This window comes from Haliotis rubra, unplaced genomic scaffold, assembly GCF_003918875.1.
Source record: "Haliotis rubra isolate DU_JTF1 unplaced genomic scaffold, ASM391887v1 Scf198, whole genome shotgun sequence".
In the NCBI taxonomy this organism is placed as follows: Eukaryota; Metazoa; Mollusca; class Gastropoda; order Lepetellida; family Haliotidae; genus Haliotis; species Haliotis rubra.
The window spans coordinates 1331432-1447500 of NW_025765980.1; the positions used below are offsets into that span (position 1 = coordinate 1331432).

The window sequence follows — 116069 nt, forward strand, 5'->3', positions numbered from 1 at the left end:
ATTCTGAATTAAAATCGGAGGTACAACATTCATGGTGAGACCACCTTAAACTTCAAAACACAGAACGGGCGATGGAGTAGCCTAGTGCTTCATCACGACGAAGGCCAGGGTTTGATTCCTCACATGTGTGAAGCCCATTTCTGGTGACCCCCGCCTTAATGTTGCTGGAATATTGCTAAAAGCGTTGTAAAACCATACTCATAACGCAGGTTCTTCTCCTAATTGGGACATTAATAACTCCCATTTGTATTTTACTGACATAGTATAGCTGCAGACATAGGAACAAATGTCAGCCTCAGACCAAGTCTGGATAATCTCTGTTCCGTCACACATGCTGACCTACGTTTTCGTCCCTCTAGTTCCACAACACCCACAGACAACTGACACAGGATGGTGCCTCCAGGTGAAAGGCACTAAACACATGTCACCAGATAAGGCCACACTGTTTTTTTTCACTTGCTTATTGATCCACTGATAAAGTTTTGTGAAATAGAAAAACAAATTCTGAATTTGGTTATTTTTTCATACAAGCTAACCCTTAATTAATGAGAAACCGAGAGAAACAAACAATTGTTTTAATTTTCTTCCCATCAAACGTCCTGTAGATAATCCAAAAGGGGGTGAAAAATGGTGTGGCATAATCTTCATAATGGGAGCGACACAAACAATCAACTCTGGATGTTTAACAATCTGACAGTCCATATATATCTATCTATTTACATTGTAAATTTAGAAATTTGAATGGACATTAGACCAATTTCCTCAAAATCGTCATGAGAGAGGAAATACAGAATCATGCTGCATCTTCAGGCATGACACTGTCAACAATCACAATGTATCTATCTGAACTTGAGAGCAACATAACATGTATGTGTGTGTCAGTGTGAGGGCTCTGTGTGTCCCCTGTACAATGCTGTCTCTGCCAGGTTGACTGCCGGAGGTTCCTATCCTGTCTATTGATCAAGAGTACAGCTTCTGAAGCTGATCACATGATGGGGTTTGGTAGTCCTGGGCACGCTGATATAACTTGGCATCTCCGTAATTACGTGCTTTCCATAAGAGATTTTCCTCTGAAATTAATAATGAACAAAATAAAGTCCCGTACATGGAGGAAATATGTTGGTTGGTTTGTTGTTTAACCCCACACTCAGCAATATTCCAGCTGTATGGAGGCAGTCTGTAAATAATCATGTCTAGACCAGACAATCCAGTGATCAACACCATGAGCATCGATCTACGCAAATGGGATATGATGACATGTGTCAATCAAGTCAGAGAGCCTGACCATCCGATCCTGTTAGTTGCCTTTTACGACAAGCATGGGTTGCTGACGACCAATTTTAACCCGGATCTTCATGGGAAATATGTAATTTTTCAAGTAAAATTGATATTTTATACTTATCCTGACTCATGATCTTTTGCTTATCTCCCTTTCCCTTGCGATTGGTAGTGGAACACTTGAACCCCTTGCAGTTCCCGAAGCGGACGTAAAAATACACTCACCCACGTGTAACCTCCCTTTTCCCGCGTAAACAGTCATGTGACCAGCCTTACTTGTCACTCTCTCCTGATTTTTCTGCCCAAGCACTTGATCTGCTGTGCAATCCGAAGTGTTTCCAGCGGGGAGGTTGGGAGGGCTTCTCGTCATGAGTCAGGATAAGTATAAAAATCTCAATTTTACTTGAAAAATTACATATTTTTGCTTATCCTGACTCATGATCTTTTGCTTATAGAATGCTGCGGATTGGTGGTGGGTCAGGCCACTTCCTGGATTCATCAGCTGTCCTTTACATACGCCCTCCATAATTGCTGATATAGAACAATTTCCATGCAGAGCCAATGTTGACGCCAGTGCTCTGACTGTGTGTCGGTTGGAAGCTCTAGGAGGTTCTAGTCCTGCTGCTTTATAGGCTCTCAATATGACGGCTCTCATCCAGAACGATATCATCGTTCTTGAGACTTCTACTGATGTCTCTGTGGATAATAGGATGAACAGGCGCTTGAATTTTCGTCTCCTTGTCTTAGTCTTTGAAGATATATCTTCAGGGCTCTGACCGGACACAAGGATAAGTCCTCTATATCCTCTGGTCCGAGGATTGTAGATAGCGCTGGTACGTGGAACTGTCTATCTGGCTGACCAGGTAGTTGGTTCTTGGCAATGAAGTCCCATCTAAGTCCTAGATGAACTGCAGCATGTTGCCCCATGTCGAATCTGGTTCGACCAAAGTCCAGCGCATGTATCTCTGATATTCGAGCTGCTGTAGCTAGCGCAAACAGGAACAGAGTCTTCTATGTCAGCAACTCGAGTGAAGTCTGGTCTAGATGTTCGTAGTCATCACTGGTAAGATGACGTAGAATTACATTCAGATCCCAGGCTGGAGCTCTGAACTTCTTTTGCTAGTCCTCCAGTTTAAAAGATCTCAGCAGAGCAAGTAATTCTGGTAATTTTGTCAACTTGATGCCTGTTTTCATGGTAATCACTGTACTGATGGCGGCGAGGTATGTAGATAATGTCGAACCTATCAGATGTCTGGTCTGTCTAAGATGACACAGGTATTCCGCCACTTGAGGATGAGTAGCTTTCATCGCAATGAAATCTTTCCGCCTTGCAGAAGTCTCAAACTTCAGCCACTTGTGATCATAGAGGTTACAAGTAGATCTGCGTAACGCTAGCATTACTGCCTTGGCTGCCCTGGCGGAGTATCCTTTTTTCTTCAAACATGTTTTGATACGGTCCACACGTGTAGCTGGAACAGTGTTGGGTTCCTGTGGACTTGCTTGGTGTGCGGATGTATGCGTAGGTTCGGCCAATCTGGTAACTTGATTGTTGGACTTCCGAGATCTTCTATTAGGTCTACATACTCTCGCTGGCCAGTATGACGCAACCAAGGTCAGTTGTAGCGCCTGTGTCTGTTTGATCTTTAACAGTACTTTCGGTAGTAATATCAGTGGTGGAAATGCATAAGTGTTTAGTCCATTCCATGATATGTTCAGTGCATCTGTTGCCCAGGCTTGAGGATCTGGAACTGGTGAGACAAACATCTGTAGTTGTTTGTTGAACCTCGTGGCAAACAGGTCTATGCATGGGGATCCTATTTCCCTTCCGATGAGCCGAAATGCTTCTGGATGGAGTATCCATTCCGTAGGTGACGGGTGCAGTGGTCGGGAGAGAGCGTCTGCAAGCACGTTCTTGGCTCCGGGTATGTGACACGCCTTTATCGAGATGTTTGCCTCCTCTGTGATGTCAAACAACTGGAATGTGAGCTGTAGATCTTGGTGATCTTGTAGATCCTTGCCGATTTATGGAGAATGCCACTGTAGATTTGTCCATGTGGACCATCAGCATTCTGTTGATCAGCGAGCTCGACCATAGTTGTAAGGCGTTGATCACAGCTTTTATCTCCAGCAGATTGATGTGAAGATGCTGCTCTGTTTGGACCACTTCCTTGATGCAATTTGATTGTTGAGATGTGCACCCCAACCTTGTATCGATGCATCTACGTAGAGATGTGTGTCGAAGGCTGGCTCTTGTAAATAGGTCCCTCCGCAGACGTTCGACCTGTGGGTCCACCAAAGTAGGTAAGATTGTCTGGCAGCAAGATAGGGTCGACGCTGTCCAGATGTTTTGTCAGGAACCGTTGCAGCGGCCTTAGTTGTAATCTTCCTGTGCGAGTCAAGCCCTGCGCCGAGGTTAGTAGACCGAGTAGACATTGCCATGTTCGTAGTGTTAACGGAGAGTGGACTGCTTGTGGAATCATGGCTTGTATCTTGACCAAATGATCTTCTCAGACCACAATTCGATTCTGTGTTGTGATAATTCTTATTCCCAGCAATTGAAGATCTTGTTTGATTCTAGCTCCAACTTCATCAGGTTCACTAGTCATCCTAGTTGCGTGAGCAACTTAATTGTGCCTCGACTTCACTCCGTTGAGAAGTTGGTGGTAGTTCGTCAAACAGCTGGCCTGCTGTGACCGTTGCATGAGACCATCTAGTAGTTGTAGACGTCTATTGAGTTGCTGATCTCGTAGGCACTTCGGGTAGAAGTAGTGAAGGATCATCTAAAACGTCTCCTTCATGCAGAGGTAATATCCCTTTGTTGAAGGATTTCTGATGCGTTGACTTACTAGGTTGCATAGATTTACCCTCCGATCTGGTAACAGATGCTTTTTTCTGCGACGTAGAAGAAGACGACGTCTTTTTCTTAGCTTGAGTCGGAGACAACTGCGTTGTAGCCGATCTTATCTTGGCCCCCATACCAGCAGACTGCCCCTGCAATGTACTGAACATAGCACCAGTATTATGAGTTTGCAGGCTGATCTCCTGTTTTATCAGCCGTGGCTTGAGATGACTTCCTCACCCAATCCATGGCTGTTTACGCGGGAAAAGGGAGGTAACTCGTGGGTGAGTGTATTTTTACGTCCGCTTCAGGAACTCCAAGGGATTCAAGTGTTCTACTTCCATTCGAAAAGGAAAGGGAGATAAGCAAAAGATCATGAGTCAGGATAAGAAAAAATTATATAATAAACAAATTCTCTCAGTGCAATGCTATGGTTTGCTTGTATTGAAGAAAGATGCTTATTTGTTAACATCATCAAAATTATATATATATGAATTTCTTTTACACATACAGAGATCTTCACTCTTTGGTGAGCAACTAGAGTACAAGTACATGACTGTAAGGCCATCCATATTCTTTTTCCCCCCATCTCCTGCTCACCCTAACCATTCGACGTAAAATATAAAAGATTTCTTATCTTCACTCTCAAAGACAAAATTGAAATTCTGATGAAGTTCGAGTGTGTGTGCCACCCCTCGCATGAAAGGTCAGTTTAATGATCTTGGGGTATATTACTTATCAAGGTGTTGGCACTATTACCACTGTAGAAGGCAATATTAATGCTGTCAAGTATATAGAAATATTAGAGAACAATTTTTTACCAGTTATTGTGCGCCGTTTTCCAAATGAAGACTACACATTTATAAACGACAATGCTCCCGTCCACTGGACTCCTGTTGTAGTGAACTACAGGGAGGAAAACAACATAACTGGTACATCTTGGCCCCCCACAATCTTCAGATTTGAATGTGATCAAAAATATTTGGCTTCTTCTTAAAATAGAACTGATGCTTGAGGGATGTTCTGCCACTCCTGTTTAAAGCCAGGGTCAACTCAGCAACTTTGTTTGTCTGACGTTGACGTTGATGAATCTGGCGACCAAGCTGATTCCACAGGTGTTCTATTGGGTTCAGATATGGCGAGACAGCTGGCCAGGGAAGCACAGGGATACCTGCTTGGTGGAAGAAGTCTCTGGTAAGGTGTGCCGTGTGTGGTCAGGCATTGTCATGCTGGCTTGTGAACAGCACTTGCACATTTCCCTGGTTGTTCAGGCGCAGCTGAAGAACGGGTCTTAAAATCTGATCAACATTACGCTGTGCTGTCAGTGTTCCATTAATCATAATGAGATCACTCTGAAATCTGGCATTAATTGCAGCCCAAACCATCACACTTCCTACACCAAAGCGATTCCACCCAAGAACACAACCATCATGGTGACGTTCATTTTGCCGCCTGTAGACGTGTTGTCTTCCATTCTTTGGTGAATTCATCGGCAGATGTGATGGTCTTGATGTGCTGCCACAACTGTAGTTTGGGGATGGTCAAGGACGCTTCCAGTTTGCTGATGACGATGAGTCTGTGGATGATGGATGAGCTCAGTCCGAAGTGGCAGGCGACCTCACTTTGTGATGTTCCCACCAACAGCATCCCAACAGCTTGTTCCCTCTGCTGTTCACTGAGCCATGGCATTTTGTGACTGCTAGTGAAACAGTTGAACCATAGTACCTTTTATGCGCCCAAAACCTGGCTTTGCATGTTCATGTCATGATAATCATGCACCCCAACAAGTCCAAGCAATCTGCCAGAGTTGTGTTTTCATGAACTGTACCCACACATGAAAAGGGTTCGAACCCAGATGTGCATATGGTTTTATTCGGCAACCTCACATCACTGTATTTTCGTGTGACAAATGAAATTGCGTCATAAAACTGTTAGAAATTGCTTAAAGGGGTTTTGTCTTTTCAATGTGTGTCAGTATACTAAGAATGAAGGGTCAGCTTACCAAATATTAAGGTAAGACTTACTTTATTTATGGAGATAAACGATTTATAGATAAACCCTGCCCACAGTAACTATGACGTCATAACTAGAATCCTGAATACTTACAGCCAGGGACTGTAGGTGAGGTTGGAGAAACCCCTACAAAAATATGGATGGCCTTAAAAGATAAATACAATGTGAGTGTGAACTTACTATAACTCCGCTCTCTCCAACAGTTCCCTCGTAGTTGCCCTATGTATTCTTCCTCCACATTTCTCTCTATCCGACGCATCTCACCTTTATATTCGGGTCGGAAATCCTCTTTTACATAATAAGGGATTTTTAGATTGTATGTTTTCCGTTCTACAGAATATTTACTGAAACAAACAAGAGAATCATGAGAAAGTTTGAATAACCCAACGATTGACAGTTATGGGTTTAAAAATGTTAAGTCCCAAAAACTGGTGGAAAGATATTTAGAATGAGGTTCACTCTTCACACTGAAATAGTTCATTGTCTAAAATGACTGTTTAAATGGGAAAACTTTTACAACTTTCAGATGAATGAGTATGAATTTACTCATTTATGATATTTTATCAATATTCCAGAAATTTCACAAGGGATTCCAGAAATGGGCTTCACACACTGTACCCACCGAACCGGGGACATCAGCAAGATGAGAAAACACTTTAACCATCAGGCTACCTCACCTGGGCAAAAATTTGTTCCAACATTCATTGTGCACAATCAGCATTTTATTCCTCAAAGTCTGCAGGTCACTGGTCTCAGAATATCATTTAAATCAAAATATATATTTGAAATTGGATTCTTTTGTCATAATTTTGTCATAAAAAAGCCACAATAACTCGGTGCGCCTAGTGGCTGCAAGAGTTGTATACTCCCCAGGGAGTTGAGATTAATAATGCGATGTGCCGTTGAGATTGACATCCAATGATTGAGGGAAAAAATAAGCGCCTTGAGCATGCACTAGTGCGTGGATATGTGCGCTATATAAATATCCTATAATAAATTTTTTAAAATTATTTTTTTTTTAAGACTTATCAACCTGAAACATTGGGTAAAAACGTCAAAAAGACAAGAGACAAATCTGGAATAACCAGGTTAATTACATGGTGTAACTCACTCTGTGCGGTGCATGCTGAACACAGGGTCACTGACGAAGAAGCTGCTGAGGATAGAGAGGAAAATGAGCAACAAGATGGGCGTGTCAGTTGCAGGAACAGGGTGTAGCCACTCTGAAACACAAGTTACCATGGTTACAACTTCCTTAGTCGACACATGTTGTATTATATGGTTCTAGGATCTAACTCCCTGGATTCAAGCAAATGAAATTTAAAAATATGCAAATAAAATAAATTTATGAATTAATGATTTTGTTTTTAACTTGGCTGCAATGGCAGGTTTGGAAGAACTTTCTGACCCACACGTAACATATCCGATACACAGGTCAGTACTCAAGCTCATAAGACTTAGTCTGGTGGGCTGAGGTGTGTGTACCTGTGAAGACCCAGGTTAGAATTGATCTTCAGTAACCCATGCTTGTTGTAAGAGGTGACTAATGGGACGGTCAGGCTCGCTGACTTGGTTGACACATGCCATTGCATTCAAATTGCGTAGACCGATGCTCATGCTGTTGATCACTGGATTGTCTGGCCCAGACATGATTATTTACAGTCTGCCACCACATAGCTGGAATATTGCTGAGTTTGGCATAAAACTTAACTCATTCACGGAGGATGTGTGACCTTTGTGCTCCCAGCTACTGAAAGGGCTGATCAATTTTCTAAAGGGCCGGGAAACAAGGTACAGCTCAGCCTTAGCCTTCACTTACCTCTGACTGTGTGTCCCTTGTGTAGAAGTTGTGTGTGTGGTGTGCATGCCGACTCCGCCGGTAGTGTGTGGTACCTGGGAAAGAATGTATAATTTGAACAATTTACAATATATTGTATATTTATGAATACTAACCCTATCTCATACTGTGAATTTATCTTACTGACCATCAGGGGTCAAATCAGAAACAAGAAATCCACAGTGTGAGATCTATCAAATTTATCAACTTCCAATTTCAGCTCCCTTTTTCACTTGCTGATGCCAGCATCATATAAGTATATTCTGTATACAAGGACAAAAAAACCAACACACCCAAACAAGTATAATAAAGAATGCTATTTTTAATTTAAGAAATAAAACACAATTCTGATACCCCAGTTACTTACTTTTACACTTTTTTGGTGAAGTCAGGTGAAAATATTTACATCGTGTTCAAGATTATCAATAGCAACATAATGCAGACCATCCATGCTCTTAACTGTAAATATGACAGAACTATGCAACTGTAAGATAACATACCTGTTGAAGGAAATCCTCCACCAAAGAACATGTTGAAGAGCTCCTCAGGCGATATGTCCCCTGCAAGAGTGAAAGTTTCAATGAACTGACATTTTGACATTTGTATAGGATCTGAAACCATGGTGACACTGTGTCACCACCACCAGTGTACAAATGGTGAAAACCTGGAAGGACTTACTGCTTTCTCACAGAATCTACATACGACAACAAAATGATGCCTAATTTGGTCAACACCAGGAAAGAGATTGTATCAGTCAAATAAAATGCCCTCTCCCAGCTGAGTGACAATAAACTGATATGATCTCTCTTAGGAGTTTATATCACATACTGCCATTGATCAAAGTTCAAGGTCACTTAAAGTGAAAGGTCAAGGACACTGTCACATCATAGCTTGAACTTAAACAGAACTAATCAGCTGTTTGAAAATGTCTCTTCATTTCTCAATATAAGTAATACATGTACTCTATTCCTATCAACTTGTGTGCATTGGAACCATGTAATTTCCTAGATTTTCTTAGGCATGACATAGCATTTTAATACACAATACTATTTATTACATACCATTATATACCATCTATATATCACTCATGAAAATATCAATATTACACAAATCCACCAGATGAGATAGCATCTGACTGACTGACTGACTGACTGACTGAATTTGGTTTTACGCCACTTTAAGCAATATTCCAGCAACATCACGGCGGGGGACACCAGAAATGGGCTTCACAAATTGTACCCATGTGGGGATTCGAACCCGGGTCTTCGGCGTGACGAGCCAATGCTTTAACCACTAGGCTACCCCACCACCCCGAGATAGCATCTAATAACCATCAAACAGTTCTACATCATCTGCATTACAACATTTATTAAACATCACATCAGAGGTGATGAAGCTGTAGTTTTACCTTCGTAGCCACCATGTGTATAGTCCGAATGTGCGTGGCTGTGAGAGGTGTCTGTCTCTGGACCATACACATCATACTTCTTCCTCTTGGAGGGGTCATTCAGTACACTAAATGCATTACCAATAGCTGCAAGAAGAAGAAGCCATTCAAAGAATTTAAGAGTTATCGTTTAATTGATGATCCAAAAATGAATGATGTGCCCTCAGCTTCTCACATGACTGGCTGTTTGTGGACCTCTCAATAATGTAAATTCCATTATTCCTTGCCCGTTAATATATATGAGTCTGAGAAAAGGAGTTAGGACAAGATTATTTCTGTAAATACTGATTTGGGACACATGCTGACCCTGCCATCAAACAGGATCTGTTGTGCACTTACCCTTGAAGGCTTCTGTGGCTCCAGGGCCTTGTTTTTGTCTGGGTGCATCTGCAAGGCCAGCTTTCTGTAGGCTTTCTTCAGATCTGTCTCTGTGGCCTCCTTGCTTACTCCCAGGATCTCGTAGTAGTCTTTGCATTTCTTTATCCTGTAGTAGTGAAAAATCATCACTAGGAACTCTAACATGGACAGATTAGAAGACAATTCTAATGTTTTTATAAATTTGATCCCTTTGTCCTTTTTAATGATTTGGAACTGAACACTTTGGAGCGAGGTGTCCAAAATATAAATAATAGGTGTCAAACTTCAGAACACAGCAGGTTCGTCTCTATTCTACCATGATGACAAGAACAGTTTCAAAATGGTTGTCTTTTGAAATGCGTTATTATGCAGGGATACACAGATAAGAGGCAATAAAAATTTCTGAAATGAGGTCATAGGTAGTGACAAAAGTTGTGACATGTTTTATTCAAGTTCAATATTCTTTACTGATGTCCCTCACTAGATCAAAAGAACAGTCATATAAAGTATAGTTTTCAAATAGGAACTGATTAAATAAATCTGAAATAACCATACATATATGTTTGTCATTTCATAGCAGTATGTTGAATTTTTTAACTGTTTGGACACAGCAAAGTCATTTCATGACTTCTTCAATAGTATGGGGTGAAAGGTTGTCAAAACAGAAATGCTGAACCAATTTATTTCTCCAACAAACGTTGATAATGGGATTACAGTTCTGTAGAATACGTACTCATGTTGCAAGTGGTTTGAAATATCTTCCCAAAACTTATACAAACCTGTAGAGGTTATGAATTCTTTGAAGAAAACCCTCCTTGGGGTACATATAAGCATTAAAATGTCCAGTTTAAATCCTACGACAGTTGTTACTATATGTTTCAATAAAATATTTACAAAACAAAAAGTTTGTTTTGTCTTGTGAGACCACCCCTACAGGGCCCCACCAGACCCCCTACACCCAAGAGCAGGTAACTCTCGTCGTCTACCTCGTACCTCACTTTTCATGCTGAACGTGTCAGATAGAATGAGGGAGGCGGCCGGCCATACCCCAAGGAGGACTTTCTTCAAAGAATTCATAACCTCTACAGGTTTGTATAATTCTTTTTCAGAAGAAGTTCTCCTTGGGGTACATATAAGCATATGACAGACTCCTAAAGATATTTGAGACGGGAGTGGCATTCTGTCTGGCAACAACTAAACCCGTGGTGGAGTGAAATCTACAACCGATACGGAAATAGAAAAAACACACTTACCGAGCCACCTGACCGCTGATGTCAATCAGGCAAGGGCGTGGCTAGGGCGGGAACTAGAGAGCCCAAGCTTATACGTCAAGTGGTTCAAATCAATTATGACATAAAACCCCACCCCCAACCATTACAATGGAAAGGAATGTATGGGGACATGCCAAAACAACTCCCAACTCTAATATAGCCCGAAGCAAAGAAGCATGGCGAGAGGTATAAGGGTAGGGAAGCGTAAAAAAACGCGTTAAAAGCCAATAACCCAGGAGTCGAGCTAATAAATACTGCAAACTAATGCTCAAATGCACCCATGTTTGGAAGAGGGCTTGCCGGGACCTCGATAAAACCCAGAGAAATTATTAGCCTCGCTAAAAGGTTTCTGAGGGAATCGAACAAGTACAAATGCCATGCATTGTACGAGTGAAAAACAGGATAAAACACCCCCACCAAACACTCTCGGCGTGAGGAGGGTCAGTGTAGACCACCATCCCACAAAGTGCTGATTAACACAGACTCCCAAATACCGAAGTCTCGGGAAGAGGGAAAAAACTGTTAGCGCACAAAAATCCCCTGAATAGCGAAAAGCGTAGCCGAACATATGTTGGCTCACTATTACACTAACCTGGTCACGTGACATGCAGCTCGAAAAGAGGCATACCAAACAGTGACCCGTGGGGGGTTCGTACCCAATTCCGTCAAAAGACAGGTTAATAGCATATGACTGGTTATAGCGTTCAAAACCATCCCCGTCCTCTTGCCTTTAAGTGAAGAGGACGTAAGGGACATATGTACACCCAAACCCGACCCAACCCGAAAGGGTGGTAAGGCTTATACGATGTAGTGATATGAACCATATCGACATTGAACACAGAACCGATACCAATGACCAGTTACTAACTTGGTCAGGGTGGCAGGACACTCTCCACTGGAGAGAACCGAAGGCCGAACCGAGCACGATCCTTAGAATGCGTGTCAAGTCGGTAATGCGTGTCTGTCATACTGCTGTGGTATATTTCTTGAATGCATATCTTAACAATGCAGAGCATACGAAAAATACAAAACAAGGTACACAAAAACAAGGTACAAAGAACACGGATATAGCGTACATAAACGGCGCGAACAAATTTAAAAGTCCCGTCAACAGTCCTTTATAATATCATTAAAATTATATATATATTAAGAGGATACTAAAGCCCAACTAACGGCCTTCCATGTACAAACATGTAATACCATTTTATTAAGCGTAAGTTAATGATTTGGACACCAAGCTTCAGATAATTCAGGCTGTAGATTCAGATGTAAAATCTAAGACAATCCAAGATCTTTCACAAGTTAAATAAGAATGGTATTTCGTGGTCCCTGGACGGAAGTTCTACTGTAGTTTAGTATCTATGTAAATTATAATACTCTCATCAAACATCGAAGTCTTTCACAAGTTATTGATAGAAACTGCCTACAGTGTGATGACTCTCAGTGTGATGACTCTCAGCTGAGTCAAGCAAGGGTGAATACCATTGTGACAGCAGTATTATCATTGTGACTTCATAACTGTAAACCATTATGACATCACCCGTCTAGCGGTATTACACTAGTGTAATACTGCCGTAAAAATATTACACTCCAGTATTTTCCATGGGCAAGTAATAAACAGAAATATACTGTATATCTTGGTAGTATTGCAGCAATATCATGTCTGGCCGGTGTATCAGTTTATGCTAGCGAGAGCACAGAATATACAGTCCGTGGGAGGAGATGACACAGTTCACACATGTAACCACACAATCCTCGCTTAAGTATGCCTTTCAAACATAAGGTACAAGTGACATATTTATCAATAAATAAAAAGTAAACTTAGAATAACCAATATATACTACTCAAAACAAGTTAAGGGTCAAAACTTTTAATGGCCATAACTACAAATATAAATAACAGTAAAATGTAGCGATCATATAACAACTCGAGCCAACATTTCATGATAACCATAACGGGAGGCAAAAACAGCAGGAATGTCAGTGATTGCTGATCAATAAGGTCAAAGTGACCTACTGTCAGAAGTGAAAATTCAAACGCCAACATTGGACTAATAACGGATGTAACCACCTCGAGCAGTAAGACAAGCAGTACAACTGTCTCATACTGTTCACCAGTCGTTGGAAGAAGGCTTGGGGTATTGTCTGCCATTCTGCAATGAGATACTGGGCCAGTTCTGCACGGTTGTTTGGAGGGGCGTGGTTGTTACGAAGCCGACGTCCTTACTCGTCCCAAGCATGTTCCATAGGGGCTAAATCTGCTGAAGTCCGTCACAACACGGGCACGGTGTGGTCGGGCATTGCCACCTTCGAATATGGATCCGACGCATTGCAAAACAAGGGGTCTGATAATCTCCCGTAGATAGCGATTTCCGGTCAGGGTACCAATAATGACATAGAGGTGTCCTTTGATGAAAGGAAAACGCAGCCCAAACCATGACACCCACGCCTCCAAATGGCAAACGTTGGCTGACGTTAACGTCACAGACCTCCCTCCTGGACGCCGATACACACGAGTTCTACCATCATTGAACTGTAGAGTAAACCTAGACTCGTCGGAGAAAAGAACTGATGCCCACTGAGCACGTTGCCAACGAACATGCCGTCTCAACAGTCATGTCTTGCCGTCATGTGTCGCTGAAGGAGCGGTGGTCGAACTGCTGGTCACCTTGCCCGAAGATTGTTCCTCGTCAGTCGGTTCCTGACAGTCTGATCAGATACCAGGGTACTTGTGGCAGTTCTCAGTTGGTCACGGAATTGTCTGGCAGCCACTCTGCGTTGTGGGAGAGCCATATTTGTCAGGTATCGATCTTCTCTAAGAGTTGTTGATGGAGGCCTGCCAGAACTTGGTCGATTAGTCAGCTTTCCAGTGACACGAAACCGGTGCCATAACCTTCCAGTGACACTCTGACTCACATTTAGTCTCTGAGCCACACTGCGTTGAGGTTCGCCATCTTGAAGCCACGCAAGGGCTCTTCCTCTGTCTGTCATGCTCAGTTGACGTCTTGCCATTGTTGAATTTCAAGTGACAATAACAATGCGACAATTACAAGTTTCATAGGGAAAATAAGCATGCACAGCACTAATCCCACGAAGAACGCATGCACATGTTGTTCATGATGAAACATCATCTTTCACACCCACAGTGGTGGCGCTCCTGTGAAGCACTCGATGTTTCAATTTGTTCATTTTTTAACACCCTACCACATGATGACTATTGGCACCACGGTTATCTGCAGCCTTTATCAAGGTTCTGCAATGGTTTTGAATAAACTGCCATACACGGAATATAAAATTTTATTTATACATAATGCAACCAGCCTCATCAATAACATTACATGATGACATCGTATGACCCTTAACTTGTTTTGCGTAGTATATAACAAAGCTCGTATTTCGATTCTTCAGTAAGCATGGTTAGGGCAGTTATTTTTCATTGCAGTTCACTTACCGTTTGACCAGCTGCAGCTGTTCTTGTGTGTAGTCGGCGGGTTCATTTTCTTTATTTTCTGCCTTTTCTTTCTGATCGGCGCCTCCCCTTGTTCTCTGCCGCATGCCCTCTGCATTCTTGGGCCGGGGTTCTCCTCCACCTCTACTCCCCTCATTGTTTTGTAAATCATTTAGCAAGACTGAAATATAATGAAATCAATAAATAAAAACATTTATTGCTTGTTTTCAATAGGGTTAGCTTTTAATATAGATTGATAATCGTTAAATTACTGCCAATCCATTATTGATCTATATTGGAGAAGTAGATTACAGCAAACTAGAAGACAAGACATAGTCAGAGAAATTATTATATTTCATGTCACCGGAGATATGAATATGATGATATTTATATGCATGGATTACAAAGAAAACAGCTTTTTGGACATAATTTAGAAGCAGCCAATGAATAGAGACATAACTTTGTGCATTAATTAAACTACATGTATATTTCATCATAATAGTTTGTCTAAGATATCATCAGTAACAATCTTCATTTCGATAATCGTAAATAATTTTTCCCCATAACAATTTTTCTGACTGTCTATCTTTTTAACCAGTCCTAGTTTACAAGTTTATAACATGTAATTTTCCAAACTGGCAATGTATTACTTCAACCAAGGGTTTCTTCTTATGCATATGCACAGGGAGCACCTTGGTTCACAAAATGTAGCTGCCACTGTCAGAGTCTTCCTTCAAATACATAGTTGAAAGTGCATCACTGATAACATATATTTTTATACACCCAATCATGGATCAAGACTTCTATTATTGCCAAGTGAAACTGTTCTCTGACTCAGTAATGTTGCTTGTCATCATGTGTTCACTACATGTGGTAACCTCAAAGATGATAAACAGTTCAACATGTATTTCTCAAATTTCTTCCTCAACAAAGTATCAGGAGGTTTTAATAATGAACAAAGATGCAATTTTCCAAAAGCTTATCAAAGTTACAGCAGACTTCAGGCATTAGATGAAATTAATTTGTATTTGATTGTTACAACATTGGAAGCCATTACTTGCTTTAGACATAAATCCCCCATCTTATTCAAACTCAGTCGAGACATATACTAATCATTTGGTTGAACCATGATCATGATGATGTTCAGTTGCACTCCATTTACATTGACCATTAACTACTGGTATACATATAAAGAAACTTGAATGCTTCATACTTAGTCTATTTCATTTCTCACCAGTGACTAGACAACTCAGCCAGGTGTTAGTAACAGCTATATTTTCATGACATTGACAAAGAGTGTATCCAAAACATGAAATTGAACAGGCAGGGGAATAAAACATAGAAGGAAACATTCATTTTATTGTAGAATGTAGCATTCCAGTAGATTTGTCATTTTAATCCTTTAACCCTGTTTGCAGATGTCAATGAATTTGAGATTACTCCAAACTACTGATCAACAGAATGTTTACTTCAATTCAAACTTAACCATGACAACGAAGATTCTCACACTAATTTCTATTGAAAGAATAACACAATCAATCTAAAATAGTATAAGGAATATCCAATATTGATGTTATAACTTGTCAGTGTTCAGTGTTTTACTGTCTGTAGTGCTGCGGTAATCTGCAAAATGTATCTGCCAACTGTCTATAAATTGGGTGTAATGTACAGAATTTCAGCTATCTACAGTCTATTATTATATACTGTAGGGATGTATATTCTGGTGCAATTGATAAATAGGCTTATGAGACAGTAGCAAAGGAAGCAATGGGAATCTTACCATCCTTCACATAATGATAGTTATCAAGGATAAGGCCTGACGAAGTACATGCCCCACTAGATAACTTTCTACCCCAAGCCAAATGAGAGCACATAAAACCATTTGTCCAAACTATATGGCATGAGATGCTCACGGCCAAGACTGGAAAAACACGGAAAGCTATGATCATGTAATCAGCTGTTAATATCATGTAGGCGATTTGGTTACAGTTCACCAGATCTAGCAGGTTAACATTGAAAATGAGACCAAACGAGTTGAAACTTACAGCAATGGCATTGAACAATAACAAAAACACGACGATATTATTATTTTACCAAGGATTATCTGGGCGTCGTCGTGAACATACTGTCGATCGGGCTAAACCGGACTCTTGGAAAATTAGGTTGGTCTGCGAAAATTGGGAAAACCGACCGTTCCAAATCACCTAAGACCGCAACATCAATGGTGATTGTGAACTTACCTTTAGCTTTTTCAAGTGGATAGAGACGTAAGGCCTTGTTCAGAAATTTAATAGCTTTCTCATTTTCACCCGCAGTGATGTATTTTTGAGCGATGTTGACACACCGTATACTTTCATCCTTATTCCCGTCCATCTTGGATCAATGTGTCACGTAGTGCTAAAAGACGCGATCTCTGATTGGCTGAATGGTTTTTCGCCGGAACGTAGTCTTGGACAACAAAAATATTATATAGGAATAGGAAAATGCTGACAAAATATCTAATTAATGTTTGCACTATCAATAAATCGGAAACGAATTCAACAACTATGATTGCGCTTTGAATTATTTTGATGATAATTTATTAAAAAGTTAGAGGTGTAATAATAACAACCAATGAAAACGGAGAAGACATTGCGATAGTGCTGACGATACAGAGGGGAGATAACTTCAAGTGACTATTTTCGAAGTGTCTGTAAAATGTGTCCAATAAAGATACGTTTTGTTTTCTTGAAAATGAACTAACGATCCCTGTAGAGGTGCAGTATCTATTAAAAACTGCTTCTTTCACACAACAGAGAATACAACCACTTTCCAAGTGAAGCCAATGATAGGTACTGATATAATTTGGTTGATTCCAAGGTAGATAAGCAAATGATAAGAAACTTTTTAGTGCATTGCGTCCTTTCATGAACGATAAGATTAGGAACCGTTCATAATTTATGGCTAGGCATGATGATAATTTTAAGGGAGTGGGTCGTCGGAGGTCACCAATTTTGTTCTTGGGAGGTGTGTGTTGGGAAGTGTCATTGAAATTGGTTATGACATGGGGGAGGAGTGTCACTTTGTGCATAATTTTAATTTTAATTTTATTTGTTTATTTATGTTTTATTTGGGGTGGGGGTGTCATTCATATTGTACATGCTTCTCCATAAACATCAACAATAAACAGAAACACCAGCTTAAATTAGGAACGGTCCCTTAATATACATACAAAACACAAAAAGATAATGTGTAATAGTAGAAAATCTTAGAACGCAGTCCACATTTGTCCTATCTATTAAAGAAGTCGTATTCATTTTATTATATTTATACTGAAAAACAACTATTCACAAAAAATGGCCATACGTTTCTACAAATAAGAATGTCTGAAGATACCTGGCACATGTACCTGTCCCTAAACACTTAATATAAATTTATAAAAATTGAGGGGACCATTTTTGTATCTTGGTATTTTATGTATGCCACAAAAAGGCACACTTAATTAAATGATTTCTTCCTCTTTTATATGTGTGTGTGTGTGTGTGTTTGCGTGCGCGCGCGCTCGTGTACGTGCGTGCGTGCATGCATGCGTGTACATATAGATTGGTTTTCTTATCTTAAATCCCCAGCTACTTAGTTACATGAATATAATTCAAGTTCATATACGTTATGGAAAACAATGAATGTAACATGTACTTCATGATGTGCCATTGTATTCGGCAATTTTAAAGATAGACTGCAGCGTTTAGGGCTCCAAACCGGAAGGAACTTTACAGCGAAACATTTTCAAGCTCATGTGAAATCTCTGATTTTGATAATACGTGCACATCTCATGGGTACCAGTCGAACTGCTCCAGCAAATTTGGTCAAATTTATTTAAATACATTTAAATATATACAATGAATGCGTAGTTTTTGTCAACTTTGATATTATGTACCTCATATAAAAGTTAATAGGAAGTAATATTTTTCATAAATGTTCCATAAGAGTGAGTGAGTTAGTTTAGTTTTACGCCACACTCAGCAATATTCCAGCTATATGGCGGCGGCCTGTAAATAATCAAGTCTGGACCAGACAATCCAGTGATCAACAGCATGAGCATCGATCTGCGCAATTGGGAACCGATGACATGTGTCAACCAAGTCAGCGAGCCTGACCACCCGATCCCGTTAGTCGCCTCTTACGACAAGCATGGGTTACTGAAGGCTCATTCTAACCCGGACCTTCACGGGTTGTTCCATAAGAAAACTCGTAACTACATGTATATATATAACTTTTATATGAAGAACATAATATCAAAGTTGACAAAACCATTCATTTATTGCATATATTTAGTTATTTTAAATTAATTTGGACATTTTGACTACCCCTCTGGGGCAATTTGACAAAGTTTGCTTGGGCATTTCGTTGCTGGGGCAATTCGACTGGTACCCTATTTCATCACAATCGGACTTGTTTTAATATATGTTTCAAATACCACTGACAGTAAGTTGTAACATGGAATGATGTAGCATAAATGAATCGCGTGGGTACTGCTTCCTTCTTTAGCCTAGCTTTTGAACTTTCATACCCCATGTGTGCATGTCTGTCATATGCACCCAACTGCCTAAATCTGTTTTTTTACTTGGAAAACAGAAGAAATGATGGCTCTTTCCATAGTTCGATGCTGCTGTCCATCCCCAGGCAAAAATACACCACCGTACCATTTACAAAAACGACAGAAAAAAAACAAGATTTCTGTTACTAAAGCGCTTGGTCTTTGGCAATATGGCGGACTCTAGTCACATATGACGTCACGAGCGGAAAGGCCACGTGAGTTCCAGCGGAATATGCATAATGGCCGAAGCTCAGATAACAGAAACTGTTTTCGCGATTGAAACATAAATATTCATATTTTTTAATTGAAAATTTGGGTATATGCTTCTGATGACGTTATCTTTCACCCAGCAAATTATTGCAATTCTCTCGTATTCTCCTTTAATTCTCTCTTTTCACTCCGGATCAGAAATCTGGATATATTTTTAGTCATCGCTATAGTCATTGTATGGAACATGAAGAAGAAAAGATCTATTCAGTGAGGCAGTACCAAGAATAGTCTGCCTCCGAGACTGACTGACTGAGTTTTGGTTTTACGCCGCTTTTAGCAATATTCCAGCATCATCAAGGCGGGGGGACACCAGAAATGGGCTTCACACATTGTACCCATGTGGGGATTCGAACCCGGGTCCTGGGCGTGACGACCCAACGCTTTAACCACTAGGCTACCCCACCGCCCCTGCCTCCGAGACGCTTGAGAATAAATGAATTAAGACTCAAATCTAGAGTGATTGGGCACGTGTCCATTGCCCTAACTCAAGGACATAAAAGGTTGTTCTAGGGTCGATTTGGTTTTGTTTTGCAGATAATGTTTATATATACATATATATATCTATACACGATAACCTTATCTCTGTGTCCTCGTGTCAGTGTATATCACACCATCAGAAACAAAGCCGTGATTGTACCTGCGCATCAGATATAATATAATAAATAATATAATAATAATAAACATACACTTGTATAGCGCTTGTTTCCAGTATAATCAACTGCTCAAAAGCGCTTGTGAGCAATGAACTGTCCTGGGAATACACAGTCTAACAGCAGCAAACTTTAAACAAATGTGTTTTCAGTAGTGATTTGAATGATTCAAACTCAGGGGCACTTCTTATTTCAATTGGGAGGGAGTTCCATAACTGGGGAGCTGAGATTTCGAAACTTCTCTCGCCAAGTGATGTACGAGCTGACGGAAGCTTCAAGAGACACTGGTTACAGGAACGTAGAGTTCTCTCAGGTTTGTATTCTTGGATGAGTTCAGAAATGTACTGAGGAACATCGTGGTGGATAGCACGGAATGTCAGAGTCAGCACTTTAAACTTGATTCTGTCCTCAACTTTGAGCCAGTGGAGATCTTTCAGGATTGGGGTGATATGTACTGATCTTCTGGTTCTCTTGATTAGTCTTGCGGCAGAATTCTGGACTTTCTGAAGTTTAAAGACAAGACGTTTTGGCAGCCCGAGAAGAAGGGAGTTGCAATAATCCAGATGGGAGATTACACAGGCTTGAACGAGCAAAGTTGTTGTTTTGTTGTTGATAAACTGTCGTATCTGACTGATGTTTCGGATATTCATGTAAGCTTTTTTGCAGACCCGGCTTACATGGCATTCAGCACTGAGTGTGGAGTCAAACATGACACCAAGATTTCTAGCCTCCTGGCTAGGTTCGATGACACAAGATGACAACTTAAGAATGGGAAGTGTTAACTTTGTTCTCATGGCTTTTGATGTAATCACAAGCATCTCAGTCTTTTTCCTCATTCAGCTTTAAGAAATTCATGGTCATCCAAGTCTTGATGTCTTCTGTGCACTCTGCAATTCTGGATAAAGCAGTATTGATTGAGGTTTTATCCTTCGGCTTGAATGATAGATACAGCTGTGTATCATCTGCATATAGATGAAAGCAAAAATTGTGTGCTCTGGCAATATCTCCAAGTGGAGAAGTGTAAATCGTGAAAAGTATAGGTCCCAGTACCGAACCTTGCGGAACACCATACTTGAGCTCTGTCATGTCAGAGCTATAACCATCCACATACACAGCCTGGTATCGGTTTGACAGATACGAATTTAGCCAGAGTAGCGCTTCTCCCGTAACTCCAAATCTATCCTCTAGAGTACGAAGTAGTATTCCCTGATCGATAGTATCAAAGGCAGAGGAAAGATCAAGGAGTATGAGTACTGCTGCACCATCTTTGTCAACAGCCTGGAGAAGATCGTTCTGAACACGAACAAGAGCAGTCTCAGTACTATGCCCTTTTCTGTAAGCAGACTGTAGCACTTCCAGTTGACCGGTACTCTTCAGATGCTGGTTTAATTGTGAAGCAGCAACTCGTTCAAGTAACTTGGATGCAAACGACAGATTGGATACAGGTCTATAGTTTTTTTAAGCCCCTGCGTCCAGTTGTGGTTTTTTCAGCAAGGGTGACACAAAAGCTTTCTTAAAATCTGCAGGAACAGAAGATTCGAGAAAGGATTGATTTACAATGTGAGTCATCACAGGAACAACCTCATCCAAACAGTCCTTGAGGAGCCATGTCGGTAACGGGTCCAGGGAGCAAGATTTGTTTGGACATAGAGAGATAAGTTTCCTGGTTTCGTTCTCATGAATCTGGGAAAATGAGGACAGAGAGTGATGATTATCAGGAACGCAACTGGTGGGGATAGTGGTAACAGGTCTCATAGTTATATTTTCCAGACTGGAACGAAGAATTTCAATCTTTTCCGTGAAATACTTGGAGAATGTATTTACCATTTCGAGTTTAGATATTACACCAGTATAGCAACAGAGGATTTATTCCCCTACGAATGGTTAGCATTTGTTGTGAATCAGGAAAACGGTTTACTTTGGATGAAAGTACTTGACCCCATACGTGCAAACACCTGATACCAGTCTGCATTTGGCCTTTGAGATTGATAATACCCTTACGGTTATCCTATAATAATAATAATAATTTGGCCTTTCCCTTACGGTTTATGTATTAATATAACATATGCTAGGTTCATGTATTAGTGGGGCCGTGGGGTAGCCTAGCGGTTAAAGCGTTGGCTCGTCACGCCGAAGACCAGGGTTCGAATCCCCACATGGGTACAATGTGTGAAGCCCATTTCTTATGTCCCCCGCCGTGATGTTGCTGGAATATTGCTAAAAGCGGCGTAAAACTAAACTCAGTTAGTCAGTCAGTCATGTATTAGTCCGGTGAGGATGTATTTAATTTGGACATTTTAAATGATATGAGATAATAACTCATATACACCCCACCTATTATTATCTGTTGTAGTGTCAAAATTAGAAGCGATTCAGTCAAATATATAGAGAAAATCGTTTGCCGATATGCTCCGTGTATGTAGATCTTTACTTTTAAAGTTCTCTGACAACGCTACCATACTCTTATCGTGTGTTCACAGAACAAGGACTGATTTGTTGTTAGATCACGACATATACACTTTGCTGAATCATTTAATAGATTTTGTTTGATGATCGATTAGGAAAATCCCACTGGACAGTCTTTAGTTCAGTAGCTCAAATCCGTTAATAGGGAACAGGCCCGTGAAGATCCGGGGTAGAATTGGTCTTCAGCAACCCACGCTTGCCACAAAAGGCGACTATGCTTGTCGTAAGAGGCGACTAACGGGATCGGGTGGTCAGGCTCGCTGACTTGGTTGACACATGTCATCGGTTCCCAATTGCGCAGATCGATGCTCATGCTGTTGATCACTGGATTGTCTGGTCCAGACTCGATTATTTACAGACCGCCGCCATATAGCTGGACTATTGCTGAGTGCAGCGTAAAACTAAACTCACTCACTCACTAATAGGAAACAGCCCAGGCAAACAGTTACCCCGGCTTCTGTATATGCTATGTGCAGTCACAGCAATATTTCGCTCGTGTACCGAGACATAAGCTCTCGAAGCGGGTGTAAAATATAGCACTGTCGTCACAGTTGGAGATGCCCTGTTTTCTGAGGAATGTATAAAGTAATAATATAGTATATCATAATAATGGTGGATTTGTATTGCGCTTTTTCCATACTTGAATATTATGCTCAAAGCGCAGTTAGGATTGATCAGAAGAAAGCTTGGCGGAAAAGATGAGTTTTGATAGAAGTTTTGAAGGCAGAACAGGTTTGACATTGGCGGACATCAAGGGGTAGGGAGATTGTTCCAGGCTTTAGCTGCAGCATATGCGAACGATTTCTTCCCGTAACTGGAGAGTTTCACTTTTGGCACAGATAACAGATGTTGGATTCAGACCGAAGGGTTCTGCTTGGACAGTACAATTGAAGTAAGTCGCAGAGGTACTGTGGGGCTGTTTGAGAGTAGCATTGGAATGCCAGACAAAAGAGCCTAAAGTCGATCCGTTGTTGTGTTTTTTTCTTGTCTTGCACTGAAAATGCACTCAGCATTGATTCTAGATATGGCGTCAATCTGTAAATATTCGTGTCTAGATCAGACAAACCTGTGATTGATATCATGAACACCGACTCATGCCTCCGGGATAGATGACCATTAGTCCACCAAGTCATCGCGCTAGGCCACACAATTCATAAAGTCGCCTCATATATGACCTTTTATATACACAATTATAGGCGACCCGTGAAGATCCGGGTTAGAATATTGATCTTCAGTAACCCATGCTTGTCGTAAGAGGCGAGATCGGGTGGTCAGGCTCGCTGGCTTGGTTGACACGTCATCAGTTCTCAATTGCGCAGATCGATGCTCATGCTGTTGATCACTGGATTGTCTGGTCCAGACTCGATTATTTACAGACCGCCGCCATATAGCTGGAACATTGCTGAGTGCGGCGTAAAACTAAACTCACTCACTCACTTAAGAGGCGACGAACGGGATCGGGTGGTCATACTCGCTGGCTTGTTTGGTGAATGTCATTTAACCCAGGTGCGTAGATCGATGCTCATGATGTCAATCACTAGACTGCCTGTGCCGGTTGGTTATTTACAGACAGACGGCATATAACTTAGATTCACAGTGCAGCGTTAAACGAACAAACATGTCAGAGAGGTAATATTCCTTTGTATTCATGGTACACGACAAGACTCGATGCTTTTAACACAGACATGCAACTCTCGATCTGAGGACAAATATACTCATGCCAATAATGGTTGTCACCCCCCCCACCCCAACCCCCACACACACACCCCACCCCACCCCTCTCCAATTAAAAAAATTGAAGGGGGGTGACAACCATTATTGGCATGAGTATAGTTCGACTCTGGACAGTGAAACAAACGTATCACAACATAAGGAAAAAGTACCATTCTTACCATTATGTGGACGATGGGGTAGCAAAGCGAACACAACGTCACGCCCCAAACCGGGGCTAGAATCCTCATATGGGTATACCGTGTGAAGCCCATTTCTGGTGTTCCCCGCCGTGATATGGTTGGACTTTATACGTAAAGCCACACTCACTCACTCTTACCATCAGGCTATCGGTATCAATGTGGGGGCGCGTATCTCAGCTCACAGCTTAAGAGGGAAGGGGGCGTGCGGTACAAAATGTTAAAAACAACCAATTGATTTACGATGAGAATACTACTTCTTCGTTTCAAGATGTGTGCAATAAATTATCCAAATTTGAAACACAGACTTCGCGAAAACAAGACTGCATGATTAGGCATCTATAACATTTTCGGGGCGGTAGCGTAGCCTAGGTGGTTAAAGCGTCCGCTTGTCACCCTAAACAACCCGGGTTCGATTCCCTACATGGATACAATGCGTGAAGCCCATTTCTGGTGTCCCTTGCGAAAAGCGGCGTAAAGCCACGTCACTCACTCACTATAACATTTTTCAAACGAATCAAAAGTCCCTTTGCTTATAAACTCATGACATCGTTATTCTGCATTATGTGTTGTACAAATGTAGCTGCGTCGGTGTTGAGAGCTTATGTAAGAGGGAAACCGTTAGTTGACAACTATGAAAGGAGATTTTGCATGCAGGGCCCCTTCTCTTCGAATCTCCTTACGATAGCCTCGTACACAATACCTACTTTTGACGTAATATTGAAATACACGACCAGGTTATTCATGAAATATGAACCCCAGGGCTTGTGATGAAAAGGGAAAGAGTAATTCTTTGGTGTCAGTTGTTGGCACGGACGCAGTGGTGTCCAGCAACGTGCGGTGGTCGTGTATGGGATTAATAAACCAGCGTGCATGCTTTCTAAGTGTCTTTCATTTGAACATTGGTCGAGTTTCTTCTTTTATTTCGCAGTTACAAGTGGCATGGGTTTTGTAGGACCATTCAATTGCTTCAGGTGTCAAATATGTATGAATTTATATTTAAGTAAATCGTTACATGCAGAGACAGGAATATTCCAGCTCAGCTTGAAGCATACACGTTTTGAGTGCAATGGCGACTTTAAAAAATAATTGTCATTGCGCTCTATACAGAAACCATTTCCCGCTGTGACTGAGAGTTGTCAGGGCGTCTGTGAAAGAATGCCATTATTTACTGCCAGAAACCAGGTAATAAGACGCTCCCTACCTGTGATTACCATTCACAGACAGGTGTATATTATAATACGCTAGCCTCCCAATTTACTGTTAACACGTCTGGGGTGCCCCCGAGACCCTCGAATCACGGCCTCGCTGGAAGGCGCCGGGGGTGTGTGGGGCGACTGAGGTGGTTGCAGATTAGCGTTCGGGGGCAGGGGGAGGGGCGTGATAGCTGGAATTGAGATCAGGTCGTGGGAACACTTGTCCCGGGAGGACTTTCTACCTGTGACCCAATAACACGTTTGTAGATGTAACTCAACCGCACTAACTCCAGTCAGCGAGATCTTTGAAATAACATGCAAGGACATTTTGAGTAGCAAGTAGGTTACACTGAAAGGTAGACCCTTTAACAAGAGAAAATCACACGAGTATTTTACCGGTCTTCTTGTAGCCTATTCCCGGGGCACAGGCAACGACAAAAGACTGACTCAACTGCAGTTGATGAGGATAGTCATCTTGCTCTTCTTTTGTCTAGACGTTTGACTTGAGGCTACACGGGTACTTAAGAACCGCATCACGTTGAGACGATTTTACAACCAAAGGATGCCCCAATACAAGAACCCTCTATCTACATCAATGTAATTGATTTTTCACACAAACGGCGCCAATACAAATTGAGCGTACTTTTACAAATGAGCCTACTTGACCATTGCGAATTGGATCCTTAATGTAATTCTGAAAATTAATGTAGTTAGTTGTATGCATGGCGATTTATTGCTGGCTTGAATACCATAAAACTGGTATGCCTGAAAACACATTCACACCATACACCACGGAGACCATATGGGAAACGACGGTTCCTCTATTGATGTTGGAATATATTAAAGCCGTATCAATCGGTTCAGTCACATAAAAGAATCAAATGTATATTTGAAGATGGTGGGCTATTGAACGTCCATAGGCTTTCCTGTTTGTAGAGTCAGTTTCCCATCTCTTTACACCCTATTTGTAACTATATCGGTGAATATGGGGCTGAGATACATTGAATGGTGTTCCCACTTACATGTATATAATGTACCGTCGGCTTTCATATGATTTACTATGGCAAACCCCTAGGTGTTTTCTGTGATCCCGTCAACAAAACGGGACTGAGAGATTCAGAGAATGGCCGCTGACTCACTGTTTTGGATAAACATATGTTGGACATGTTTTGCAAACAAATTAACTAGGACAGATTGTTTTTGTAACCTTAGACATTGCACTATGAGATCTGTAGCCAGTCACGAAATTACACCAAACAAAGCATTGTGTACTTGAGGGATGATTTACGTGGTGGGCAGCATCTGACGACTGAAAGTCTCAGTTCCATACTTAAAATGTAGTGTCAAGAGATTTGCAGTAACAGGATAAACTATATGGTTTCCAGTACTCTAAAATGTGCAGCTTTTCTTTGCGCCAAAAAGATCCGCCATTAGTTATCATTCAGGGCCAAGAGTTTCGAAGCTCTCTTAGAGCTATGATAGTCGTAAGTTAATGTAAAAATGTATGGCACTTACAACCATCTTAACACTAGTGGAGCTTCGAAAGTCTAGATCAAGGGTCAGGTGAGCGTATGTGACGCCATGGCGCACAGGTTTTACTCCTGCATGTACAAGGGCGATCTGCTTGTTTACTTGGTGCTCTGGTCTCATATACGTGTTTGTTTCTTATCGTCTCATTTCCCCACGTATATATTCTCACATGCGCACCTTGCATATTTTTTGTTTTGTTTAGATTTTTAAGTTTAATTAAAAAAAAGTGAAGGTTTGTGGGAAAGATTTATGTCCTAAAAGGCAACCCCTGTTATCCACCGTATATAATACATGTATATCCACATTCTATTTTGATAAATACCCAGGAACCGTTTGCCATGATAGTTTCGGTGTCCGATTCGAAAGACGCGATGCTATAAATAGCTACCCAATTAACTGTCGCACAGCAGCGAGACAAATGTTGTGCGAAGTTAGTGAAGACTGATAGATATACTAACTTCACTTCCGAAACGATGCCATTGGGTGGCGAATTGGTAAGGGATATTTAACATGACTTTATCTAAGAATCCTTCATTGTGCACGGTGCTGGACCATCTAAAAATACACATGTGTCTCCTTAGACAGGTCACTTTGTTCGAAATATACCCCTGTTCATTCATCAGTGAACGGGTACCCGATGGGACGAGATGCACTGCTAACTTCCAGGAGATCGTATTGAGTGAGTTTAGTTTTACGCCGCTTTTAGCAATATTCCAGCAATATCACGGCGGGGGACACCAGAAATGGGCTTCACACATTGTACCCATGTGGGGAATCGAACCCGGGTCTTCGGCGTGACGAGCGAACGCTTTGACCACTAGGCTACCCACCACCCCTCCAGGAGATCGTAATGCAGTTTGGGAAGCAAGTTCCCCTGGAAATGGGAATGGAATTCGACTGCACACTGATCCACCGACCGGGGTGGCGCTGTAAAACATGTAGTGAGCATGAGTCAGAAATGATGGACTTGGCGTATTTAAAACAAACAAACAAACAGACTACTGTTCGAATATTCATTTATGTATATTAGCTGAGTGTTCACACAGCCTCGCCTCAACACAGGGGACAAATATTAAAGTATAACCAACCCGAGTCACGTAGCCAAGAGGTGTAAATACGTTCACATAATAATTACACACAGGTGTATATATTCCTGCATATGAATATGTATACACATATGTACAAGGCATACGCAGTTTCAGATTACACAAATCGTATTGGTTTGAAACATCACTTAATAACAGATTGTTAAATATTAATAGATTTAACCTTGTGTCACAAAAACATCAAATACGACACAATTAACACATTCATAAATATATACATTGTAGTAGAGAATCAATTCCAAAATAATCGAATATAATTGTGCATGAATATACATAATCTCAAGATTTAGATCTATCATCAAGTTCACCAATGCTCAGGTGTATGTAAATATTCATGTTACGATTGGTCCGTTCGTGTACTTGTGAGAACCAGTAGTGTACAGAACATTCGTTGTAGCAGTTTCTCTCAGGGTTGCAAAAATTAAATCACATTCACAAGCAATTTAGTAGTATGCAAGATGCACGGCCGAATCAAACTAAGTCCTTCACGTGATTACCAGTACATATGGAATAGTGTACTATTTATCACTACCAGACTTGGATCCACTTCGAGGTCGTCGCGGTGGTTAAACGTTAGCCGAATGGCTCGTTCCCTTGTGGTGTAAAATATCCGGGTTTGATTCCCTACTTGAGGCGTTATCCGCTCTGACATGAGGTGAGGTGAAGTTGTGTTTTACGTCGTGCTTGAGAATATTTCGCTCATATGACGACGTGCATGCATGTGTATGTGTATGTGCGGCTGCTTGTACTAGCCCAGACTGAAGCTGGTTTTATAGTGCTAGCCCACTGAGATACCATGCCGGAGTGAAGCATGAATACCCCACTCAGACACAGTATACTGACTCCGAGCCGACCAGTCCTTGTTGTACCCATTAATGCCGAGCACCAGGCAGGGACCAACAAGTACCATATTTTAACGTCTTTTGGTATGACGCGGTCGGGGATCGAACCTGCGACCTTCCGCTCTCCGGGCGGTCGCTCTAACCACTACACCACGGAGGCGGTGCTCTGACATGAGTACAGTGTGAAACACATCACCTAAGTATCAAACAACCCTGTGTTGCCTTTGAAATTGGTCTGTTTAAGACGAGGCCAAAATGCAAGTGTAAATCGTATTTTCACTAGTCTTCCGATAGTGTAGCTAAGCAACTCGAACGAGACATGTTTGCTTACTACTTTTTCTGTCAGTCTTGTTCAGTTCCTGTTTGTAGCAAACTTAAAGCACTGAGAGCTGGTTCAGAGTAAAAGCGCTTGCCTGCTCATCACTGATGGGGACAAGTATAATTTTTACATTGCACCAGTGAGGACAAGTATAATTTTTACATTGCACCAGTAAAATTTACTAGTCTTGGACTATAGCTTAAATTTCAAAGGCACCTGTATGTTTCAGGGAAGATTAGACTCCAAGCATCCACAACCTGTCATACAAGAATATAAGTTGCCCTGACTTGTGACTTGCTTGACCTCATGTCATCGTATCCCGATATAGCGTAGATTGATATCAGGCCATCGTATCCCGATAGCGTAGATTGATCTCTGGTCATCGTATCCCGATAGCGTAGATTGATCTCTGGTCATCGTATCCCGATAGCGTAGATTGATCTCTGGTCATCGTATCCCGATAGCGTAGATTGATCTCTGGTCATCGTATCCCGATAGCGTAGATTGATCTCAATTGTATCCCGATAGCGTAGATTGATCTCTGGTCATCGTATCCCGATAGCGTAGGTTGATCTCTGGTCATCGTATCCCGATAGCGTAGATTGATCTCAGGTCATCATATCCCGATAGCCCAGATTGATCTCTGGTCATCGTATCCCGATAGCGTAGATTGATCTCTGGATCATCGTATCCCAATAACGTTGATTGATCTCTGGTCATTGTATCCCGATAGCGTAGACTGATCTCAGGTCATCATATCCTGATAGCCCAGATTGATCTCAGGTCGTTGTATCCCGATAGCGTAGATTGATCTCAGGTCATCATATCCCGATAGCGTAGATTGATCTCAGGTCATCGTATCCCGATAGCGTAGATTGATCTCAGATCATCGTATCCCAATAACGTTGATTGATCTCGGGTCATTGTATCCCGAAAGCGTAGATTGATCTCAGATCTCTGTATCTAAGGTAGCGTAGATTGATTGATCTAAGGTCACCGTATCCTGTTAGCGTAGATCGGTTGCACGACTTGTCTGTGCAAGAATATATATGGGATCGACCTGGACTATTTCTGACTGCAGCTTTTCATTCCCATTGATTCACCTCCCATAAAACATGTATGACAGCGCAACCGCACAAACGATTATGAAATAGGTTAAATAATTCAATGGAAATAAAACTGGAAAAGGGAACATGGTGTGGTGGGCGAGCTGTCTAAGGCGCCAGGCTAGTGATCCAGAGAGTTTAAGGTGCTGGGATCGAGCCCACCTGTGACCGGGTGTAAAAACCTTGGAGTCAACTTTGTGTGCAGACTCTTTCAGTGTTGTCACAACCGCTAGTGTACAGTACACAACCCTGTGCACTTAAACGAACCCACGAATCCGTTGGTATATGACCAGATGGTGGCCACATGAATACGTGCAAACACTAGTTGCGGGTACAGCAACGTGCAGTAAAACGTGGACGAAGCACTGTGACTATGTGTGCCAGTCCACCCAGCTGTGAGAAGGATGGGAAAGCCACATTAGCTTGGTGCGCCTAATGGCAGCATGGGTTGTATGCTCCCTATGATTGAAAAATACGATTTGCCGTTGAGTTTGACATCCATGAGCATGCCTGTAGATGGGATAGACGATAGCGCTATATAAATACCCATATAATAACATGTCACTGATGCATCCATTTTGGAAATGGCCCCAACAATGCATCAAATTAAGAAACGCTTTTCCACTTTATAGCACAAATCGGTTTTAAAGCTTGGCTGAGGCCTGGTTGATATTTTCCTTTTAAAATTCTGCAGTCAAATCTCAAGTCAAATAACATCTGCGAGTCTGATAACCCTTAAGTATTTTAACACTGACCATATCTGCGGGGATGCCTTAAACCAGCGTCCGCATCCGGAACCTCCAGCCATTGATGGACTGTGCACATCACAGGGAGCCATCTTCCAGCGGAAGGTGCCGGCGGCTGCGCAGTGAAAGTACACACGAAGCGGAAGGAATGGTCAGGAGGTTCTCTGTGATCTTCAACATAACGCCAAGGGGAGTGTTTGAATGGTCGGTGGGAACTGACCGAAGACCTTTAAATGTTTGGCGTTATTAAATTGTCCTTTGATTTAATTCCTCTGTAATCATTGCTAAAAGCCGCGTAAAACTTAACTCACTCACTCACTCCTCTGTAATCATTTCATTACGAATGTTTCATCCATTCAACACAGTTGTATTGTAAAATATTGCAGATTGGTGGGTAAAGGAAATTGGTAAGATTTAGTAAATTGTAGTCCCATTTGGGTTGAAAGTGCATCTGTAGCATAGGAAACAGGATATACTTTAAGATATAAATTATAACCAGTAACCAGTTTTATTAAGCAAATAACTGTTTAAGGGACAGGCAATGTATTCAAGGGAGGGGCGGACGAGGCAGAGGTTTGGTTTTTGTTGTTTGTTTGTTTGTGTTCTTTTTTTGTTTGTTTGTTTGTTTGTTTGTGTGTGTGTGTGTGTGTGTGTGTGTGTGCGTGCGTGCGCACAAAAAAATAACACTCATATGTCGCTCAGTAGGGAAGGGTTAAAGAACATCCTCAACATACTTTTGTGTGTGTGATGTGGGGTGGTGGGGTGTGTGTGTGGTGGGTGGGGGCGGGACAGGTGTGTGTGTGCTTTTGCATTTGTCTCTTAGAGGACGGTCATGAAAACACTATACACTACGGGAATGGGGGATAGGGATGGTGTATCCAAAAAGACATGACAAGCATTAGGGAAAGGTTATAACAGATGGCTTGTATCTACATATTGTGCAGTTATGCAACGGAACGCACATTATTAGCCCTTAATCGTTCGTATAGATATTCAAAGTCACGATGCGTTGAGTTTTACTAGCGTGTCACCTTAATGCGGGAATAAATCCCAGAGTGAGGCTTTCCTAAGACGTTTTAATTACTACTCAAGGTAAAACACACTAGCTATCTTTGGATATATCCACTGAAGCGTAGTCACATCGCTGAATCTCCCTATCTGACAAGACTGGCCATATTGCAATTCTATATCACCTGGGTCTCAAGAGGACATGTATACTCAGTGTACGAAACACGCGAGCAGGGTCGTAATGTATCTCCTTCCTGATTGGTCAGCTTGGTGTGACCTTCTTTCTAACTGGACGGACCTGTTCTACGCGTCCTCACAACGTCCCTCGTATTTTTATCACGAGTTCATCTAAGTCTTGGTCTAAAGCCCTTGTCATTGCAATCTTCAAGGAGCGCCCTGTCGCCATCCCGTAAAAAGTAAAGGGGGCGTGCAATTACCTCGGCACGTGTCACTCAGGGCCGAACGGTGACCACAACGCTGGTCAACACAATTTACGATGTGTGGCGCCATCTACACGCAGGTCACAAGGTCGCGGGGGTCAGGTACACAGCACGTTCTGACGGTGGGTTTGAAGTGCTGCGCGTTACGTCAAGTACGCGTCCTACGGTCGAGGGCCTCAATCTTAGGGAAGTGACACTCTATCGTGGTGGCCTTCGCCGGAACATTAGACGAAAGAAGGACAATGTCAGTTTCAGGTAGATACTATCGTGGAATTTTGATCAAGCGACGTCAGTCTTTGAAGAACGCGATAGGTCTTATGTGTCGATTCATCTGAAAACTAACAGGACATATTTTAACTCTGACTTTCTTGTGTTTATTATGAGCGTGCACTGTTTTCTTAGTTAATCTCTGCATGAATCTCTGCACGTCTTAAAGGAGTCATTTGAACTTCAGAGTTTGTATTGCTACTTTGAAGACCCTCTCAGGACACCGTGTCTCACAAAAACAAACATTGTGCCCGTTTCACCGGGGCCTGACAGATCTAGAGTGGTCCCGATCCACAAAACGTTCGTAGCACTCGATGACATTGGTTGGTTTGTTTTAAGCCTATGATACAGTTACCATAGGTCGTAATGTTACGAAGGCTTTGTGAAACGGGCCCCAGATTATTTACTATCTACGACAACCTCGAGGACACCGTGTCTCACATGTCCTGGCTCTGTTGTAATAAATATCCAGGTCCCATTTGACACCGTATTTACGTTTCAGCCTGACACTTGACACATAACTTGTGAGTGGTCGTGTTAGTGAGTGAGTTTTGGTTTAACGCCGCGTGAGTCGTATCACGTGATATTGCTGAATATTGTTAAAACCGGCGTGAAAGCAAACTCACTCATTAAGGGCTTTAGCATTGCAGGAAGGGCTAGGCAATAGGGAAAATGGTGTGGTTCAGGGACTGTGAGTAAGTATGGTTTTACGCCGCTTTTAGCAATATTCCAGCAACATCACGGCGGGGACACCAGAAATGGGTTTCACACATTGTACCCATGTGGAGAATCGCCTTCGGCGTGACGAGCGATCGCTTTAACCACTAGGCTACGTGTACTGCGGCTTGTTATGAGTGACAGTTTTTATGCCGCTTTTAGCGATATTCCAGCCATATCGGGCGGAATACACCAGAAATGGACAGAACACAATGTTCTCATGTTTCGAAGCGAACCCGAGTCTTCCGCCTGACGAGAGAACACTTTAACCGCAGGGCTACTCCGTAATACCGACTCGCGTTCGTGATCTTGCTGTGTTGTTAAATATATATACTTCTTCTGATTCCCAATTGAGAAATGAACTACCTTTTTTAACCCATGCATTACATGAAATGTCTTGAGCTATTGTGCGTCGTCCCGAATAAGAGACACACAGGATTGTACGCCTAGTCAAAATATACACTTACAGCCTTTCACTGCGTAAACATATGCGTTTATTTTTTAACATGTCCTACTTTTGTATTGACATTTAATTTCGTTCGTAGACTCTTGTGAATAAAGCCCACGTGACTCCATAGAAATAAATACGTTGTGCGCGTGCGGCGCATGCGTTGTGGGTTGTTTTGAAGTCGTAAAACGAAAGTTCACAGAGTGTGGCGGAGCATGCAAGTCAGGGTGTAACACAAACACACCCTCCTCGACAAAGATGGTGAAGATAATACACATGTATTAAGTCAGTTAATAAAGTGTTAAGTCACTCAGTGGCCCCGTTTGCGGAGGTTACGTTAACCCAGGAAGACGGGAGTGTGATTTACTGTTCTTTGAGTGTCTACCCTGCATGAAGTGTTTAGAATTAGAGGCTGTGAGTTTGAATAAGATCGCTGAATCATGATGTACAATACACGAAAATTGAAAAGATTTGATGGTTGATTGCAGTTTCATGTGATTACTAGAGACCTAAATCGGTCTCATCTTCACTGATGGATGTGTAATGGGTCTGTTGCTCATGTCTGCCAGATGATCTGGTTGACTTCCCAGTTCCATCGGGGTAGCGCGGGGCAGACAGGTCCCAGTTGACTCATTTCTATCTCCATGGGGGACTCCGAGTCTGAAGAAGTCCCCAGTATTCCATGCTTGTCTCATCGGGGAAATCTAGGGTTAGGGCAGGTCCCCAGTACCCAACGCATGTCTCCACGTGTCCAGGACAGCTATGACATCCGGGACACCATGCTTGTCTTGCTGTGGTATTCCGGAGAACTCTCTAGATCTTTCTGTAACAGAGGTTCCAGTGAAGCAAAGGTCTGTGGCATCCCTGTGTCTCCTTGTGGAGGTTTTCAGGTCAGAACACGTCCCCAGTATGCAATACTTGTCTCCCTATAGAGACTGCAGGTCAGAACACGTCCCCAGTATGCAATACTTGTCTCCCTATAGAGACTGCAGGTCAGAACACGTCCCCAGTATGCAATACGTGTCTCCCTATAGAGACTGCAGGTCAGAACACGTCCCCAGTATGCAATACTTGTCTCCCTATAGAGACTGCAGGTCAGAACACGTCCCCAGTATGTATGCAATACTTGTCTCCCTATAGAGACTGCAGGTCAGAACACGTCCCCATTATGCAATACTTGTCTCCCTATAGAGACTGCAGGTCAGAACACGTCCCCAGTATGCAATACGTGTCTCCCTATAGAGACTGCAGGTCAGAACACGTCCCCAGTATGCAATACTTGTCTCCCCTATAGAGACTGCAGGTCAGAACACTTCCCCAGTATGCAATACGTATCTCCCTATAGAGACTGCAGGTCAGAACACGTCCCCAGTATGCAATACGTGTCTCCCTATAGATATTGCAGGTCAGAACACGTCCCCAGTATGCAATACTTGTCTCCCTATAGAGACTGCAGGTCAGAACACGTCCCCAGTATGCAATACTTGTCTCCCTATAGAGACTGCAGGTCAGAACACGTCCCCAGTATGCAATACTTGTCTCCCTATAGAGACTGCAGGTCAGAACACGTCCCCAGTATGCAATACGTGTCTCCCTATAGAGACTGCAGGTCAGAACACGTCCCCAGTATGCAATACGTGTCTCCCTATAGAGACTGCAGGTCAGAACACGTCCCTAGTATGCAATACGTGTCTCCCTATAGAGACTGCAGGTCAGAACACGTCCCCAGTATGCAATACGTGTCTCCCTATAGAGACTGCAGGTCAGAACACGTCCCCAGTATGCAATACTTGTCTCCCTATAGAGACTGCAGGTCAGAACACGTCCCTCAGTATGCAATACGTGTCTCCCTATAGAGACTGCAGGTCAGAACACGTCCCCAGTATGCAATACGTGTCTCCCTATAGAGACTGCAGGTCAGAACACGTCCCCAGTATGCACACGTGTCTCCCTATAGAGACTGCAGGTCAGAACACGTCCCCAGTATGCAATACGTGTCTCCCTATAGAGACTGCAGGTCAGAACACGTCCCCAGTATGCAATACGTGTCTCCCTATAGAGACTGCAGGTCAGAACACGTCCCTAGTATGCAATACGTGTCTCCCTATAGAGACTGCAGGTCAGAACACGTCCCCAGTATGCAATACGTGTCTCCCTATAGAGACTGCAGGTCAGAACACGTCCCCAGTATGCAATACTTGTCTCCCTATAGAGACTGCAGGTCAGAACGCGTCCCTAGTATGCAATACGTGTCTCCCTATAGAGACTGCAGGTCAGAACACGTCCCCAGTATGCAATACGTGTCTCCCTATAGAGACTGCAGGTCAGAACACGGCCCACTATGCAATACGTGTCTCCCTATAGAGACTGCAGGTCAGAACACGGCCCACTATGCAATACGTGTCTCCCTATAGAGACTGCAGGTCAGAACACGTCCCCAGTATGCAATACGTGTCTCCCTATAGAGACTGCAGGTCAGAACACGGCCCACTATGCAATACTTGTCTCCCTATAGAGACTGCAGGTCAGAACACGTCCCTAGTATGCAATACGTGTCTCCCTATAGAGACTGCAGGTCAGAACGGGTTCCCAAATCTAGACCAGAGCAGGTCCCTAGTCCCTATCATTGCCCTTTGTGGATTCGGGGTCAGATAGGTCCCCATCACCCCAACTTATCTCCCTGATGGAATTCAAGGCAGCCAATCCCAGTATCCCTGTTTGTCTCCTTGTAGAAAGGGCCTGATCTGACCCAAAACCCACACGCGGGGTATGGTGGGCGAGCTGTCTAAGGCGCCAGGCTTGTGATCTAGCGAGCCTGAGGTGTCGGGATCGAGCCCACCTGTGACCGGGTGTGAAAACCTTGGAGTCAACTTTGTGTGCTGACTCTTTCAGTGTTGTCACAACCCCTTGTGTACAGTACACAACCCTGTGCACTTAAAAGTAAACTTGGACAAGGTACTGAGACAATGTGTGCCAGCCCACCCAGCTGTGATTGGGTACCTAGTAAGGATGAGAAAGCCGCAATAACAAGTGGCTGCAAGAGTTGTATACTCCCCGGGGAGCTGAGATTGATAATACGATGTGCCGTTGAGATTGACATCCAATGATCGAGGAAACAAATACCAGCGCCTTGAGCATGTACTAGTTGCGTGGATATGTGCGCTATATAAATATCCAATCCTAATGTTTGTTGTTTAACGCTGCACTCAGTAATACTCCAGCTATATGACGGCGGTATGTTGATAATCGAGTCTGGACCAGACAATCCAGTGATCTACTATATAGAACAAACTTTATGGATAACAACTTCTTTCTATTCGTGAGTGCGAATCTGTATCGAAACGTCGCACTCACGAATAAAAAGAAGTTGTTATCCATAAAGTCTGTTCTATATTGTACTTCCCAATTTCTAAAATGCCACTCAAAGCAGTGATCTTCACAACTGGGATACGACGTCATGTGTCAACCAAGTCAGCGAGCCTGACCACCCGATCCCGTTAGTCGCCTCTTACGACAAGCACGTACGATTTGCTGAAGACCAATTGTAACCCGGATCTTCACGGATCACACGGTAACGAACAGAGTGAAGCTTGAATCTTCTCAAGTGTGCACTTTCTTTTTCCCGATATACATGCATATCACTTTAGCAGACATTTTACTACAATTGCTACCTACAGTCTATGTAGTCTATTACACACACCTGAGTAACCAGCTCATTGTGGAAGACCAGCGTCCCAGGTATAGCGTGACGCCCAACAACAAACAACCCAACACAAGCCGGGCCTATTGTTCGAGGTGTCAAAAAGAAACTGTAAGTAAATACAATGCAAACAACAGTTTATTAGAGACAAGATGAGCCCTGACAACAAAGGCCAGCCAGACCTTGTTATGCTTACAGTGGACGCTTGGGTGCTGAACAGCGGCAACTGATTGTATTAAGGTAGACAAACACAACCTAGAATAGATCAATACTTCGAGAGGACGTGTTTGTTTTATTTCACGAAAACCTTAAATCTTTTTTATCTCACGAAAACCTTAAATCTTACAGATGCTTGTAAGTCTTAGTTAAAACATGGCACGGGTATGGGTTTATTATCGGTTTAGTGTTACATACGAGCAGTACCGGTTTTAGCTGCGACAAGAAATGTAAGTAGGTGTTGTAATGGCCCATTGGGGAATACTGAAAGTTTGAATTTTAAGTTTAAACCACAAAGTTAGTATAGTTTAAACACACATATTTGTATATAGGGGATTGTAAAAAGCACACTCACTGGCCTGTAGCTTTCTGCTCAGTGCATTAATATCAGCGGTTAAATATACATGCTATATTGTGTTGATGCAAGGAACATCCTTCATGAGCGTCTATTTTGCATGGGACACCTGTAACAGTACATGTGTATTGAAGACTGCAGATGACGAGGCCAAAATTGTGACATTACTAGGTGGTATAACCCCTGTTGTAGAGAAAATGAGCCTTGATATTTGGGATGCATTCAAAACATGTGTATGTATGTTTTGAATGAATATATATCACGAGACGTAGGCTCCTGGAGCCTGCGACCATTGCTTTATCTGCAGAGAGTGGCTTCTCTAGATAAGCCGAATCTTTACTTTCTCTACATAATACCTCTGTAAATATGTTATGCTAAATCAATAACGAATCTATGTCACTCTCCGAAGTTATTGGATAACATAGAATGAATGAGTTTATTTCTGTAAGTAGGCCATCGGCCCATGTACAATCATATGATACAAATTTTCATGTTTGACAAGGCAATATACATGTTATACATTATGTACATACTTTCGATCTGATCACGAGGGCATACTTAATAAACTGCACAGTTTTAGAAGAATACAGGTAACATGGCATTGCATTATTTCTTTTCATTCCTTAATTATGATAAACCGGTCATTTCAACACATGCATTACACTTGCGACGGTAAATGTAGTGATGTGGCGATCGTTGGTCGAAAAGGTAAACTTGAGGGGTTTTTGGAAGCATTTTCAATTGAAACCTCTTTTTTTAAAACCAGGAAATATTGCAAATATGAACCGGGGGAAGCGCCACTATAATGTGTAGACGTTAAGTACTTCAGTTTTGACACATTTACCAGTATAACGAAGATAATACATAACAGCACATAAGACTGTGATAATCAAACAGTGTTCGTTATCTTCATCAAATATTCAACGTCGCCATACAATGCACGGGCCGCTCTCAAGCCTCTCCTCGTTCGCTGGTAATCCCCAAGTTTGACGGGTAAGTACAGAGCCGTGCAGGTAGAACCGTTGTTATCTGCTGCAAATAGATATGGTAGATGAAATAGCCCCGTCACTGTGTGGCCAGCTGGGAGGGTCGGAAGGGTAGATAGGGTTGGGGTAGATTGGGTAGTTGTGTATACGGGTGGGGGCACCAGCGTTAAATCAAGCTGCAAGATACGTAAACTGCAGCGTCAAAGAAATTATACACTTGAAACTTTGACTTCACCGAAACAATACAAACGCCATCAAAACGTTACTCGTCTGTAAAATGTCACCGAAAAACTGAAAACGTAAGACGCAAAACACACCTGTGATACCTGCATCGAATACAACTACATTGAACAACTATTTCAAGTTGGTTTAGGTTTAGCCATCTTCAAACATGGGTGTACTGTTTTACCGACTGGCAGTTTCTATTGTACAACAGTGTACGCCATACCTCGAGTCCCAAGCAACCATATCAGAAGAGGCTTGGCAAGATCTGAAGTCCCTGCTATATGTCACACCGTATACTCCCCACCGTAGACTGTGTAGAGGGTAGATTGACCCATAAATCTCTCTAAATAACTTGATATTATTTCAGTCCACCTGGCTGATTAGGCTTTAACGTAACGTTATTTGTGAATGGATATGTCCTTTAAGGGACGGACCGAGAGCTGGGCGAAAGAAAGTATCCAATTAAATATTTAATTTGGCCGAAAAATTAAAAATGTTGCAAACACTTTACTGGTCTGAAATCAGTCACAGAAACATTGTAAAGGACCGAGACACGAATGTGATGCCCGTAGCAGATACATCTCCGTCCAATAACCATTTCATGTTCGCTTCTTCCACCATCAAACATGGGGAGACTATAGTTCGCATTAAAAATGTATTAGTCCACTTAGAATCGAGTATAGCTTGCATTTATTATATGTATATACTTTTACGACATTGGACTTTCTGTTGGATTGGGATTAACCGGATTTTACCGTTTGATGCGTCCAAATAAAAGTAATATTTGATAATATGAATAACAGTGTATTCATGGGCGCAGTATTAGAGGGTGTTTTGTTCCACGGCTCAATTGATTTCTCACGTCCATAATTATACCTTGCCTCTGTAACATTATAACGGTTTCAGGTCGACGACCCGTCTCGTTGATGACCAAAATAACAGGTTCGTAAACGGTAACAAAAATAGAAATTAAGCTTAGAGTACAATTTGGAACGTTCTGTAGAGACAGGTATAAACTAGAATTCAATATGAAATCATTAGCCGGGGTCGATGAAGTCAGTAATTACTGTCAAATTAGAGTAAAGGTTACTATGGTAACCCCCATTAAACCACCCGAAATGGCCGTTTTCAGTCTTGCCTTTGTTTGCGTGGAATTAAACCACACAGACTCCGCTGTGGACTGAGGGTAGTGGGTCGCGCGATTGACATTTAAAAGGTTTTCTGAATGAATGAATCGTTTTAAACTTTACAAAACGACAAAATTGCTACTTCTCTTTAATTTTATCGTTCTATGGGGTAATCAGTATTTACGCGTAATGTTTATGCAGAACGCATGTTGAAGAGATGTAAGGATGTAAACCTTTAGCCGCTCAACAAGGGCTGCATTTAATGACGGATAATCCCTGGGTCAATATTTACTCGACTGACTATAAGAGAGAAAGTTTGTAGGACTTATCCCGCTTTATGTTTTGAAGTTTACCGCTTTTAGAACTAAAGTAAACAGAAAACAAATGGTGCGTACAGTTTTCCCAACGATTTATCTTCGGTCTAACTCACAGATCAACACTGTCGTTCAAGGTGGTTAATCAACTCGGGTAATAGTGCATTAGGTCAAGGCTGTGCGGATACAACTTTAAAATACGATAAACATTTTTTTTTTAAATTTGCATTCGCAATGAACACTACGCTTTGAATGTCACGTTGCCGATGAAGATCGGGGTTATACTCTGTACACTGACAAGGACACACTGACTTATACGTGAATTCAGATATTTGTTTTATTTAAAACGATTTTCCCATGACTATTTTGAAACACTATTCGAGAAGAAAATACTTGATAATGCGACAATCTCATCAAATATAAAATTATCATCTACTCTCATAATTTATTTTTCATGTACACTCCTAATTTGAATCTATTTTTCTTTTACTAAAGTCTTCTAATTTTCCCACTATTTCTAAAGTTTGGAACAATACAGGGGCGTAGGAACGGTTTTCAGAGTGGGGGGCTAATTTATGAAAAGTATTGAAAATCAAAATGAAATTGTAGTTATGGTAAGGTAGATATGGTTTCGTCTTGAAAACCCCCTTTTCCTACTCCCCTGCAATAATTGGTATGAAAATCCATATAAAAAATGGTTATTTTACTGAAGGTTTCATAATTTGCAGTAGGTTTTAAACATAGAGTGATGGAAGGCTTTTACTGAATGAACCGATTTTACAATTAAATTGATCTTTTCTAAAAGCACTTAAAGTATCGTAAACCCGTAACGATCCTCGGTTACAACTAACAACACGGGGATTGTTGTATTTCCACGCTGGGTCTGCCATCAAAACATATAAAGTATCAATCAAAGCGTCCACTGGGCTATACGAGAGGAAATGCGTTTCCTGTGGCCGGTTAAGGCTGTGTGCCCGTCACGCAAATGTCAGTATAGTAATGTGTACCCCGTCAATGGAGACGCACCTTGGCCTAATCACCGCCGCCACCTGATAACGGGATCCCGCTCAGGTGAGAGTATCAAAGTCCAACTTCTACAGGTGATGTGATATAGTGTGTTTGGATAATAACAGTTTGAAATAACATCTGTGATATGCAAAAATGATGTTTGCAAGTGCATCCCAGTACCCACGGAGGTATTAAGGCGCACTAACTTGCCAAACAATACACAATACCTTTCGTCTACGTCACGTATTGTTCCCCACCGTGAGTCATGAGATATCCCTCCGCGCTCATTTGCATAGCCCCTGATGGCGCTAGTAGGGCTTGTTGATTAGCGGACGACATCAAACAGCCACAACAAGTGGGAAACTTCGCCAACTTTCGTGAGAGTGGATATTACTGTGTTTTGTGTTTCGTGGAAAAATTGGGTAAGTTGTGTTTTTGTGATTTAAGCGTATTTCATAAGCGCTACCTGCACGTGGGAAGCGGTGTTTGTGTAGGACGTAAACCTGGTAAAACGAGCCGACGATGAGCGTAGTCCGATGCCAGGTAGTCGGAACGCCCTCTCAGGTGAATTACTACGACTACCTTTCGAATCGCTTACAAACTACGGCAATTCTGCAAAATGGAATATTTCAGTGTGTTCGATATTTATTTTGGTCAGTGTTTTTCTCACGTGTGTTATGTTTACAGGTCATTGTTTACGTATATTGTTGAGAACCGGGACTACCTTTGGCCCGTGAAGCCAGGTAGGCAGATCCAGGTAGATGCGATGGTCCTATAGTCTGTATCGCAAAACTCGGACACGCTTCTGTGCAATATTTTCTTTAGGAATGCTGTATTTTCGTTAGTTATTTACTGAATCTGTTCATTATAATATATGTGCATTATATGATATTTACGTTGATGATATTTACCATAAAACGTGGTCACTTGAAGCAGAAAATCAGAAAGTAAATTTTTGTCATGCTTGCAGATGGAAAATAATATTGTTTAGATGAAACACAACTACTACGTGTAGGTGTCGATAATACTATTTCCCAATGAAACGAGTTTATCACCATTTTATGTACTTTTGAATTATTTGCATTTTGTAGACTGAAATCCTGTCTTTTTATTCACATTTGTTTACACTTTGTTTTGTCGATCATATACAAAAGCAGTTTTCAGAACGGGACTGTCCTTTAGTTTTGAGTTAATGGTTTTTTATAAAAGGTAGTAATGCTTGTTAAAATGATATAAAATTAGATCTTTCTGCCATGTACTATGATGCAGGTGAACCGTCACTTTCGTTGCTATTCCTAATTTTATGACAAAATGGCAACATTAATAATTTTGTTTTGTACCATAAATTGTCCTCAGAATTGAAAGTGTTCATAAAGTTATAAGCAACACAAAAGAAACCATATTTGTAGTTTAATGTTTTTGTATTGGTTGTATTAAGTAGTGGGCTATGTTTGGTATGTGACTAAAAATTAAAACCACAACATGCTCACAATGTATATGTTCCATTCTAGAAATAAGACCGTAATTTTTATTTATTCACCATGTCCACATTTATTATTGAGTTCCTGTTTGATGGTTATTGATTTCATCCTCTCTGTTTAACATCCTCAAGAAAATGCAGGAGGTTAAATAAAAACCCTTTCTACCTGTGTAATAACACCATATATAGTACTTTTTCTTAACCCTGTGATATCAGCTGTGTGGTGTGTAATACTTCCTTAATCAAACATACTTGATAAATCCAGTACACGTGTAAAATGTTGACCTGGTGCATGTTGTGAGAGCAGTCTGATTACAGGTAGATATTGAAGGATGAATATGGCATCCCTATGGGAGTCCCACCTACATATCCTCATCAGCCATTCTGCTCATCAACTCACACAATTCCCAAAGAGAGGAACATACACCCAGGTGTTGAGTCTCACTGTGCTGCTACCCTGGTGTATGGGGACTGGGGTTGGGTAATTAGCCCAGGTGTACAGCGTAGCTACTGGACAGCCGGTCAGGTGCATGGGGACACCGAAATCTGGTTAATTAACCTGGGTGTGTGGTACACCTATGAGTCAGCTGGCTATCAGTGTAGCGAGATTGCAAGTTAGGGCATGAGCTATATAACTCATAACACCTCTCTATTGTACCCTGCTGTAACACATTGGGGAACATTGTTCAAACATTTCTTTACAAAAACTGCATTGCAAATTGGGCAAGTATTATTGATCTGTGGGCTGCTTTGTCAGATCTATTCATCTGATGGTAATTTATTTAAATTAGTGAGACAGGTTTTTGTCAAGTGTTTTTGTTTGTTTAGGTGGCTTATGACAAATTCCTTCATCTAAATGTAGGAAATGTAAATTTGAAAAATAGTCTGTTGTCTGCTTGGTGTTTAATAAAGGAACACACAGCCTTGGTCATATTGACATTTTGACACATTAAAATTGTATATAATGGTTTTAGAATTTGAATGTGGACGATAGTAGTTATGAACCAATCCCTCTGATCTTGCTGAGAAGGTTTTTTAAGTGTCGCATTAAAACACAGAATTTTTTTAAAAACAACCTGTTGATAACAGACTACTTATGGCTGAGAAAAGGAGAGTTTGTGAGTCAGAGATAAAAGGTTCTGTTGGAAGAAATATCAAATTTCATGTTAATTGGACAGAAAAGTATATTGTTGGAAATAGTTGGAATGGGACTAAAAGTTGACAAACAGCCTTATCAAGATGGAAATCCCATTTTGTGACGAATCTCCAGGGGGTATTACATGCAGGCAGCTAGATGATAGAAGCAAGGTCTGATTGGGTCTATTTTGTGTCTCAAGTTTACTTCAGTTCTTTGTAGAAGCCGGTAAGATATTGGCACGGCCAAGGGACATGTGATCGCAGGATTGGCCAACTCAAACTGTGGCTTTCGTGTTTGTCGGTATTGAAGGCAGATTGTTTTCAAAAGATCATGCATATGAGCAGAGTGGTTCATATTTTCATGTATAGAGTTCAAAGTAAACTTGTGATATTGGTTTATGATTTTGGTGTGTGGTTGTGTGGAGCAGGTTAGCAGAGAGCATACAATCTCCATGCTGATCTTCAAGTGCAGAGACATAGCTGAGGATTTCACTTCTTGCTTGGGATGCAAATAATAGATATTTTATACCTTCAATACCCTCTGATGTTCATTTGCATCACAGTAGTTCTACAAAAAATTCACGCATTTTCATGGCCAAACTCTCTCACAAGGAATGAATATGCTAGTATGAACAATGGATTACCAAATAGTCCTGTAGGCCTGAAATTCTCTTTCAAAAGTTTATAAATGGTGATATTTATTGATGTCAAGTAATACAAGACAAATCTTATAGATAACAAATTCTTTATGTATTTGCCACAGCGTTTCTGGTCTAGTTCTTGCCCCTTCTCCAGGTGGATGAAGAATGGACAAGAACTAGCTCTGATACGTCATGGTAAACAAATAAAGAAGTTGTTATCCATAAGATTTGTCTTGTATTGCTACACCAACTTCTAAATGCCTTTGAAGAATTTGATACCAAGTATATGGGAAGTTATCATGGGTATGCAAGTTTCTGCATACAGTTTTCTGTTTGATCTGTCACTGAATATTTCTGAATGTGGTTGAAACTTTAAAAAAAATTAATGGTTATGAAGAAATAATATTTATATTCTGAGCCCTGATGCCCTCTCTGTTTGACACTCTAAGTGGTACAGACCTCTCTGTCAGTGCCGTGAGGATAAAAAGACTTATTACTTCAAAAAGTAGACATGGGTATAGTGAAATATTGTTCACAAAAGTGTGTGACTTGTATGGCACAAAAAACATGAACCGTGCTAATGTGATCTGGAGGGGTTGTTTGTAGATTTGGATGATTTGACATGAAGGGCCTCAGTAAGTAAACAAAGCTACCTGGACACGCACTAATGTGATATGGAATATAATTCTGTCCTGGTCTGACTTGGTCCGAATTGGCCCCTTGCCCACACAAATGTCAACATAGGGTTGTCACATGTAGAAAGTTTGACCAGTGTCATTGGGAATGGGATTGTTGTTAGCCAGGGCTTAGCATGTTAATAACAGCCCAAACACAAACCCAATACAAGTTTGCTAAATTGAAACTTTTCTACCCTGACATTGATAAGGCTAGATCTTGTCAAGACATGCTATCCTCTCTTATCGTTGAAGATTTATGGATTGTATACCCTCTTACGTGGTGATTTCCGAAGGATTAGGCACTGGGGGCTTCTCTGACACACTCAAATAAGTGGGTTTGAAAGGCGGCTAAGTATGATTACTATCAGCTTGGGTCTCTCTAACATTACAGACATTGCAGCTGTGCTATCTGCAGTTGGTGGAGGACTAATTGTGCCCTAATGAGACGCTCTCAATCAATTCTCATTCTCTTCTTCAAACAACTTCGCATTTGTTTTGTCTTTAATGACAGCTATCATTCTTTTTTTCAAACATGGTTGATCGAAACAAAACCCTTTGATGATTCAGGTGTATTTTTGTAAATGTGAAAAACAGGATTGCATTTAGGCCATACCTGCAAACTAATTTGGTTTGTTGTTTTGATGACAAATATTGTGTTTGTAGTTAAATGACACTGAGCATTGGTGAAATGATTTGCTACAGTGGCAGGTAAGATTTATTGGAGCAGATACAGAAAAACCTCACTTTTATTTAGACAGACAGACACTGCTCAAAGGAGGTTACAGAACAACCAGTTCTTTAATATTACTAAAGTTAATCTTCAAAACACAAAAGAAATGTAACATATAAGTGTTGATCCAGATTTTCCTTAATCCAGACAGTTTCACTAGGAATGGCACATCTGTATTGTTATGGTGTCATTGTGTAACCAAAATAATGGCTGTTTTCAGTCTTTCTTGTGGTTATCTATGAATCATAGTCCAACTACGTGAGGATCATCTTCACAATGTCATCTAGAAAGTAGGTAGAGCGAAAAGCATCAGTCCGGGTTGTAGTGTGTGTCTGCTAAGCCTGCTATGTAGGCCAACGCTGCTGCTTCACTTCCCCTGATGTCACTTTGTTGAGACATGATGAAGCAGAATCTGTCGGACCATTACCTGAAAATACCTGTAATTTACATCATGACTACACAGGTGACACCTGTTGACGACCGCGTTTACCTGGATAATGATACACAAAAGTGTGTGCTGTGGATGGTTTGAGTGCATTCTGTTGTTGCCTGATCTTCAGATTGGCCATAACAGTAAACCTGCCAAGCTTAACTTAAGTACTTGTATTATGACTACTTTTAAAAGTTGTCTATGACTCATAATTCAATATAAAACATTTTTTAAAGTAAACACTAGTATAATTTTACATTAGGTACATTTGGGTACAAGGATTAGTCACAATGTTTAGCATTTATAATGTAAACAGAACACTTGTAAACATGGTAAATGTTTACCTGATTTCTACATCTACCAGACCAGATGCGTAGGGACTACCTCATTATTTATTAGTTGCAGGTAAATATTACCTTTTTTATGCATGGTATTCCGAATGTAACATATGTTATATTTGGGATTACACTTTTTAGTAAAGTACAGATTCTAGTACTTTTGTTGGGTTGAGTCCCATCCAGGATTTGAACCCACACCCTCAGAGTCAGGCACCTAATCACCAGCACACAAAGTCAGACGCCTAGACCGCTCAGCCAATGTCCTCCTCTAGGCATCTGACTTTGGCATTGTGTATTTCATGGTATTCCGAATGTTTCAAATTTTTACGATGGTATGTTCTATGGTCATGATGGGATTAGTATGTAATTAATTTCAATCTCAGGTGACCTGCACATCACCTGATCAATTGGCAGTAATGACGAGGCCACTGACTAATTAACGATGTGTCATACCTGTCAGGGAGGGTTTGTTAGTCCAGTCTTAATCCCCCGGGAGGAATTTTCCGTGTAGGTAATTACAAACTGACTATTCAGGATAATTGTCATTCCAGCATTTCCATTGGTCAAACTAGCTGTGGCAGGCATTTTATTAATCACAGTAATTGATTTTACCTCAGTGTTATCACATACACAGGATTCTTGTCGTAGCTGGGATATATAATCTTGACATGTATCAACATCCAGCCAGCTGAAGAGTAGTGATTAATATATGAGCAATGTCATCATTTGTCTAATGCATTTGGGGGCCATTTTGGTATAGTTCTCAACATTAGTTTTATGATACTGAAAAAACCTGTAATAATAATGATCATTTTGGGAATATGTTACTTGTTGTCACAGGTGAATTATACATATAGTCATTTAGAGAAAATCTGTAGGTTAGGTATGTTGTGCTGTAAATAATATATGGCGTCTATTCCTGAATGTGATAATTTCAGTATAGTGGAGATAAAAATACAAACCCAGCACATGAAAAATAGATGAGAAGAAATATTTGTAAGGAATAATAGAAAATATACTTCATGAACAACTGAAAAGGTATTCTAGATTTTAAGTCATGAGATCTTAAAATAACCAAAAACCAGGTTCTATAGATAAAACCTCTGTTATCTCCCGGGGTTCCAGGATTACATCATGTGTTGTCAGGTGATGGTAGTCAGTATGGCATGTGATAAGGAAGATAACGGCTAATATCACATTGCAGATCAATGCCATAGTGTACTTTATCAGCTCTGATGATACGTTGTCATGGTTATTTGACTAATGCTTACATATACTGCTTATGTAATACTGATTTTTGTGTCTGACCTGAGAAAATATATTCCAGAATTCAGCCGTGGGGACAGGTTTGTTGGTTTGCATTTGTGCACTTTGGTATGGGTTAAAATTGAGTTGCCAGAATAGATATTTAACTGTTTTCAGAGTGATTGAAATGGATAAACAATGGATTTTTACTTTTAAAATTACTAAGTACCTGGGTTTATCAGTTTTTTCAATCTGAATAAATCTGTTATGTGTGAAGAATATCTGAATTTTTCTCTTCAAGCCATTCCAGCATTGTTGAAGATTTATCCTCAGTTTTTGTTAATGACAAATGTGTGTTGCTATTACCTAGTTGCTTAAAGAAACATTCTGGTGTCCCCCGCCGTGATGTTGCTGGAATATTGCTAAAAGCGGCATAAAACCAAACTCAGTCAGTCAGTCAGCTTAAAGAAACAAATAACATGGGAAAATCCTTTTAGGGTTGAATAATTTCTTTAAGTGTCATTTAGAGGTTGTTGTGATGAAACGAGGAGAGTTCTGTGGATATACAACTGTTTTAATAGTGATATGAGCGATGATTCGGTATAGCTACTAATACCGTTATCAAGCAAGTGATAATCATCATTTGCATGATAACAGTGTTAGTATCTACACCGAAACGTCACTCATATCAATATTAAAGGAGTTGTATATCCATAGAACTCGCCTCGTTGTTTCAGGGTTGAATAAATTCATACAGAAAGCTTTCACCGAGTGGTACCGGGTACACATTTGTTGACTGTTGGGTTGTAACTTGACGATTCTTTGTCCTGTGGGTATGGTATATTGTACAGTGTAGATCATAGCCAAGGGGTGCATCTTTGTACGCCGGTCGTCGCCAACCCACGCTTGCCATGTCTGTGTTACACCCATCCCATCACGTCACTGTGTGTCAGAGTGGGTGGACCCTTGATATATGTCTTGACAAATATACTAGTGGAGAGCTTTAAGAAGTGAAGTACATCATGTGAACTTGCAGTAAATGGGTTTTTTATATAACCTGAACTATGTTATACCTGAACTGTCAGCTGACTGGTTCTAAGAATTCCTGATCCGGGTCCTTTCAGCTAGTTCAGGTGGGATTGATTCTCATAAAGAACTGTCATTGAGTTATTTTTAGAGCCATTTTGACAGGCACGCGTAGGGTGTCATGCCCTTGGTGCATGTGTTGTATGGGAGCACGATGCACCTGCACGGACTGAGAACGTCAACATGTCTGTATGATAGTGATGAAGCATATTTCCTTTTCAAGGTGATAACTTGCTTGTGGAAGAAGCTTGGGTGGTGAGGATGGCCTACTTGATATTATCAGGTCTTGCTTCACTGGTTCTGCACCAGGTCAATAGCTCTGCTTGAGTGAACCTGAAAGGGACTGGAACTATTTTTCTGGCGTATTCTTCCACCTGGCTAGCTGATGGTTCGCTAGGCAGTATTTAGTCATGGCAGCTTGTCTTAAAGTTCTATGTAAGACCGCTCGTGCCAACAGAAAGAAATATTTTATGATTGTTCGCTAGGTACAAAATATAAAAAATATATTGTCATTAAGACCAATTATTAAATGGCTGAACACACATAATCTTCAGGATATTTCCAAGCTTTTGTTGGTGAAAACAGGGACTGACAATGCGTATATGAATTCTTAGCATTTATACAGAAAAGTTCTTACAAAAAGACATAAATGATATTTTGTAAAAGTTGAGACTCTATGCTGCAAATAGCATTCCTTGAATCATGGAAAAAGATTTATGGCTATAGAAATAAGTGTTTTGTGAAATGGGAGAATGATCCTGCTGAGTAGTATAGAAAGGCAAAGAAAATATAAGAAGTAGAAGAAATATTGTAAGCAGGTGACAGCAACATGCTAAGCCCGGGTGCTGCGGCTATCAAAGTTCCCCTTGCTGTGCCCAATGCTTTAGATATCAGTTATGGGAACCATAGACGATACATGCATGTGGTTACCTAGATATTATCACACAATCTCTCACCTTGCCGTGCTAGTACAACCGTCTTCCTCAGATAGTATTACATGGTGCCAACTCCATGTATAAATGGCCGATTGATTTATTGAGATTATTTTTGAGCACTTAGTTTGATAATGTGTGATGGAAATAGAATGGGGTAGTTAAAGCAGGGTGAGACCATTAACTGCTGGAAAAGGCTGGTCAGTAAAAGGTATTGATTTTCTTCATGTTTGTATTTTGTTACATCAACATTGCCATTCTTCAGACAATTCAGTATCATTTTTTGTGCACATTTCTTTTTTTTTTGTCTTGCTGTGTTTTCGTTTATTTTTAATGTCATGTTTGTCGTGTTTCAGATTGATATGGATTTGACGTAAGCAAGCTTCTCCTAATTCCTTCCAAGATGACGACCATCATTGATGACTTGGAGAGTTATCTCCCCGCCAACTGCCCGAACCCATACTATGACACCTGGGACAGACACAACAGTATTGCATTCTCCAAGACCAAGGGTTTACGCAATGCACCTGGAGAAAACAACTGCTTCCTGAACAGTGCTGTGCAGGTGAGCTTCATTACAAGTGTTCCTGTGTTAGATCCAAGCAGCGTCTCTTAGTGAAACCTATTCTGTCTTAGTCCCTGAACCATATTATTTTCCATTTTGCTCTTCCCAATATCTATTGCAAGGGCACTAAATGAAGCAAGTCTAGATTCTCCAAAGGTTCTGAATCTGCCATCTCGCTGGTTTCCTTATCGTAATAGATCTTTTTGTTTCGATTAAATTTATACTATTTTCAGAGACTACGGGTTAGTCTTAATCTGCTTTAATGCATATTGTGTTTTTCAGTATTTCATTTAATTTTACTCAACAGATTCTTATTATCCTCTTTAATCAGTTCTTTTTAAAACTGAATAAAAATGAATACAATATATATTTTGGTATCCTTGTTGAAATTACGTTAATGATGTCATCGTTTTTTGCATTTTTTGTGAATAAGTCAATGAGCAAACTTTACCTCGGTTGAATGCAATCAATTCTGCCAAAGAAGTTTGCTGTTTTAATGTTTCTTGTTGTTTGTACATGCAGTAGTCCTTAGTGTTTTGTTGGAACAGTCAAATAAACCCGTGGCAGTGTGATGGTGGTTGCGAACGTGGATGCCACCGTGACCTAGCTTTTGTGAGGGCCAAAGTTAATATTTATCGAAGGGCTGACTCTGAACATCAGGATTTGCACATTGACACAGTGGAAACCTGGATCAAGTCCACAGACATCACACGCTTTTTCATAGCGACTTACTCTTTGTCGGAACCTCTGTGTTGCCGGAGTTGGTTACCATGGCCCTGTCATCCCAGGGCCCTCTCTTCACCATCATGGCTCCCTGGATTGTGTTAAGTTCGGATTTACATGTTTTAAGAGAATGGCTCGCATCTGGACATGTGCAATTCTGTTTGCATAAGAGGTTCTTCAGTTCATGGGATCGTATTTTTTATGTATGCCAATACAGAAATGTATTCCATTTGCGATTAACATTTGTGTGTGTGTATCTATTTTCCATTCTAAGGTTATGAAAAAAGGGATGACCCGTTAGTGGCTTTGGAGTTATGAAATATTTTATGAAGCTGGTATTAAGGAACACCTCAAACATCCCCAAATACTGTTGATATATACCTTTTTCTATTCTGCGCCTTATCTCCACAGCATGGCTTTGTTTATCTGGGACTGCATGATTTAGTTGGCACACACACACCTTAAGTCAAGCAGCCACTCATCTTGGCTCCATTGTTTTTCTGTGGTCGGAGACAATGGGTAATTAAATCCTTTGTTTAGAAGAGGAATTGGCCCTGGGCTCTTCCCAAGTCCTGACTCTGATAGTGCAAGTCTTCTGCAAGATAAGGTTTGCAATTACCAGCATGCCGTGTCAGAGGTGGCTGATACTAACTAGCCTGGGACTTTATATACTACTAACATTGATAGGGATACAGCTTAATAATACATGACCATTTGGTAGTATCATGTAATAATAGCAACACATTTTAGTAGTGGTTTATAATTTTTGATTTGAATGGTTCTTTGTAAAATAACATCTGCGGTGAATTGCACTTGGAAAGCAACAAACAGCTCATGTATTATATCTTTTGGATAAAATATTAAGTTAACTTGTTTCAGAGTTCGATTTTAATTGTAAGTTGGTTTTAGATTATTAATTGTATCATGTTTATTTGACGAGAGTCTCAATCACAGGAGAGATAGAAGCCTGTTATAGCTTCACTCATCCAGTCAGAAGTTATCTTGGCTGGGAAATGTTGCACAGTCATTGTAATCGTGGCCTCTGCTCTTTATTAGAAATGCCATATGATAACAGTGATAATGCCCTACTAGCTATATAACCCCGTGTTATCTCCTGGCAGAACCTAGGTTACCCAATAGGCTGTACACGTTTCTAGTGGTAATTCTAGCCTTCATGTAAGATACATGCCCTGGTTGTAATGCTAATTCCCTCTTCATTGTGCTGCCACACTCTATAAAGCATTCACCTACATTGTCCCAGGCTCCATGAGTCACCCCCAGGTTGTGCCCCCACTCCCCCTAGGTCACTTTATGACCATCAACTAAACCTTCAGAATCCATTTGTCAGGGATTTGTGGACCCATAAAGCAGAAATTGTACCTCCCTGAAGCATGTTGACAACATACACACACTTCACCTACCTCCTGGAAAGATATTAACACCCAAATGGTCATTCTCAAATGTGTTAAATGGACATAATTGCTGTTCATTTGGCATCATGTATTATAGACATGGACCTACAGAAGGGCTGTATTTGGTCTACACCTCCATAAGGTGTCACTTGAGTTACAATGGAGAAACTCCTTAACAATGTGTCACTGTTTATCTTTATACTTTCTTAAGAATTCTGTAATGCTGTATATGGTTTCATGGTAGACTGAATTTAAAATGTTTTGGAAAAATATATCTGAATGTATGGCTTCTATTGCAAGTTTCAAGTCCCTATGCTGATGAAGGAAGTATTTCAGTTGTTCTCAGGTTTTTTTGAGTCATAGCATCTTTAGAAGAGATTAAAGTAGAGACTTAAGAACCAGACTTAAGAACACCTTTATAAAAGATATTTAAGTAGAGACTTAAGAACATCTTCATGACAAGTTGACTGAAAGACTTATTTGGTTGGTACAGTCAAAGTTGCCATGACAATGGAAAATAAAAGTATTAATCTCATAAACCCAAAACCACAAACATGATACCCAGATACTGAATAAAGGCCTCATCTAAAATCTTTTCCAGAACCTCTCATCAGATTTATTTTGATAAATATCTTTTTGGTTAAATGATAGACTATGGTGCCATTAGAAGAACTGATCAGGCCTGACCTATGGTTCCTGGAGATAAGTCTGCATTACATGAGTCATGTTAGAACAGCGCCATTTAGTACCTGTGCTTATGATTGACATTTGAATAAGATACGACAACAATAGGCAGGAGCTCTAGCATCAGTATATTTTATTCATGTAAGTGTCTGTTGGCTTTAATATCAGGGCAATGGACCCATGATTTATTCACACTAAACACCAAGGCAATAGCCCCCCTGTGATCTCCTCATCGTGCTTCTGTTTCTTAATGGCTTGGCTACAGATTGGTGTTTCTGTGGGCAGCTCATATTACATATATACGGGTCGGGTCATTTGAAATTAATCTATTTTGTTAAATCATTTTTGTTTCTTCACTTGTCTATTGTCTGAGATTAGAAATGATCTAGGGGGAGTACAATTAGTTGTGTTCACCAGTGGTATTTTGCAAAAAAAATTTTTAAAATGTTGGAATTGACCAATGGTGTCTGACCGTGTAATTTTTATAGTGCTGGTTTTTGAGAAAATTGACAATTGTTTCATGAACTGTATACAGCTGAATAACTTTCAAAGAGAAATGTAATAACTAAAATGAGAAAAAGAAAAGATTGTATTGACTGTATTTGATGAAATGGCAGACAATAGTTAGACTTTAGCTGTATTTCTGATTATTAACACATGCATTGCTATATGGCTGAAATAATACCAATGCCACATTAAACTTTAACTCACTCACCATTAACACATGCTCCTGATACGGTTTCAGTGGCATAGTTCACTTCATATGCTTTTAGCTGACATTTGTATGAGTTTAAAAAATAATAGTTGCTGATTTTGAAATCAAATTTAGCATTTTAGCATTTAGGCATTATCAATTGTTTCTAATACAGGTTCAGATAACACCAGAAAGTAAGGTGAATAAGTAAAGTCATCCTGGATGATAGAAAGCTGTGAGTTAAAGGCATGGTTTGAACACAAAAATACACCGAGGCTTGGGTTTAGACATACTCAGGTTTGTAAGCTTAAACAGTAGTATGAGGTTATTTTAATGTTGGCATTGTGAGCTGTTTTGTTTCCCTTATCCAGTAGTCACATATGACCTTCAGCTGCAAATAAACAAGGGCAACCATTCGGGATGAAGTGCTGCAACCATGGGATCTAGTGGCGGTTGTAGATGATTACATCAGGTCAACAGAAACCAGGACAAAATGTATGCATGCAGTGATGATTGTACTGCAAGCTGTTACAGTGGTGGAGTATGACGTATATACCACAGTCGTATACACCAACTGGGACACGAGGCTTCACCAACCAGATGGCGTGCATGCTATTGTCCTCAAAACTGTTTGTAGTTCAGCACTTTTTGTTGGAGTGTGTTATTAACTTAAGCAGAGGTAAAAAGGTCATTACTATGATTCTGGGGATTAAACAATTTAGCATTGATGTTGGGCAACATTGCACCATCATGGGGAAAGATGGCCAGGGTAGTGGTTATTGTGGCAGTATTTCGACTCTAATGATATAGTTGATACCTTTATGAAAGGAAGACAAGGTAATTCATGTGTAATTATGTGAAGGCATGTAGTATAAAGAATTTGAAATCATGGTGAGTAATTGTTGAGCAATTACAGCCTGTGTATGGTTCATAAGATAGGCTTGGTTTTTGAAGTAGTGGGTGGTAACATGACTCTTGTAGCAGTAAATTAATGATTCTCAGTTTCACATTAGAGTTATCATGCATCATCAATTTCGGCAAACTTGTGTAAATGTTTCAGTAAATTTATTTTGCAAAGAAACGTTAATGTCAGAAAATTGATCATATTAGTTACTTTACACTTCTATAAGAGAAAATTTAGGTCACTGTCTTCATATTGCTGGGAAAGTGTTGAAGGAGGCATAAAACCATAAAATTATGACTTCATTGAACATACTAGAGTTCATTTTGTTTGATACAATATCTGAAGTCATTTTTCATCATAAAATCTGTTCCTGTCATGGACTGCTGCAATGTGTGAGATGACACTTCAATAGTGGCCAGACTATCCATCACTTCAGGCCTTTACATCAACAAAACCTGCACCAGGACGGCTCCTGGTCATTACACTCTGTCATAATCCGCCAACTTGGTTGTTGACTTTGGCTTGTCTACAGCCCATGAGCTCTGTTTACTGGTGAATCAGACGTCCATCTGTCAGCAGTATCACATGTTGCTGGACACAGGTGGCTGCTACGCTATGTTGCGTCTGCTCCTCACTTGCGTCTGCTCGTCTCATGGATCATTGTTTGCTTCACCTTCCAAGTGTTTAACAGTTTGAGATGGGGCCAACACAACAGTGGTGTCAATGTCATGTCAGATTTCTGCTTATTTCAGTCATTTAAATGACAAATAACAGTTGGGGGTTTTGTTGTTGGATATGATTGTTCATGTCCACAGTTGTCAAGTTGGAATGGCTGCCATGGTGTTTATATTGTCAGAAAATGTACATAAATGAGTTTAATTCATATCCATGTCAGTTTGTTCGTTGACTGAATACCGTGGGTTGATTCACTGCTGGATGGTTGCTCTCCTACATTTAGTTGCCATGGTTACAAGATGTGTCCAGTTGACTGTTTTTTTCTACAGAAAGTTGGTTTGTGGACAGTCTGGCCATGAACAAAAGTGAAGTTGGTTAAATTTATGGCAGTGTTCAAATATTTTTCAGTTCTATGTAGTTGTACATGGTTCCCTTCACCTTGTTACAGTTAGGTTAAAGTCATCCATCTTGCATGTCAAGTCGGAGTGTCGCTGATGGAGGCTCTACTCATGTTACCTCTCCTCATAGTGGTCACTGTAGGTCAGGTGTGTCTCAGGTGTGTCGTCGTTACACTTCGGTGGCTACGTTGGCGTGTCATGATTCAGGTTTCTGGCATTGTTATGTCTGGCAAACTACCTGTCTCGTGTCCAGGGGTCGTCAGACTAGCATCAACGCTAAACACCATCACCGTCACAATGGACACATCTGCTTGTTGTGGCACTGATTTACCTGTGCAGGTCCCGACTTGATTAATTAAGAAGCATTGACGCTGACCTGGTCAGTCAAGCTTATAAGGTACAGCGCAAGCAGATGGTCACACGACTGACCATTGTCCGAAAGATCAATTGTTATGGTTTGAGCTGTAGATTTTACGGGTATTACTTTTTTAGAGAGTAATTTTCTGAAGGATCAATATGCCATATTTTGCAAGTGCATTCAGAATCAGAAATCCACAGCTACTTATCTGAATTTTGAGTTAGTTGCTGTTGTGTAGTGTGTTGAAACCTGAGCTCCCATTAATATAAGACTTATCAGCTCCTCTTTACTGCCTCAATTATCTGACTGACCCCCACAAGGTAAGCCTGGGCTTTGTCATTTTGAGTGGGCAAAGCAATCATGGCAGTTGTGGAGTCTGCTTTGACATTTTGACATGAAGTTCATGCTCCAGTGCAGCAATTTAATAGCAAAGCTTTAAGCTGTCAAGACCCACAAATTGTCTTGTTGTAGTTAAGCCATTCATGGCATGATTAAGAAGATTGAAGTTAAATCAGTTTCTTTTGTTAGTCTCAGAGGAATAGCAACAAAGTTTTGCATGGGTCCAGTTATAAAATACTTGAGTGTGAGGCAACAGTGTTCTCATCATCATATATTCAACTGTGCATTATGTCATAAAATGTGTTGACCAGTCAAGCTTGAAAATAATTGTCTCTGCTCACACGACAGCTTTGGAGAATTAATGTTACAAAATGTCAACTGATAACATGACAATTAATCTGATACACACTAAACTAAGCTGTTAAAGCAATACGTTTCTTGATTTTTTTTTACATTTGATTACTTGTCAAAACACTTTCAATTATAAGTAAACATGAAAGGTACAACTCCAGCCAATTTTATTATTACAGGGCACGTTTCTTAGTCTGGATAATATTCTAACCAAGAAAACCAATCACATGTCAACTGAAATTCCTGTATTTACACTCTCAAAATGAGAAGAGGCTTTACCTGGCAGGTATTATTCTTTGAAAAGGCCTCCCCCCACGCCCACTGTGGCTACAGCATAAAGGCCAGGACTGACCAAGCACCTGCTAATTACTATAGCCCCAGGCCATTGGTGTACGGTTACAGTTATCTCCCCCTGGTCCATTGTCCAGTGGAGGTTGCAAGATGGAGGTCACTTGCAAGAAAATCCAGCTATTGTCCTTCACACGTGTCTTTGTTGTCACCTGTTACACTTAATTTCAACGAATATTGTTACCTTCCTGTGATTGATTGAAAACACTATTTGGACTGAACCCCAAAGTGATTACTTGCCTTAGATATTCTTGCCTTAGTCACTTATGAAAAACAGCGGACAGTTTTCAACAATGTATGAAGTTTGATAATGACTATAATTGGATCAAGTTCGCAATTCTTTCTATTATTTAACATTGTCTGTAGGGATATTCAGGGCTTATTGCAAGGCGATTTTTACAATATCCAGTTAGGTGGTAAGGAAGTCAATCATGCATTTTGAAAGATTAATTGTGCAGACAGGCGACAGTTTAATCTGCTTGACAGTGCTTGAGAGGAGTAAATAATGAATGGTTCACAGTTTGTGAGTTGGTTCATGGCATACAGATCATTTCCACACTTCTGTGAAATGAAACTTGGCCATATTGCTTACATTAATAATTGACTTCAGCTGCTACAGGTGTCGGTTTTGCAATGTCCGTTTTTAATTTGTTTATTCTGGAACATAGTCATTGATGGACAACTGTCTCATGTTTCGCATGAGTAAACAGCTAGTTGTATCTTGGGTGGAGCCACTGATCTGAGTCCCACTGCTGAATCCCTCAGCCATGATGTGAGTTCAGTCAGCCATTTTGTCTTTGCTCCAGGGATAAACTACCTTTGTTGAATACCTCCACACAGTTGTTGCTGGACTGGTTGTTCCACTCCATTGACTTGCTTACGCCTTCAAACACATCATTGTTCTTTCTTCAAAGTGCCGGCAAGATTTTAAAAATAGTATTGCCAGCTTCTGCTTTCCATCTGTCAGTAATTTGAGGAGCCTATGATGAAATTAAAAGACAGAGTCTGCATTTGTGTTTTGATCCTCAACATCTGCAGTTAAAGTGGCAAAAAAGGGCAATAAAAAAGTGCAGAAAACTTGAAACTCCACACATTTCAAAAGACTGTTAGCTGAGTGTCATTGTGCCGTCCTTAGATTTTTGATTCTCATTGCATCATCAATACTGTCATGAATGTCGGGTCGGTGTTACAAAAGGCTGTTGTTTTCCATGTGGAGCTATGGCCTCGACCACTTGTTGGAGGAGCTGTCCTTGAGACAACAGGCATTACGACTGTGTTTAACTCAGCAGTAAAAAATTGATTTAATTGTTTGCACAGTGACATTAAAGATTTCATATTAAACCCTGTGAACCTTTTGATGGTATCTTGTGATTGTGTTTCCTATTAATCATTGATGGTTTATGATGCAGAATGAATCATGATCTGAAATCCCTCTGTGCATTATCTTTATACCTGCATCTTACGAATTACCTGAACACGAACAATGAAGGTAAAACCAAGTTACAGATTTGATTACACAGAGGGTTGAATCTCAGTATTCAAATTGACACTAATTATGCACTTTGATGGAACTCCTGAGCAGATTCGTCTGTGGCTTGTGTGCAGGTAATTTAGCAATGTCTCGAGCAATATAATCAGGTAATAGTGTATCTCTTTGTCTGCTCTCTGGCAGCGCGAGGCAAACTCCAGTTGGGTCATTGATTGCTGCTTGTTAGGAAATACAATAAGACGCATTGTCAGGTATTGTCAGTGCAGTGTGCACAAATCAATGGCTATAAATAGCCTGCTTTGAAGAGTATCTTTGTTTGTCTGGTTACCTTGCCGACAGGGCGTTATAAGGGGTTGACCCTAGGTGGGGATTTCCTATGATATTATGTTATAACTGAAGATGTATTAATCATTGGCCGTTCTGAGGACAGTGAGTCAGCTGTTACTAAGTTGCCAGTACTCTTAGTAATTATCGGCTATTGGAAATGACTTTTTCGGGATTTCCTATAAATGCGTATAAAGACTCTCAATCAGTCAATTTATGATGATGGAACTGAACGGTTCCTATGGCAACAGGAAAACAGACAATGGAAAGTTCTAGACAAAACATATAGCTGTGCAGTAAATCTTTTACAAAAGGGGACTGTCTTTAAATACAATATATCATACTGAATTTTGAAACACATTTTCTTCAACATTACAAATATATTTTCTTGTGGCGTTAATTGACATTGGGTACAGGTATAAGATAATATTTGATTAAACATGAAACTGCTAATTAGAATTGTAGATTAGGAGGTAGGAAGCTCTTTGTTGTCGTCACCATCGGGAGGCTGATTTTCATATCAGGAAACAGCTGTTACAGGATAAATGTGAAATATTAATGTTTATTGCTTAGCATTGGGGATGGTGACACGTGCTGAATACGAACATGTCTGTTTAGTCATCATCATCTTGTCCCACGTGTCCTTAGCTTGTGCTTACTTGACAACTTGAAATTGTAATATGATAATGTATTCAGGTTGTGAAGGTGGAAGTTTCAGTGAGGAAAATGTGAATTTTGTCAGTTTCTGTTGAATGATAGCAACTGTAGTATTTGCTTATTGTTTTGTCATGAGGGACCTGTGTAATCATAATATCAGAAATTTTCATACATGTATAGCACAATCTTAAGCATAGTTCAATTGTTGAGCTTTTCAAGAAAATCAAATTATGTTGTGATGTGCAGTATACCGGTACATGGTTTCCTAAAAAATATAATAGAATCAAGATAATTCATATCATGTTTGAACATAACAGCTGGTGGCCAAATTAAATTTATTACCCTGTACCAAATAATACAGTGCCGGCGAAAATAGTAGAAAAATATTGTATAGGTGTTGAAAGCAGTTGTTAGGTTGATTGTATCCGGTATAGAGAACGTTTTATGACTGTACTGTTAAGTGCCATACCAGGGGCGAGCGCTGCGCTGCTAGGAGAAGCATAGCGGTGTCACTAATGAAAAGAGGTGTGCTTTCAGAAGGAATTGTATCATTGACAAATTGCTGATTAAGACCTGTCTCCACCTAAAGGCAAAGAAGAAATGGTCCTTCTCTTGAGAGTTTCAAGTGTATGTGGCCTCTAGATAAAGCTGTTAAGGTGTGGAGTCAGCTAAGTCCTCACATCCGCTCGGTGTATAGTTCTATGTAACCTGTCAAACAGTTGAATAAATATGCAAATCAGCATTTGGACAGCCAGTGTTATGGGTGGTTATTGCATCTAGACTTGCTATGACTTGTGTGATTTTTCAAGGCCATTAAAATATATCGTGTATAATTTTAAAAGGAGGATTTTGGTTGATGTCCTTTCGTGTCTCCTATTAAGAAAGGTGGATTCATTTCTTTCATTACAGTTCCTCATTATCAATGAGAGTTACTGTGATTGGCTAGTTTTGTTCATACATCCTCTTCCTAATCAAGAGTTAATCAGTTGACATAGTTATTCATAGAACTAGGAAACATATCTCCAGGTTACACAATTTCAATGCTTTTCATAGAAACAAAACACCATTGGCAACTAAATCCCCATTTGATGTCCGTATCCAGTAAGTCATTTTCCTGTTACGTCACATAATGGACAGATGAATATTATTTTCTGTGGATGTTCGGTTTCTGAAAGTCTGACTTATGCAAATGTTAACAAGTTTATTTACGGTAATATTGTTTCACCTGTGGATTGTCATTAATAGTGTGTGACTAGTAACTTGCCTATTTTGTATTCAGAAAACATGTACAGTGAATCGCATCATGCCAGAAAGAAATGTTGAATATTTGTGACCTCTTTCTCTGAGACTCTCTCCAGTGTTTGCAAGTTGTGGTGTGTTTCTTGTCGAAACCAGTCAGAACTTTGTTAATATGTCCGTATCTCTGTTGCAGGTGTTCTGGCACTTGGATGTGTTTCGACGAAGCTACCGATGCCTCACAGGCCATGTGTGCATGGGCAACTCCTGTATATTCTGTGCACTGAAGGTAAGCCTTTTATTCTTGCTATTAACACTCAACCAGGGAATAATGTATACACTAACACTCAACCAGAGTATAATGTATATACAGGTACAAACTTCCGCCACAGAACAGCCTTTATTGTCTACTGGGAGTGTTATGAGTTGGTCGGAAATAACATTTGTAACTTCAAGGCAGTTCATGTAGTACTCAAAGTATAAACAATTTGTGAAAGATTGCTAGTTACCCAAAGCCAGAAAATTCAGTTTGTTTTCAAAGATCTTTAGACAAAGGGTAATTGAAATTTTAAAAAAAAAACCCAAAAAACTCTCATTGTAACATTTGTAACTTCACTGCAGTTCAAGTAGTACTCAAAGTTTAAACAATTTGTGAAAAAATGGTAGTTACCCAAAGCCAGAAAATTCAGCTTGCACATGAGTTGTTAAGTCTCCACAAAGTGGTTGAATGAGTTGGGTTTTATGCCAGTGTTTAGCAGTATACTAGCAGCATCCAGGTGGCTCCAGAAAGTGAAGTCTCATTGTAACCTGAAGAACATACTCATGGCTTGGATCAAGTTTGTAAATAGGGTTTACTGTAATAATGTAGCTTAATGACTTGGACGAGACAATGCCATAGTGTATGTGTTTGTATCTTCTGTAGACTGGTCAAACAATTATTGCATGTGATGAGTGATGAAGCTGTATGCCACATTGTACATGGAAAGCCTACCTTTGTCCAAGTCCCCTGATTATTTAGATCACAAAGATAAGGTACAAAGAATCTAATCAGGCATGATATATTCGGCATAAACCTTTCCATTTTTAATGCCTCTGCAATTTCACAACCGAGTTGCTTCATAGACGGACATGTGTATCTATCTACTAGTGCATGAACTGGGGCTGTCCTTGTTGTTTTCATGAGTTCGGCAATGAGCATAAACGTCTCGCGGGGATACTGGTGACTGAACATCACAACACGGGCTGAATGTTCTAATGGCGTCCCGCTGAGATCAGACTGACCCCCTTATCATAGAGGAATAAAGGGCACGCCTCAATTTGTTATTGTTTGAGTATGGGGTATTACCTTGAAAACCTCGTAATTGCATTGAAAGAAATTAGATATTCGTTCCTGTTCATTAAATGAATTGAAAGAGAATATGTTTCCTGGAATGATTGCTCTGAAATGGTAGAGACACCTGTCAACTTGAAAGTTTGAGCATGTCGTTAAGTGTGTAGCAACAGAGAAACCAAATGGTGTTTGTTATTGCTTGTTGTAAAGACATTAAATATTTATACTCATAATGATAATTTTAAATTATGTATGATTGCTAGACATTTTTAATCAGTGGCAGATTGTTTTATTGTCTTTCATTGTACACACGCTCATGTTCTTGTATTAATAAATTTTAGTTGTTCATTCTGAAAAATAGACAATTATGTCGCAAACGTTCCCTCTGGATTATGGTTGCCAGTTTCCTGTGGGTACCACAGAGACACAGAGAAATGAAAGAGAATAAAAAAAATTCTAAATATAATAGATTATTCAAGAAGAAAGGAGCTCAGTAAAAATAACTTTTCTGTTTTTAAAGATCTTTGACAAAGGGTAATTGAATTTTTTTAAAAACAACCAAACAACTCTCACTGTAACTATTCTTTCTGTTGCTTACAAGATATTTGCATTATTGGATGATGATGATAGGACAGATCTGTGGACTGTGACGTTCCCGCAAAGGGAAGTGTGTTCCATTGCAACACTAGCTCCGTTCAGCTACCTGCGAGGTGGCTTGGTTGTTGAAGCTATTATATGATATTTGATCCACACGTGTCTGGATGGGGCCCACTTGTCTCTTGGCGAGAGGACAGCAATCAATAAATAATAAGCTCCTCTACTGTTAGTGCAACTCGGCAATCAATACAACAGCGTTGTATGCTCCGGTGGTTTCCGTGTATCGATGTCACCGTTTTCCTGACAAATAGTGAACAAGGGAAGCTGGTGCTGTTTGGACCGCAAGTCTAATTTGTTTTTCAAACAGTTTAATCCTGGAAGGAACTCATCCATCTTTTTTAACTGTCAAGTTAAACAGTCCTTCTGTAAGGTGGAAATGGAGAAGCATGTATTTGTAATGCCTCAGCTGATCAATGTTTAGACCTGTGGGTGAATCTCTGAAACCAACACCTGTTGATTACCTAGGGAGCAGGGAGATTTAACATGTTAAAGATACCCTATAAAGTGTTAAAACATACCTGTTGCTCTGTTCTTGTAATAAAGAAGTTCACAATTTCTGCCAAATATATTACTCAAGAAAAGTTAAAGAACATCCAGTTTCTACATATTACTAGAGTTAAGCTGTATGATATGAGACCCGTGAAGGTCCAGGTTAGAATGTACCTTCAGTAACCCATGCTTGTTGTAAGAGGCGACTAACAGGATCGAGTGGTCAGGCTCGCTGGCTTGGTTGACACATGTCATCGGTTCCCAATCACGCAGATCGATGCCCATGCTGTTGATCACTGGATTGTCTGGTCCAGACTCGAATATTTACAGACTGCCGCCATATTGCTGGAATATTGCTGAGTGCGTCGTAAAGCTAAACTCACTCACTCACTGTATGATATGACAGATAAACAGCACTCATATTAAACTAATCGGTTTTCTTTAATTACTTTTGCTTTTCACGTATGTTATTACCAACCGGCATTATCAGCAAAGACATTAGGGTAGACTGGTGGTTTCAAATGGGATAGTGTTGGCATATAGGGCGGTCAGGTTGACTAGTGGTTAAAGTGTTTGCTTATCACACAAAAGACCTGAGTTGAATTCACCCCTGGGTACAAAGTGTCCATTTCTGGTGTCCGCTGCAATGCTATTGCTGGAATATTGCTAATAGCAGTGTAAAACATTACTCACTCAGTTTTGGGAGGTGGGGTAGCCTAATGGTTAAAGCGTTGGCTCGTCACGCCGAAGACCCGGGTTCGAATCCCCACATGGGCACAATGTGTGAAGCCCATTTCTGGTGTCCCCGCCGTGGTGTTGCTGGAATATTGCTAAAAGCGGCGTAAAACCAAACTCAGTCAGTCAGTACTCACTCAGTTTTGGGATAATGATATAGATGACCTCAATCCACACTCTCCTCACCCGTTCTTACATCAGCTCATAAGATCCATTTTATGTAATTTTAATTTGGGTAAATACATTTTGCGTTTGGAAACATGTTTAGTTCTCGTGTCTTCTTCTGTATTTCCATAAATCTAACAAGTCTTTGTTCACACGCTGTGCTGACACTGTTCTTCAAGCATCGGGTAACTAACACCTACATGTCTGTGTTCATACACATGCTCATGAATAGTGAATGTTATCCTCCAATTCTTCAAATGGCATGCATGCCAGCAATAGCTATTATTTTGCCAGGCCTGAATTATCTGTTACTCTGCACCCACAGTGTTGATTATTAATGACTGAAATTAAGGCTCTGGGAAGAAGAGATAAGTTGGAGATTAGCATGAGTGAGTGAGTGGCAGAGGGACACCAGAAATGGGGGTCACACACTGTACCCATGTGGGGAATCGGACCTGGGTCTTTAGCATGACAAATTAATGCTTTAACCACTAGACTATCCCAATTTTTTATGTTTTTTTTGTACAATTTGTATTATGTGAAGTAGGCTATTTTGTCACTTACAAAGAGAAACATCAGTTGTGAAGGAAAGATTTTACTCTAAACCATAGAGATATTCACAAAACCGCTTATATATTTTTTACCCAATATACCAGTTCTTCCAAAAAAGTATGTTGCAAAACGTATCATGTGAAAAGCATATTGCAGTATGTTACAAGATACAGCTGGCAGTCATGATCAATCATGATCAAATGATCAATCCTCAAAAATCGATTATCTTCATTTTTGTTTTTGAATTTTATGTCCAATAAAACTAGATCACACCTAACAAAATAAGCAAATGTTGACATCTGCCCTGAAGACCATGTCATCAGTCATTTTTGTCTGAGTACATTGGAGTCAAGTCACTGGGGGTTTTAAATGTATAAATTGTTTAATGCTTTTATTTCTAATCATTTCCAGGTAATATTCACACAGCTTCAGTACAGTGATCAGACATCACTCCACCCGGATGCGCTCCGCAAAGCTTTGGCGGAAACGTTCGCCAACCAGCAGCGCTTTCAGTTGGGTCACATGGACGATGCTGCAGAGTGCTTTGTAAGTAGAACTTGTCAAAATAATCGCTAGCTTGCCAGTTGAATGACAGCTTAAACGGTGACATGACGGCTACAAGTGTCCGTAACATGTTGACCCAGTTTACTGTTCTTGTCTCACCTGACATTAAACAGGAGACGTGGGTCATGAAATTAGCCCAATTTCATCATCAGGTATTCACGTCATGCAGGCTCTCAAACAAGAATACCTAAAAGCATATGGTTATTTGGCAAACCTGTATGAAAATGTCAAATTTTTTTTGAAACTGTCTACACTACTCAAGAGAAATTATGGAACTACCAGTTCATTCTTATTACTTTAGTTAATGTGTCTTGGATTCTTTTGAGTACTGTAGTATATTATGTTTTAGAAGACAAATATTACAAATTCTTTCGTTATACATTTTTAATTTCCGTTTACAATCAATATATTGATGCTTTAAACATGTAGAGCATTTAATGATTATATTCATCATCTTACAAGAAAGTTGCCAAGTGGTTTGGTGTTTGAAAACTACAGAAGACACAACAACCCATATCATCATCATGCCTACTGTTGAATACCAGGAAGAGTGTAGGAAAAGCAGCTGATGTCATTAAGGATTCATAGTGAAGATGGCAAAGTGATAATACTGATAGTAACAGTGTATATTTATTTTTAATTTCCAATACTTTGTGGATGCTCCTTATATTTTTTGTGTGCAACTGAGTACAGTATTTAAGCGATGAAAAAGTTAATTTAGCATCTAGTTGCGTGCCAGGCTGCTGTATAATGAATAATGGTGGGTAATGTAGTCTTATAACGAAGGGGCACCTGTTGAGATAATGATTAGGTTCTTTGGTACTAGGAAGTCAGCTAAAATGCATCAATATTGATTTAACCCAGGGGGCATATAGGAAACACTTGGCTGTTCCGTCAGGTATTTTTCAAATTATTTATTCCATTTAAAGTTCATTTTTGTGCCAATTTAGAATAAGAAAAGAAGAGCATTGTGATCATGCAAGATCCCAATAAAACTAATTAGTATTTTGCCTTGAATTAATCATTTGCTGTTGTGCAAGTGTGAGGTAGCATTAAGGTAGCATTAAGTTTAAAGTTGCAAACCAGAAGAAAGAGAATTGTTTCCTTAAAAACCCCAACAAAGATTCATTGTATTCACTTTCTGGAATTCAGATGTGCATGTGTATTCAGTTACTGTTGTTCTGTGTAGTTTTACTGTGTTCATTACCAGCACAGAATGCACAATGTATCCACCACCAAAGGAGCTCTGCCATTGGCCAGATGTATACAATAAACAAAAGAAAGAAGGTTGTTTTTTAAGTGTGAAATAGTATATACATGAAAGAGAACACGGGAAGACCTGTACTGCTCATAAAAGCCCACAGTAGGCAGAAGAGACACTGAAGCCTAACAACTGCACCTACACATGTGTCTACATGCACGTGTACTGACAATAAACATTGGTTATTTACTGACGTAGGGTGTTAGCGGAGACTCACTGCCACACACAGTTGATAACACTCTGCCACACACATTCACACACAATCTTGCTTGATACATAACAGTACTCCCTATTTGACCCTTAACAAAAGATAGGCAAGTACACTTCGTTCAGTGGCCTTTAAGTGCTGCTCGGCTTTCACTGACCAATTTGCATAACAATCCCAATGGAATGTAATCACAACAACATCAAAACACTGACACAGAAATATTCGGTAGAGAAATGTACTGCTTTTCTGCGAGTGCAAGTTAACCTCAGTGTTTACCCAAACACAGATTTGCAGACTGCACCCTGTTCTTCACAACATCACCACACTTGTACATTGAGTCATGTGGCATGGAACGTTCAGGTGTATTTATCATACACATTCCACCGGCCAGGAGAGGCTGGCGTGGTAAATACGGCCTTTGTCACGGTCAGTTTGTCCCTGTGAAAGCTAAACGTCACGACACTCAACCACTACACCTCTAACCCAAACCATTTGCCTTTTACAGGCTTTGCCTGAGGTAAACGGATCAATATTAGGACAGGTATTTACTCAGTATTTTTGTGCCATAACCACTACACACAAAAATCATATGCATTGTTGTTGAGAATTGTGGGAATATTTGATCAGACCTTAGGCTTCAATGAGGGGGATTCAGAGATACAATGTCACTGTTTCACTGTGGGATGTTCTGAAACTTTTGAATTATTAGATGGGAAATGTAAACATCTTGTCATCAGCATCTGATGACAAATAACGATTCTGCAACATGTTCAAGATTAATTTCTTTACAACATAAATCAATCACAATGAATTCTCTGTTTGATGATTTGTGTAAAATAAGTCATTAATATGATAAATACAAGAAGAGAAATTCTTGTGCAAAACTCCCATCGGGGACAGAGTATTGGCTTTAGAATAACAATCAGGCACATACAATGAAAGCATTATTATTTATGGCATCATTACATTGTGGGTTTTGTGTATGTTCTTTCACTGAAATGAGTGAAGTTTGTCATTGCCCAATAAGGTCTCACAAGATAAGGCAACAATTTGTGTCTCCAGCTACTGTAACTTGAGTGAGTGAGTGAGTATGGTTTTATGCCGCTTTTAGCAATATTCCAGCAATATCACGGCGGGGGACACCGGAAATGGGCTTCACACATTGTACCCATGTGGGGAATCGAACCCGGGTCATCGGTGTGACGAGCGAACGCTTTAACCACTAGGCTAATATATCCGCCCCTACTGTAACTGTGAACATGTAACAAGCAGTTTCAGGGCTCCTTTTCATTATTTTTTTTTTTTGTAGCCTCAGTTAACCCTGTGTCTGTAATGGATGTTAATGTTTAGCACCATGGACTGTGTTTCCTCAGTTAATCCCGAGTCTGTTGTGGATCTCCAGCATCATGGACTGTTATTCCACAGGATGACTAAGGTGTGTTTATATATTCTGCAGGAGAACATCCTACGCCGAATCCACCTCCACATCGCCAACGACCACAGTGAGGATGACTGCACGGCACCCCACTGTCTACCACACCAGAAGTTTGCCATGTCGGTCTGCGACCAGGTGAGTGGCGCCATCTTCCAATAACCTTTGGATCCACCCTATCCCTTTTCCAAAATGAAGTCTTTGATGTACTCCTACAGTGTTTTGATCCAGGGCTTTCATTTTTACCAACAAGGCTGTAGCAAGGACCCAATCCCTATCAAACTTACTTTTACAAAAAAACACTGCTGTTCATATACTTTTTCAATGATTGCCTCTTATATTCTCCTACAATGAACAAATTCACATGAGTTGAGTCATATCATGTTACAAAATTTCCTGTATTGATCATTACACAACAAGGAGAGAAAACCCACTTTCACACATTTTGAATTGATTTTAAGTTAGTCATTGTTCAATGACCTCTTAGGTTGTGTTGCGAGGGAGGTAAACTGTGTAATAGTGTATACCTCCAGTCTGGAGCTGTCAAGTCAGGGGAGACTTACTTGTCAGTTTCCAATATTTCTCACCAGATGTCCCCGTAGGCTGTCCCCATTGATCAGCTTGCCGTCAATAAAGTTGACAGTTAGAATATCCCGAGGCTATTGGGTACAGCCGATAATGCTCAATGCTGCAGTGGTTTCTCCTGTGTAATTAATATCGATTGACCTAAATTGATTTCATATTACATACACAGATGTATCAATCAACAGAACAGCCCTGCAACAGCTTGCCACAAGACATTCACCGAGTTATATTGACGGTTGTTTGTCCTTCTGTTTTGTTGGTATTTTTCAGTTCCATCAATGTATGAATACACGATTAATATGACGTTAGCTTGATCATTCATTTGGCCTTTATTTGGATTATTGATTAGGTGCAAATTATTTTTGCAAAGCACATACCCTTAGGACATTTATAAGGAAATGTAATACTAATAGGAAACTTTACCTGTTTAATTAGCTGGAACAGGTCAGCGGTTATTTTTGTTTGCTTTTGTGTGAGAAAATATTTGGATGTAGGGATGGTGGCATAGGGAAATAGTACACACTCATTCTGTGCAGAAGATTCAAGTTTGGTTCCAATTGAGAATTGGTTCAGCGGATTTCACTGGACTAAAAAACTTTGAAAATTTAATAGCTTATTCTGATGAATGCAGACAAAACCAGTGTTCACCACAAAGAAATAATTTACTACAGCTTTGTAAGAAAAAGGCATAAAAACTAGCTCATTACACATGGCAATGGATTTTGAAGAAATGTCTCCTTTTCTGCAGATAATCAATTTGTCACAAACAATTGAGATAAAACATACTAGGCCTCGCCGTATTTGTATTTACCTTTGTCATCCTGAATGGTGAAGAGGTGTTTGTGCCCACTGTGAACAGCCTGTCTTAACACTTTGATGTTGCCATTAACAGATCGTGTGTCCATGTGGAGCAAGTTCCAAGCCCCACAACTTCCAGGAGATGGTGCACTATGTGACTGCCAATAATCTTGTGTAAGTACCACAGTTGTACCTTGGTACATACTTCATGTGAACTCTGATTACCTGTGTCAATAATACACCTATGTCAGTCTCCATCATTGATGTCATTAAGATAAGAATTTTAGATCTTTGAAAGATCATGTTTTCTTTAAGCTTTGATTTTATCTCATCTTTCCCATTTAAATATCATAAGTACGTGGAAGAATTGGTCGTTGTGTAAGATGAATCTCCTCCTCAGTAATCATGTTTATTTGTGGCTACAGGTCCCAGGCCCGCGTCATGCAGAAGAGTGGTGATATTCTCCACCCAGACAGGTTCGGTCTTCTACTGAGAAGTGCTGTTGCCATGGGCGACATTCGTGCATGTCCTGTAAGTATAAATTAAAGCAAACTAACATTTTTAATAAGTTTAAATGTAACATCATGATGGTACAATTAACAAAATAACTTTTAAAAGCATAGCTTTGATGATTGTTTTAATTTTACAGGGTAACTGTGGGAAAAGTGTCCAGATTCGAAGAACATTAAAGAGCTGCCCTGATGTCGGTGAGTTCTGGCTGAAATATCCGTATCTGGCTGAATATGCCATTGTCCGAAACTTGCTCATGTTATTCATCAATTCATAGGGGCGGTGGGGTAGCCTAATGGTTAAAGCGTTTGCCTTGTCACGCCGAAGACCTGGGTTCGAATCCCCACATGGGTACAATGTGTAAAGCCCATTCCTGGTGTCTCCCGAGGTGATGTTTGCTAAAAGCGGCATAAAACTAAACTCAGTCAGTCAGTCATCAATTCATACTCAGCAGCAGACATTGAGTACCCTGTGTGAGTAACCTGTGTGAGTAACCTCTGTGAGTACTCTGTAATGGAAACTAAATGATTATTGTTTGTAATATCTTTCAGGGACTATATCTTTTGTTTATACTGAGTTATTGCAACTATGTTCATACAATTTCAGTGAGTGTTGGACTAGTTTGGGACTCCGACCATCCAAGCATCGAGATGACAACTGAGGTAGCCCGAAACATTGGAACAACAATTATGTTGCAGGATGTAAGTGGATTGTTATATTCAACCTTTCTGTATCATGACAATTCCAATTTTTGTGTATTGTGGGTTTTTCTGCTTATTTATTTATCTATTTTTAACATGACACTGTTTCTGTGGGCAGGTGTTCCATTCTGTGCTACTGGACATGACTTCCCTTCCCAAGCTGCATCTGGTTGGTGTGGTGTGTTACTACGGCAAACATTACTCCACCTTCGTATTCCACAGCAAGCTGAAAGTGTGGATCTACTTTGATGATGCAACAGTCAAAGAGGTATGGTACAAATCCATTATCACCACATCGTGATTATTCATTGAAAATATATTACTAACTAATGAAGCATGCTTTGTTTGTAATACCAGGTGTAGTGATACGCTAAACACGGTCGTTTTCTGTTGCCAGATTGGTCCCAACTGGAGCCATGTTGTAGACAAGTGCATGCGAGGACGCTACCAGCCGTTGTTGCTGCTGTATGCCAACCCTGCTGCCACTCCTGTTCCCGTGGAGACCGCTATGAAGAAGAGAACCATGGCCGAAGGATACTCTTTCCCTGCATGTATGTACTACCTGTGTTTATTACTGAAACACTTTGTAGAATTCTTTGTGGAATACATAACCAGTGCCCCTTAGAGGATAGGGGTTTCAACACATCATCTGTTTGACTGTAAGAGCCGATTAATCTAATAACCCCAGTAGGATTCCAGGTTAGTATAGGTTCTCAGCAACCTAAGCCAGATTACCTGGCATGATAACATGTGAGACAAATATTTTCATGGTCATGATGATAGGAAAGTTCATGTTATGGATTTTGATTATTCATTTATGACAATTTCCCTTATATTCCACAGCTGCATATGACGATAGTGACAGCGGTTTGGACAGGACACATGAAAGCATTAAGAGTATGCCAGCAAGAAGGTCAAGGACACCAAATCCCGACCAACATGCAAACACTGATACAGGCAGACGGGCTGTGACTCCTGGACCAGAGAATTGGCAAAATGATGCATCCCGACCGTCTGGCAAGCAGATTCAAGCTGAACATAAACGCCAACCAAGTTTTTTGTATGCCATGTCGGGAAAACCTACAACCAACAATGCTCAGCCCATGGTAAATGGCAGCTACCATCCAGAGAGGGATATTCTGTATGGTGGACAGTCCTCCGGAAACCTTCAAACTCTTGAGGAGGATGGTGATGGCAACTACACTCTGTCCACAAAGGACCCATTCAGACGACCATCTCTCAACTTCGATCCCACCAACTTACCTGTCACACAGGCCATGGCGAGAGGGAATGAAGCCTTAAGGAAGGATAGCTTCAAGAAGGGAAAGGAGAGAGTCCGCAGTGATGTTGTAAGGTATCAAGTCTCTCCAACCAGTCAGCCCACTTCACTGGAATATCCCAGGGCCCATCCAAACACCATATCAAGTGGGGAAGATTCAGTCAGCATTAATTCTGACATTGTCAGCCCGAACCAGCACCGTGTAGTACGTCCAAAACCATCGTCACATACCTATGAGAACATTGAAAACATGTCGCACAGCCCAGTCCAGTCTGGTCTTGCAACACTGCCCAGAAAGAAGAAGCTAGTGACAGCAGAACAATATCGATCAGAATCAGAAATCAATGTCCTTAACAGACAGAACTCAATGGGGAACATTCACATCAAAGACCAAGTTAATAAGCCACTGAACAAAAAGGCAGTGCCTATTCCTGTGTCGATGCCTGTTATACCTAACTCAGCCAACATGAGGCAGGAGGGTCAGCAAGGAGATTGTGTAGACGGTGGACCACCTTGTCGAAGAGCTGCACCTCCTCCTCCGGGGCAACCTCAGCGACCTGTTCCCCCAGTTCCCAACCATGACAAGCAGGGCTCATCCAGCAAGACAACAGATGGTAAGAAAAGTAAGGTTAAGAAGTCTGCCAAAAATGGCGAGAAGAGAAAGAACAAGAAGAACAAAGATGGAGATTTTGTGGATGATCCAATCATGTATATTGAGCGAAGTATGGTTGAGAACATCCTTAAGCATCAAGGTGTCCAGAGACAGGGCTCTTCTGTCAGTAATGCTAGTTACACCAGTGGCAGCAGCATTGAGTCGGACAGTATGATCGGCAGACTTCTAGCAGGTCGGAATGGTGAGGGGAAAAAGGCCTTGAGTGTGGAGATTCCATATGACAATGTTTCCATAGGATCGTACAAAGATTCTGGTTATGGCAGCAGTGATAGGAACAGTTCCAGCTCAACCGGAAGTGAAACTGTTAATCCTTACTCCGTGTACTTCCTTTCTAGAGGCATGATAGTTCCGAATTCCATCAATAACCATCACCCAGCCTATGATCGCTCCCACAGCTTGAAGTCTAGTCCGAGTCCAGACAGTCATCATGATAACCCTATGTCCGAAGTTAGCAAGCAGGGTCCTCCAACAATGAATGGACAAATGGGAAGTGACCAACATCATCAGAAGCACCATGATCAGCTGCATGGCCGGCAGGTTCTGCATCCCATCAAGGAGAGGAGTTTTGAGGACACGCTTAGGTCATCGCCTGCTCCTTTCCAGGAAGCTACCAAAACTGTGGTTGAGGTGCGACGTCCTGGGCAGCCAGCATCATCATCCCCCAGCCCAGCTCCTTCGCCTCCTGAACCCCTACCGACCACTATGCAGAGGGAAGGTGAGTGTTGAAGACATCACTTAAAGTGACAAATCCCTTTCAATAATATAAGTATTGATAATAAAAATGATAATAATAGTTATGTCTGCCTTAAAGCCTGATTATGACTCATTTAGCTTATAATTCCAGAGCTTCTGTTCCGGGTTCATGTATTTAGACCCAATGATGAAATACAACACAAAACTGTTTACTGCTATAATTTCCATTCCATGATTCAATGTAGGTTCACAATATGTACTTCCAAGTTATATATTGCTATACATATTGCTGGTAGCCCTCTGTTTAACCTAACCTGTATATTCCAGCCGCTGTGTGCAGTGACCACTTCCTGATGTTGTGCCACAAGTCAGATGATCTGATGGATCAGTGCATCCTGTCTGAGACTGATGGGAAACTGGAGGAAGCTCAACGCTTCTGTGACAGCGCCTCTGGTGAGCAGCTTCCCGCTCTATGCATACACACGATTAACACGCTTGATATGCTTTTGTAATAATGTTTATTATAACAACAGCTGGTTGATAAATTATAGTTATTTTTAGTTCTGTTTGTCATGGCAGTATTCATAATGAAAGTAACTTGATGTTAACTATATATTTCACTTCAGAGTCAATGAACCTCCTCTTTTGAGAATATGAAGATCCTTTCATGTATAATGGACACATTTATGTATCTATTTGTTGTTTTATAGAAATGTAACCTGTAAACGGTCATAGAATCTTAGGGAAAGGTTATATAATTTGTGTCTACTTTTTAAAGGTTGCCTCCGTGAAGCGATGAATCAGAAAAATATCACCCACCAGTCACTAGTCTACGCACAAAGGAAGCATAACGCGTGTCTTCTGAAGGCCCGGAGTCTGGCACTCCGCATTAACTCAAGGGCCATGCAGGACAGGTCTGGTGACTCGCAATGCAACAGCAGGTATGTGGGAGTTAGTTCCCTTGGTCAAACTTTTCAAACACTCCAGGTACTCAAGAATATAGCTGGGATAACACTGTGGTTTAAGTGTTGTCCAAAGACCAACTTGACTCATCACATGAGTACATTTTTAGTATTCTCCAGCATGATGGCTGGTGCATATTGCTCAATAAGCATGAAACAAAACCAGTATTTGGTACAAATGAAACACAGTAATAAAGAAGACAAATTTTCCTTCTTTGTAATATTACATAATGATGAGGGGCGGAGGGGTAGTCTAGTGGTAAAAAGTGTTGGCTTGTCATGCCGAAGGCCCGGGTTCGATTTCCCCACATGGGTAATACAAGACAAATCTTATGGATGACAACTTCTTGGTTTATTTTTCATAACGTTTCTGGTCTAGTTCTTGCCCCTTCTTCAGCATTCACCTGAAGAAGGGGCAAGAACTAGCCCAGAAACGTTGTGAAAAATAAACCAAGAAGTTGTTATCCATAAGATTTGTCTTGTATTACTTCACCAACTTCTAAATGCCTTTGAAGAATCCCACATGGGTACACTGTGTGAAGCCCATTTCTCTGTCCCCTGCCATGATATTGCTGGAATATTGTTAAAAGCGGTGCAAAACCATACTCACTCACTCACATAGTGATGAGTCAAATGCAGTTGATTTTTATATACCTTGTATTGTGCTTCAGGGTGGCCATGAACAGCAGTGATTCGGACACGTCGAGTCAAGATGGCAGTTCAGTCAGGAGTAGCAGTTCCAGAGACAGACTACAGAAGTGTGCTCCAGGCTCTCTGAACCCTAGTTCCTCATCTCAGTCTCATCCTAATAAGGCTCACTTACGAACTGATAGTGGGTTGTCTCACCACGATAGACAGGGTAGCAGTTCCTCTCAACATCACCGGCAGAGCTCCTCCACGCATGTAGACGTCCCGCAGAAGGAGCTTCGGGAAGATGTGTATTCTCATCATCCAGTGACTCGGTCCAACTCGGATCAGTTCACCCATAACCATACCATGGTTCATTCTCACACAGACAGTAATCTCTCCGCAAAGTCAGCTTCCTCTCATGCTTCAAGTCAATTTTCTGGATCTCAAGAAAACATAGACATTTATGCGACCCTTCCCCGGAGGAAGAACAAGAAGCCTGTTGATCCTAAACCCAAAGACGCAGATGTGTACCAGTCGTATCTCAATAAGCAGAAATCTTTAAATTCAAATATTAGTGTTGACCACATGCGGACATCCTCTGGTTCCAGTACACCAAATTCTATGGATGGGCGGGAATCTGATTCGGGTAGCTCCACAGGTCGATCTAGCAAACTAAGCCAGTCAGAGATCAGAGATCTTCTGGAGAGGAAGTACATGAGAAGACAACAAGAACAGATCAACCAGAGATTTTCAAATTCTCATCGAGAAAGTTCATCTTCACAGCCTGTTAATGGAACACCAAGCTATCCACATCAACAACAGCTACACCAACAGCAACAGCAGCAACAACCAGCATCACACCAGCAGCTCCTCATACTACCCAGGAAGTGAGGAACAAGCCAGTGACAAGCCAGTCTACAGAGGTTGGTAGAAGTCAGCGACCTATGTGTCCTGCACATCTGAGGCCGGCTGACCGGTCCGGACAGTACACTGTCTTGAGGCAGTCTGGACCAGGGTCCCAGCAAGCAGGCAACAAACCAACTGTCCCTCAAAAGAATGTATCAATGAGTACCTCGAGAGGTCCATCCAATGGATTGCCACCCAAACCAACATCATCGTATGGCAGCCAATACCTGAATGTGCCGCAGCATCAGGGACGGCCGCTTGAACGAAGCGCCTCACAGCCTGACTGTCAGAAACTTGTAGATTCCTCGCTCGCTAGTAACCCAGGTACTTTACTAACTGACCCACAATGCATGTCTCACAGCAAGCACATTGCCCCAGTTTTTAAAAAAAGTCGTCCCAAGTCTTTTACAACCAAGGAAAATGTGTTCCAACACAAACTTATTGGAACACAATTGTAATATCCCAAATTGGAACACAATTTTCATATCCCTAATGGAAACATGATTCATCAGTGTCATTAAACCCCATACATGAAACCACATGATTTTGTCTTAAGGCAATGTGCTTGCTAGGTTTTGAATTATCAATATGTATAAGGATTGTAATAACAGTGTCTTCAGATTAATCCTAGTTTGTTTTGTCCTGTCTTGTCCATTCCAACATTAGTAATACTAGAACTTTCCACATCATCCTCTTTCATCCAGGGCATTTTATCTCCATTCTGAAGAACAACTGGGCTCTTTTTGTACGAGAATGGAGGTATAATTCACTGGAAAATTGAAGATGCTTTTACAATAGTTAATGACTTCTAACCATATTAACACTTTCTGAAAGCGGTGATACAGACTTTCCAAGCTAATACTTTCTTATCTTGGCATTAACCTCGGAGTACGAAGCTTAGGCTGATTGTCTTCTGTCTGTTCAGTGACTCTTCGCAATAGAGAGGCAGCAGTATTGTCTGAGTGAGCGTCTTTTACTGCTCGAGTGTGGTTCCCACTATTCAAGTGTTACTGTGCTTGCTTCTCCAGGTGGGCGTGGTCCCAGTAATTCCCGCCGTGGGCGGGGGGATCTCCATCCTCCCTCCTCATGGCCGGGACAGCTCTCCACAATGCGCCAAAATTCGGCAGTAAGTATTGTGTCCTGATAGATGGGTCACTGGTTATCTCCCTTGGTTTTGCATGTTGTCTTGTGTGTTATGCATGGCGTCAGATTTTCGATTTCTTTGGCCTGATTTCAGCCCTTGTTTGATTTGGCTCTGATATATTTTTATTTTATTGTCAGTGGTTTGTTGAATGTTAGAGTAGAGGTACACACTAGAAATGCATGTTTGTATTTTATTTTGATTGTAGTCTGTAGTTTTCCATTTTTGATGTCTTTTGAATAGCATGAAAAGTTGCATGTCTTTTTGTCAAGGAATCAAATTCTTAAAAATTATCATTTCATTATTTTGTACCTGAGTTTTTGTAAACATTTAATATTTTAGATGCTATACACATTTTAGTACTTGACCTATGACTGTGATTAATGGCAGTTCTGTTATTATTATTATTTTAAAAACTGAAAACAGTTTTGAATATCATCATCAAAATCCTTTCTTCATACTAATAACAGATTGTCTGAATGTTGCTGTGGTATCATCCAGTGCACACTTCCATCATGCTTTTCTCACTGACTTTTCCACCAGTTGTATGTAAACTAATCTTCTGTAGCCACTAACCACTGTAGTAAGCACTTACATTCGTCACAAGTTTCTGACCATCGAGCTGTGAGTGAAGGGACCTCTCTTTTCCTCACAATCTTTCCAGCACATTTTCACAAATGTGTGCAAGCTGGAATAACCTATTTTGTTGCTGCTTGGGTTCCCATTTGTCCATGTGAATTATTATAGTAATTATTGTTTCTCCTTTTATTGGTGAATATTTTTTCTTGAAGAGAAAAGGTACTTTTTAATTGAGTGAATGAGACATCTTTGCATGCAAATCACCTTATGAATCATGATGGTTGTTTTGTTGGTGAATATGGTGTATAAATTATTTACAACTTGTGAGTTGACATACATAATGTAGAATCATGTTGCTGCCTTTCTAATAACATTTTAGATGACAATTTCTTTGCTTTAACAGCTAGCAGTGCTTGAATGTTGTCCTTGACCTCCCTTGCAATTCCAGTTCCTCCGAAAGTATTAACGACCCACTAATGATCAGACATTTTAGAGACCCATCTGTGTTGGTGTTAACCTTGTCCCATGTTGTATTTCAGAGCCAGCCCGACTTGCGAAGTAACCAGCTGTTGATTAACGATACTTCCTATTGTGGTAGTGATAACTCGAGCGAGTTGGATGACGTAAAACCCAACGTCAGTGTCCGTGCTTTAGCATCCCGCTTTGAAACTGTGACTGTCGAGCCTCAGACCCGCAGACATCCTGTCCGCAAACAGAACTCTGATGCAGGGTACATTGCCCAGCGACAGAGAAGTAAATCAGAGTCAAACTCATCTGTCAAAAAACCCAAGTCTGTGTTGAAGAACAAGAAGGCAAAGAACAATTGGCCAAGAAAATCTGTGACTTTTTGTGAAGACATTGCACGAGTGGCAAATATTGAAAACTCCAACCTTGGTTATGAGTCTGCTGCTGAGACATCATCGCCAAGGTTACGTGTTGATGATAGGGCATATTATAGTGACGATGAAGATAGATATAGCCACAAACCAGGGTATGCAGACTCGGAGGTAGAAGACATGGACAGTTCTAACAGTGACGAGAGCCCTCCTGCAGGGGTGCCTGGAGACCAGTTATGTCACTTGTGCAGCAAGAGATGTGTTGTGGTTGGCAGCCAGTTCTGTGTTAACTGCCAGTTCTATATGAGCCGTATGATGCCCAACAGTCAATAATCTGTCCAATGTATATTTAATCATATCCCTCAGGCAGAGCATTTCTTTAACCCTTTCTTCCATGGGTAGAATATAAACATTGAAACGTCCCTTTTATACATTTTGTGCCAATGGTAATTTTTTGGCATTGTAGGGCAAGGTAAACAGTATTTATGAACGTACATCAAAATTTTTAATTTTCTCAGGGAGAAAAATTATTATGACATCATCCATCATCGTATACTTTTACCATTATGATGTATCTTAACAGAGAAAGGGTTAATGAATCTGAATCTATTTCGTCCAGTGGCGTTGATGCCAAGTGATGCCTTGTCCAATCTGTCCATTGATTCTATGCACTACTACGCTTTTATTGATGATGTGCTATGCACTCCTTGTTGCAAGTGATGTACCGGAGCTGCCTTTTGTAATTCCCTATATATTTGTAAAATGGGCTTTGGGATATTCATTTTGGATTTGGGAGTTTGATGTCAGCTTCTTCTGTTGCTGATGTATAAATGTTTACTTTATATGTCTTCACTCATATGATGGGGTTTGGACTCGATATGAAGAGAACAAATGATATTATTATTAAGTGTTGTCAATTCTTTGTCTGGTTAAACCAAAGATATGAACAATAGGAATGTTAATTGTATAGAATGTTGGCAATTTTTATGCCAAGCTTTCGTAAATTGTACAGATGTTTGTGAATTGTTTAGTGTGTGTTAAACACAATGATGTAAATACACAACTGTTGTGAATATAGGATGCCTTGACATGATCAGTGAGGTACGGAGCAGGGTTATTAGTGCGTGGGGGGATAACACACGTATCACGCGTCATTGGACTCCAAATATCTTCCACCGTATCAGCATCAGACAACTGCCATTTTCCCCCGTTTTGCTGTATATGGTACTGAGTACTATATCTGATACGTGTGTGATACAGTGATATCGCCCCGCACACTGAGATGTTAATGTACAGAGAGTTGTACTTAAACATCTAGTCAGCATCTAGTGTACAGCACTGTCTCATCACTTTTTATATTTTTATGAAAAATATACAACAGTGCTGGTAACATTGTTGAAGAGTTTTGTAATATCTCATATCATATTTTCCTTATGTTTTTTTCAGCCTGTTGAGACATCACTTGACACATTGGATCATTGTTCCCTAAGGCAGCATTCTTTTGAGGCTAATGCATGACTTGTTTATTTATTTTCAAAATATGTATACCAAATTTCATATCAGTCAGTTTTAATATGCTTCCATATCATTTTACATATTAAATCCATTAATAATTATAGGATTTATATCATGAAACTTTGGCACCTAAAGTAATGATTTTTAGGAAAGTGTGTTATGGAATGTCATGCAAGAGTATTTGTCAACAAACATTGAAAAACTAGATATCAAAGACTTTGTTTCAAATTCTTCCAAATTATGTCTGTGTTGGTGATAATGATTGTCATTTATTTACCCTTCCATTTGCTAATTCTCATGTTTATGTGATGTCTGAAGTAGATGTGAGCATTGGTTAGTGTAAGAGTAAATTTAAGATGGCATTTGATTTCTAGGAGTTAAAGGTTTATTGTTTATCCACCTACATATCCTTTTCAATTTTCATTTTTCGAGGTTTCATGAAAAGGATCACAATATGCTATGCCAAGACATTAGTCATGGTGGATAAAGAATTAAACTTTAACTAACCGAAAGATTTGATTTCATTTCTTGTAATAGATAGGTTTCTTAGGATACTAATAAGTTCTTTTTTGTCATATCAGCAAATTGTTTGTTAAATTAGAATGTATATTTTGTATCAAAGATTGTTGCCAGGAATGTGTGTAATTCTGCATTAAGAAATGTCACATCCAGCTTGCTTGTTCTCAGAGAGCTTTGCTTATATTGCTTTAAGTGTAAAATGGTACAAAATGCTGTTTTCTTTGGCAAAATGTTTCGTACCAGCTGTTTCTAAGGTACTGACTACTATAGAATGTTGTCTAGAATAAATATATGCTTTCTTGGGGATGGTGAGATAAAAAATGGATCTGATGATTTCTGTGACAGAAATGCACACAGTAACGTATCAAACTACTATTTATTCCATGACCATTGTGTTCGTGGATGACATTCCAGAAACATGTACTATGACCATTGATGACATCAATCGCAGGCTTATATCATGAAACAATATGAATAAAATAGTTTACAGAAATATATCAAATCTTTTGTTCTGATTTTCCTGACAAATTAGTTCACTGCTTCTAAAGGCATGTGATATGAAATGTTAACCCATCACTTGGACATTAGATGAGCTAGTGTCAATTTCAAGGTCTGCCATCAGGTGAACATAATCAATTATGACCAATTATTTGCGGACATGTTCAGGTTTTGTCATCAGCTTAACTACAGCCATTATTGTTTGGCAGTATGGGTGGTGTGTGTGGAAGTTTGGTGATCAGATGTACTAGATCCACTTTGTGTGGAAGGTTGGTCACCACATGTACTAGAGCCACTATGCTTTGCACGCTCCAAAAGATGTCTCCGTTCAGCTCATCTTACACAGCTCGATCTTCCCAAAACAGCAAAAACGTAAGATGTTAGAGCTTTTGAGAAAGCAGGGTCAGTTCTGTGGACATCAGGAACTGTACCACATTCAGTTCCTTCCAGCAAAAACTCAAAACGCATCACTTCGCAAAAGCCCACTAGTGATCAGGGCTCTTGAGCAATCTTTCTTGGAAAGGGCGTTATACAAATTTATTATTTATTTATTCTACTAACTGTGTGGAAGGTTTGTCCCCAGATGTACTAGAGCCACTATTGTGTGGAAGGTTGGTCACCAGATGCACTAGAGCCACTATTGTGTGGAAGGTTGGTCACCAGATGTACTAGAGCCACTATTGTGTGGAAGGTTGGTCACCAGATGTACTAGAGCTACTATTGTGTGGAAGGATTGGTCACCAGATGCACTAGAGCCACTATTGTGTGGAAGGTTGGTCACCAGATGTACTAGAGCTACTATTGTGTGGAAGGTTGGTCACCAGATGCACTAGAGCCACTATTGTGTGGAAGGTTGGTCATCAGATGTACTAGAGCCACTATTGTGTGGAAGGTTGGTCATCAGATGTACTAGAGCCACTATTGTGTGGAAGGTTGGTCATCAGATGTACTAGAGCCACTATTGTGTGGAAGGTTGGTCACCAGATGCACTAGAGCCACTATTGTGTGGAAGGTTGGTCACCAGATGTACTAGAGCTACTATTGTGTGGAAGGTTGGTCACCAGATGTACTAGAGCCACTATTGTGTGGAAGGTTGGTCATCAGATGCACTAGAGCCACTATTGTGTGGAAGGTTGGTCACCAGATGCACTAGAGCCACTATTGTGTGGAAGGTTGGTCATCAGATGTACTAGAGCCACTATTGTGTGGAAGGTTGGTCACCAGATGCACTAGAGCCACTATTGTGTGGAAGGTTGGTCACCAGATGCACTAGAGCCACTATTGTGTGGAAGGTTGGTCACCAGATGTACTAGAGCCACTATTGTGTGGAAGGTTGGTCACCAGATGCACTAGAGCCACTATTGTGTGGAAGGTTGGTCACCAGATGCACTAGAGCCACTATTGTGTGGAAGGTTGGTCATCAGATGTACTAGAGCCACTATTGTGTGGAAGGTTGGTCACCAGATGTACTAGAGCCACTATTGTGTGGAAGGTTGGTCACCAGATGCACTAGAGCCACTATTGTGTGGAAGGTTGGTCATCAGATGTACTAGAGCCACTATTGTGTGGAAGGTTGGTCATCCGATGTACTAGAGCCACTATTGTGTGGAAGGTTGGTCACCAGATGCACTAGAGCCACTATTGTGTGGAAGGTTGGTCACCAGATGCACTAGAGCCACTATTGTGTGGAAGGTTGGTCATCAGATGCACTAGAGCCACTATTGTGTGGAAGGTTGGTCACCAGATGCACTAGAGCCACTATTGTGTGGAAGGTTGGTCATCAGATGTACTAGAGCCACTATTGTGTGGAAGGTTGGTCACCAGATGTACTAGAGCCACTATTGTGTGGAAGGTTGGTCATCAGATGCACTAGAGCCACTATTGTGTGGAAGGTTGGTCATCAGATGTACTAGAGCCACTATTGTGTGGAAGGTTGGTCACCAGATGCACTAGAGCCACTATTGTGTGGAAGGTTGGTCACCAGATGTACTAGAGCTACTATTGTGTGGAAGGTTGGTCATCAGATGTACTAGAGCCACTATTGTGTGGAAGGTTGGTCACCAGATGTACTAGAGCCACTATTGTGTGGAAGGTTGGTCATCAGATGTACTAGAGCCACTATTGTGTGGAAGGTTGGTCATCAGATGTACTAGAGCCACTATTGTGTGGAAGGTTGGTCATCCGATGTACTAGAGCCACTATTGTGTGGAAGGTTGGTCACCAGATGCACTAGAGCCACTATTGTGTGGAAGGTTGGTCACCAGATGCTCTAGAGCCAGTATTGTGTGGAGGTTAGTCAGAGAAAGTACGAGAGCCATTATTTTGTGGAAGGTTGGTCATCTGATTACTGGAACCGTAATATAATTTCCATTTGCCTTGGTCATGTTGCTTATTGTTGTTGAAAGAGAAAGCTGGCAAATCTTGTTTACTCAAGAATGTCGCTATCGAAGTCCGTGGATAGTACTTCTCATGACTGCAACCTTGATGATTTGGTGCCATTAATATTCACATAGAAGAGTCACAGTCATATACGAAAATATACTGTCATGACCATTTAACAAAGCAGGAGAGGACAATATTTACTCAATAAAGAGGGTAAAGGGATGGCCAGCCCAAACGAAGGCAACGCAATTTACTGTGCAAATTGTTTTTCGTCTTTCAGGATGTTATGATCGTGGGTTCGAATCATAACCTCTCTCTTTTATGTTTGTTTGTGTACAATTATTGGGTTTAATTCCGGCGTGCGTATAGCGTCGCTTTACGCTCTCCTCCAACGTGACGCCGACACGCCATTGTAATGCTGAAGTACTGGAACATGTAACGGAACCATCCTGGTTCCCGGGCCTCTCATTAGTTATAGACTCTATATAAACTATTGAGAGGCCCGGGAACCAGGATGGCAACGGAACTCGCTCATCCGCCCTTTCAGTATACAAATCATACCAACAGATCGACTCAAAATTGGTGCCTTTAAAAGGTATAAGCAGTCGATATAGGCAGAGACCACATCTATTATATGGTCTCTGATACAGGCAACCCGGTTGGAGCATACAGTAAGTCAGACTACAAACATGCGCTACCAGTACCACCACAAACCAGAGACTTCGGTGATCTAAAGTGTGTGTGTGTATACATGTATATATAGTCGAATGTATAATAATGTTTTATTACACATGCAACATTTCACTTATATAATGAACTTCTTTAATATAATGAATTTCTTGACTGAATAACAAAGATATTCATAGAAATTTACAAACAGAGGACCGATATACATGGTACATGCTAAATATTAAAAGCAGATTGCATTTACACTTTTACGGCAGATTCACTTTTCATCATTGCTAATGATGGACAGCTACAAGAACACCCACAGTGTTGGAATAAAACGGGTATCAGGTTAATCAAAACACCAGTCTCGTATTTTACATATACTAGAGTGAACTGTGCACAGGTGCTCCACATCACTTATTCACTGTCCTTTTTAACGATGTCATCAACTAGGATGATTTCTTTTCCCCGTTTGACAACATGTCAATATTGATTGGCTGACTGACTGAGTTTGGTTTTACGCCGCTTTTAGCAATATTCCAGCAACATCACGGCGGAAGACACCAGAAATGGGCTTCCATGATGTCCATGGGGATTCGAACCCTGGTCTTGTCTAACCATTAGGCTGCTCCACCGCCCAGTATTGATTGAAGTTATTGAATGTCCATGATGTCCATACATGTCATTATACGTGTTTTGGATTTATTGAACTAATATCCCGTGTGTTATCTCCTAATCGAAAGTATAGAAGCACACGTTGAGACAACTGAACACCTTTTTAGAACACAACATCAGTGCAGTTGACATCTAGATATTATGTTGCATGCGATAGAATAACCGAGTTAACGGAAGGAAAATCTGAGCGTTGGGCCTTCTTCAAGTGACATTGCCATTAAAACGCAACAACAGCGGCATATTATTTCGCGTTCACAGATTATCGATTTTTTAGAAAAAGTTGATATTTGTTTGGCTATTTCACTGGTCAGTTCTTCTTTGGTTGCTCTCGGGTGGTCTTTTTCGTTGTTTCAGGTGGTCAGAATTGTATGATTTCGCTAGGCATCAATATCTTTTTCCCCACTCAACCGACTCCGCAGCTCGTAGCCTATCCGCGCTGTAGTAATATCTTTCAACGTGCTTGCATCGCCTTCGTTGATCCACATCAATGCCCCTATATATATTTGCTGCAACAACTCAGCGTTGTTCAGTGACCAAGACTTGAGATCCATATTATTGTTTCTTCTACGGCTCTGATTTTCCAATAAATATTTCGACATGTTATGTTGACATCGAACACTTCCCAGGTCTAAAGTAAACTACGGCTATGACTATCAAAGCTACCGCAAGGTGTAGTTCGTTACAAACCGTAGTTTAGTGTACTTCCCTTAGTCAGGTAGTATGCCCGTAGGGCGGTGGGGTAGCCTTGTGGTTAAAGCGTTCGCTCGTCACACCGAACACCAGGTTCGATTCCCCACATGGGTATAATGTGTGAAGCCCATTTCTGATGTCCCCGCCGTGATATTGCTGGATTATTGCTAAAAATTCCGAAAAGCTAAACTCACTAGTATGCGCGAACGCTTAAAAACTCATTCCCCCTGTAGATCCAGGTTTGATTCAAATATGTGGACATCACTGTATTGTCTCAATCCCATTTCCAGTGTCCACCATGTTTTTTTAAAAAAAAATATTGAAAGCGGCGAATAAAACTCCTACCAAACTATATACTCCTTTTGTTTAAATAAATAGTGTGTAAGCCTTTTCCCGTAACTGCGTTGGCGTGCTTCAAAACATTTTAATTACGGGAAACTCCGTCCGTGTAGTTGTGATACTTTGGTTACAACCGGAAGAGACTGCATATTTTTGTTATGACTCGGGGAGGGATATGGTTGTGTTGGAGGTGATAAGACGTCGTATGAACTGTGGAGGAGTGTCACTCGCCTGCAACACTGTACCCCAGTAGGTTGCTGAGTAACGACAGTCTAGGGAACTCGTCTACAACGGTGTCCTTACCTCATGATGTGAATGTGCCACGCACGGATGCATCGTTTTGGAAAAGAAATTACTTAATTAATGATTATACAATAAATCACCAAAGCTTGATAACACAAATATATACTCATGCCAATAATGGTTGGGTCCCCCCCACACACACACCTCCCCCCCACCACACCCTCTCCAATTAAAGATATTGAAGGGGGTGACAACCATTACATGGCATGAGTATAGATACCACTACCCATGTACTTTACGGTTCCGAAAAGATTCTAGAAAAAGAAACCAAGGAAACAGATGGATGACAGTATTCGATATTTTAACACACACACACACACACACACACACACACACACACACACACACACACACACACACACACACACACACACACACACACACACACACACACACACACACACTCTCTCTCTCTCTCTCTCTCTCTCTCTCTCTTTGTTTCTCATACTCCATTATCTGTCATGTGATCGGAATGTGTTCAGCGCGTCATCAAAAGCAAGTAAGTCAATGAGTAATATCTTCTGTTAAGCATTAAAACGTTCTCACTGCTCGCGGTGCGAATCACGACATTCTGTGGTCAAGCTACTGTTATTTAAAGTCCGCCGTCATATGACTGTATGTGGCATTAAACTACGTACAAACTAAAAACAACAAACATCTTCGGTTTGGGCAGATCCAAGAACAATCCTCGTAGATTTATGGTCCGCTTCTTTGACTTCTCTCGGGCGCAGAATCTTTCGGCGAACCATCAATATTTCACCTGTTTGAATGTAACTATGTTCCTTCGTCACCAGTGAATGCATACTGCCACAATAGGGTGTAATAATGTACGTTTTCAATCACTTAAGGAAATGATGCTGTGATTACTTTGCGTGATTTGAAAGAGTCCTACTCCGAGCAGGAACTGGTTGTGAACATCATTTACTGTTGGCTTTACTGTATGATTTAAAACATATACCTTTCAATAGAAGGGGAAAATATGTACATCTCATATGCTAGTATATGGTTGTATTACCTATGTATATGACTGAGTGAACTAAGATACCTATAAGTAAACTATACCTTCCAATAGAAAGGATAAACATGTCCATCTTTATATATATAAAACTTGTACATCTATCTACATGTATCTATATATGTATGTGCATATGTATGTATGTATATGTATACATGTATGTGTGTATATGAGAGTATATGCATATTACTGTATTTTATGTGTTGTAGAGTGGGAATAAAAAATGGAAATTAAAAAAAAGAAGAAGAGATTTACTGTTGGCTGATATTGTGCAGAACGTAGTAGACGTGTAAGAAATATTGCCGATGTCGTCTGAGTGCTCTGTGGTTCTCCTTGTTGTTGGTCCAACCCGTAACTTAATTTGCTTGTTAAAGATCGCGAATACACCACACCACAGATTAGTATTCCCGGTGATGGAGGAACTTGGCAACATCTGTAAGTACTGACGATGTGGAACAGCTGCTGCCAACATATTTGTTGCTCTAATCTGCTCTTCATTGTGAGATTTCAATTAGTAAAGTGTTAAATGATGCAAATTATATTTAATAATGACTATGAATAGAGATAATAATTATAATGACATATGATATACCAGGGAAAAAATGAAGAAGAAAAAAACAAACGTCTGTATTACAATGTTATACACTGTGTTTGTTTTGGTACACGATCAGTTAAAGAGTGCATGATGATGTAACAGATCTGGGTTTTGTAACACTTTATGGTGGTTATAAATAAGCAGCATCCCGTATGTTCCTACACCTAATTTAATGGGGCATGGAGTGAGTGAGTGAGTGAGTGAGTGAGTGAGTGAGAACAGTATTCCAGTAATATCACGGCGAATCAGCGTGATGAATGAAGAAAGTGTTGCAGACCTTACATATAGTTTTATACTGCATTCGTGTTATTGTGACCTGGACACGTTTTGTCATTTTTGAGACCACCTCCACCGTAAAACTTGAATAAAAAATTTTTTAATCAGAGACCATATTGTGCCGTATGCATATATGTCGCTTGCCATATGTGTCTGTCAGAATGTATATAAGACGAGTATAAGGATGGCAACTTCTTGTTTATTGTATATCACAATGTTTCTGGGCTACTTCTTGCCCCTTCTTCAGGTGATTACGGTTGTGGTTACCAAAACAGGGGCGTAGCCACCATTATAAAAAAAAGCCCGGGCTTACACATGATTTTTGCTAATAAATAGGTTGGGCAAGCCCTCAATACTATCTAAATTTAAATCTTTGCAACCTATTGGGCTTACACGAAAAAATTGGCTTGCTACGCGCCTGCAAAATATGAACAGCTCTTACGAAGTATTTCATAGCGGTAAGTAAATCGGCCGTCTAACGAGAGTTACCACCCTTTGATGAAAAGCCAAAGATGTTTTCAAGAACGATGCTGTGTTTGACGCCGGTGTCGTCCCCGTGTTATACTTGCAGTTAATCGTTGTTCATACATTTGTAATAACGGTAAACATCAGCACACACGTTTTGGTATGCTTTATATCATATGTACTATAAAGCAGGAGATGTGGTCTATAATATTACTTGCTGTCGTAATATTCTAAATATTTGGAGCCGTTATGCCTTAAAGTTATGGAATACGTTCATATTTTGTTACGATCACATTCAGGATAGGCAAATATTAAATGTGACAATGGAGTAATATTAGAATGCACTTTACCGGGCGCAGCCCTCGCTGCTCCCTTTACGATCCTTAGGGTAAGGGTATGCCACCCTTTACGATCCTTAGGGTTAGAGTTTAGGGTAAGGGTATGCCACCATTTACGATCCTTAGGGTTAGGGTTAGGCACCCTTTACGATCCTTAGGGTTAGCGTTAGGGAACCAGCAGCGCTAATTAATCTGAAAAAGTGCGCCCGGTAAAGTGCAGTACTCAAGGTTAGGATTAGGGTAGGGTTAGGGTTAGCCCTATGCTCTGTTTGTTTCAGTTGATCATAATCATATTCAAGTGTGTTTATTTATACAGTCTACGTTATTGTTTATATCTTGAACCAGCTGATAAATGAGGGCTACGTGTGAGGTGTGTGATTTCCCAACAAAATCGAGGTATAAGCAGTAAGCAGAGAATCAGTAGTTGTCACGTATCCCAATGTTCCAGCTTCTACCCCATCTGCTATGACAAAATCAGACCTGAAATACAACTTTCAGCTTTTATCTTGTTCATAGCTACCAATCAATCTGTCTCCTGAACATAAAGAGTTTTAAACCCAGTGTAAATCCAGTTAAAAGCAGTATTAAAAGATGTGTATCAAATTGAAAATATATTTCTTCGAAAAATATCAACATGGATTCATTTAATAGACAATGGGATGTAATATCACCAGCAGGCATTCAAAAGTATCCTTGTATCAGATAATCTGTGCACTGTTTATGACATGTAAAGAACCCTACAGTAATAGCCTAACTGGCATTTTCTGTTAATCAAACTCTATTGTTTGCTTCATGCCCAAGGTTATGCCTCCTCCCGACCCAAACCAGGAACAGACTAATCCCCATTCATTTTGTTTGTTGCTTGACATGTGTCCAGATACCTATAAATAAGTGTCACTTCATTTACCATATTGTTTATTGTTACATGTTACTCATGCATAACAGTATTCTGTATAAGCTGTGTATCTGTGTAAATTATGTAAATATTTATGTGAAAGATCAATTCCTATTAAGTCCAGATACCTATAAATAAGTGTCACTTCATTTACCATATTGTTTATTGTTACATGTTACTCATGCATAACAGTATTCTGTATAAGCTGTGTATCTGTGTAAATTATGCAAATATTTATGTGAAAGATCAATTCCTATTAAGTCCAGATACCTATAAATAAGTGTCACTTCATTTACCATATTGTTTATTGTTACATGTTACTCATGCATAACAGTATTCTGTGCATGATTCAAATAATTTGTTGATTTCCATCCTTGACATTCAGGAAATATACTTTTGCTGCACATACAAACTGTAATGATACACAGATACAAGCATCTATAAATTGGAAGTTACATTTTTAATGGCAATGAATCTCTACACTTGGTAATCTTGTAGAAAAACCTCAACAAGTAGGAAATCAGCATTTTGGGCTGCCCATCAATGTGCAACACAGATATGACAGGCAACTAAGTCAGTTATGTACTTTGAACAAACATGGATTTGAATTGTTGATAAAAGCTGGGAATGGAAAAAAGAGAACTTCCTTGACCTATAGTTGTGTCAGTTAAGATTCATGTTGAGAATTGCCAGTGAATTCTTGGGTTTTGGTCAATTGCAACAGCAATTGCATGACATCATCATAATGGTTTAAAATGTGAGAATGCCTAATGTTATAGAATCATTATAACCATTTTGCTTTCATGACTACAACCATTGTCTACAGACATCAACCCTTAGGTTTGTTTGTTTGTTGTTTACCGCCGCAATATTCCAGCTGGCGGATGCCTGTAAATAATTGAGTCTGGACCAGACAATCAAGTGATTTACAATATGAGCATCGGTCATATGAGCAACTGGGATACGACAACATGAGACAAACTGAGTCAGCGAGCCTGACCACCTGATCCCGTTAGTCACCTCTTACGACAAGCATGGGTTACTGAAGACCAATTCTAACCCGGACCTTCACAGGTGTTAAACTCTACTGTAGTATTTCACTTTGCAATGTTCAGCTGATACGGGGAATGTCTTTCAGAAAGACTGGCATCATGGGCACCATGCGTCGCTCCTTGTGTTCACGGCTGAGAAATCTGACCTTCCGCTCCTTCCTCCTCCTCCTCGTCCTCACGACAGTCATCATCAACGAGTTCCTCGTGCATCGGATCCAGAGCTGGAGATGGCCAGCCATGCCACACCCATACAAGTATACTAACTTATTACTTGTCTATACCAGGGCTGCAGTTTTATTGAACTGTACTACTCAGCTAATAATAGGGATAATCACTGATGACGTCATTCTATCTAAATATAAACTTGACATATTGTGAAACGAAGTTTTGTACATTATGGAGAAATGTATTCCTATCAAAAGTGTAGTGGTATTGTTACATTAAATGTATCAATGTTTATGATTTAGATATTCAATTCCTATTGTGTTGGCAACTTATACTTGAAAATATGCCTTAGTTACCGTGGTAACCTCTCAGTCACTTGATATGTAAAGGATATTCTTTCATCTTGTTTTCGACTTGTTTACAATCAGGACTTTTTCAGTTTAATAGTCTTCTTCTTGAATTTTCATTTAATTGCCTTGGTGTAATTTATGAAGAGGTTTGGTGAGATTTAATCTAGAATTAGAAGAAATTTGAACTTTCTGGGTTTGTTTTTCAGAGACTCAGAGGAAGAGATGAGGATCTTGTTTGTCTCAGATCCTCAGATCATAGGGTACCAGGATGAGTCTATGTTTCCTATAGGCTCACTGACACGCTGGGACTCGGACAGGTGAGATGTAGCAGATGATGATGCATGCTGTTGCAGATGACGTATACTGTTGCAAATAACTTAAGTATGTATTTCTCGTAGAAGACCTCAAAGATACGACATGGTCTGCATGTGATACTGTTTCTTATACAGAATTTACAGGAACCAAATTGACGTTTACAATCTTTGTTATCACAGGAAGAAACACATCCAATAATCTGAGGTGGCATTTTGTAGGTAATGGATGCTAACAAGCATGATGAAGTGATTAGTCTCTTTAGTTCCAGTTCAAAGACAGTTGTAAATGAAGCAAGTTTGTCTACAGGAATGGTGCCATCATGTTTCAAGAAGGCAGTTATCAGCCACTAACCAAGAAACCATCTCTTGATGCTCAGATCTTTAGTAACTACCGCCCAGTATCCAACTTGACATTCATGTCCAAGATTCTGGAAAAAGTTGTCAAAGCACAGCTTTTTGAACATCCTCAAAAGTCTAATCTGATAGACAAGTATCAGTGTTATTATAGAATGTAACACTGAGACGGCTCTGAACTGCGAATTGAATAACATAAATGGCTGTTGATTCTGGAGACATCGCCATGTTAGTCCTGCTTGACCTATCGGCCATGTTCGATACCACTGACCATGCATGGTTGTTGAGTCGTTTATAATATGACTATGGCTTGAGCAGCAATGTCCTGGAATGGTGTTCGTTATACCTTACAGATAGGAAACAGTTGGTCCAGATTAACAAAGCTATGTACCATAGTGAAGTTCTGGCTTGTGGCATCCCTCAAGGGTCTGTGCTGGGTCCAATCTTATTCACCATGTATACAAGACTGCAGATGATACAGGACAGAGCTGCCCATATCATAACCAGGTCCAAGCTGCATTCTCATATCTCCCCAACTCTAAAGTCACTGCACTGGCTGATGATCCGCGAGAGAATTGACTTTAAGATCCTTTCTTTAGTCTACCAGTCTCTTGAAAACGCTGCCCCTGCCATCTGGACATCTTTGATCAGCTGACCAACTGCTCTTGACTGTACCAGAAAATAAACTGAAATTTTTCGGTGCCCGATCCCTTCTCTCATGCAGCTGCTTCCTTATGGAACTCTCTCCCATTGAACCTCAAGTGCACCAACGCTATCTGTATTTAAACCTGGACTAAAAACATACCTCTTCTGACGCTACCACTAACTGTCTTTACTGTTGTCTGTCTTCTGTATATATGTATATATGCTATGATGGGCTTTGAGCATGTCCCTTGGTCATGTGGAACTAGCACTTTATAAATATCCTTATCCTTATCATTATTATGATGCATGTTGTTGCAGATAAAGTTTAATGTTGAGAATGTATTGATGTATTTATTCAAAGGGACATGACCATGTGTTTTATTGATGGTACATTCCTGACAAACAGGTTTCAGTCTAAAGGAAATCTGCCCAGTGCATGCCACTTATTGCCTTGCAGTGTGATCCATCTTACATGTCTAACATGGTGTTCTGGGATGTACCTGCAGTTTCCTCAGTCGAACGTTCTCCCTGGCGTTCAGCTACGCCCAGCCGGATGTCGTGAGTGTTCCTCGGGGACCTGATGGATGAGGGGAGTCGGGCGACGCCCGCGGAGTACGAGATATACATGGACAGAATTGAGAGTATCTTCTACTCAGCTAGACACGTCAAGGTAGGTCCTCCACACACTCAGAGACCAGTTAGACTGGAAGACAGACTTCAGATATTTAAGTCTTCACGACTTATTTCTTCACATAAAGGTGACGTTTTGAGTAGTATTTACTGTTGCAAGGTTAAGTTTATTGTTTCCTGTTTTATGTTTACAGAAGATATTTGTGCCAGGGGACAATGACATAGGGGGAGAAGGCAGAGACTTCAGAAGTCCGTTCAAGATAGCCCGATTTGAAAACCATTTTGAAAACCTTACTGGGATTGAGCGAGTGGGATTTATTGACTTTATCAAGGTAGGTCAGCTTGATGCAGATTACCACACAGCTTTCTGTATTTACTAACTTGTAGAATGTGAGACATTAACCTCGCACTGATCTACTTGGCCACTGCATGAAATATTATAATCATCACTTCAACTAGATTCATGTTTGTCTAACATAACAACACCTCAAACATGATGTTGGTACCAGTTTAATGCTACTTCCTCTGTTTGTGGATTTAATGGTGCACTCAGCAATATTAGAGCTATATGACAGTGATATCAAGTCAGGATCACATCATCCAATGATTGGCACCATGAGATGGACATTAGATATGATGATATGGATCAACCAAGTCAGCAAGCCTGACCATCTGATCCTGTTAATCTCCTCTTATGACCAGCATGGGTTGCTGAAAACCGATTCTAAGATGGTTCTTCATGGGTCAACTTCTGAGTATTGTTTTTAATCCTGGGGGCGAAGGGGTAGCCTAGTGGTTAAAGTGTTGGCTCGTCACGGTGAAGACCCGGGTTCGAATCCCCACATGGGTACAAAGTGTGAAGCCCATTTCTGGTGTCCCCTGCCGTGATGTTGCTGGAATATTGTTAAAAGCGGCGTAAAACAAAACTCAGTCAGTCAGTTTTAATCCTGAAAAACTCCTAATTATCTCCTAAGTAATGGGTACAAAGTGTGAAGCCCATTTCTGAAGCCCATTTCTGGTGTCCCCTGCCGTGATATTGCTGGAATATTGTTAAAAGCGGCGTAAAACAAAACTCAGTCAGTCAGTTTTAATCCTGAAAAACTCCTAATTATCTCCTAAGTAAGGAGGGGCGGTGGGGTAGCCTAGTGGTTAAAGCGTTCGCTCGTCATGCCGAAGACCCGGGTTCGATTCCCCACATGGGTACAATTTGTGAAGCCCATTTCTGGTGTTCCCCGCCGTGATATTGCTGGAATATTGCTAAAAACAGCGGAAAACCATACTCAGTCAGTCCTAAGTAAGGAGTTATTAGTCATCAGTACTGCATATGTTTGCATTCAATGTCAACTGGTTATATGTATTCATCAGTGATGGAGGAACCTCTAGTCTACACAGAACTGGTGTTGTATTGTCAATTATGAAGAAATATGAGAAGTTAAAGGCACAATGTCACACATTTTGCCAATATTTTGGCCTATATTATATATATTGGGGCATATACGACTTATTATCCCTTACGGTCTGCCTGAAATCGATAATTGGAAATTCAAGGCAAACAGCTTCCAAACAGGGAACACTTGCCATACATGGAATGTAAACGATTGCTCTGTACATCGAAAACTGTTGCACACGGTGTTGTTGGTGTTTGCCGAACTGGTTTCAGTCACAAGTTGTGGGGAGGATATTTGTAAAGAGTGCTCCAAGGGACATAACTTTATGGGGTTCGCTTGAAGTAATGTTCAACGGGGTAGAGGGCGTGAGAGTTGATAAAATGCAGCGTTGCATTAATTCATTTGAACTTTTTAATTCAATATTGTAATCTTAATACGTAATTTATTTTGGAATACATTATATGGTAGCTTCCCTGAGGGCTGATAGTTAGTATTATTGAGAGAAATGCATTATTCATGTTTAGATAAGTTTGGTGTGATATAGTGCCTGTATGCTCTTGTGATAAAAGACATTTCACTGAATGAACTTATACGAAATCTGTCCAGCTGGACCTGAGATTCAATCGTGACATGCCGCTGGAACAACGCAAACTTTTGGAGAAGCTTAAGAAACACTTCACAGCTCCACTACGCCTCATCGTCAATCACGAGACGATGCTGCCCAAACTGAAGTCTTTCATACATCCAGTGAGTGAATGTAGCATCTAGATTTTCATATGAAGATTAGATTAAGTAAAGCTGAAGAGCATCCTATGCAAGCTGATGGTATGGTCTTTGGTCATCCTTGATTATCTCCAGGGTATACGTTCTGATAAATCTCCACTGGTACCCTGGGTGCATCTACAGCTTGGCCCGATAATTGTATTACCTCCCTTTGCTGGCCCCCGCATTCTCACAGTAGCCATTCAGATAAGCAGTTACAACGGAGCTTGCCATTGTCAACAAAGATGGCAGCCGTGAAGGTTTGCTCGCTGTGCGACTCAGATTTAGGGGAAAAATCTTTCAAATGGACAGGTCTGAAACCTTAAAAATGTATATGCAAGAACTTCTTCTACCTCTTTCACGATGCCTCTGCAACAATTTTTTTAGCCAAGTTTAATCGGTTAGATAAAAGAAGCGAAAGTGAGTTATGATAGAAGCTTTGTGATTGGTACGCTCAACTTCCCAGCATAGACACCTGATTGGATAAAAAGCCAGCAAAGGGAGGTAATACAATTATCGGGCCGAGCTGTAGATGCATCCAGGGTACAACTGGAGATTTGTCGGAAGGTATACCCTGGAGATAATCGAGGATGGATCTTTGGTATGGTATGATGGTATGTCATCTTCATATCTGCTTTCACCATATTTTCACCATAAGCGCTGGTTTGGTGCTCACAAACCTGGCAGTAAAATCAGGGCTATTATTGAATTTAATCCTTTGCTCACAGTTTCAAGGCCATCCTAATAGACACATATCTGCACAACAAACTGTGGTGCTTGTTAGTTACAGAAGAGATAACGCTCAACATAGATATAAATGTACTTAGTTTTAAACAGTGTAACAGGGTCTTAGCAGATCTTCTCCCTACCGGAATGTGTATCAACTCTCTTGTTTGAACGGCAGTAACTGTCACATGTTTCTGTCCATGATGTAAGGACTTTATGTATCAATGTGTCAGTGTTATTCTGTTTTGATTGATTAACCCCATCCTTGGACTTCAGATCCTCATGGAAGTGCAGCCTCATCTGCTGATGTCTGGACACTGGCATGAGGTTAGTCTGGGACCAGTATTGTTTGTTTGTCTGTCTGTCTGTCTGTCTGTCTGTTTGTTTGTTTGTTTGTTTGTTTGTTCGTTATTCTGCGCCACACTCAGCAATATTCCAGCTTTGTGATGGCACCCTTTAAAACCTGAGTCTGAAACAGACAATCCAGTGATTGATGTTATGAGCAACAAGGTATAATCCCATCAATCAATCCTATCTTGAGATAATACAGAGGCATTTTTGCATTAATAAAGGATTTCATGATTTACGACACTCCATGGGTGAGTGGGGTGCAACGCCAGTGGGGGTGTTTTACACGATTTGGACAGTGGGACAGGTGAGTGGGGTGCAGGGGTGGACTTGTAGGTGAGTGGGAGTGCGAGGTGGAGTGGACTTATAGGTGAGTGGGGTGGAACTTATAGGTAGGTGAGTGGGGAGTGGGGTGGGGTGGGACTTATAGGTGTGAGTAATGGGGTGGGACATGGGGGTGAGTGGGAGTGCAGGTGAGTGCAGGGTGGGACTTATAGGTGAAAGGATGGGGTGGACTTGTGGGGGTGAGTAGGGTACAGGGTGGGCGTGGAGGGAGGTGGGACTTATAGTGAGTGGGAGTAGGTGCAAGGAGAACCCAGGATGGGGTATAGGGCAGGTGGGTACCGGACAGCAGTGGGATGGGGTGAACTTGTAGGTGGAGGTAGGACTGCAGGTGGGAGAACCCAGTGGGAGGGTGGGACTTATATGAGGGTGAGAGGACTTATAGGTGGCAGGAAGGTATAGGGAGAGTAGGAGGTAGGTGGAGCACATGGGGTATAAGGTGGGACTTATAGGTGGAGTGGGGTGCAGGGTAGGGTGGACCCAGGGACTTATAGGTGGAGTGCTGAGGTGGGACTTATAGGTGAGTGGTATGGGGTGGGAAGTGGGGTACAGGTGGGACTTATAGGTGAGTGGGGTATGGGGTGGACTTATAAATTGAAGTGGGGTATAGGGACTTGTAGGGAAAGTGGGTGGGGAACCCAGCATGGACAGGTGAGTGGGGTAGGTGGACCAGGTGAGTGGGGTGAGTGGTATAGGTGGGACTTGTAGGTGGAGTGGGGGTACAGGGTGGGCACTTATAGGTGAGTGGGGTATGGGGGTGGGACTTATAGGTGAAGTGCAGGGGTGGGGACCGGAGGGTATAGGGTGGGACTTATAGGTGATAACCGGGACCGTGCAGGGGGGGTGGAGGAACCAGGCATATGGGTGACCCAGGTGGGACTTATAGGGGATGGGGTATGGGGTGGGACTTGTAGGTGAGTGGACCCAGCAGCATGGGAAGGGTGGGACTTATAGGTAGTGGGGTATGGTGGAAACAGGGTGGACCAGAGTAAGGGTATAGGGTTAGAGCTTGTAGGTAGTGGGGTACAGGTGGGACTTATAGGTGAAGAGTGGCAGGAGTATAGGGAGGAACCCAGCATGGGACTTATAGGTGAGTGGGGTAGGACTTAAAAGAGTATAGGAGGGTGGGACTTGTAGGTGAGATATGGTGGGAGAACCCAGCATAGGAGGTGAGTGAACTTATAGAGGAGGACTTGTAGGTGAAGTGGGGATATGGGTGGGACGGGTGGGACACTATAAGGTGAGTGGGGTACGAGGTAGGACTTGTAGTGAGTAGGGTACAGGATGGACTTATAGGTGAGGTGGGAGAACCCCAGGTGGGGACCAGGTAGGACTTGTAGGTGAGTGGGGTACCTTATAGAGGTGGGGTGCGGGGTAGGACCAGTGGGGGTGGACAGGGTGGGACTTATAGGTGAAGTGGGGTATAGGGTGGGAAGGTGGAAGTGGGAGGTATAGGGTGGGACCGGTGAGTGGAGTGCAGGGTGGGAGAACCCAGTATGGTGGTGGGAGCAGTGGGAGGAGTGAGTGGGGTACAGGGTGGGACTTATAGGTGAGTAGAGGTAGTGGGAGGACTTGTAGGTGAGGTGAGGTACAGAGGTGGAGACTTATAGGTGAATGGGGTGGACCCCAGGTGGAGAACCCAGACATGGGGACCTTATAGGTGAGTGGGTGAGGGTGGGACTTATAGATTGAGTGGGGCATGGAGTGGGACTTGGCAGGTGGATGGGGTGGGACTTATAGGTGGTGGGGGGTATGGGGTGGGACTTATAGGTGAGTGGGAGTGGGGTGGGAGTGCAGGTGAGTGGGAGTGGGTGGGAGAACCCAGCATGGGGTGGGACTTATAGGGAGTGGGGTATGGGGTGGGACTTTTTAGGTGAGTGGGGTACAGGGTGGGACTTAAAGGTGAGTGGGGTATAGGGTGGGACTTGTAGGTGAGTGGGGTACAGGGTGGGACTTACTTATAGGTGAGTGGAGATGCAGGGAGTGGGGTATGGGGTGGGAGAACCCAGCTGCATGGGGTATAGGGTGGGACTTTAGGTAGAAGTGGGGTATAGAGGTGGGACTTATAGGTGAGTGGGGTATGGGGTGGGACTTATAGGTGAGTGGGGGTATGGTGTGGGAAGAACCAGCATAGGAGTATAGGGTGGGACTTATAGGTGAGTGGGAGTATAGAGGTGGGACTTGTGGGTGGAGTGCTGGGATATGGGGTGGGAGAACCCAGCATGGGGTATAGGGTGGGACTTATAGGTGAGTGGGAGTGCGGGGTAGGATAGGGAGTGGGGTACAGGGTAGGACTTATAGGTGAGTGGGGTGCAGGGGTGGGACTTATAGGTGAAGTGGGGTGGGGTGGGACTTGTATGTGAGTGGGGTACAGGGGTGGACTTATAGGTGAGTGGGGTATGGGGGTGGGACTTATAGGAAGTGGGGTATGGGAGGTGGGACTTGTAGGTGAAGTGGGAGTGCAGGGTGGGAGAACCCAGCATGGGGTATAGGTGGAATTATGGGGTATGGGGTGGGACTTGTAGGTGAGTGGGGTACAGGGTGGGACTTATAGGTAGTGGGGTATGGGGTGGGACTTGTAGGTGAGGTGGGGTACACAGGGTGGGACTTATAGGTGAGTGGGGTATGGGTGGGACTTATAGGTGAGTGGAGTGCGAGGTGGGAGAACCCAGGAGTGGGGCATGGTATAATAATAATTCTCATCTGCTTGAAAACAAAATGGAGTTTAGAAGTAGCGTTCCATGGTTAGCAGGTAAATGAAACAAAGGACACTTTGAAGACTATGTAAACATTAAATTGAATTTCATAATAACAAAACCAATTCATACAGTTGACAAGGTCAGTATGTGAAGACAGGAATCCCATGATCCTGACACCTTTTGTCTGGGTCCAGTGACACAACCTCAGGATCGGATGTTCAGATGTTTTTGCATAATGGTCTTGTCAAGAGTGAATATTTGTGCATTATTTTGCATATTATTTGAATTTGAAAATGTTTCTGTTTTCAGATCCCGAGGGGCATGTGAAGTACACAGTTCTATGGCTTCCTAGCCGATACATCCAGCTCTATGCTTACCTGGGTGTCTTGGTGCTGGTCGCCATTCTCTTCATCTCCTGCTGCATCATGCAGTCGCTATGGCAACAACAACAGCCACGGTATCCAAGGTAGCATCACAGGAAGTGTTGTGTGCCCCTCCCAGACGTCCATCCATCCAGTACCTCAGGCTGTATATTCGGCTTGAAATACACACTTTTGGAAGTGATGAAATGTTTTTTTAAGCCCCGTTGGCTGAGTGGTTTGGAGTACTGGCTTTGTGTGCTTGCGATTTGGTGCCTCTCTCCGAGTGTGAGTTTGAATGTTGGATGGGATTCAAAACCCCTAGAGTAGTAGGATTGGTATTTTACTGAGAAAATGTAATCTCAAATATAACATGTTATATGTTGCTTGTAAATTGTCAATATTGCCATATTTCTAGATTCTGAATCACCTATGAATGTTACCTATTATCCACTCTCATTCCCAGAGTTCCCTGTGGTGAAGATAGTTCTCGTTCCACAGGCTATGTAAATGTGTTGATCTGTTTTTAACAAGTCTGCATATTTGGATAAACAAAGTTCTTACTCACCCGATATCACAATGCTGTTAAACATTGTGTAATAACATCACATGGTGCCGGAACTATTTGCACTCGGTCACATGACCAAAGTAACATGATCAAAACAAAATGTCAATATGTCAAATCAAAACAAAAACAAAACCAAATTATGAAATTCAACTTTTATTGATGTAATATCTTAAAATGGGAAATTACATGAGCAATACAGTTCCACAAGCTGGATGCCCAATGGAGAGCTAATTATGTGGTCCCGTTTATGTGTAGACATTTAGTTTCAAGTTTTCAATGTTTTAGTAACACATCTATATTATTACGCAAATCAAAATGCCTGCCTGAGGCCATTCTCTTCCCACAGAGGTTACTTGTCATATCTTCCTACGAACCTCTGTTCTAATACGGCCATATTTCCCGGTTCTCGTAAAATCCCCTAGCGGAAAAAGATCGCAACACGAATTATCTCCCTTATTTCTATCCAATCAGAAAACGTGTTACATCGACTTAGATTCAACTTGACTAACACAAGCAAATGTGAGGCCACAAATATCCCCCATCTGCCGGGGACTTGTGTTGATGTTACACACAAGACGTTTAATGGCTAGCTTGTCCGTTGTCAACGAGGGCGATGGAAACGCCACTGATCCGCCATAACATGACTGAGTTCTGTCTAGCAGAAACGTTTGCGCATCGCGCAGGGGAAGAGGTTTAGTTTTCTCGAAGTATACGGAAATTACCGAGGCCTTGCGAATGATCACTTTTGAAACGTCGCTGATTGCACAACTAAATCTGATTGCCTCCAATCACGAGTCTTGAACGCTCACACCATGAAAGGGCCGTCTTAGAACAGAGGTTACGTAGGAAGATATGACAGGAGTAACCTCTGTGGGAAGAGAATGGCCTGAGGCCAGTCTGCTGTGGTTTCAGAATAAGCATGTTCATATACAAACAAAAACTGTCTGATCACAATTTGTGCCAGTTAGCCTGTGGCAGTGTAATTATAACCTGCCAGTAAACAAGAGTGAGCCCATAATCTAAACGTAAATGTTTGGCAAAATATATAGAGATTATTACACGAGCAAGTGTGTCATACGACTTATATGAAACGAGTGCGAAATTTTGTATTGCCCGAGCTAAAGCGAGGGCAATACAAAATTTGGCGCGAGTTTCGTATAAGTCATGTGGCACACTTGCAAGTGTAATGATTTCTTTATTATCCATTGTATTCATGTGCATTTGTGCAGTAAAACACGGTAAGCAATAGTGGTGGTCCGCTTAATTGAAATAATTGAAGATTGGTCGTAGTGACTAAACGACCAAGCAATCGATCACAATTTCTCATAATCGAACACAACCAATTCTGGAACCAATACTTGTTTTCATTAACAATATTTTTCAAATGGTTGGTTTTGTCGGTTACATTTCGTAAGCACTACAAGCCTGTTTCAAGTCACGATTGAATTTATCTTAAAGATTCCAAGAAATTTATGTTCCTAACATACTAGTCATCCTTTAAAGATGTGAAATTTTGCCCAAACATCCAGAGAGAACTACTTGTTTTTTACCTTATTTTTATGTGCATTAAGAAATTTCATAAATGATGCTAACCAAATATTTTCAATGATTGATCGGTAGTTATGAACCAATCATCAATTATGAGATTTTAACCAATTCCCAACACTAGTAAGCAAGTGTGACTGCCCAGTTCATTGACGTCACGTTTGATTGTTTAATGACATCACAGATGACGAAACACAGAAACAATGGTTGCTAGGCAAAAGTAATATATGCACATATTATATTTATGACACTGGTTATGTTTTACCATTTGGATAATAAATATCTGTACAGCAGGTTTTCCGGATGTACAATTAGTCTAAATTAATCCTGTGACTTTGGTGACTTGAGAGTACAGTGTTTCCCTGATTTATGTATACTGAAAGACTTTGGGTAGTACCTCTGTTGACAAACCGTGCATGTCTTTCATAATGTTGCATTTTTGGCTGAAAGTGGAGTATAACCTATCTCTGTTGTGCCAATACAATATGCTTTATTTTATTAGCACATTCTGTGTGATGAAGATTGTATTGATTACACACAAACACTTGACACCATTTTTGTACTGACTACACATAAACACTGGTTGTATTAATTGTTGTACTCACTTGACACCTGGTTGTATTGATTACACACAAACACTTGACACCATTTTTGTACTGACTACACATAAACACTGGTCGTATTAATTGTTGTACTCACTTGACACCTGGTTGTATCGATTACACACAAACACTTGACACCATTTTTGTACTGACTACACATAAACACAGGTTGTATTAATTGTTGTACTCACTTGACACCTGGTTGTATTGATTACACACAAACACTTGACACCATTTTTGTACTGACTACACATAAACACTGGACATGACACCTGGTTGTATCGATTACACACAAACACCTGACACCATATGTATTGTTGATTGTTGTACTCACTTGACACCTGGTTGCATCGATTACACACAAACACCTCCCACCATACTTGTATTGTTGATTACAAACACTTGACACAGTTGTTGTAGCACAAAGACATGACACCTGGTTGTGTCTACAATTGTAGAAATATATAGTGTGTAGCTAGCTACAAATTTGTTGTGATGCTGAAGTAAGGCTTCTACAATTGCTTGTAATCTTTATAGAAAGGGCATTATATCTACAGGAAGAATGTATCAGTAAATATATTCAGGCATTATAATTACATAATTCAGGCATATATGATATCTGTACATCATGTACTCTTGTTTTTGTTTTCAATATATCACATATGAATTTACTGCGTGCATCAGACTGCTAATGTCATATCTACTCAATATATTGTACCTCCGTGCACTTTTATCAGGGGTGGAAATAACCATTGCCCGACGTCCGAGTCTAGTGTTTTTTTCTGTCGGGCAAGCAAATTTGTATATCACACTGTACCGGTGTCCAGTTGACTTTCCAATGTTTAATTATGTTGTTTATTTAAAAAATCAACAAGAAGACGGCTGGTATAGTGGAAAACTTATCAGGGCAAGTGATTTTACATGTGACACTGTACCGGAGTACATTAGCAATTTTACAGTTATTTCCACCCCTGTTTTATGCCTTTGTAGTTCAGTTTTATGCACATATCACACTTTGAACAATATCAGAGTAGTGTGAATATGTTGTTTTTAACATGTTCACCCAAATTGTGTACATCGATTGAGTGTTGTACTCCAGTATACACTGTGTACATGGTGTTTGCATTGGGATGAAGATGGGCGACAGGTTGCTGCAGGTTGTATTTCATGTTCAGTAATCTTTGATCTCACGGACAAGCCATGCTACCTTTTGTACAGTGTAAAGAAATATGTAACCACATTATATGCTTGTTTGAGTAGATAGGAGAGTTAGTCCTTGTTTCACCCAAACACACAATACATTGTTGTATCAAATAGGTGCATTTTCCAAATATATTGGTCCACACTTCATCCAATCTTGAAAACAGGTCCTCACTATATCCCAAACAGGGCCTCACAATGTCCTTAACAGGGCCTCATTCAACCCTAAAAGACCTTGTTGCATTCTAAACACCCTTCAACCAATATGTCCCCACTGGACCCAAACAAGGTTTCTTCCATCCAAATAGGACCCCATCCACCCAGAACCTATTTCATCCCACCAAAATCTTGTTTCGTGGAGAGCTGTTTGGGTTGACTGGGGTTAGGGGTGGGTTCCAGTGAACATGAAATTCTTTGGAAGTAAACTCAGTTTGTCTATCTCTCTTCTTTGTCATCCATCAACTTCCAAGAAATAGCTATCAAACAAGCTCAGAAATGACCTGAAAACTATTGTTGATGTGTTGGGGACGACCAGCTCTGAGAGATGCATCTAGAGTTGTAGGATAAGGATGTCCTTACTGTAGCTGGGGCTGTCTGTGTGAGCAGGGATGAGAATTTTCCGCAGATCCGCAGAATTCCATGGATTTGATCACATTGAGGTCAATCTTGTGAAACATCTAAACCTGCGGCCCCAAACCCCCAGCTCGTTTTCCTTGTTGTTTCACTCATAACCATGCTCATCCCTGTGTGTGGTGTTGCTGTCATGTGTTCTAGTCAATATAACAATGTCATGGTATACAACAGTGTCGCTGTTTCAATGCTTTTTAATGGTGATACTTTTTAAATACTGATACTTTTTAAATATGGAATACTTTTTTTATATCGAAACAAGATTAATAATTCACAGCCACAAGAACATTTATATTTGTTAGGATAATATACAATTATATATTCTATATAATAATTATATAAACTATATCTTTTCAGAGTATATGTTTTTGATGAAACAGGTCACATATTGTAGTTGCATGATATGTAAACTGTATGAAATAAGCTAAGAGTGAGTGAGTGAGTTTGGTTTTACGCCACTTTTAGCAATATTCCAGCAATATCATGGCAGAGGACACCAGAAATGGGCTTCACACATTGTACCCATGTGGGGAATCGAACCCGGGTCTTCAGCGTGACGAGTGAACGCTTTAACCACTAGGCTACCCCGCCGCCCCAAATAAGCTAAGAGCCCTACCTGAAACTTTATGTACTGTGTTCATTCTCTAGTCTACACTACCCATCAAAAGTTTAGACTCATTAGTGTAAATGTAGCCACGTAATTCAGTCAACTGTTCTAAACCAGATTTTGCAAAATATTCTATACTGCTTAAAGGTAATGCTTACACATGAACTGATGTATTGCAAAACAAATTTGTAATGTTGAAAAGATTACTGTCATGAATTCAAAAAATGATGAAACTCAGTGAAAATTGGTTAATTATTAACAAAACTTTACACCAAAACACAGCTGTTCACATGCATATTTGCACATGCATTTCAGCAGTTTGATGCATGAGCATTGTGTAATTCATCTCCATAAAGTTTGCAGTTGGTTCCCCCAAGTTAGTGGAATAATTCATTTTCGTTGTAACCATATATATATATACATAACATATAGTGAGTGCTTTAAGTGAGTCTAAACTTTTGATAGGTAGTACATAAATGAAGTGCCAAATAGAAATAATTGTACAATCCTACAGTATGATCATAATCATCTTAGATGACGAGTGATGTTAATACAAGGTAGATGTTGTTGATGTAGTTGTAGTTGGAATGTAGCATTTGAATAATGTTTCATCTATTCAAATAATAACATAGCATTATTCTCCAGAACAGTTTGTATGTCAAGTTTTCAGATCTTTTGTAAACCCTTCAGTTTCTTTGGTGAAAATGAAAAAGTTTAGTGGAAAAATCTAAAATAACACTAATTTATATGCAAGATGGGGACTATGTTTCTACAATAAGCGTGCCCTCATTCTTTGACAGACTACTTTGTGAATGTACTTTATTAAATAATGTTAAAAAAATGTTGTATTTCTTACATGTTTGTACTTATATGTTTTGTAACTTTTTGAGTCCTTTTATGTTGTTTTAGTTGGTTTACAATACCAACAAGAAGACCCTGGAATTATGTGATAATTACTACAAACTATATTTGTTATCACAACTAAAATGAAGCTCAAATCCCATAAAAATCTATATTTTCATGAAAACAACAATGAATTATCATTACTCCCTATAAGATTAAATGGCTGGTCCCTTACTGAAACATTAGTTTGTTGAAACAGACTCCTCCCTATAAGATTAAATGTCTGGTCCCTTACTGAAACATTAGTTTGTTGAAACAGACTCCTCCCTATAAGATTAAATGTCTGGTCCCTTACTGAAACATTAGTTTGTTGAAACACTTTTCCCAAAAAGATTAAATGGCTGGTCCTTTCCCCATGTCTCTGTAGCGTGTGATCATCTCACTTTCATGTATTGTATAGCATCTTTACAATGTTTGAAAAGTTTTTAAATAGTTTTATGACAATTTTATGTTGACTTTCTGTGAATTCTACATTGTTTATTTGCGAGGTGATACCTCTTTGTCACTTCAATAAACATAACTGATCAATATATTTGTGTTCTTTTTGCATCAATATGCATTCTACCTAAAACCATTTATGTTTCACAAAGAGATACAAATCTGTGATCTGGGAATTCTGGGTTAAAATACGTTCCCAGTAGCCTATTCTGGTCATTAGAGGTGATGAAATGGATCTGGATGTTGTAAGAGGTGATTAATGGGATCTGGTCGTCTGAATCGAAATTTTCAAAGGGAGGCATTATATCAGTGTATGAAATAAGCCCAAAATCCAGCCAGACATCAGGGCTGGCTACTTAAAAATGTTACCAGAGCAATATGGATTTAACCAGAACAAATATGGTGAATTTACTCAGATGTATGGAACATCTAAAATTTTTAACAGACCATCGGGCTGGCTAGCTGTAAATTTAGACCGTCCGTCAGAAATCTAGACCGTCTCTGGCTGTCAGACGGGCCTTATTTCACACACTGATTTACTAGTATATAAATATTTACCACTTTGGTGAAACCTGTGATCTTGGCTATTGGGCTAACTTGGGTACAAATGCTCTGAATCATGGTAAATGCAGATTTTCGAAATTACTACCACCAGATCATGGCAGCAAGGGGAGACAACCCTACAAACCTGATCTTGGACTGGTTGTGCCTGTTTTGGATAGGAAGTAAAACACGAATCAAAGCCGGACTGAAACCTGCAAGAGTAAACTCGCTCTAACCGTTGGTCAGTGGGGTTGGCTATAAAGAAGAAGCCAAACAACGATTATTTATATTGTATTTATTGCTTCACAACAGTGCTTGATAATCATTTTCAAATTAAGTGGGAGTGTGTGCAGCAATTTCATTGGCTAAAAAAATGTTAGATGAGATTGGATCGTCCACACTTTTTGGACTTTTTTTCAAATATAGTGGCAGGATAGTGTACAGTAGATATGAGGATACCGTGTATCGGGCCAGTGTACCAGACAGTGGTTACAATATATAACATACTGGTAGGTTTTTCAATGGATACTGCTAAGTACTTCTCTGCGTGAACATTCGACGCCTGAATGGGAGGTTTCATCTTCTGACCCTGATCAGCCAATCAGCACTGAAGCTAATTAATTCTGAACACAAGTGACCAAACTGTTTGGACCAGTATGTCTGATTTCTTATTCTTGAAAACAGAATATTTGCATTCTTTGTTGGTTTTGTTTTGTACAAACTGAAATTTCCAAATTATGGTAAGGAAATGATGATGAATCAGTTTAAAAATGCTGAAATCTGATAAGCTCAAACACTCACTCATCCTTCAGTGTGACTGGACTGTCAAAGTTGGGATAGGGTTTACCTGACACAACCTCCCATGAAGGTGTCCTCAGTTCTCTGTGTGTGGTTAAACATTGGGAAGGTTTGGGTGGGGGGTGGTGGTTATTGAACTGGAGTTAAACATTAGAGATTTAATGAGATGGCTCATGAGTACTTGCCAAAAGAAGTGCTTGATTATGTTACTTGCAGATTTGACAGTGTGACCACCATCTTGGTTTGAAGATTGTCTAGCAAATGACAGAACATTTTAGGTAGCCATTTACTCCATGTTCTGTTATGGCTGAAATACGGGAAGTGGCAATCACGAATACTGGCCTGCATTTTGCATATTGTTTCTGATTTGAATATAATTTTGTATGATAAGCATAAGATATAAAAACATATACAAGGACAAAAGATTGATTGCAGATATTTGCCAATCATTTTGATTGCCAATCATTTTGATTGTTTTCGGGATCGTTAGCGAGAAACATTCTGTGAGAGACATTATACACAGTGATATGCATTTCTGGAACAATGCATCAGTTTTGAATACAAAATAGATTAGTCACCATCACAATGATAAAGACAAATCACAGTGGTGTTGGGGTGTTGCTCATAACATCAGTCACTGGTTTGTCTGGACAAGGCGTGGATATTTACAGGAATATATGTGTATATGATAAACCTGGAATATCTGTCACTGCTGCATTTCTCACCAAAGAAAACTCACAATGTGTTAATGTGTCATGTGATGTGATCTTGCATAACGTCATCCCTGAAAAAGAGCATGACTGAATGTCTTGCCTGACAAAGGCTAACAACATGTCGAAGTAAAATAACGTACAAATCTCTGTAACATACTGCTCAAGTTTTGACAGGGATATCTTTATCTTTCAAACATACACAAAAATTCCCAGATGTGAAGTGTATGTGAGATATCAGATTCTCTCTATCAAAATATGAGGATCAAAGGTTTAAAAAAAATAAAATATACATAAATTCCTTAACAAAATTAGGATTAAACAAAATAATAAATAAAATCTTTCGACAACAAGCATCTTAAATACCTTGCATACAACATGCACCTCCATCACCCATTGGTACATTTGCCCCATATGAGGTGTGGGTGCATTACTCACGGAAGATCCGGGTTAGAATTTGTCTTCAGCAACCCATGCTTGTCGTAAGAGGCGACTAACGGGATGGGTGGTCAGGCTCTCTGATTTGGTTGACACATGTTACCGTATCCCAGTTGTGTAGGTCGATGCTCATGCTGTTGATCACTGATTGTCTGTTCCAGACTCGATTATTTACAGACCGCCACCATATAGCTGGAATATTGCTGAGTGCGGCGTAAAACTAAACTCACTCACTCACGTAAGTCAAATGAGCTCTACTCTCTGCAGGAACTTTTTGAGACCTTCCATTGCCATATACTGAAGCAGTGTGTGGAGCCGATAATCACAAAGCTAGGGCAGGTATTGTACATGGTGTCAAGTAGCAAGTAATGCCCTTTGTAAAACGAGGACTTACTGGTTTCAAAATTTCCAAAAGAGCCTTATTCCGAGGGGGAATAGTTTTCTAATGAATCCTATCTATCGTTGGCTGATGTAATATATAGAACCTTGTAGATGTCAGTAACAATCGCCACATGCTGCATGAGAAATATTGTTTACATCATCAGACCAATCCTTGGTCTGAGAACTCACAAGTATACATCCTGCCTCGTGGAAGGAGGCAGTCATTTACTTTGTTGGTTAAAATAGCAATTACCCTGCATACCCGCCCAGTGTATTCATGTCTGTGGGAGGAACATGGTGTATAAACATCCATGAAGTATTGATGACGAACTAGTAAATATATCACTACATCCATTCACACCGCTGATTTGATAAACATACAACATCTGTGCATTGAAAAGATATAGAAATAGAACTCCACTCTATCTTCATTGATAATACACCTTCCAGAACTTTCTTAAAGATAACTTCTATGAACGGCATTTAGAAGTTGGAGCAGAAAGTAAGTACTATATATATGGATGAACAACTTCTTTATTACATTGAGAGCAATGTTTCAGCGTAGGTTCTCAAGCATTTATCAAGCAAAAGAAGCAAGCATGTTTCTGGTTCATCCCTTGATAACGGTGTTAGAACTAGTGTTGGGAATTGGTTGAAAATCTAATAATTGATGATTGGTCCATTACAACTAATCAATCATCGAAAATAATTGGTTAGCGTCATTTAATCAAATGTTCCTGTTATTTTTGTTAATGCACACAAAAAAATAAAGAAAAAACGTAGTAATTTGGTGGGTTTTTTTCAAATTGCATAAAGTCCATTTGCAAATTTTGCATATTTAAATGATTAGTATGTTAGGAACACATATTTCCTGATTCTTTAAGATAAATTCAATAATGACTTGGAACGAGCTTGTAGTGCTTATGAAATGTAAATTTAATGACACAGACAAAACCAGCCTTGTGAAAAATGTTGTTAATGCAACGAGTCTTCCAAGATTGGTTGTGTTCGATTACGAGAAAACATGTTCAATTGCTTTGGTCGTTTAGTGACTGCGACCAATCTTGATTATTTCAATTACTCGGACCACCACTAGTTAGAACTCGCACTGAAATGTTGCTCTCACTGTAATACAGAACCTGTTCCTCCATATAGTGTTACCCTTTCTTAAAGATGTCATAAAAATAGGTTTTCTTTGGTGATTGAATGCTTTTGAAGAAGCTGATATACATAAGTACTTTCAAACTGGAAGGGTCGGTCATGCCACCCCGTGACGCCACCAAGCAGATCCTTGTCATGATACACGGATGCATAGTGAACATCGGGGAACACGTTGTGGAGGATCTTCAAGACGTCTGCTTCGATCCTTGGGAAAAGTTTGCGAGGAGTGTACCCATCTCTGACTGACCGACACACTGTTATCAGTGAGGGATTGATTGATTTAGAATTAAGTAGTTTTTTCAAATTCAATGTTCTTTCATGAACCTCAAAAGGTGTTGGTGTGTGAAAGAGAACCATTTTGCTGTCTGGGGTATTTGCTCCTTCGCAAACCTGGATGCTGTTCGCTACATTAAAATAGTGGGCTTTTGGTGAGAGTTGAAGGCAGACGCCTGCTTCTGCAAGGCTTGTTAACTGTTTGATGTCCATATGTACGATATTGCGAATTATTCCTTGTAAGAATAACTCATTTGCCATATCGGTGGGATTGTTACATAGTGTTTCACTGAGTGGATCCTCATTGAGGTGTTTGAATATTTCTGGCAGGATTCTGTACACAATTTTTTGTACCTCCAGTTCTTTTTTGGTTTTTGTACTGTCTTTGAGAATTGTATCTGCGTCTGTCTTTAACCTGTGGACGAGCTGTACAAGAGTGTGGAAGAAAGTATCGATCACGGTCTCATGTTGGACGCTCCGGGCACAGAACAACTCACACATGATATCGGTGATAGAATTTAGAACATTGGACTTGATTCCAGCAGAGTACAGAGCTTCTCCTGCAGACTGGCAGCCATAATAGTCCTCATCAATGTCAAGGATAACATTATCAAGGGGGGTAATCCACTGGCCCGTCTGCATCAAAGATATGGCTTTCTGTTCGCTCACAACCTCCACTATTCCAGATTTGTTCAGGTTACACCCTGACCGACCAATCAGTGATCCATCGCCTTCAGGGTCCGAGGCATTCCTCATTCGACACTCGCTGAATTCCGTGTCCCGCATCTCCATGCAATAACACAGTTCCAGCTTGTCAGTGACTGACATTGACGGGCGTAAGTAACCAACCTGCATGTCGATCATCACGTGATCTGATTCATGATTTGGCAGATCCCATGGAGGCCACACCCAGATGTAACGGTCGATGAGGCCAGCAAGGGCAGCAGCCTGAAGTGAAGAACAATTCCAAGGTTTGATTCAAGACTGTCAGTGGTTTCAGTCTACTCTATCATTGGTAGGAGTCTATCAGTGGTTTTGGTCCCTTCTATCATTGGAACAAGTCTATTGGTGGTTTTGGTTTACTCTATTATTGGTACAAGTCTATCTTTCGTTTTGGTCTAATCTTTCATTGGTACGAGTCTATCTGGTGGTATTGGTCTACTCTATCATTGGTACAAGTCTATCAGTAGTGTTCGGTCTACTTTATCATTGTAACATCTCTCAATGCGATTAGTCTATCACTGGTACTGGTGCCGAAACCTATAACAAATACATAATGTCTCTGTACCAGAATGTACCACTATGAACACATCTTTACTCTGTGATATAATGTACCGTATAGAGTACATCTTTTTTTATCCTGATGCAATGTACCATGGTACCACTAAATATACATAATGTATCTGTGACCCAATGTACTCACCACAATAAATACATCATTTCTCTGCATCATGTTATTGACCTCCTGGATGTTGGCTGGGGCTCGGAACAGAGGCAGTACATTGATGTCAAGTGGAGCACCACTGTCACTGTGACCGTCTATATGGAACTGCCGCGAAAACACACCAAACATTAGACATTGGTCATAACGTCAACCGCTGGATTCTATGACCTGACATGAGTATTTACAGAGAGATGTCCTGCAGCGGGAATATTTCAGAGTGTGGTGTAATAAACAAGATAACAATGATCCACTACATTTTGGGTTTGGTAACACATGTGACACAGTGTACCATCTATCAACATTCGTTAGCATCTTATTACAAGCCAGGGGCGGTGGGGTAGCCTAATGGTTAAAGCGTTGGCTCGTCACGCCAAAGACCCGGGTTCGAATTCCCACATGGGCACAATGTGTGTAGCCCATTTCTGGTGTCCCCCGCCATGATGTTGCTGGAATATTGCTAAAAGCGGCGTAAAACCAAACTCAGTCAGTCAGTTATTACAAGCACAGTGTGCAAAATTTACACTGGTCCTGTGGTCCCTGCCTAGTAAAAATTCATCAGGACCACTAAATGATAAGTTTGCAGTGGTCCTGGTGGCCAATGAATTTTGTATTGATAGTTAAGTAAATCTACGAATGTTATTTTGGAACAGTGAAGTACAGACAGGACCACTAATTATTGCCACTCACTGGTCCTATGGTCTAGTGGGAAATTTTGAAAGGTTTCTTTCCCTGGAACATAGTGGTACTAGGGTACACATGTTCACAATGGTGCACTTGGGTCAACCTGTTTACTCTGGCCCATTATTCGTATCTTCAGCACATATATTATCTATTGGGTTAATATTCTTGTAAAAGTTCTTTAGTACATACATTATGCGGCTAATATTCTTATTAATGCATGGGGATCTTCAGTAAATACATTCACTATGGGACTTATATTCTAAAAAAAAGCATGGGACTCTTTAGCTCATATCTTCTCTATGGGACTATTATTCTCAAGAAAATCATGGTGTGTTTAGGTACACCTGTTCACTTGGGGGCTAGCATGCTTATTTTAGCATGTCCATATCTTGGTCTCTTCTATCACTGGTAACGAAGCATCGGTGGTTTTGGTCCCTTCTTCATTGGTACGTGTCTATTGGTGGTTCACTATGGGGCAAAGATTCTCATTGCAGGACTACAATATTCTGGATATACTAAAGCATGAAGGGATTCTCTTTAGCAAGTATATGAAACTTGGATATATCTTCTGGGCTATTATAGTGGACCATATTATTATGTTTATGGGCTGTTTAAGTATAATTGGGTACATGGGCAGGGTGTTTAGGTACACCTAGTTCACAAATGTAGAGTATGGGAAAAACAATTCAGCAAATGAAACACAATATTATTCACTGTACCCACAACACATCAATGGCTTTGGTTTCTTGTTTCTCTTCTATCATTGGTTTTTTTATTAATTGGTTTATGGATTTTAAAAAACAAACTAGGGTCTATAAATAAAATAAAAATTTGAAAGTCTTCAATTTTTTAAGTGTCTGTCTCATTTTGGTAGGATTCAAATTTTGTTATTGTAAGAGAAGAGTAATTATTGTGAATCATAAGAGTGAATGAGTGAGTTTTCTAAAATCTGTAATAATATCAAAAAGATGTTGACATCCCCTGCGCGTACGTATCGTGCTAGGTTATGACCTGTGACAAAAATGCTTCATGCATATATTTTAGCATTAAACATCGTGTCCGAGCGCGAACTTCGAGGCGACGAAAGCCGAGATGTCACTTGAATTACATTACACGATCGCACAATAAACATGGAAATAGTAAGTTATAATGTATGTTTGACAACTTTTATGAGTACTGTTATTGAATATATTCTTCAGTTTCTTCAGTTTATTCAATTTGTTTAATTATCATGTCAAAACATCGTTACTTTGATGTGGACCTGTTGCCGAAGCATGTGTCCGATAATTGTTATTTCAATAACATTGCGAAAATAGCTTATAATTCTAATTCTGTCGATAATATAGGGTCATTTGAAATGTAATAAGTGTTTTCAGTCACTGTTATTGATACGTAGTCGTGCCCACGATTTTCTACAAGTGAAATATTTATTTCTGAACCAGTGCAGATAGACGACTGATTTTAATATCGGGTATGTCAGTCAATCTTTTTTTTTAATGTAGGTTTTGATACCCAGGACTCGGCGGTAATAAAAAACACTTCTCATTGAAATTTTATTTTTATTTGCCATTGCCAAAAATTAGGGTCGACGGATATGTAAACCAATTAATAAAAAATTCCGGCCTTATGTGCATCATTTCATCCATCAGTCCACATGATCAATGATTCATTCCAGGCTCTAAAGAAATTATCAAAACATACACTTCTCTACTCTGTTACTTTATAGGACCCTCGTATTGCCTACAAGGACTCTTGAAACTAATAATTAGGGGTCCCTGGAACCCTCTTGTTTGTGAGTTGAGGTAAAACCCTGATGGGTCCACACATTCACTACTGGGCTATAATATTTATTATTAGCATGCATGGCATGGGTTTTTGGGTAAACCTTTTAACAGTGGGCTATGATTCTTATTAGAACCATTGAACCCTGGGTACACATGTTCAGTATACATATTCTGCCACTCCATCAAGAATGTTGTGTATGCTGGAAGCATGTATCTATGATGTACTGGAACTCACCAGGACATTCCCCCGGCTGATGGCACCAGCCCGCTCTCCGAGGCAGCAAACCAGTACTTCAACACTGAAACATGGATCACCATAGGTTCAGTCACACACACAACTTGGAGAGAACTGTCTCTAGTCCAGATTCTAGATTAACTGATCGACACAATACACTTTGAATTGATGGACTTATAAGGAGAAAGGCTAAATGGTCATTATATTATTAGTGGCATAATTATGTGCCTAGGCTGTTGTCTAGTTCAAGGTGACAGAATGATT

The 116069-nt window shown here is 40.6% G+C and overlaps 4 protein-coding genes across 5 annotated transcripts in view; 2 read left to right on the forward strand and 2 right to left on the reverse strand.

Annotated features, from left to right (window-relative positions):
• Nucleotides 1-344: 344 nt before the first annotated feature.
• On the reverse strand, nucleotides 345-16870 carry LOC124275091 (dnaJ homolog subfamily B member 14-like). The gene is given in 11 exon segments (XM_046710579.1): nucleotides 345-1070; nucleotides 6311-6474; nucleotides 7242-7324; nucleotides 7327-7353; nucleotides 7950-8023; nucleotides 8468-8527; nucleotides 9376-9501; nucleotides 9754-9780; nucleotides 9783-9898; nucleotides 14493-14670; nucleotides 16730-16870. Coding segments are annotated over 11 exon segments (1098 nt in total). The 5' UTR covers nucleotides 16863-16870; the 3' UTR covers nucleotides 345-960.
• Nucleotides 16871-42285: 25415 nt separating this feature from the next.
• Nucleotides 42286-82087, forward strand: LOC124275061. Its single transcript, XM_046710533.1, has 18 exons — nucleotides 42286-42439; nucleotides 51070-51278; nucleotides 62067-62159; nucleotides 66210-66344; nucleotides 69288-69401; nucleotides 70741-70820; nucleotides 71072-71177; nucleotides 71296-71353; nucleotides 71763-71857; nucleotides 71976-72125; nucleotides 72255-72408; nucleotides 72701-74524; nucleotides 74830-74955; nucleotides 75281-75443; nucleotides 76136-76982; nucleotides 77081-77324; nucleotides 78029-78126; nucleotides 79260-82087. The coding sequence occupies exons 2-18, from the start codon at nucleotides 51117-51119 to the stop codon at nucleotides 79887-79889; spliced, it is 5079 nt and encodes a 1692-aa protein (XP_046566489.1). The 5' UTR covers nucleotides 42286-42439; nucleotides 51070-51116; the 3' UTR covers nucleotides 79890-82087.
• A 7452-nt stretch (nucleotides 82088-89539) lies between these two features.
• LOC124275062 (metallophosphoesterase 1-like) lies at nucleotides 89540-101742 on the forward strand. The gene is given in 10 exon segments (XM_046710534.1): nucleotides 89540-89633; nucleotides 91869-92036; nucleotides 92504-92614; nucleotides 94117-94171; nucleotides 94173-94280; nucleotides 94435-94572; nucleotides 96235-96375; nucleotides 97393-97458; nucleotides 99963-100053; nucleotides 100815-101742. Coding segments are annotated over 9 exon segments (1026 nt in total). The 5' UTR covers nucleotides 89540-89633; nucleotides 91869-91881; the 3' UTR covers nucleotides 100976-101742.
• Nucleotides 101743-111165: 9423 nt separating this feature from the next.
• The window catches only part of LOC124275092, a 6657-nt gene continuing 1753 nt past the window's right edge, over nucleotides 111166-116069 (reverse strand). Inside the window, exons 2-4 of one of the 2 annotated variants that reach the window (XM_046710580.1) lie at nucleotides 115806-115869; nucleotides 113085-113210; nucleotides 111166-112609 (exon numbers count right to left, since the gene is read on the reverse strand). In XM_046710580.1, the coding sequence (XP_046566536.1) occupies nucleotides 111404-112609; nucleotides 113085-113114 (1236 nt within the window). In that variant the 5' untranslated portion in view covers nucleotides 113115-113210; nucleotides 115806-115869 and the 3' untranslated portion in view covers nucleotides 111166-111403. The remainder of the gene's footprint in view (nucleotides 112610-113084; nucleotides 113211-115805; nucleotides 115870-116069) is intronic. The other variant, XR_006898202.1, reaches the window with a different exon arrangement.

Coding starts and splice junctions, on each gene's coding strand:
- LOC124275061 (XM_046710533.1), top strand. CDS start 51,117: ATGACGACCATCATTGATGACTTGGAGAGTTATCTCCCCGCCAACTGC. Junction 62,160..66,209: donor GTATATTCTGTGCACTGAAG/GTAAGCCTTTTA, acceptor AATCATTTCCAG/GTAATATTCACACAGCTTCA. Junction 74,956..75,280: donor CTTCTGTGACAGCGCCTCTG/GTGAGCAGCTTC, acceptor TACTTTTTAAAG/GTTGCCTCCGTGAAGCGATG.